This window comes from Cryptomeria japonica, chromosome 7, assembly GCF_030272615.1.
Source record: "Cryptomeria japonica chromosome 7, Sugi_1.0, whole genome shotgun sequence".
NCBI classification, from domain to species: Eukaryota; Viridiplantae; Streptophyta; class Pinopsida; order Cupressales; family Cupressaceae; genus Cryptomeria; species Cryptomeria japonica.
Genome location: NC_081411.1, coordinates 101,189,567 through 101,333,745, shown reverse-complemented (window position 1 = coordinate 101,333,745; position 144,179 = coordinate 101,189,567). Strand labels below are relative to the sequence as shown.

Here is a 144,179-nt window from a genome sequence, read left to right as displayed (position 1 = left end):
GAAGCTCTAAAGTATCCTTCCAAAATGCTTTCCTTGAGAAAAGATCTACTCCATATACATAGTGTATCAAGTAAGAACCCCAATAATTCTTGATAGTCTAACTAACCTAAAGCAGAGAAGCTATTTGGACCAAGGGTCGCAAACCATTCTAGGAATCCTCCCAAAACAACACACTTTCACCATTGTGAACCTCCCAAGAGACATATCTTGTTATAAATTCTCGATATGATACCAAAAATTTTTAGACAGTTGAGCCCTTTGGTAGATCTAGGATGGAGATAATGTGAAGAGGATTAGGAAATCCCAAATATTTCTCTTGCATAATCTTATGCCATTTCTTATTTGGATTAGTAACCATTTTCCATACAAGCTCCCCCCTAAAAGTTATGTTCCTCTTAGGAAGATCCTGCAATCCTACTCCACCTCCTTTATCAAGAGACATCTCATTTAGTGATATTAGAGACATGTAATAATTGGGAATAGCTATTAACACTAATTTGATAAGTAAAATTATGTCTAATAAAGACAACCAACAAACTTTCCATGCTAATAGTCTGTTCTTATTTCTTTCAATAATAGCCTTCCAATAGGAGGTTTTGTTGGCTCCCACAACAAGGAATGGCTAAATAAGTGGATGGAAATGTCTCTTGAGGAAAACCCATAATTTTCACCTTTTTTTTTAGTTATAACTAAATTTGTGTTAAAGACATATAACTTTCACTTTTGGGCATTGACCCGCTCTCCTGAAACTACCATATAAAGATCTAATATTTTTTTTATTTGCTTGGCCTCCTGGACATTTGATCTACCAAATAAAAGAGTGTCATCTGCAAATAAAGAGTGTGTAACTAAAATTGAAGTACCTTCAATGTGAGCCCCCAACCAATCTCCATGATCACTTCTAACCTTGATAATTCTACTTAGGGCTTCTACCATGATTATGAACAACGGGGAGACAAGGGACTCCCTTGTCTGACTCCTTCTGTAGCAGCAAAGAACCCAACTAGAATACCATTAATTATGATTGAGAAATGAGTACTTGTAACACATGCTCTAATCCATTTACACCCTTTCTCATCAAAACCAAATCTTCTCAAAATTTTAAAAAGGAAAGACCAATGAAGCTTATCATAAGAATTCATCATATCAAGATTAGCTACAAATGTTGGTGTATGAGATAAGTTTAGTGAATGCAAAACCTCATGAGCCACTACTTCCCCTTCCATGGTCTCTTTTCTAGTCACACAATTACCTTGTTTGAGAGAAATGATTTTGGTAAAAAGTTTGTGCAACCTCAAATATATTGATATAATGAAAATCTTATACACAGTGTTACACAATGAGATGGGCCTGAAATCTACAAAAGTTTTGGGTTCCTTAATATTAGGAATGCAAGAAATATTAGGGGGTATTGAAGTTTTTAAGAATAGAGGCACTCCTTCTAGACTCTTCCATAGCAGCCAAAAGATCAACATAAATAACATCCCAACAGTTTTGGAAAAAGAGAGCTGTGAACCCATCTAGCCCCGAGGCCTTATCTGAAGGAAGAGAAAACACTATATTATGAACTTATTCTATGGTGAAAGGTGCTAGTAATTCTTGCTTATCTTGAGATGATAATATGGAAGGGATAAGATCTCCTAAATCATTCTCCCGACCCACTGCTAGGGATAAAGAGGGAGGAGGTGCAAGCAGGTTCATGAAGAATCTTACTCCTTCATTTTGAATACCTTTTGCATCCGAGATAATATTCCCTAAAGATGCATCCTGAATAGAAAATATTGTATTAGCTTCTCTTTTATGCTTTGCTGATATATGGAGGAACTTGGTGTTCTTATCCCCTTCTCTGAGCCATAATTCTCAGGATTTTTGTCTCCAGTACTCCTCCTCCCTTTTGCTCAGTTCTTCCCATTCTTCTTGGAGCAGATTTTACCTTTTATATGTATCTGAGGTCAATCCATTATAAATGATATGCTCATTCACTTCAAATAGTTATTTTTCAACAATCTCTTTTCATGCAAAAATGGTCTTGAATACTTGCTTGTTCCAAATCTTAGTTTGTGCTTTGATATGTTGCATTTTCTTATGGACTTGAAACATCTTAGTACCAGACTAAAATGGAGCTCTAACCCATGACTACCTGATCAACATGTGAAAATGAGGATGGCAGAACCACATACATTCAAACTTAAACGAAGGCTTGTGACTCCTAAACGATAATGTTGAATCTTTATTTATGGACATCTCAATGGGAAAATGATCTGATCCAGAATAAGCTAGGATTTGTGACTAAAAACTGAAGTCTTGAATATTCCAACAACGTGAAATAAGAAATCGATCTAATCTCTCTGCAATTTCAAGTAAGTCAGGCCATCTATTAGTCCATGTAAATTTGCCATTTGTAGGAACACTATCAACCAAATCATTGTCATTTATAAATTTAGCAAAATCTTCCATAGTCCTACTAAGGGGGCATATTCCACCCTTTCTATCATCTAACAAGGTTAATGCATTAAAATCACCACCCAATAAGACAATTTGGTCTACATACTGCTAAATAATGGAAGTAAGAAGTAACCATGTCCTTTTCTTATCTTGTGTAGAAGTAGGGCCATAAGCATCCAACAGGATGAAAGTCAAATCAAAATGCTGAATTTGAATGAGCTGCCAATTAATTCCTTGCTTATCAACTTGCCCAACCATTGTTTTTGGATTCCATAATACTGTGAGACCACCCAAAGAACCTACTCCCTAACTGTGTGCTAATTTCCAATGTGCCCAATTAGCTATTGAATTCTGATAATTTTTAGTTGAAAATTTTGTTTTCTGAAGAATAACAACGTTCGCTTGAGAAGAATCATGCAACTACTTGACTCTTTTCCTTTTGTCAGAAGCATTTATACCTCTGACATTCCATGAAATAATTCTCATTTCTTTTGAGGAGAACTTTTAGTTCTCCTCGTTACTCTTCTTGAAGGTGTGAACATTTCATCAATAGTATACTGGACCCTAGCTTCAACTTCCTCTTGTGATTTGACACTATTAGATTCTCTACCTCTTTTCTTGGTTGTTTTCTTCACTACACTGAAATTACAAGGAGTCTGAGAAATTGATAGTGTCTGAGAAAAATAAACCTGTCCTTGATTTGATCATCTTCCAACAAAGAAAAGTTAAGTGGTGTATTAAGGTCATCTCATGCCTCCAATTCTTTTTCTTCTAACATTTCTTGTTGATCATCTTTAGATGTCTTGGATGTGCTCATGGAAGGAATTATATGTTCCTCCATGCTATCATTGTCTCTTGAATTAAATTCAAATATGTCTTTAATGCTATGAGGACTAACCCAATTTCCATATTCCCGAAACATTTCTTGCTCAACTATTTCATCGTAAAGTCGCAAAGCCACTGACATGGCCAGATCATCTACCATATGTTATCATTCTTGATTAGTTTTTTGCATTTGATGTGGACATTCTAGGGGGAATAAAGTGAAGTTTTTTATAAAAAAATTTAACTGGGCTACTCTTAAACATTAATTGTTGAACCAAATCTTCCATATTGACATGATCATGGGAACCCCTAACTGAGGCAATTTCACCATTCTGCTTAGGATTATGCATGTTTTTGATTGGAGAACTCTGTAATATCATCTTTTGAATGACATCTTCCAAGATTATCTATTTTGGAGATCCATTATATGGGGTAATCATAAGATTCTGATTTAGCTCTGCTTTGTATATTGTAGTACTAGAGGGACTTGTAAAACTTGGGAGAACTGGATTCTCTTGGGCTGTTATTTACTGCATTTTAAAATTCTTGTCCAAGATAGCAAAAATATTTATAATTCCTCCAATTAACTCCAAGTTCCACTTGCTTTCTTTTTGATGATTAGCAACAATGATATTCTTACTATGATGATCTTAAGGGATACATTTTTTGAGGGTTGTTTCAACATTGGAATCTCCATCCAGCTCATTATTCTCTTGCCTATCTCTACTAACATTTCTGGTGAAGGTACATTGAAGAAGATCTAATGTATGATCACTGCATACACATACTCGTGATTGCTATACACCTTGTCATTGTGTATTGTAATTCCCTACGGAGCTTGCATGTTTGTCTACAGTAAGGGTGTCTTGGATTACTATCTTCTATTCCCAAACTCCCCACTTTGACTAAATAGAAAGTGATGTAGGAAATGAGCTTTCTAGATTATCTAAAATACACACTCTAACCATCATGTGTGTATCTTCAAAGAGGATTAAATCATGCTTCATAAAAATGCCCAATTTATTAGCAAACAACTCAATGATATCAGGATCCCCATACTCTAGAGGTAATGCCGGAAATGCAATCCGGAATGGCATAAACTTTTACAAATCTAGGTCAGGTTTAAAGTTTGGAATCCATGGCAACGTAAACAACCCTGACCCCTTAAGAAACCATCCTTTATTCATATCAACTGCATCTCTATTTAGTTTGGTATCAAACAAAGCAATAAAATATTTAGATTCTGAATCAATATAAAAGACATCCTTAACTCCATTCCAGATACTTTTTGCCCAATAAAAAATTTCAGACATCTTAAGCTTAGGATTCTAGAACTTACCAATGAGGGTGGTTTGTCTTAGAAAATTGATGTGCGATGAAATCAAGTGTTCAGGCAATGTGATTTTGCACTCATGAAACCGCTTTTCCAGCCTACAAAGAGTGTTGTTTGGCTTACTGGCTTGATCAGCCTGAAGAGGATTCTTCTTAGAGTGATCATTATCCTTATTAGACAACAGAGCCTTCTTTCTCCATGTCTTACCTAAATTTTTTTGTTTGATGGGGGCTCTGTCACTATTCTTCTTCCCACTCAAGTCTCCCCCCCTTTTGAATAAGGATATCATTAGGGTCTATGAGAAATTTAGGATTTTCCACTACAATGTTATTTTCCCATGAAATGTATGATGATAAACAACTCTCAAAGACATTTCATTTTTCTACCTATACCCTAACATTAGAGCCGGTTCTCCGGTTACACTACTTTTGATCTTTTAACCACCGTGTTGGAGCTCTAGATCAAATATCCTCAATCCTACTATTAAATCTTGGAGAGTGAGAGGGGGAAACTTCACCAGTATCCGATAGGGTACCCTCATAGATATCAAATATAACCCTCGAGCCTTGCTTCTACAACCTTCATTTCCCATGCCATTTTGCGCGAGTCTGCCATTGATGTCTCTGCAAAATACTTTTTCTCTGCCAATTTGAAAATCCCCGCCTAGTCTTATAGCCTGCATTGGATTTCCAATCAAACCATTTGCATCTCTACTGAAATCAATTTCTCTCTGCAACTCCCTGCCTGTCAATCACATGTTCCCGCCCGTTCTTTTTTTCAAATTTCCTCGATCTTTGAATCTCTCTCGGTCTCTCCATAAATTTCCTCGTTCAGATTGGTAAAAATATTAATAATTATAAAACTAAAAAATATACATTTTTTTGAAAATAGGGGTAAAGATATATTCATAAATCATATAAATACAAAGTTCAGGGCTTAGGCCCACCAAGACAACAACAAAAACTAAAAGGATACCAAAAAAACCACTAGCACCACCACTACAAAGTTCAGTGACCATAGCATTATATCTAATTGTCGGATTTCTAATGATCATACCTTCTCAGAAAGCCCTCAAAAAGATGACATAGCACACAATAGGCCCAAAGGCCAACTACTTTGGAATTACACCAAAAACTAGGCTCACCTAGAGCCTTGAAGGGCCTCAAAAATAACAATGAAAAGGAAACAAACATAAAAGGGAAATTGATCCTACACCACTAGGTGCTCTTGCATCATCCTGTCTTCTAGCATTAACCTGTCTAAAGTTTCAAGATTATAGGTGGTAGACCATCCCTTCAACTAAAATCCAAACCATCAACATGCTTTGAAGCCCACTTGGCCAAACAATTAGTCACTCTAGTCCACTCCTTGGGAATATGACAAAAGGAGACAAATTCCAATGTATTACACAGTTGTAAAATCTATCTAACCACTGAAGCTAATTGCCAACTCACATCATTCAATTTTTTTTTGTTCAACATGTCCAAAACAATTTAAGAATCTAATTCACAAATAATATTCCTCCATATTAAAGAACAACCTCGTTGAATATTAATCTTAATAGCTAGGACCTCCATAAAATTGTTAGAGTGCTACCCAATATAAATAGAGAAGAAAAAAACTGCACAACCATCATCACCTCTACCTATACCTCCAATACCTGCATGTCCAGGATTCCCATGGGTAGAGCCATATGTATTAATTTTTAATATTCCCATAAGAGGGGAAATCCACCTTCCATCTCTACTTATCTATTGCTTTGCATGTTGAGATCTATTTCCAGTAGTACAATCCATTTTAATGTTTTATAATTGCAGATTCCTTACAATAGCATAATCACCCAAATCAACATTTTTAGACAAATTTCACTTACCCGAGATTGTCTCTTGAAGCCTATTAACTATCTTCTTCCACAGCTGAGGACTCCCTATGTGTGAATCACAAAAGACCCTTCAATTCCTTTCCAGCCATAGATTCCTGATAATAAGGGCTGGTCCAATAGCCAAGGCCACTTGAAGAAAAGAGGTCTTCATTGGGGGTTTTCCTAAGCTATCCGAAAAGTCAATTATGGAGGTAGCATGAAAACAAGCATGTTGCGAAGCCTCCCACCAATTGTGCCAAATCTTCCTGGAGAAAGAGAATAGAAAAAAAAAGTGGGAGCAACCTTCCTCATTATGCATACAAAGATAATAGATAGATGGTGTCTGGAATCCTCTCTTACAAAGATTCTCCCACATAAGCCATTTCCTCTAAACAACCAGCCATAAGAAAAAATTACATTTCAGCCATGAGACATTATTCCAACCCTTCTTCCACCAGTGAACATCCGTCAAACCATGCAATTTCCTATCAAGATGAGCATAACCTTCAACAATAGAAAACTTGCCTTTTGGGCTAGGACCCCAAGCCAAAATATCTCTCTACTTGAGGGAACTACATAACCTACCCTTCAAGATATTAACCAACACCACACAATCTTCATCCAAGACACCCAAGGGCCATTCACGAGGATTCTTCTAGAATGTAACCTCAACGTATCCAATGTGCCTAATTGTTTTAAAGTTCTCCACCTTAACCCAATTAGCATCAATGAAAATGTTGCAAAGAGGCTAAAGCTATGGATAACTAGACAGAAGAGGAGGGTGACCATCCTAAGAGTCCAGCCAAAAAAGAGCTTCAAAGCCTCTATTAAGAATCTAGAAAAGGCCATCTTTAATATGTCGGGCACCTTTTTTAAAGAGTATCTCAGATACAACAGCTCCTGCCCACTAAACTAAGATGAGGCACCTCATGATCAGTAGTACCAAGGAGATACTTGTGGGTTAAAATATTGGCCAAGTCCTGATCCTGACTATTACACCACCTCCAATATAGCTTAGTCGCCAAGGCCTTGCTAACCAAAGCAATAGATTTGAGGCCAAGACCCCCATCATGTCTCCATCTACAAATAGGGTCCCTTTTAACTAAACTTCACTTTGAATAAAGAAAACTACCAAACCAAAGAAATCTACTGGAAAGAGCATCGAACTCTATCACAAAGCTAGAGGGGGAGCCTGCACCAAACACCTATAAATGTGAAGCACTTGCACCAAAATCTTCAGATGAATCACTCTTCCAGTAGAAGATAAGCACATGTAAGTCTAATGATTAACCTTGCAACAAAATTTATCTAAATTTCCTTGCCAAAAATTGCCACGCTGAACCCCCAAATCTAGAAAGGAATCTCGAGGTACAACAAAGGAAGCGACCCCATCTGAAATTTGAGGATCCTGGCAATCCTATTCTAAATAAGCTGGGGAGTATTAAAGAAATATATGGATGATTTATGTTCATTAATTTTTTAACCTGAGGCTTTGTAATAGATATCCAAAGCTCTCTTGAAATTCACTACCTCATTGATTTTGGCCCTTCCCATCAAACCTGTGTCATCCACAAACTGAAGATGAGAGTAGGGAGGTAGAGCTTTGCTTCAATTCCACCCCTAAATAAGACCATGTCTCACTTGAGAAGTGAGAAATTTGCAAACACCTTCAGCCATTAGAATAAATAAATAGGGAGAAAAAAGGTCCCCTTAACCACAGCCCCCACGAAGTGCTAAACAATTCTAAGGTTTCCACATTAATAAGAACTGAGAAGGAGGTAGAAGTCACACAACTAAGAACCACATTCACCGACTCTTCTTCAAAATCAAAATACAAAAGGATCTTCTATAAGAAATCCCAACTCACCCTATCATAAGCTTTGGCCATGTCAAGTTTAATAAACATGGCCTTCTCCTTAGAGGAAGCCATCGAATGAATACCCTCCATTTCTATCACAACTCCATCAAGGGTCTATCTTCAATCAATGAAACCACCTTGTTCCTTAGAAACCAAAGTGCAAAGGAGAGGTTTGAGTCGTTCAACAATCAACTTAGTGATTATCTTGTAGACAACATTACATAAAGCAATAGGCTTGTACTGATTGAAGCTATTAGCCCCCTCCTTCTTAGGAATGAGAGCCAAGAAGGTATAATTCATATATTTGAGCATTTGTTTATTCCTATGAGATTCATGAACCACATCTAGAAGATCATACTTTATAATCTCCCAAAGTTCTTGAAAAAGCTCAATAGGAAACCCATTAGGGCCATGAGCCTTGCCCTTTTTCACTTGAAACACAAACCCCTCAAGTTCAAACAAAAAAATAGGGTGCAGGAGAGCATCATTCATTTCAACAGAGACAAGAGGGGGAATATAGTTTAAGATGGACCTCTCTTCCACCATAGCTTCAAGATCCTCTTTGGTAAACCAATTAGAAAAATAACTGATAGCTTCCCCAGAAATTTATTCTCTAGATGAAAGATGAGCCCCTTCTAAAGATATGAGAGAGGTAATAGAGTTACCATATCTCTCAGCCTTAATAGAATTATGAAAAAAAATTTTGTTTCTATCACATTCTTAGAGCCAACCACACGAGACTTTTGTTTCCAAAAACTCTCCTCACACAACTCCCACTCTTCTAAGTCCTTAAGAGCAATGGACTTGGCCATAACGAGCTCCATAGTCATCCTGTGATCCCTAATTTGACACATAACCTCATCCAACTTTGATTGAGCTGCCATCTTCTATTTCTAGAGATTCCCAAAACATTGTTTATTCCATCTTTTCAACCTATATTTCACATGTTGTAATATCTTCCCAAAGGTGAACATAGCACGCCCGTGGTTAGGTACCCCTTCATACCACCAATCAACCATAAGATCCTTCAATGACTAATCACAAAGCCACATCAATTGGAATTTGAAAGAGGGATTTTTGGAGGTTCTAAAAGATATAATAGAAAGCTTAATAGGCCAATGAATAGAACCCCTCCAATCAAGAATTTATGAACTGGTGGACCACCTATCATGCACCCAATAGTAGGAAACCAAATATCTATCAAGCCTTTTAGAGATAGCCTCAACACCACTCCTCCTATTATTCCATGTAAAGACACGAATGATTGGCTTCACATTAATGAGATTCAAGAGACCAATATTATCCTTGAGTAAATTTGAGGAAGGATCAAGCCTAAATAGCCCACCTCGCTATTCCTCCAAACTCATAACAATAATAAAATCTCTAGCCAAAATATAGGGGAGAAAAGGATCTTGAGCCCGAAAAAGATTGATGTGAGGCCAAAGATGTGACTTACCCACAAGATCAATAGGAGCATAAATAGTAGAGAAGAGGCATCTTTCTGCAATCTCAAAGCTACAAGCAACCATAGAAATGGAAGACCTGCTAGAAAACCGCCACAAAGGGGAAACTTTCATCGGGTTTGGGAAACAACCAACCCCCCTAAATTGCCATGAGAGCCCACTCCTTTTCAAAAGGCCCTGGGGCCAAACACACAGAGCACAAGTAGCCAAACCATCCACTAAAAGCTTGGTTACTTGAATAAAAACAACATAAGGAGACTCAGAGTCAGTTAATCTATGAACAACCTTCTGTCTAGGGATGTTTTTGAACCCCCTTCCATTTCATTATAGCACAATCATTTATTTGGTTCAATGAAGTGGGAATCAATGGGATTCACAAACCCTAACTCAACCAAAGTATCATCAATCAGCTTAACCTTTTCCTGATCTGTTTTTCATCCACTCCTTAAAGGTTTGTCTAAAGAACCCTTTTTGAGGGTATGTTGTTGCAAGCCTAAAATAGGTGGGGATTTGTTACTCTTCACAGAATCTACGACCACTATAGTGGAAGGAGGAGTAGACGCCATGGCCAATATACCTCCAGGGACCTGTGATCCACTAAAATCTTTGTTTTCCTGAACATGAGAAGACAAATCCATAACCATTTGAACATCATGTTGATTCTCCAAAAATAGGGCTGGACCCTCCTTCTTAGAATCCCCATCCAGCACCTCATGTTAAAATTGGGCACCCAAGGACATTTCAATTGGAAATCCTTCCTCTTGGACCAAATCATCTAGAACATCAAACCTATTTAGGGTGACATCATTTTTCCTATCGAACTAGGTTATCTTATTTCCTTTGCCTTTATTATGAGGTTTGATAGGAATGAAGCCATCTTTATTAGAAGGGCCATTAGGCATAGGGGCTTTTCCTTTATCTTCCCCCAGAACAAAGTGAGGAGGATCAGAAATGACAAATTTAGAAGATTTATTTATGGGACATCTCCATTGTAAATTACCATATTCATGACAAATTATGTATCTAAATGGAAGGGTCTCATAGTACAGCTACTGGATCAAAGAAGATGTCCCCAAATAGATTTCCATAGAGTGTGGAAAAGGATTATTTAAATCAACTTCTACACATATACAAACATAAGAAATTATCTTTTGATCTTGAGTTTGTGAAGTCGAACACACAGGTTTACCAAGAAGTAGGGAGATTGAGTGAACAATATCTTCTCTTCAAAATTCCAAAGGAAGCCTTGACAATTAGATCCACACAGGCACATGAGAGGGAAGCTCCTCAGCAGAATTAAAGACAATATGCCAGCGTTTGATAAAGAGTCCCACTTGGTTGAAAAAATAAGGGCCACCCTCAAAAGCTGTTCCTATCTGCCAGGTTGGGAAAAATAACCAGAAAATAGTTATTGGCTACCATAAGTAGCTCCATATCTCCTTCAAGACTCCAGACATGGTGTGCCCAAGACTCTAAAAAATGTATAGAGAGGCAAAGACCGATAAATTTACATATGAGAGCATGATTACACCAATATTCAAAATTCTCTAAAATTTGCTTAGGTTGAATAACCAAAACTAGATGATCTTGAGATCTCTCCAAACAACCATTCACCTTTTTCATGTGAAAAGGATTTTTTTGAAGAAGAGACACCTACCCCTGATTGGGAATTACTAATGTGTTCCTTTCCATGTGCATGCATAAAATGAGACAAATCCGCCATATCCAGATCTCAAGAGATCATCTGAGAAGAGGATAATCCTCTATTCTCCATGGACCCAAAGAAAATACCAAAAATAAATAAATAACAGGGGTGAAAAACCTAACCCCAAAAACCTACACACCCCTGATGACAACCTAGAGTAGAAGAAATAAAAAATGGTTGCAAAAAGACCTTGTGACAGCCTAGAAAACCCAACCACAAGCAAGAAACCCCCCAGAACGAAGCAAAAAAGCGTAGGACATAGGCTAGGGCACGTCATCCCTAGCACAACACCCATGCAAACATAGAGCCATCTCTCTCTCTCTCTCTCTCTCTCTCTCTCTCTCTCTCTCTATCTTTCTCTATCTATCTATCTATCTATCTATCTATCTATCGTTAATTATTACGTAATACAATCACAAATAAAACTATTTTATTTTTGAATAAATAATTAAATATATACTATGAAACTTAGTTAATATATTTAATATTATTCTAATATTGATTTGTTTATTAACAATTAAATAAAATAACAATCATTTTAACGAATAAAATAATAAGTAATATGAAATATAGTGACTCCTCTATTAGAATCTTTAGTTTTTTATAGTCCATGATGTTTATTGTACATGATCTATGGTTTCATCTTTGCAAAATTGTTTTGTATATGATTTCTATCTCCACTATTAGTTATTTTATATTTGTGAATTCATCCATGTAAAATTATTTTATATACGATTTCTTAGATTACTTATTTTATAGTTAAATTAAATTGCACTTTTTTCTATCTATAATAAACTCTATTAGAAATCCAAAAGGTTTCATCATATCAAGAAAATTACTTATACTAATATCTAAATAAATCATAAGTCAATGGGTCTTTAGTCTATTGGTGAAGTTAAATGGTTCTAAATCAGCCAACAAGAAATCAGGTTTTGGTGAGAGCAAAACTTGAACATCATAAAAAATGAGACGAGAGTATCATTTGATACTTATTAATAAAATGAATGGATTAATGGATTAGTATATTTGACTCTTCATTATAATAGTGGAATGTTTCTACACTTGTATTCCCCATCTAATAATAACTGTACTTTCCATATTTCAAAAAATAATAGACACAACTAGTTTTGTTGAACTCTACTAAGATCTGTCTTCTTGTACAAAATTGTGACATTTTTAGAAACAGAATAACTACACCCATTTTCATACTTGTATGCCTCCTATAACAAGAGCTGCAGTGCAACGAAGTTCCTACCAAATGCTGGTAGTGCAGTTTTAGTTTGAAAAATAGGGGAATTGATATAGTTCTAATGGCTATGTAATAATAGTTTGGCAAATTCCATTTTTTAAGGATTGGTATATAATTTTTAAGATAGAGAATGAGATCATTTCCATCACAAATTCCATCAGCTTCACTGTCAGTTTGTTTTGCATCCATATTTACATGGATGTTGTCTAGTGGACTAAGGCATCGATACCCATACCCAACAACTAGACTTAGGCTCCAGAGAAATGATTCGTCTAACTCACTATGGCTGTAATTTGCCAAGTACATCTACCAAAATACCATTTAGGAGAGGTCAGAACACAATCCATAAAAAATTCCAGCAATGGCAACTATCAGTTCTTTCAATTTCCCCACATTGCCCCACATGCTTTTGTACTATCAATAGGGATTAGCAAACACAAAATTATTGTAACCATCTAGAAAATCAATTGAAAAGAAAAAATAATGCTACCTTGACTATTTGGCTCTTAGAGAATCAATACAAACATGTGCATAAATACCAATGGTGAAAAATGTAGGCAAAAATGTTGGTAGTTAATTGATAATCAACTATATCTGTCTCTTCTCTAACTTGGGATATGTATAAATTGTTAAAATGGAAAACATAAATGTGAATGACTTAGCTAGTAATGAGAGATGTACAAGCTACTATGATAGCTTAAGATTATTTATTCATTTCCAATAACCAACAAATGGTGGAAACCAAATTTAACGTAGTTGAATCCATTATGTTGAATGAGAAACTAGACCACATATAGAATAACAAAATAGATCACATACATAAAAAGCTAGGACATTCATTAAGTGTTTGAATCTATTTTATTTTTCCTTTATGAAGTAAATGATAATAATCTTTTCAATTCTTCCACTTCAAGTAAAAGTTTAACCAATTTCAAAATTCTATTAAAAGTGTAAGTAAAATATAACGCTTGCAAATGAGCTTTCAACAAGACTCTTTAAACATAAAACACTTTTCTAGCTATTTTCGAATATACCACAATGAACAAGTAAAATATATTTCATGGTGAAATGCTAGGAGAGAAAAAAAGAAATTTTAAGGAATATACTTGGCTTAGTCAGTTTGTTTGCTTCAAATTATTTCAGCCTAGGAAAAACACTTCAAATCTAAAATTAATAACATTGTAATTTCAATATATGTATAGAGAAACTCCAAAAGAGGCCATTGTAAAGAATCCATGCATGTTTTGACTTTTTCCATGCCTTCGATGAAATTTGGTTTAAGTTTTCTATTTCACTTTATTTATTTTGACAGACATCCAATGTTAAAGTATCATTAATGAAGTTATCATTTCTAAAATAGACTCACCATGATCCTATTTGTTGCATTCTTTCAGCAAAAGGGATGGATATTGTGATGGTCGATGCATCGAAGACCACATGTCATATCCATGGTAGTTTGGAGTTTCTATGTTTGACAATTGCTACCTATTTTCTGAGAGTGAAGATGGAGCATGTTTGTTGATTTCATCATGTAAATGATCTTCCTCAGTGAAGGATTCCAAAAAGTAAGAGATTGCATACCTTGAGACATTGGAGTATGGACACAAATAGAGGGATAGGGAAGCCATCAGAATTAGGATGCATGATTGAATGAAAAGGAGTATAGGTACATTTATATAGTTGAAGTTGCCAGAAATTGTTAGTGTGGGGATGGGGATGTGGGTTTCATTTGTCTTCTTTAATTCCCACCTAAATGTTAAGATACATGTGTCTCAACCTTGCAATTTTTAGTAAATAGTTCCAAATATAGTTGGGAGGTTTCCATTGTGTCGGTGCCTTGGAAAAAGGTATATGAGTTGTCAAAAGATGTCTTGTCCATAGTATAATATAGGAGGGCCATTTTTAGAGATTATATGACACATTTCATGTTAGTTATGAGGGCCAAAAATAGGGGATAAGAGTTTGGACGTGACTAACTATTTTTAACCTGGTTTTCTTATCCTGGAAAAACAAATGTCAAGGGTGGGAAACACGTGTCATGGAGGTTTTTCCCATGGTATTGTAAAACCACAAATGGTTTCTAGGTTGTAAAATTGCTATATAATGAGGGCTTGGTGAGGAGTTTGTATGATGGAGTTTGGTTTGCAAGGTTGGGTGCTTGAAGGATGCTAGTGAAGTCTCTCTGAGCTTGAGTTGAGGTGATGCTCTTGTAAGAACTTGCTTTGCAATTGTTTTGTAATCTCTTGTTGATTTTTCAATATATTATGCAGGTTTTAGAGTGTGGGGTTTTTCACCCGTATGGGTTTTCCCCATGATAATCACTGTGTTATGTGTTTATTTTTTTATTTCTACTCTATGTGTTTCTTGTGATCTCTATAATAGTTAAGTTGAAATTTTCATAATCGTCCTCTCAATATTAGCATAGGAAGCGTTTCCGCACACATTTTCTTCCTTACAAGTGGTATCAAAGCCTAGCCAGTTTTGATTCTATTTGTTGGGTATAGTCGGGTTTTTTGAGCTAATCAAGGTTTGAGTGGTAGCTTGTGCAGAGTATTTCATTTCTGTATTACAGGATCGTAAAGATGGCAAGCATATCAAAGAGGATTGATGTAGAAAAGTTTTCTAGCACAAACTTTGAAATGTGGAAGCTGAAGTTGGAAGATCTGTTGATTGATCGAGATCTATGGGATGTGGTGGATGAGAATAAGTTGAGGCCCGCAGATCCCACTTTAGCTGCACAATATGATGTAATAGATAGAAAAGTTAAAGGTCTCATAAGATTGAGTCTTGCAGACTCAATTCTGATTAATGTCCACAAAGAATCTACTATGAAGAAGCTTTGGAAGAAGCTATGTGAGATCTACCAAGAAGAATCACTTGTGAATCATTTGGAAAGTTTTAATATGTTGGCGACTAAGTTAACCTTAGTAGGGGTACCAATGGATGAAGAAAAAAAGTGCCAAATCTTGTTATGTTCATTGCCAGACTCATGGGATAGCCTTGTGATGGCTATAGGGAGCACTGCAGTTGTCTTAAAGATGGAGGATGTTGTTGGTTCTCTACTTTCTAAGGAGTTGAGAAGGAAGGTCTCTCTGAATGCCAAAGAGGCTTTGACTATTCAAGGAAGACCAAAAGAAAGAGGCAATAATGAAAAGCAGAATGGCCATTCTAAGTCTGAGAATAAGGGGAGATCAAAATCTCCTGGTAAGTCCAAGGCACCTTTCTGGAATTGTGGAAAGCCCAGACATTTCTGAAAGGACTGTAAAGAAGAAAAGAAGAAAAAGAAGAAGAAGCAAGATTCTGATTCTAAGTCTGAGAAGGAAGATGGAGATGCTTTTATTGCAGCCTTGGTCACTCGTGCAGGTGACAATGCATGGTTGATAGAATTAGGTGCACCTTTCCACATGACTCCTATTAGAAACTGGTTTAGTAAGTATGAAAATTTTAATGGTGCTAAGGTGTATTTGGGTGATAACTCCTTTCTTGATATTGTTGGTCATGGAAGTGTTCATGTTAATTTTTCTGATGGTAGAACTAGAAGACTTGATGTTGTCTTGCATATCCCGGGACTAGCAAGAAATTTTTTTTTTGTTAGCAAACTAATAGATGCAGGTGTGCATGAACAATTTTCTGAAGCAGGTGTGAAAATGGTGAGAGGTGCTATGGTGATAGCAAGGGGAAGAAGAATGGGTACATTGTACCAGCTTGATGCATGCATAGTTGAGTGAAATAACATTTCTGATAAGACTGTGATAAAGACTATGTTGGAAAAGGAGAGGGTGTCTCTTTCAGCAGATGGTCATGGTTTGTGGGTACCCAAGGGTTCTCTGTCTACCGAATCAAAGTTTCCTATAGAGAAGACCATGTTGTGGCACCAGAGACTCAATCACATAGGTGAGAAGGGTCTACAAACTTTGAAAAATAAGAACCTTGTTAATGGGTTAAGTGATTGAAATCTTGAATTTGATTTTTGTGAGCATTGTATTTATGGAAAACAAAACCACATTCAGTTTTACTCCAATTCTTATACGTCTTAAAGTGTTTTGGATCTAATCCATTTCGATGTATTTGGTCTAGTTGATGTTTCCTCTATTGGTAAATCAATTTATTATGTTTCTTTCATTGATGATTTTGGTAGAAGAACATGGGTTTATTTTCTTAAGAGTAAAGCTAAAGTTTTTAGTCATTTCAAAGAATTTAAAGTAATGGTTGAGTTGCAGACTTGAAAGAAGTTAAAATGTTTAAGGACAGATAATGGAGGTGAATATTGCTCTAATGATTTCGACACATTTTTTAAAGATTGTGGTATCAAGAGATAGAAGACAACTCCGTATTCTCCACAATAGAATGGAGTTGCAGAAAGAATGAACAAGACCTTGATGGGGAAGGCTACGAGTATGCTAAGTGGTGTTGGCCTAGAGCAAAAGTTTTGGGCTAAAGTTGTAGCCACTACCTGCTACCTGATAAACAGGTCTCCTACATCAGCTCTTGTTGATAAAATGCCAATGGAAGCATGGGTGGGCCACAAGCCTTGAATTAGTCATCTGAGAGTTTTTGGTTGTGAGGCATATGCTCATGTGCCAAAGGAGAAGCGAACAAAATTGGATAACAAAGTTGTTAAATGTATATTCAATGGATATAGTTATAGTGTGAAAGGATACAAACTTTGGGATCCTGTTGCACAAAAGGTATTTTATTCCAGAAGTGTTATTTTGAGAGAAACTAAGTCTTCTTCTGTTACAGTGCAACCAAAACAAAAGGAAGAAAAGAAAGATGTGATTCAACTTCGTGATAGACCTGAAAAAGTTGAATTGAGGCCCTTAGAAAGATAGGAAGTTGATGAGAGGTCTACAAGTTCTGAATCATCAGAGGAAGAAGAGGAACCTAAACCTGAACTTGTTCAAAGGTCTACTAGAGAAAGAAAACCACCTGAAATGTATGGATATTCTCCTAATGATTGGATATGCATATTTTCTTTGAATGCTAATATTGATGAACTGAAATATGTAGAAGAGGCTCTTGGTATGAATGATTCAGAGTCCTAGAAAATTGCCATGGATGAAGAGATGACAGCTCTTAAGAAGAATGACACATGGGACCTTGTACCATTTCCTGAAGGACAAAAGCCTATTGGTTGCAAATGGGTGCTCAAAAAGAAGATAGGTTCATATGGAAGAATTGAGAAGTACAAAGCATGTTTGGTTGCAAAAGGTTACTCCCAGGTTGAGGGAGTAGATTATGGTGAGATTTTTTCTCCTATAGCCAAAATGACATCCATTTGTTTCTTGCTTTCTATTGCAGTAGCTTATGATCTAGAGATCGAGCAAATGGATGTGAGAACCACTTTCCTTCATGGAGATTCAGAGGAAGAAATTTATATGACACAACCAGAGCACTCTGTGGTAAAAGGTAAATGTAATTTGGTCTGTAAGTTGAAGAAATCCTTGTATGGTTTAAAACAAAGTCCTAGGATGTGGTACCAGAAATTTGATACATATGTATTGAGTTTGGGGTTTGCGCGGTCTAAATCTGATCACTGTATATATTTCAAATCTGATGGTGATCATTTCCTGGTTATTGCCTTGTATGTTGATGACATGTTGTTTATTGGGAAAGGAAAAGGTTTGATTGCAGAATTAAAATCTCAACTCTTGAAAAAATTTGATATGAAATATTTTTGTGCAGCAAGACACATTCTAGGAATAGAGATTGTAAGGGATAGACAAAACAAAAATCTTTGGCTAGGACAAAGTAAGTATGTTGGTACTATTCTGAGAAGAAATAATATGCAAGATTCTAGACCATTGAGTGTTCCTGTGATAATGGGAACAAAGCTTTCTAGTTCACAATGTCATACATCCCCATTGGAGATGGAAGAGATGAGTCGAGTACCATACCAAAGTGTTGTTGGTAGTTTGATGTATGCTATGGTTTGTACAAGACCAGATATTGCCCAAGCAGTGGGAGTACTTTCCCGTTACATGTCTAATCTAGGAAGAGCACATTGGGATGCAATAAAAAGAGTTCTTAGATACTTGCGGGGTACCTCAGAGTACTCTATATGTATTCATGGAATAGGAAATGAGAATTCCTTGGATATTACAGGCTATGTGATTCAGACTACACTAGTGATGTTGATAGAAGAAGATCCACCAGTGCATATATGTTTACATTATTTGGTGGTGCAATTAGTTGGATGAGCAAGTGATAGGCTATGGTCACTTTGCCCACTACAGAGGCAGAGTATATGGCAGCTAATCATGCCTACAAGGAAGCCATTTGTTTCAGGAGATTGTGTTCAGATATTGAGTTTAAACATGGTGCAATGACAATTTATAGTGATAGCCAGAGTGCAATTTGCCTAGCGAAGAACCTGAATTTTCATGCCAGGACCAAACACATTGATGTACAATATCATTTTGTGAGATATATGGTTGAGGATGGCAGGGTGAAGCTGGATAAGGTAGAAACTTTGGCGAATGTTGTTGATTCATTAACTAAGCCTGTGAGCACAGAGAAGTTTAGATGGTGTTCGGAGTCTATAGGCCTCTTGGCCCCTGACTATTGAGTCAATGGTAATATGGATCCCCTAACTCTTGCAAGGTATTTGACAAGTGGGAGAGTGTTGAGATACATGTGTCTCAACCTTGCAATTTTCAGTAAATAGTTCCAAATATAGTTGGGAGGTTTCCCATGTGTCGGTGCCTTGGAAAAAGTTATATGAGTTGTCAAAAGATGTCTTGTCCATAGCATAATATAGGAGGGCCATTTTTAGAGATTATATGACACATTTCATGTTAGTTATGAGGGTCAAAAATAGGGGATAAGAGTTTAGACGTGAGTAACTATTTTTAACCTAGTTTTCTTATCTTGGAAAAACAAATGTCAAGGGTGGGAAACACGTGTCATGGAGGTTTTTTCCATGGTATTGTCAAACCACAATTGGTTTCCAGGTTGTAAAATTCCTATATAATGAGGGCTTGGGGAGGAGTTTTTATGATGGAGTTTGGTTTGCAAGGCTGGGTGCTAGAAGGATGCTAGTGAAGTCTCTCCGAGCTTGAGTTGAGGTGATGCTCTTGTAAGAACTTGCATTTCAAGTGTATTGTAATCTCTTGTTGATTTGTTAATATATTATACAAGCTTTAGAGTGTGGGGTTTTTCACCCGTATGGGTTTTCCCCATGATAATCACTGTGTTATGTGTTTATTGGTTTTTTTCTACTCTATGTATTTCTTATGATCTCTGTAATAGTTAAGTTGAAATTTTCATAATCGTCCTCTCAAGTTTAGCTTAGGAAGCCTTTCTACACAGCTTTGCTTCCTTACATAAATGACTTTGAGTATTTGCAAAGACAACTTTTCTGACTTTTTTTAACAAGAAAACTAATTGACGAAGACAATCTCCATTAAAGTCTATATACCTTGTCCAAAATCATTTCAACAACATCATCTGAAACATTCATGTCTGATTTAGTTAGAAGAGCTATCACCATTTGTTTGACATGTTAGCATTCACACCAAAACAACTTAATTTTGTCAGCAAGAAAGAACTAAAGAAAATGTAAAGCTTATTTATCTCTTGAAGATAAAGAAAGTTGCATGCTTAAGAATCTTTATTAGAAACAAAGGGCATTTGAACTATTCAATTAAAACATGTTTACCAATTACACAAAAGAAAAGGCAATCTTATCACCATGTTTTTGTAAAATGCATTCATGTGTTATTAGGAACAAATAGCATGTTCAGACATTCAACAAAATGTTATCTCAAAAAATATTAATGGTTAATAGCAAATAACTATATATGACTTGGTATTGAGGCCTGTGGCATGTATTTATAAGTTGATTATAATTGAAATGTGTACTAGGAAAAACAATTATATTAAAATATATAAAAAAATCTTTGTACCTAACTTTTGCCCATAATTTTCTCATCTTGATTTGTATGAAATGCCTGAAAATGTTCAAAACCTCTGCAAAATCTAAAAATGTATGAAATAGCTAAAACCATAATCTTAAAAACCTTGATGAGAAATAACGGTTGTTACAGTTTTCCAAGGAGAGAATGCACACTACCCAAGGTAGGTGGCAAAAGAGAAGTACTGGGATATTCATTTATGCAGAGGAGGCAGTTGCATATTCTGACAAAATAGTCTATACCATTGTTGGTGCTTGAAATTGTTAGGAAGAAGATGCAGTCATGGCCTACATGCAAAACAAACATGCACCTTATCTATGGCCATGTAATTTCTTACCAAGTTGGATAGGAATTCCTCACTCCCTAATTGAGTTGTGCCTAAGGGATGCTACATGTATGACCAATATCCTCTCTACAACAATCATATATTTGCAAAAATGTGGATTTGTGTGTCTTCATATTGATGTAATTTGTTCAATGCAAACAGTCTAGATTTCAGTTACTAGTTTTAACCAATCTTTCTTGCCTTGCAACAATCTATTAACATTTCCTTTCAATTTCATCATTTTTAATGATGACAAAGTTTGACTTCTAGTACAATAGGTACATAACTTGCAATATTAATAGGATTAAGGTTGTAGCTTGCACCTATGAATGGCATCAAATATATTCAACTAGGTTTCATCCACCTAATTATTTTTCTTGTATCCAAGGACTTCAACTATCATGTAGAGTTAATGTTTCTTATCCATCATCAATTAGATGAAGTTAAATATTTTTCTTTGGTTTGAAACCGGGATGTCAGTCAAGACAACCTATCTTTAAGTTTTGCTCTAATGAAGTTTGAATAACTTTCAGAGGACTTTTACAATTAGAGTTGAAACCGTCAAAATGATTTTGTATTTAACATATTTAGTTTATTTCATTAGACTTCCTTGAACTTGCACTAGTTGACAATGCTAATTAGATTAGCCTTACCAGAATATAATGATATACAAGTTGTATGTGTTATTTTTTTTCAAGCTTTGGTTTGATTTTGATTCAATCTATCTCCTACTTTTGGTATCTACAAAAAATCATTTTACATGCATCGACCACTTTAGCATATTTCTTTATGAAAATTCAAGTTGACACTTTTGGTTATAAACACTCACTCTAGCTACTCAAACATAAGTTCCATCCTTTGATCAAAATTTCATAAATCATGGAAATATTATAAGAGGTGGCTAAGTTTCTAGTCAGGTTTTCTATTTCAACTGCTCTAATTCCTAACTTTTTGACAACTTATTGACTACAAGTGTCTACTAGAGCTTAATGTTACATTCAAAAGTCACACTTTACAGTGACATCACATGTTCAAATGCCAGATAATGTGCCTAATGAATTATACATAAATTTATATCTATCACAAATTTTTCTGGCTCAAATTTTCATATATTTGGGTAGCATTCATACTGCTTCTATGAACTGCATGATGACAATTAATTGGTATATGCTAAACCACTAAATCGAAGGCTTATCTTGCTATCATCCAGATTTTTAGTCTATTTAATTGCCTTTTCTTGAAATCATAAAGAATGATCAATATAAACAAAGGCATTTCTCTTGTTTGCAAGTTGAGAATCAGTGGGCTAGAAAAAAGCTTTGGTAGAGACTTGAATTTATTTAGATATGATGATTTAAGTAGTGTTGGAGACATTTCTACCATCATAAAACTACACTGCATGTGTTGTGCTATGTACTCCATTTCAATGTTGATTTTGATTTTGAATAACATGAATATATCTATATCTTCTTTGGGCATAACGTGAACATGTTTTATTTTGATGTAGTTTTTTGCAAGTCCTAAAAATGTTTATGGTCTTGAATATGAATCATTGGATAGGGTACTTTTGTTTAGTTGATTTGCAGGGTAGATTATTTGTTTACTTTTATTTGGTGATTGTTGCAGGGGCAGAAGCATATCTACATCATCGTGTTCATATTGGGATGACAAAGTATAACTCTATCCATATTATTCATGATCTAGATCAAACAATGAGGGGTTTGGAATATTGTTAACTAACTAAAATCAGTTCTTTCCTCAGATGAAACCACGATTGTGATATACTCCATCGCAGGTGGAGAAAATTCCACAAGCCTCGACACTCCAAAAGATACTATCACTCAAATCATGCAACTTGAACCTGCCAATTTTAGCTTGTTGATAAAAAAAATATTCAACCCACCTATGTTTATGAATTCTTCTTCTATCCTTGTTCTTTCGAATGTTTCAAAGACTTGCTTGGTGAAGATTTTGTTACAAGTCCTTTGTGAATTATGGGCATCTGGGTAGTCTCTAATCCAATAGGACTGTACTTCATAGAATTACATGTCTTCATAATTGCCAAGTCAAAATTTGTCAAAAACTCTTTAATTTCTGTCATTCTAATGACCCCCCATTATTTATACAAATGGGGCTTTGTATGTAGAGAGATCACTCTACAGGGGCTTAAGAATGAGCAAACTAACGGACGAGTCGGACTTCCAAAATCAGAGCCACATATTTTAGCCTAGTTTTTTTTGCATTACCATAAACTATAATCTGCAATTTTAGATAATCATTTGAAACTAGAGACAGTTAAACAACTAGAAGATATAGTTGAAACTATTCAAAAACTAGAATAACCAGACTCTGCAATTTCAGGTTTTTTTTTAAACTAGAACTGATTCAACAACTAGAATCTGCATTGAACCTAGATAAGATTTAGAATATTGCTATTATTCAAGCAAGCGACCCCAAAGAAGTTGAGGAAAGAGAAATATTTTAAGCCAAAAAAAATGATTTCATGTTTGAATGGATTCGAGAAAAGGGTTTTAAAAACAACTTAGTAAATTGATTAAAAAAATAAATTGAATTGCCAACTATATCGTCACAAACATATGACACAGATGGCCAAAACTTGAATATATGTAGTGGGTATCACAAATATGATTAAGAATTTTAAACCCCAACTCACCAAACAAATGATAACCCTTTTTAAAAAGTTCAACAATTGAACCGATGCCTACAAAAAGAAAAATAATCTATACACACGTTTTTCTCAACGGGTTCCACAAATACCAAAACAAAGAAGATTTCACTGAAGAATTGTTGAAGATAAAAAGGTGACGTCGAGCTTTAGGGCAGTTGAATGCTAAAAATGTTGCATCATATGTTTATCAATATTCTTTCATTATCATCTTCCACCTGCTTAACAATGTGTTCTCTGGCTTGCATGCAAATGGAAACACTAAGAGCCATTTGTCTACAGCTCTTGTTCCTCGCCACAAAACCCCGCCAAAGCTACAAGTGGAGTCGTAAATGCCAATGCCAATAAAATACTGCATCATGTGTTTATAAATATTATTTTACACTACCATCTCCCAACAACGCAAAAATAGTTGCTCTGGCCTGCATGCCCAAAGCGAAAGCCTCCATAGCCATTTGTCTACATATGCACCTCCACATTGTATGGCCTCAGCCCCAAATGCCAACTGCTTGCCCTGTTTTGACGGCCCTGCTTTATAGCTCTCTTACATTGGTCTCTGCACTGTCTCCATCTCTGCCATCTATAGAAAGACAAACACTCCAACCCTCTAGGCACCAGCCACAGCTCGCCTCATTCCATGTGAAGGAAAGTATATCGCTCTAAAAATTTAATCCAATGACAGCCATAGAATTCATTCATTTATGCATTTTGGTTAAAAATTGTTTAAATCAAACAACTTAAACATTACAAAATAAGAAACTATGGGAACTAAACATTTTATATCTGCAATGTGATTGGCAAGAGATAATAGGAACTATTGGAAAGATAGTGAATGCCCTCGACAATAGTTCCTTGAAAGGCAAGAACTAATAATTACTATACTTTCAGTAGTTTGAAAAACTGTGTAAAGACCAAAACATGAGATTTTCATGGGATACGTAATTCATTGCGACGGAACAAGGGATTGTAACTTGCCAATGGTGTGGATCCGATTTTGCTGCAGTATAAGCCTAACCACCCAAACACGCAATTGAAAACTTACTCCAAATAATAGAATATTTTTGTGTCATGGACTGCATCTAGACGCGATGAAGCAATGATTTGAATTATGGATTCGAATGACAACACCTAAGTGAGAACCTGCGGTGTTGTGGATGAACAAGATAATACAAAATTGAAGCAAGCTAAAAAGTGATCTATTCCATTCGAAAATCCGAAATATAGTAGTTCATGAGATTCCAAGGGTCACAAGAACCTCTTGAGAATCGAAGTCCAATAGTCACATTTATTCATTACATAATAAAATCTAAAACCTATGAAATTTTTAAAAAACTATATAAAATTTTATCCTAACTTCAACTAGACATAACTTTCTGCGCGAGACTCGAAATTACGAGCTGTTGATCTCATTGGAAAGGTCTCCAAGAGATGTAAATGACGATTTGTTTTGCCAGTTGTAGGGGCTAAAAATGCCCTGAAGGCCCTCAAAAATGCCATTTACTAACATATAGAAAAACTAAGAAAATATAGAATAATACTTTCAAATTTTATTCTGATCATTACTCCCCCCTTGAAGAGAAATGGGCTCCATTGCATCAATACTCTAAATGAAATGAGGGAAACGGAGCTGAAGCTACTCCCTGGTAAACCACTTTCCTTGTTGAGTGATCTGCCCTGCTTGAACCACTTTGTATAGATAAATCTGTTGTTGTTTGAATGTTTTCACCATGGTGTCCACAATCTGATCACATTGGAATGGAGAAGCTACACCTTGATTCAATTCTATAGTGGAAATTGTTTCTACAACATCTAATAGTGGAGGAAAATATGGCTTCAAGAGTTCCATTTGAATATGCAACCACACCTTGTCCTCGATTTGAAAATTATGAGGAGTGTGATACTCATCATGTCTGTCCTTATATTTCTAATTGGTATGCTCCAAGATTTCATCCTTTTTCTTTGCCAAAATCATGGGACTGCCATAGGGTGATTCACTTGGATGAATTTGCCTCTTAGTTTCATCATTTTCTAATACTGATCTACGATAGACTAGTTCATTAGGCAATGGAGTTCCTAGTATCAAACCAATAGTGTTTCTTACTTGGCAGTGTGTAGGTACCCCAGTTGGCAACTTAAACAAATTCGCATATTTTATCAAAATTTGGTCCATTGATCTTTTCTGTTGTGTTGTGGTATTTGTGATGTCATTGGAACTATATACAGACTTCCTTTCTTCTTCAGAACGAATCATTAATAATATAAATGTTCATGTTTTGACAACCAGTCTCCTACCTTGCTTAGCACTAATCAAAGAGGTAGTGTATGCAGGGTTTACCTCTGGTATTCGAGATTTCTGCTCACTAATCTGATTGTCACGCTGCAAGGTCTGGATTCATAGACACCATGGTGCTGGTACATATATGGTTGTCCCAACAAAACATCACAAACATCTAAAGGAGCCACATCATAGATTACATTATCTTTGAAAGACTTTATAGAGTAGGAAATGCGAAACTGCTGGTGCACTTGGATATCTCTCCCTTGACCTACCCATCCCATAGAATAGGGTTGCAGATGTGCTGTTGTTTTCAGATTCAATCTTTTCACATTCTCTACTGATATTAGGTTCTTTTGACTTCCACTATCAACAATAAAGTGTAGGGCTTTTCATCTGACCCACATCTGTGAGTGAAACAATCTCTCCTCATCCTCACATGGCAATATATTTGTAGTAGCTACCGTTGCATATGGATCAGCCTAAATGACCTATTCATGACTTTCTTTTGGACAAGATTCTGCCACCTGAGGTTCTTCCTTGTCCTCATGTGTCTCCATCATTAAACTTTTTATGGTTCTACAATCCTTTGTGTTGTGAGAGGGACTCTTATGGAATTCACACAACATATTGTTCTCTTGTGTCTTCTTCATACCCTATGCCTTTTTCGTTGGTGAATTGAGAGGAGATTCCTTGGAGCTCTTCCATCTGTTATTTGCGAAGTTATCCCTCCTTCCTTTCTGTTTGAATTTCTCCTCCATTTTTGTAGCAAATTTATATGCACTAGGTAAACTCTCAATGTTCAGGAATTCCATTTCGGTTTGAATATACCTATGGAGTTCACTTTGATATTTTAAAACTCGGTGCTTCTCACAATCTTTGATGCCAAGTTTTGCTATTAAAGCATGAAATAGATTAGTATATTCTTGAACAATTTGGTCTTTTTTTTGTCGAAGCAATTGCCACTGCATATATTTTTATTCATATGTATCTACAGGAAAATATTCTTCCTTTATGTGCTCCATGAATTCTCCCCATGTGGGTTTTTTATCAAAGATGAACATAGTACCCATTTCTGCTGCCTTGGTTGACAAGAATCTTTCACATGATTTTCAACTTTGAGAAGAGAAAAAGTTATTTTCTCTTCATCTGAGAATTGGTTGACAAAGAAATATCTGTCCAGTTTTGAAACTCAGTCATCAACGGCATCTGCATCAATCGTTCCTTGAAAGGTGGGTATATTGAAATTCACTTGCACCTTGAATGGTGTATACCCTATGAATGGTGGGTTTACAAGTGACCCACGACTTTCCAGCATCTTCTTGAACTGCTCCATCATTTCTTCTCGATGTTTTGTTAATGCATCTGCAACCAATGCTTTAATGTCTTCATCGGTCTGCAACTTAGCCATCTGCGATCGTGTATGTCTCAAAGGAAGGTAGTCTGAAGGATTCCTTGTTTCCAACCCCAATCTTTGATATGTTGATCGCGTGTGATATGACATACAGGAGTGAACTTGCTCTGTTACCATTGATCCGAATTATGGATTCGGATGACAACACCTAAGTGAGAACCTGCGGTGTTGTGGATGAACAAGATAATACAGAATTGAAGCAAGCCAGAAAGTGATCTATTCCATTCAAAAATCCAAAATATAGTAGTTCATGAGATTCCAAGGGTCACAAGAACCTCTTGAGAATCGAAGTCCAACAGTCACATTTATTCATTACATAATAAAATCTAAAAACTATGAAATTTTCAAAAAACTATATAAAATTTTATCCTAACTTCAACTAGACATAACTTTCTGCACGGGACTCGAAATTATGAGCCGTTGATCTCGTTGGAAAGGTCTCCAAGAGATGTAGACGAGGATTTGTTTTGCCGGTTGCAGGGGCTAAAAATGCTCTGAAGGCCCTCAAAATGCCATTTACTAACATATAGAAAAACTAAGAAAATATATAATAATACTTCCAAATTTTATTCTGACCAAGCAACGCATTATCTATACGAATGATTCAAAGCATATTGAAAACTGGAAGTCTGTTGGGGTACCCTAGTTCACGCTGTGGAAAGCAAAATTTATTCTTTCAAAAAACATTGAAAAATATCATCTTGTCAGTCCTCTACTGAGACTCTTCGTTACTGAAAGTTGTACAGCATTGCTCATTCACGCGGTTAACATTTATTGCCCAATTTCTTTTTGTCTCCCTTCCTTCTGTTCAGCTTCGATTCGATGGACATGGCTTCCTCTTCCACAGCCATGCAAACTCAAACTCAAACATATTTGATAGAGTGAAAAGGTAAATTATACGAACAAAATGTCAAATCTCGCAAAAAATAGATGTGTTCTGTAGATGATAAAATGTTTGTTGCTGGCTGGTATAGCATATAATTGCTCAGATTAGAAAGTGATAAATTGATGTCAATGTAAATATTTTTAAAGAATTTGGCAAATACTTAGGATTCAAGATACATTAGTGGAGTTGATGTAACAATGGGAAATTTTTAAGTTAATTTCATTAATCTAATAAATTTGTAATTATTTTGTAAAATTGATTAAGTAATCTAATTTTTATTGATTAATTTATTATGATTATATAAAAAAATTTAGAAAAATAATTTATTTTAATATTCTGAATGTTGTCTGAAAGTTATTTACAAATTAATTAAATAATAAAGATTATTTAAATCAATTTAATTTTGATAAAATGAATAAATTAAGGTAAGATGCATTATTTCTCTGAGTGAAAATCAGTATGTGTTTAAATGGATGTGATAGTATGAACCTCAATGTCTCGCATATATATTACATACCGTTTTATTTATTTATCTCAAAGCATATCTTATTTTTATTTAATCTATTTATAGAACTATTGCAATCCAATGCAACTCTTTAATATTTTGTTAATAATTTAACAACACCACCATCTTATCCTTATTTTTCTAATTATTGGCACTCAACTTCATGCACCAATATATTAGTTATAGTAGTACACAATAACTTTGAATTGGTACATTTCAATATCTAGATAGCTATTTGTCAATGCATCTACAAGCTACATGCCAAATGCCAAATATTCTAGAAGTAGTAATAATTGCTAAAATTCCTCCACAATTCTACCTTCTTTGCTTGTTATTGAACAAATAAAGCAAAAACAACAAAGAAAATAAAGAACACTTGAAATATTGGTAATCATATTATTAATTCTTGCATCGATAATTACAAGTACATTGTTGAATATATAAACTTCATAGATATTTCTAGAAGTTGTTGGAATGGCTAAGGTTGGGGTCCCATGGAGGGGGCTTCTTAAAAAATAGCTTATTTTAATCTTAAAAATTTCAGATGATTGACAAGAGTCATAAAATATTCCTAAGCTAGTGGGGCAATTTCTAGCCCCGCCCCATTTTCACCTGCTTAAAATTACATGCCTAAAAGCTAGGGGCTCCTATTTTTTGGGAAAAGATTCTAAATAATCTCGTAGAAGAAAAATATTTTCTTCATGGACCACCTCTTCCTTAAAAATAGAGCTTAAGCCTCCTCCATGAGACCCCTAGCTAAAAAAGCCCCTAAAAGGAAACATTCAAGAACTATTAAAAATTTCTATATGTTATAAAGATTTGAATACTTGCCATATAAACATTGTTATCACTAATCAAATGTTTTTGAATACTTTCCAAATAAACATTACTATTTCCAACACCCCCCATATAGTGTTTATTTGGGGAGAATAACTAGAACAAATAATCTTAGAACAACTTCCTTGAAATGTAACAAGTCTCCAATTTTGAAAAAAAATATAATAGGTAATGCTTTTGTAAACATATCAACAACTTGACCTTTAGTTCCACAAAACTATAGCTCCACCATTTTAGTTTCCATTAAGTCACAAACAAAGTGATAATAAACTTCAATATGATTAGAACTAGCATGATATATAGGATTTTTTGTGAGCGTGATAGTGCTTTGATTATTACCAAATATAATAGTTGGGCAATTTTTTTGATGTTGTGTTTCTTCAAGTAGTCTTCTAGGAAATAAAGATTCTTAAGATGCATTTGATAAGCAAATATATTCTACCTCTGTAGATGATAGTGACACTATTGATTGCTTCTTGTTGATCCAATAAATTGCTCTTGGTGCAAGATGAAACATGTATCCCAAAGTTGATATCTATGATCACTATCACCTACATAAATAGTATCTATATACAAAATGAAAGTAGGCTCTCCTCCATATTTGTATTCAATGCCAAACTTATAAGTACCTTCGATGTACTTCAATATTCTTTTAGCTATTTTTCAATGTTCAAAATGTGGATCTTCCATGTACCTAGATGCAACCCCAACTATATATGCAATATCTGGCCTAGTTATAGTAAGATACAAAAGACCCAACAAGTTGTTTGTACAATTTTGCATCCACCTTCTTTCGATTAGAGTTAGCACTAAATTTTTATCCTACTTCACATGATCTATTAGATGGTTTAGAATCACTTGTATTAAAATTTATCAACACATCAAGAGCATATTTAGGTTGAGAAAGAAAGATCCTTCCTTCTTTCTAAACTTTCATACCCAAGAAATAATGCATTAATCCTAGATGAGTTATTTCAAAAGTTTGTTTGAGCTGATCCTTAGTGTTTTCAATAAATTGAATGTGATCTCCTATAATGATCAAATCATCCACATGTAGTACAATAATAGAAATTTTACCATTGATACTCTTTACATACACATCTAGATGAGATTTTCTCTTTTCAAATCCTTCTCTAATAAAGTATTCATTTATTTTGGAGTACCACATCCTTCAAGCTTGTTTAAGACCATATAGAGATTTTTTCAGTCTACACACTAGATGTTTTTCACCAGTTTTAACAATCACTTGCATGTAATTTTTTTCTTTTAAATCACCATGTAGGAATGCACTTCTTACATCCATTTGAAAAAAATTCCAACCAAATTTTGCATCTAAAGCAACTATTGTACATATGGAAGTTATCTTAGCGACTGAAGAAAATGTTTCAGTATATTCAATACCTTCTATTTGTGAGAAATCTCTAGCCACTAACCTTGCCTTATATTTTTTGATAGCTTAATCTAATGTGAACTTTGTTTTGTAGGTTCATTTGCAAACAACCACATTATTTCCTTTTGTAAGTGTTTTCAATTTTCAAGTTCCGTTCTTCATTAAAGAGTTGTATTTATCTTGCCTAGCTACATCCCATTCATATTTTCCTTTGCTTCCTCATTTTACTTGGAGTGTCAACTAGCATCAACTTAGTAATTAGGCCATAGTTAGCAAAAAAGTTTTGAGGGCCGTTTTGGTAGATTTATTGAATGACTCTATTCTTGTTTATGTCTTCATCATCACTTTCACTTGATTCTTCAACTTGTATTTCTTCTCCTTTTGCAAAACATGACACAATTTGATTTGAGTCATTAGTATCAGTATACTTTTCTTCTTTGATTAAAATTAGCAAGTGGTTTAATGGAGTAGGATTATTACTTTCAATATATTCGTCAAATCATACATATCTTTTAATATGAATTTTCCTTATTTTAGGATTATATAACCTATATCATTTTGGATCTTCACTATGCCCCACCATTATGAACTTCTTAGTCTTTCTTTCTAACTTTCTCCTTTTTCATTAGGAATGTGAGCATAATTAGTACATCCAAAGTTTTTGAAGTGAGACACAATAGTCTTTCTTCAACTCCATGCCTCTTTTGGTGTTGTGTTCATAGCTACTTTTTTAAGTGTTCTATTTAAAATATATAATACAACATGAATTTCTTCAACCAAAAATTTAGCTTCCATATTTGTATAGTGAATGAAGCATGCACCTAGCCATTTCTATCATAGTTCTATTCTTTCCTTCTACAACCTCTTTCTGCAGGGGTAAGGAAAAAATAGTGGATTCCTTCTTTATACCATGTTGTTTATGAAATTATAAGAAATATTTATTCGTAAATATTCAATACCACTATCCATCCTTATTATCGTTATTTATTTTTCATTTTTCTTTGAAGTTTAAACATTAAACTCTTTAAACTTATGAAACACTTCATCCTTTTTCTGTAGAAAATATATCCATATTCTTCTAGTATAGTAATCTATAAATGTGAGGACATACCTTGATCCTCCAATGAAGGTGTCTTGAGTGGACCTATTATATCACTATGAATCAAATGTAAATGAGCTTTTGTCCTCCATGATTTTCATTGTGGGAAAATTTCTACATGTTGTTTTCTTATAGCACCTTTACATACCTTTTTTCTTTGTGATATTTTTAGAATCTTGTGCACCATCTACAATTTCTCCATAAGCTTGAGACTTTGATAATTGAAATATCCCATACACTCATGTGATAACCTTCTCATATCATCATATTTGGCAATAACACACATATGCTCATCTCTACAACTAGAAGTAAATTCCTCAAACTTATATAATGCATTATCCATTTTACCAATTGTAGTCTCTTTATAATTCTTTTTCGCATCCTTGATTAAAAAAATTTCATTGTAGAACTCTATTTTATACCTTTATCTTGCAATTTGAGATACAAATAAAATATTTGTTGTCAATTTAGGAACTAGATTAACATTTATAAGCATGCCATTATCTACTTGAACATTTCCTAGTCCTTTGACTTCTACAGCACTAATATTTATAGAATATATTTTCTCTTCATTGTTGTCTTTTAATTATTCAAATTGTTCCTTATTCTGAAACATGTGTTATGCAACACCAAAATCAATAACCCTTTCATCCTTAAAACAATTATTTTCTTTAAGTGTAAAACAAAGATCGTTTCTTTTAGAATCAAAATCTTTTCTAAACTTATATGTTTGGATTTTTGTATCTCTGTAAAGCGGAAAATCGCGATCGAACCCTAGTTGTTCCCCCCTCTTCCAACTCCGAGGAGAAAGAAGGGAGGTTCGCTAGGATTCGATGGTTTTCACTTAGGGGAGAGACTTTACATTCAAAAGAGGGGTTGAAACTCATAAGATCCAATCCCATGCAATGCAAGATTGGATGCTAAATGAATTTCAAGGGGTAGGAAAGCAAGGCTACCCTCTTTTGTAAAGAATGTTGTTAAGGAAATTAAGATAAGCATGCATAGAAAGTCATAAAGATTCACTTATAAACTGAGTTCGGGTTATAGGATGAAGCTGCGGACCTGGAATTATCAGTAGAATGCCGATACGGCGCTGTCCTGCAAATTTGAGCAAAAGTTGTCGGGACGATGGCGCCCGGCGCCACGGTCCTCCGAAAAATCCGCGAAACGAAGGGGGATCTCTTTGTCTCTGCACAAGGATTCCAGATCTTCAATTTCAGCCGTGTACCTGCAACCTACACACAGAAAAGTGAAGACGATTGGGGGGTTAGGGATTAGGGGTTTGCCTTTAGGTCAAACCCCGGTTTTGGAATTAACCAAGAAATGAGCAAGAGCTGTAAATGTAAATGTATGTAAAACAAGTACTAATACCTTGTTCTAAGGATGTTTGTATCCTTATGTGCGAAGGTTTAGATGTTGTATGTTGTATGTTGTAGCATGTAGTATGTGATATGTGATCTCCTCTTCAATGGTTGAATCCTTGTCTTGAATGCAACACTTAGCCTTGAATGGAGACTTGAAATGATCAATTGCTTGAAGGAATGCATGAATGCTTGAATGCTTGAGTATAGTTTCCACGCCTTTGTACACATATGACCTTCTTCCCCAAATGGGAGAGGCAAATGTAGTTTATATACTTGTCATTTAGGGCTGATAGACTGATTTTCCCGACCTTAGGCCGACCAGGGAAAGTTAATTTCCAAATTGCAAACAAAAAGACCCGAGCCCCTTAGGAGACCGAGCCCAAAATAGGACCCAGGGACCAGGGCGCTGGGCGCCATGGTCCTGGGGAAAAGGGCGCTGGGCGCCATGGTCCTGGGGACCAGGGTGCTGGGCGCTCTAGTCCCACCTCCCTGGACAGCAGGGTGCAAGGAGGTTCAAGCCAGGGTGCTTGAAAAATGCAGTTTTCAGTGTCGCGAGCAAGTTTTGGGGTCTCCATTCAGGTTGCGTGTTGCGTCGCCATCGTGAAGACCGAAATGCAGTCGAAATTGCAAGTGTCGCAATTTTAGGACGCTACATTTAGCCCCCACTTTAGCGGGAGTATAAGCGTACGCTCATACTTCCGGTAAAGTACAAGGAAACAACATTGAAAGACTTTCACCACGTCAAGGAGGCAAGACACACCAAGCCCCCAGTGGACTAAGGATCTTATGACTTCGATTGACAAAGTAAAAGGGAAGATCACGAGGGAGAACCATGACTGTCAGTAGTAAGGTTCCCTCACTATGAGTCATGCAAGAAAGATATCAAAAATTTTCAAGGCAAGGTTAAATTTACCAAGAAATTTTCAAGTATCTTGAAAAGATATGAACGGGATGTATGCCCCCCTACGTTAAAGCAATCGCACACGCCTCACCGGGGGTGATTGTTTTAACGTAGTGATACATATAAGAAATGAGAAAGGAGCACGTTATCGCAAGGATTTAGCCCCCAAGTGTGAGATAAACCCAAGGATAATAGACACAAAACACAAAGCACGAGGTGACTTCGCTTTCCTCGGGGTCAGTATGCTGTATGATAATTCATGTATATATATCATATGTATGTATGCATAATTGTTCTTCATTCCCCAATCAAGGAAGGTCACCTAGAAGAAGGGAACACATGTGTCTTTTGAGTCAACATGAGAGAGATCGAGAGATCTCAATGCTTTGCATCGTCCTCAAGTAGACAACACTAAGGACAACAAATAGAGGAATGAGAATAACATATAGAAGAAGTAACACAAGAGAGGAGAAGAGAATCTGCTATGCTAATGTAACTAGTCTAGCATGTCATCTACCCCCCGATCTTGCTGATCAATGTTTCGGGAAGGCAGGGAACACGCTAGAGGAGGAACATCCAACACAGCAGATGGAGCTATCACAAGATCCAAACAAGGGCTATGTTCATGTTCCGAGCCACATTGTTCTTGTCTAGGAGCTAGGATAAGTGCTTTAGAAAATTCGTTAGATAAATGGTTATCAACATCAACAAGTTCATATTCACTATCAGAAGCAAGAGGAGTAACATGTTCATCATGAATAACATTTTCATCTATAGCATCATCAAGATTTATAAAAATAGGATCTTTAACTCGCACAGGATCAAGACCATCATGCATCTTATGTTTAGGAGATTTAGGCTCAATGTCCGGCTGAGGAGAAAATGGAATAATGCTTGTTGAAGGTGTTTTTGGAGATTGCAAAGTTTGAGAAACAGCTGCCTGAGCTCTAAGACGACGCTTTCATCGGCATTCACGTGCAGAACGATTTTGTCTAGTCTTAGTAGGAAGTGGAGAAGATTGAGGAGGAGGAATGTTCTCATCCTTAGCACTTGGGTGTTTAGGTTGTGGTCTCTTAGGCTGGATAATAGGAGAAGAAGAAGGTCTCTTCTCTCTATAAAAAGAAGGAGGAGGAACTGCTCCATATAAAGGAGGAATTTTTGGTTTAGGGAGAAGACCAAGTCCATCATGACGAGGAGGTATAGGTCTACTCTTAGGAAGTTTATTAGGCATAGACATAGTCACATCCATAGGGATGGGTTGGGAATCTTCTTGAGGAAAGACATTAGTTTTATCTTTCAAAGGAAGAACTTCCTTTTCAAGAATGATAGGAATGTCAAGCTTAGGTGTTCTAGGTTCACTTAGAGATAGGATCATATCTGTTTTCCACTTTTGATAAGATTTGAAAAGATGATCACTTCGCGGAGGAAGAGATTGGAATTGTTTAGGCCAAAAGTAGTCTATAGGAACACTAGAAGTTCTTTCAGCTGGTTTAAAGAGACTATGATTGACAGTAACAACTTCACCATTATGGGGAAATTTCAAACACTTATGAATAGGAGAAGCAATAGCTTTCATGGAAGATAGCCAAGGATAGCCAAGCTTCACACGAAATTGTTCGGAAGATAGAATAATAGCAAAGTTCACATCAAGAGATTTGTTATGGACCTCAATAGGCAATGTAATAGAACCAATTGCAGGAGAAGAAAATGCATCAAATAATTTCACAATCACATCTGTTTTTTCATATATCACTTGATTCAATTGCAAAGTAAACAGAAATTCTTCAGTAATAACATTGACCATGCACGAAGGATCAATAAGCACTCCACGGCAAGGTGTATTCTTAACTTTTGCAACTATGTATAAAGGACCATCAGGTGCCCTAATGGTTTCGCTAGAATCAAATGTGATGGAAGGTTCTTCAGGGATTTCTTGCTGCTCTACAAAGTTAATCACATTCGGGGTCATAGACACAAGACCATCAGATGAAAGAGAAGAATCATTAGCCTCAATTGCATTAGAGGTATGAGAAGGCAATGGATCAGTGGAAATCTGAAGATTTTTGGTTAGGAGGAGCTACAAATGTGTTGCCTTTATCATACACTCCAGAAACAGAAATAGTATTATTATCAATCAAATCTTGAATTTTACCCTTTAAAGAAAAACATTTTTCAGTATCATGCCCAGGCTGACGATGAAACTGACAAAAAGCTTTGTTATCAAAATAAGGTGAAGTAATCTTTGCAGGATCAATTTGTCTTATAGGAGGAAGAGTAAGAACATTTTGTTCCAATAACTTATTCATAATACTATGCAATGATTCATTCAAAGGAGTATACTTTCTTTCTTTCTTGAAAAATTTAGAAATAGGAGGCACACCTGATGCTGCATTCACATTGTTGTTGATGATGTTTTCATTGAATTTGATGGAATCTCTGTTCGGTTTAAACTTCCCAAATGGTTGTTGACTGCTATCACCCTTATCACTCGGAGCCATAGGATGTGATTGTTCCATTTGACTCACAGTCAGTTGATAATTGTGAAGAGTGGCGCACAACTGTTGGAAAGAAGTAAACTCAGAAAACAGAAGTTTGTCTCGAATATCTTTTTGTAAATTAGAAATAAAGATTCTTTGAATATCATTGTCAGGCACTGGAAAAGAAATTTGAGCATACAAATGCTTATATCTACCAATGAAATCAGTCACTGTTTCTTTAACACCTTGTTTACAATGCATTAAATCAATCAAAGTAACTTTAGGACTTATATTGTTTTGAAATTGTTGAATGAAAGCATTTGCAAGTTGTTCGAAAGAAGTAATAGAATAAGAAGGCAACGAGCAATACCATTGTAGGGCTTTGTCTCTTAATGTTCTAGTAAATAGTTTTGCAAGCAACCTTTGGTCATAAGCAAAATCGGTACAAATTGTTTGAAAAGTCTTAACATGTGTTAGAGGATCTCCTTTACCATTATAAAGTTCCAAATGCGGGATTTCAACATGTTTAGGAGGGATAGCTCAAACAATGTCAAGAGAAAGTGGGCTCGCAATGTTAAATGTGGGCACACTGAACTTAGATTGATTCATAGAGGCAATTTGTTGCTGTAAAGAAGAGACAGTTTGTGCTAGATTGTTAATGGTCGCTTCAGTCGAAGAATTCATATTGGATGTGTTAGATTGAGATGGAGGTGTTATGTTATTGAAAGAAGGTAAAGAGTAAGGTGGTGGGACTCTATGATAATTAGTCATAGGAGATGATTGGACAGGAGAAATACTACAAGGAGGAATGGAATGATTAAATGAATTGCCCCCTTCCGTCATGTTCATTTGTGATGATATAATAGGCACACTCATTGAAGGGACGAATGAAGAAATCGGATTGAATGAAGGAATAGGGTTAATTGAAGAAGAGGGATTGCCCCCATGACTGGTGATCACAGGAGGAATGTCTTGTGTAGAAGTAGCCATTATGTTTGATGTAAAAGTAGGTATGCTAGCAATAGAAGTCGTCAAAGGAATAGAATGATTGTCTTGAGTAGGAGGTTGTGTATAACCTAAGGTTTCGGCACAACTCTTCATAGGCATCACATTCGAATTCACAATGTGTGAAATACCACGCAAAATATCAATTCCATTCTTATCACTTTGAAGCATACGTTTTAGACCCTCAATTAAAGGAAGAGCTTGACTATCAAGGTATTCGTGAGACATCCATTGTCAAAAATCGTCAAATTGGTTATCCAATTTTGAAAGTTGTTCTACAGAAACCTCATGGAGAGCTTCTTCATCATTAGGAGGATTAGAGGAATTACCCATGTCCTCGTTAAAAAGACCATTCAAATTAGGTTCCATCTCCTCAGTAATTAAACCTTGGAAGGACTTAATTCTAAGGCTTCGTCTAACGGGAATAGTGTAAGTAGGGCTTATTGTTGTAAAACTCATGCACTAGAAAGAGAGAGAAGATTTTGAATTTAGAGGTAGCAATTTTCAGTAAAATCAGCCAATCTTCTGGATTTAAGCTGTTAAATGCAATCACAACAGTCTCCCGAAATTTCGGAAAAAAAGTCCGGGACAGTGGCGCCCGGAGTGCAACACGGTCCCTGCATCTTTTTTCAAAATTTGCAGGGATGAAAGGTATGGTGATTTTAGAGCTAATCCGAAAAAATTGAGTGATTTTACGATCTGTAGATAGGCCAAATTAAAGTTGTAAATTCAAAATTGAACCCTATCAAGATTGTCAAAAAATGCAAAATTTGAATTTTGAAAAAGAGAGGGAAACTGAAATTTTGAATTTTATGATTTTAGAGGGAATGTCAAAAGCAATGCAAATTTTGAAATTCAAAAATTGACTTAATTTCACGCAAAATTCAATTTTGAAAGCGGAAATCAAAGTTGTTGTAATTAAGCACTTAATTTCAAAAGTCACAAAATGCAAGAATTTGAATAAAGTACTAAAATTTTTAATGAATGATAACACACTTTTCAGATTTATGATAATAAAAACGTAATTTTGACACAAAATTTTAATTTCAATGATTTTTGAATGATTAGAAGCCTTAGACCAAGCAATCGCAAGACCAACTTTGACTGTAATTTTGAAAGTGTTATAATTGACAAAATCAGCCAAAATTCTGGATTTTAGCAGGAAAATACAGCAAGATCTCGCTCCCGAAATTTTGGAAGAAATGTCGGGGATGATGGCGCTCGGAGTGCAACATGGTCCTCGCAACTTTTTTCCAAATTTTCAGGGATGAAAGATATTGCGATTTTATTGCAGAATCCAAAGTTACAGCTGATTTGGAGATGTTTTGATCAATGAAATTGTCGGACAAAGGTTGAATCAAGAGGGTTTCAAAAATTAGGGTTTTGACATTTAACCACTTAATTTTCAGAATTAAAGCACAAATATGAATTGAAAATTTGTAATAGAAGGTCAGATCTGAAATAGGCATTAACATTTAGACATTTCGCAAGTTCAATTACTAAAAAGAAAATTTAGGGTTTTTATGCAATCACCTCTAAAATTTTGCAACAGATCCAACATGGAAATGTAATCAATTTTTTCAGATCTAAGCATGAAAAATCAGAAAGGATGTTCACGTCGGGTTCACCAAAATGTAAAGCGGAAAATCGCGATCGAACCCTAGTTGTTCCCCCCTCTTCCAACTCCGAGGAGAGAGAAGGGAGGTTCGCTAGGATTCGATGGTTTTCACTTAGGGGAGAGACTTTACATTCAAAAGAGGGGTTGAAACTCATAAGATCCAATCCCACACAATGCAAGATTGGATGCTAAATGAATTTCAAGGGGTAGGAAAGCAAGGCTACCCTCTTTTGTAAAGAATGTTGTTAAGGAAATTAAGCTAAGCATGCATAGAAAGTCATAAAGATTCGCTTATAAACTGAGTTCGGGTTATAGGATGAAGCTGCGGACCTGGAATTAGTAGTAGAATGTCGATACGGCACTGTCCTGCAAATTTGAGCAAAAGTTATCGGGACGATGGCGCCCGGCGCCACGGTCCTCCGAAAAATCCACGAAACGAAGGGGGATCTCTTCGTCTCTGCACAAGGATTCCAGATCTTCAATTTCAGTCGTGTACCTGCAACCTACACACAGAAAAGTGAAGACGATTGGGGGGTTAGGGATTAGGGGTTTGCCTTTAGGTCAAACCCTGGTTTTGGAATTAACCAAGAAATGAGCAAGAGCTGTAAATGTAAATGTATGTAAAACAAGTACTAATACCTTGTTCTAAGGATGTTTGTATCCTTATGTGCGAAGGTTTAGATGTTGTATGTTGTATGTTGTAGCATGTAGTATGTGATATGTGATCTCCTCTTCAATGGTTGAATCCTTGTCTTGAATGCAACACTTAGCCTTGAATGGAGACTTGAAATGATCAATTGCTTGAAGGAATGCTTGAATGCTTGAATGCTTGAGTATAGTTTCCACGCCTTTGTACACATATGACCTTCTTCCCCAAATGGGAGAGGCAAATGTAGTTTATATACTTGTCATTTAGGGCTGATAGACTGATTTTCCCGACCTTAGGCCGACCAGGGAAAGTTAATTTCCAAATTGCAAACAAAAAGACCCGAGCCCCTTAGGAGACCGGGCCCAAAATAGGACCCAGGGACCAGGGCGCTGGGCGCCATGGTCCTGGGGACCAGGGCGCTGGGCGCTCTAGTCCCACCTCCCGGGACAGCACGGTGCAAGGAGGTTCAGGCTAGGGTGCTTGAAAAATGCAGTTTTCAGTGTCACGAGCAAGTTTTGGGGTCTTCATTCAGGTTGCGTGTTGCGTCGCCATCGTGAAGACCGAAATGCAGTCGAAATTGCAAGTGTCGCAATTTTAGGACGCTACAATCTCTATTACTCTTGTAACATTCATTTTGTTTGTGACGAATCTTACCACAAAAAATATTTTTTAATTTTCTTTTATTATGATCCTTAGATGAGACATTTGTGTTTTCATACTTCAATTTATTTCTTTAAATTGATTGTCTTGTGTCATTTTGTAATATTGTTTACCCTTCATTATGAATTCTTGAGACTCAGATTTATCAGCAAGTGATCCTCTTTGTTTAATTTGGCTTTTTTCTTCTTGCACTATCTTGGCTCATTTAATTCCTGATATTTTATATTTTTTAATCTATCTCTAGTATCTAACCCCATTATAAATGGTTGATAAGATCCTAGAAGTCTTTGTAGAATTATTTGCATAAAATATTTATTATCTATATCCTTTCAAAGACAAAAAATCTCATTTTTCATTTCCTTTAACTTACTTAAATGAGGGAATGTCTCTTTTGAATTTGATAGTTACATATTATATAATTATGTGGTAAGAGTTAGGGTCTATGCATCACCTGCATTTTCATACATATTATTCAAAATAATCCATACTTTGACTCCAAGATTTAAAAATTCTTTGATATCATATTAAACAAACAAATTAAAAACAATAGAGCAAATAAAAAATACTTCAAATATTGGAAATCTTTATATTATTAATTTTTGCATCAATAATGACAAATACATTGTTGAATAAATAAACTTCATAGATATTTCTAGAAATTGTTGGAATGGCTAAGAAAGCCTTAAATTAAAACATTTAGAGCTACTAGATGTTTCTATATGATACAAAGATTTGAATACTCATATAACATTGTTATCACTAATGATTTTTTTTAATACTTTCCAAATAAACATTACTATATCCAACACCATCACTACCATAACTTTTGTTCTCTCAACTCCAAAGATTACATGGAAGAAAAGAAATAACTCCATGTTAACATCATATTTTTCAAGAGACAAATAAATACATATGATGTTTATCTCTTCCTTATTCTCCTCCTTCTCCCCACATAACAATAAACAACGGGGGTATCAAAAAAATCTAGATTCTTCAAGACATCTGATGGCTCCTTTACCTACTTGACTGCAAGATTATGAAAGTCTAGAGAGTTTACATTTGGTTTGACAAAATTTCTCATGCTACCTTGTATTGACAAACACATTAGACATTCCTACAAATTATATTGCTTGGAAGTCACTAGGATGAACATTTACATAATACAAAAATCTAAAAATTTGAACTATTCTTATTACCTTTGCCTTGAAAAGACTAAATGCAAGGTTTGAAGGCTGATATAGTCTCACATTCGATCACTAGTGTTTCCAATAATTTCAAATTCTCTAAAATTTTTACACCTCGGACCTTCCAGCAGGTCTTTACAAGACACAATGCTTCAATGACTTGGAGTATTGGAAACCTTCTATTTTCTCAACTTTGGTGTAATTTATCAATATAAATTCTTTTAGTGAAAACCAAACTAGTAAAGTTTGTAGTTCTTCTATTTGGGGACATTTAAATAGTCAGATTCTCAAGGCTCGAGAGAATACTAACACACCTGATATTCTTCAACACTTTGCAATCTTATATTAATAGGATTTTGACTAACACTGGTAATCTCTTGATCTCCACTAGATGAAGATCTGACCTAAGCTTGAAACTTTGAAGGTTGGGAAAAGAATCATTAGAAATTGATATCCTAGAGACTTGTTTGCGAAATTGCACCTCAACATCATAATAGATTTCACCAGTATGACTTACAATTACAATAGTCTTCAATGAGGATAACCTTACAAGAGAAGTTTGTACCTTTTTATCATCACTCTAAATTATGAGAGACTATGATTTGATCAGTTCACCAATGTTATTTGGTGAATCTGATTACTTGATAAAACCTTATAGATATAACTTTCTCAATGATACATGGTTTATTAGATGATGAGGCAAATTTGATGGAGGTGGATGGATAGAATTAGAATAAAAAATACAAAAACAAACACAAACATAATATGATAAATACAAGACTTTCAAACTATGCTTCAACACTTTAACCTTATTAATCAACTGAATACATAATCATACAACTATTCAGAATGCTACAACTTTCACTTATTCTCCATCTCTTGATCTATTGATCATCCAAATAGCTAATGCTCATACCCATTCATAATGCCTCTTTATGAGGTCTTAGAAACATCTTTAGTGTCACATATTCAAATAACATGCATTGACGATAGATGAGAGAAACATATAGAATGGTGGTAAGATGTTTCCAAATTAAATGCCAAGTTTGATAACCAGAATGGGTGGTGGGAAGCTTATGCTTTAAATGTTTATCTTGACCAAGTGTTTCTATGAAGTTGACTATAAGGGCAGGGTAGTTGGGATTAATATCTCAAACACTCCCCCTTAATCACAATTGTTATGAATGCTACGATATTTGTCCCTTTCCAATATCAAGTCTTCAAAATTTGAAATCTTTCCTTAAAACCATTTCCAACTCTTAATAATGATGCCATTCATTTAGCTTCCCCCACTACTGCAACCAAACTCTTGATGTTCGAAACTTCAATAAGGAAGCTCCTAGAGATTTTTCTAGATTTTTTGCTAGACAATGATTTTGTTTGACTCAAATTATTTGAGCATCAAAGTATTTCACTATTGTTATCAGTTTTCACATATGAACACTTGTAATTGAACAACCTTTTGAAAATTCTTGTGAACCTTTTGCAACTTGATCCTTAAATCCATCCACATTCCATTTGCATACATCCTATTATAGATTCATTCTTTGACTCTTTGTTGTAGCACAATTTTTCACAATGATTCTTCAGTCCACATATTGTACAAGGATTAATATCCTAACACATGTCCTTTGTATGTCCTTGCCTATGGCAATGAGTACATTGAATACACTACTTTGTTTGAGCTGATTTGCTTGAACTAGGAAATCATTTTCTTTTCTTGTGCCATATGCAAGGTCTTCATACTTTGGCCTTATTATTGACTCAATAGGATTTCTCATTCTGTTGATGTTTTCATAATCCTTTACCTTTGTATCTCATTCTTTTCTTGATTTTCAAACCAACATTCTTTCAACATTTGCAAAATCAAATATATTATCATCATATCTAGACTCATTGACATCTTCAACTTCACCAAAATCACACTTATCGAGTGAAGAACACAAATGTTTTGTACTACATGAAACATCACATGCTAATTGTTTTGACTTTAGACATTCATTGCTCATTGCAAGTGATTTACTTGATTTATTGTTTACTTCTTTCAAATTTGATATTTCCTTCTTTTGTAAATTATTTTCTTCCTCTAATATCTTTAACTTTTCTTTCGTATCATCAGTTTTCCTTTTTACTTTATCAAATCCCTTTAATCTCTCTTCTAATTCCTCATTTCTTTTCTTAATGTCATCAAACAACTTATTTTTTCTTCTATCTCTTCATTTTTCTCTTTAGCTTTGTTCAATTCTTCGTAATTATTCCAATTTTCATCTAGTAGTTTACATTTTTCTATTGTCCTCTCTTTTGTAATTCTAGTTATATTTTTTCTCAATTCCATCAATTCTTCTTCCAATTCATTTTTCTCTTTTGTAAATCTTTTTCCTATTTTCCCCTCTAAAACAAACAATTTAAACTCAACTTATTCAACTTATTACTTTGTTACCAATCTTTAAACAAATACAATTGTATAATTCCTTTGCCTCTCTAATCCAGAAGCATTATTTTCCTCTTTAACAATAACTAAACAACGAATCAAATTCTCAAAATTAAACTTGTTAATATATTTTCAAAACCTTTGTCTTCCCCTATGAACTTTTACAGGACTAATAATGAATTTCTGAAGCTGAAATTCAATAACTGGGACTAATATTCTTTTTCTGACAACCAATCACAAAATGAATTATTTTATCTTAAATGGGAGTGAACAATCTGACCTTTGCTACAGAAATGGTCTTCCTAATTTCTTCTCACAACTTATAAATAAAAAACTTACCTCCTTTTTAAAACTTACCTCCTTTTTACATCTCTAGCTCCCCCTTAATAGCTGCAAAGAAGCTCATTTTTATAAACTCCTTTAACCTTGCAACAGCACAAGCCAATGGCCTATTCTGGTGGCTTTGTTTTTTTTCCATTTGACTCCTCTTAACTTTTGCGATCTTCTTGACAGCTTCATTGTGGCCTCTTCAACTGTGTAGTGGCTTCTTCCCTTAAACTCTTTAGAGGGCAGCGTGGGCAATCCTTCCTCTAACCAACATGATCATCCTGACAAACTGTTCACAGCCAGGGATCCCGACCTTCTGGCTTTGATACCACTATGATTGAGGTAGATGGATAGAATCATAACACAAAATACATAAATAAACACAAACATAGTATAATGAACAAAAGACTTTCAAACTGTGCTTCAACACATTATCCTCATTAATCAACTGAATACATAATAATACAACTATTCACTTATTCTCCATCTCTTGATCTACTGATCAGCCAAATACCTAATGCCCATACCCATTCACAATGCCTCTTTATAGAGGTCTTAGAACCATCTAGAATGCTACATATTCAAAGCACATGTGTTTAAGGTAGATGAGAGAAACATCTAGAATGGCGGTGAGAAGTTTCCAAATTAAATGCTAGGTTTGATAACTAGAAGGGGTCGGTTTAAATGTTTAGCTCGACCAAATGCTGATACAGAGCTGACTGTAAGGGCAGGGCAGTTGGGACTACTATCTTCAATAAAATCTTCCAATTCCTCACAATAACTGAGTTCCAAGACTTTGAGCTTCTTGATGTTTTCTAGCATATCTAACTTGAATTTAAGCTTGGCACAATATGATAACATTGAATATTTCAGGTGGATCAGCTCTTTGAAGGAATCTGCCAATTACGTGCTCAACTGCTTGCAAGACTCTAGACTTAAATACTTCAAGCTTATTAAATTGCCAAAACCAGCAGATAGTGAGGATATCATTCTACAATGTGATAAATTCAGATCTTCCAGATAGATTAGCTCATTTAAAGAATCAGGCAAACTACTTAATTTCTTGCAATATGCCAGGATTTATTTCTACAAACTTCTTAAATTTCCAAAACGTCTAGATACTAAAGACGTCTTTTTGAGGTTGGGAGCCTTTGCAACTTTTGGTTACCCCATATAATAAGCTTTCTCAATGGTAAAAGAGGCCGCTAGCAAAAAATATTATATAAAATATGATTCAGAAACGCGTGAACTTTCAAAATGTCTCGAAATAATCTGGTCGAACCACTAAGCCAAAATACTTAAAGTCTGCACTCTTCTTCCACAATTCTTCCAACTCATTGAAGCTCTAAAACACTTAAACGTCTTAGAGTCAGCCATGTTGGAAGATTTCTTAGGGGAAAACCTTCCACTGAAGCCACACCAGTTCTTTTGATAATGATTAAAAATCTTCTGTAAACTCGTTTCTCTTTCACAGAAAGAATTTGTAATCTATTTGAGAATCCAAGGCGTTTGGATGTTCTCATTAACGGATACATGTATTCTTTGAATGCCACAAAAGCATCCACTGGTCATATCCCTTGAATCAGCATTCTTTTCTAAATGAAAGAAACAAGAAATACTAAGTGTTTCAATCAACTCACTGAAAGCAGAGGAAGACGAAAAGAGATTCCTGTGTTTCAACACTTTCACTTATCAATGATTTATAAGTATGCTCAATGTCATACGCAGATTTGCATTGTCATGCGACTATGTTAATGCCTACAGTACCTATAATCTGACTCGCAAGCCAGCTCCACAAGAAACTTTTTGACGAGTGTTTCTAAGCCATCCAGACCACTCCAATGCATCCCATCCTACACCGCTATAGTCATGCTTTTATCTTCTCCAATGAGAAAGCGAGCTATATCCAAGAACATCTCTTTTTTCTTCGTCATCCAGTGCACCGTAGCTAACTTTAGCTTTCGCTTGACTCTCAAGCTACCTCCAAGAACATCTTTTTTTTCTTCGTCACTGCATCGTAGCTAACTTGTAGCTTTTGTTTGATGTCACTAGTCAATAATCTCAAGACTTTATTTAATGGGGTTTCGAGTAACCTCTGGAATTTCTGTCATATAATTGTCCCCCTCATACTTTCAGTGACATAAGGAAACCACCACAATTTTGGATGAACTTTTCAACCAAGAATTTCAAATTCAGTGGGTGGAATGGGTTGCAAGAAAACATGCCAACAGAATATCTGCTCCGCATGTCACCTGTTAAGTTCTGGCATTTTATAGATGCAAGATAGACCCCATGATTTAAGGAGACAAAATTCTCGGGTCGTCACAATAATGATACTTTGGGATCCAAGATTGTCTTTCTTTTTTTTTTTTTGGCAATAGAGCATTCAGGTGGTCGATGTGATCCACGTCATCCAAAATGATGAGCACCCAGAGTGAGGTCAAACGGTTTGCAAGAAATTCTTTGGCTTCATCTACATTGTCGAATGCATCAATTATTCATTTGGCACATACATATAGACCTTGGGACTAGGTGGAAATTAAACCTAAACTACTCGAGTGATAAAATAAACAACAATACTCCTAAGGAACTTGATGAAAACCTGCTGATTCTCTAGGGAGGTCCACATAAAATCTCTAGAACATTTTTGTAACACAAATTTAAAACTTTAGAGATTTTATGTAACACAAATTTGAAACTTTCCTACTAAATGTAAATGTTTAGTAATCTAATAAGTCAAATTCTTTTCAATTCTAGCAAGCACAATTCACTTTATAGAGATTAAAGAATATTGAAAAGAAAAAAGATGGAAACAATTGAACTTTTTTGTCATTGTCAAATCCATTATCAAATAGAGCTTGTTGAACTAGGGAGGTATGCATAAGAGAACTATCTATACAAAATTTATAAGTAGATTGATTAATAAAGATAGAATGAATAATATTTATGATAAGAAAGATTGTACATATAGAATCATGGGTTTGGTTTTCCATAGGAGAGCGCAACTCAAGGTAGCAGGAATACTCCACCAAGTGGCAAATGAGAAGTACTACATATCTTTGAAGATTTCAACTAATTCTTCAGTTGACACATAACAATAAAAGGTGGCTTAATAAATAAAGTAGAAGAATAAAAATAAAATTAAACAATAACATTCATCTAACAAAAGGTAGCCCTTGTGAGTAGATCTAAAAAGGACCAAAATAGTATATTCTTGGCTACTCATAGTGAGACAACTTGAACCATCTAGAAAAACGTATAAGAATCAATTGAATAAGTTCAAGGACCAAATTCGAAGAACTGGAATATTTCCAAGATAAAAGGTTAGTGAAAGTAGTCATAATCATAGCAAGATAAAATATAATGAAACCAACTTATTGATTGGATCAACAAGCTCATTCCATTTATTTTCAATTGCAAAGATATTATCTATAGTAAATTATATATTTGATAAATTAGTTTCATCAGGTTGTCAAACTTGAGGAATAAATTTGTATTGCTTAAATACAATGGCTTTGGCAAATATTTTGTAGAAAACACTGAGAAAAATGATTAATCTCTAGCCACATGTATCATACAAATCGCTAGTCTTAAGTAAGAATATGATATTTTTTTATTGATTTTTTAAAGAATTTGGAATGAAATTCTGCAAGATAGACTATATGAAAATCCTCCCTACCATTATCCCAAAGTGCCTTATAGAATTCAGATGAAAAATTAAAGTATTTTAAACTTATTATCAGTGAAAAATTTAAGAAATCCCCTCTCAAAAAATTATATAAAAACTTCACGAATATTTAATTTTTTTAAAATAAAATAATTTTTATCAGCAAATGTTTCCTTTTTCTAATGAAAAATGTTAGTTTTATTGGCGAATTTTTTTATATCAATTTTTTTGGGTAGAAAATATTGATGAATATTGAAAATAATAAGAGTATGAATTAGTTACTATTGCAAATACTTTCATTTAAAAAGAGTTTTTTTATAGAAAATTAGAGGCTTGTAGGTGAAAATCATTAATTAGTTTAAGCAGTAGGCTCTACTTTATTTTGTTTCTACCATTAATTTAAAGTAATCTCATAGCCCTCTTCGTATTTTGTGAGATAAAATGTACCAACAATTTGTAATACTCATGGTGCCAAAAATTGATTTTGGACCATTGATTTTCATTGAGGTCAACAATTCAAAAGCAATTTCAATTCCCAAAGTGTTAAATCTTGTAGGTAAAATTTACATCATGGAATACAATGAGGGTCATTAGATTATATTTTAAATCAATGGTGGCAAATAAATATTGTTGATATAACCCTAAAGTAACTAATAATTATGATAATTACTAGCAAATTAATTTATATTTTTACAATAAAAAATATTAAAAGTTGGTGAACCTGATCCAATCATGTATTGAATAATGTGGTGAATATTTTAGTTAAAAAAATTAATAAAATAAATTCTCTGGCGATTTGAATGATACCAAAATAAAAATTTGTAAAAATGTGGTGATTCAGGTGATCTTAGAAGTTGAACTTATTAGCCAAATTTTGATTCCCAAATTTAAAAATATAGCCGATTGGTGAATATTAGCGACTGAAATTTTTACTACTTATTATTTATCTTTATATTTATCTATTTTATTATAATCATTAATTCTATTAGTTCAATGTGAACAATGATCCAACTAGGTTTTTGACTTAGGCTATTTCTACATTGCTACCTCATTTGCACAAGAATGGTCATGTTCCTTTTTGCGAATGAAAAATCAAATATTTAGCTAATTAGTTTGATCTCATTGTTTAGTAAAAAATTGACTATTTATAAACTTTCTATAATTTGGTGGCATGTTCATATAAAAAAGGAGATTAATTTATATTCTTCTACAACAAATTTAATTACAAAGTTTGGCCTTTTCACTGCCCTACTCTCCCTCTTTACAAATTATATTCTACACAAAATTTCATCATACTACTCTACTTCCATGCATTCATTCTATAGCCATACTCATAAATTCTCTATTTGAAACACAACTCCTTCCTTCTTGGGTCAATTCTACCTTCCTACACAATCACTCTTCCCCTATTTTTATCCGTGTATCTCTATTTTCTTTACTCATGCTTTAGACTGAATACATTTCCCTCTGTCATATTTTTAACTTCACCTTCACATTCCAATTCATGGGATCTTTATTTATTTTTGTTTCCAATTCATACTTTCCTCTTATCTAGTTTTTTGCTGCCATTTTATCTTACCCAAAGTAGGAGTTGAAAGAACCCCTAATATTTGTCTAAGGAGATACTCAAAAGTATCCTTTAGCTATGCCTTGGTAAAAATATCTGCAATCTGATCCTTTGTATTCACATATTCCAATTTGATTTTCTTTTTTGTAACCTTCTATCATAAGAAGTGATACCAATATATAAATTTTTCAGTCCTTGAATGTGTAATCAAATTCTTTAAAATGTTGATTGCACTTGTATTATCGTACAAAATAGGAATTTCTTGATGCATCACCTTGATATCTTTGAAGGTTTATCTCATCCACATAACTTGAGTGCAACAGAATGTTGTTCCAATATACTCTACTTCTATTGTAGATAATGACATTGAATCCTACTTCTTCCTTAGCCAAGAGACCAATATGTCTCCTAAGAAAAATGCACCAACACCTGTAATTCTTCTATCATCAACACATCTATTCCAATCAAGATCCATATAAGCTTTAAAATAGAAATTATAATTATTCTTATATGACAAAGAAAAATCTAAATTCCCTTCCAAGTATTTGAATATCCTTTTCACTACTTGATCATAAGATTGCTTTGGATAAGATTGATATCTAGCAACCAAAGAAACAACATGGATAATAGTTGGTCTTGACACAATCAAATACAACAATCTACTAATAATAGATCTATAACATGGATAATAGTCAGTGTTGATTGGATTATAAGTTAGGTTCTCTGGTATATCAGTCTTTGGTTCATCAGTGCTCAACAACAACCCTGTGTGGATAATCCTTATGCAGATTATGTGGATTGATTTTGGTGATTACATTTGTAATCTAGATATTTTTTTTGATGGTTTTGGTAGCGTGTGGACAATTATTTTGGTCTACACTGGTATTTTGGTTTGGATTTAGCCAACAATGTGCACACTTTTCATTATTTGTTAAGTTTGCTTGAAGTTGACATGTAACTAACCTAATTTCTTGTTGTAGATATATAAGATCAATTACTATGATCATTTTAGATATTGGTGTGTATGCGAAAGGTGTTGGTGATCAATTGTGTGCATTTTCATGTGCATAGGTTAGAGATTTATGCTCCAGATTAGTGTAGAATAGTGAATCAGAGTAGTAAAAGGTAGAGTGTGAAATTAGTGGACAATGTGCTCAACTAAAACTCTAACCAAACATTGTAGGTATAATTTCTTAGTTCATGTACTTCAATAACCTATTGTAATACATCTATAAGGCAGTGAGTCTTCCAAGGGTTGTAGCCTTTCTTTTGTTTGAGCAGTGAGCTCTAAGTAGTGAGCTCTAGGAACTGTGCCTTAATGCATGTGCATTCCCTTGTAAAATTTATATTTGAGTATACACATTTGTGGGTCTCATCCCCACCATGGTTTTTCCCTTGACCAAGTTTTCCACGTATAAATTCTTATGTTATGGTGTCATGGTTGATTGCTTTGAGTTCTTGAATCTTTGTTTTGGTTCAATGCATTAAATGGTTGAAAGAATAATTTAACAGAGTTAAAATTTGCAGAACACTAATTCACCCCCCTCTTAGTGTTCCTTGATTCCAATAATTGGTATGGGATCCTAGTTCCTCAAAAGAAATCTAATATCTTGAGGAGGATCGAGGAAGGTAATTCAGTGGTTTTTGGTGGTCTTCAACAATAGCTTCTCATTGTACTTGATGATCTTGATCAATCTCATGCTAAAGTTTAGAAACTGAAAGCAAATATGAAGGATGTTGAGAATTTCATTCAGTGATTGAAAGAGAAATTGAATACATCCAAAGAGAAGAGAAATCAACTCTATGATTAGCTAAAGCAAAAAGAAAGCCAAAACATAAATGATGATTAGTTGAAAGGGAAGATAGACTACTGTGAGAAGCTTGCTAGAGAGAATGATGTCTTGAAGCATGAGATGGAATCTCTAGTGATGAAGTTGACCAAGGAGATTGAAGGAAGAAATGAGAATGAAGAAGGTCTTAATCAATCCTTGAAAGAAAGATCTGATGAGTGCTACAGAATTAACTATGAGAATGATCGATTGAAGCTCAAACAAGAATAATATAATAATGATGAGCAAGAGATTTATAGATAGATTATCCTTCTTAGGGATGAACTTGCTATTGCAAACGAGTATACGGATAATTTCAAGATTAGCTCAACTAAGCTTGATGCAATGCTTGGAATCCAAACAGGAATTTAGAAGCAAGAAAAGGGTTATTAAGCTTATGATTTGGCAATCTAAGGAAGTGATCAAAGATACTAAGAAAATATTGAGGTCAAATTTTCTCAAAAATCAATTTGAAGTTGTTTCAGAAAAAGCTCATGATGTTCAGGATTAATCTATTCTGGAAGCCCATGAAATGCAATAAAAAGGTGAATAGGTTCAAGTGGATGTTCCTTCTATTCCGAAAGAAGGAACGTTGGACAATGGTGGTGATGAATTGGAGGTAGTGGATGCTATTGAGGATACTCAAAATCCTCCAGATAGTCTAAAGATGAAACACCTATGGAGACTGAGACCTCTAAGGTAGATGCAAAGAAGATGGTGGAAGAGAAGAAGGTTGAAGCTAAGGCACCTATTTTGGAAGCAAGAGACATTGTAGTGGCAGTAAGGAGTTCTTAGAGAAGGAGGAGCAAAACTTATTTGATCTGAAATTAGTCCAAGGGCCTATCAACTTAGCCTCTCTATCCCCTATTCAGAAATTGCAACTAGCATCATTTTCTTAGGAGAAAGCAAGGGAGGAGATGTCGAAGTCTCACATTGAGGATAGTGAACTGCTTACTCTTCCATCTAGTGTATTAGAAAAGATCATGCCTACTCATACAAAAGACACATTAGATACTCCCTTCGGTCAACTAAAGAATCTTATCAATTCGGTAAGTACTCATTTTAAATCACTTGAGAAGTCAGCAAAGGTCAAGGTCAAGAAAGATTTTATTGAAAATAGACTTGGTTAATTGAAGAGTATGATTACTAGTGATAGAGTTTTGTTAGACACATGTATTAAAAGCATTCAAGGTGCACTATCTGAAGGTGGAAGTATCTGCAAAACATTTTTATCATTGTCCAAATTCGTTGAGGATATAGAAAAAAAGATTAAGGAGCATTAGAAGAAATTATTAGACTTATCTCAATCCTTTGATCATTTGCTTGTCTCGGTGAGAAGTCAAGAAAGTCAAGTCATTTATTTGCTTGACAAGATTAAAAATTTGATGCATGCTAAGGACAAGATTGTAGGAAGAGTTGGTGAGCTTCGAGGTTTAATTGGTCTGAAGATGGAGACAATGTTCAATGCCTTGAATGAAGCACAAGATGCTATGGTTGTAAGTGATCAATAGATCTTTCGACATCAGAGATGTAGACTTATCTCTTGAGCGGACACATTTCTATTTTGGAAAGTCTCATTAAAAGTTGGGACAACAATTTGAGCTCATTAAAAATTACTTTTGTAGATGTATTCAAGTTTGTGTAAGTTTTAGGAGTCAGTTTGTACATGCAGTCTATTCATAGCCATTTTATATGATTTTTGGTATGCAGAACCCCATTTTGCCATTTATGTCAAAGGGGCAGTGTAGGGCGGTGAAAAATGTTTTGATTATCTCTGGGAGATATTTTGGTAGTTTTGCAGTGTTATCATCTTTGGTCTAACACAGTCATTTTTCACTAAGTGTTTCCATCAATGTCAAAGGAGGATATTGTTGGCAAGAGACACTACACAAATCATCTGGTGATGTCACTAATGGAAAATGAAGTTAGTTATCCCATCCATAGTATGTTATTTGTTCCTACCAGAAGTTAGAATGCATATTGGTTCAAGTTCGACTAGGTAGAACTGATTATCCGATAGAGTTCAGTATGTTGGGTAGCATTTCATTTCTGGTCTTTATCTTATGTTTTTGATTTGGTTGAAGTTTGATGCAAGTTTGGATAGTCTTATTTTAGAGTTTTAGCCTCTAGTGTTGATTGGATTGTATGTTAGGTGCTCTTGTATATCAGTCTTTAGCTCATCAATTCTCAACAACAATCTTGTGTGGATAATCCTTATGCAGATTATGTGGATCAAATTTGGTGATCCAAATGTTTTGTTAAATGGTTTGGGTAGCATGTGGACAATTATTTTAGTTGACATTGGTACTTTGGTTTGAATTCAGCCAACAGTGTGTACACCTTTAATTATTTGTAAAGTGTTCTTGAAGCCAACATGCAACTAACCTAATTTCTTATTGTGGATATATAAGATCGATTGCTATGATCATTTTGGATATTAATGTATATATGAAAGGTGTTGGTGATTGATTGTGCCCAGTTTGACATGCACAGGTTAGAGATTTATGCTCTCGATTAATATAGAATAGTTAATCAGAGCAGTAAAAGGTAGAGCTTGAAATCAATAGAGAATGTGCTCACTCAAAACTATAATCAAGCATTGTAGATGCTATTTATTAGTTCATGTACTTTAGTAACCTATTTTAATATATTTGTAAGGTAGTGAGCCTTCCCATGGTTGTAGCCCTTCTTTTGTTTGAGCAGTGAGCTCTAGGCAGTGTACTTGAATGCATGTGTATTCCCTTGTAAACTTCATATTTGAGTATACTCACTTAATCTATCTACAACACTAAAACACATAGAGGAATATGTTAACATCAATGACAACTTCTTTCCTGTAGTGCCTACAACTTAGGTTCAAACCCCACGGGTTCATCTCTACCATGTTAACAATGGAGCATGCTTTACCTTGGGGAGAACCTTGGAGAAATAGTGGGGCTTCTTACCTGTAGTGCCTACATCCTTGGTTCAAACCATAAAGTTTTTATACCCACATAAAAATAGAATCGCTAAGTCGCTTGGAGCCGCTGTCGCCACCGCAACCCTAAGGCTGAATGTCGCTGCCACTACTACAGCCCTAAGGTCGACTCCCATCTTGCCTGATGCTGCTATGGGGAGCTCGGTGAAGGATGCTGTGGGAGCTGCAAAGGGCATGGAATTTTTTGTTCAGGCTAAAGCCAATGGTCTGAGGGTTTCTTCTACAACTTCCTTGAAAGCCTTGCCCTCTTCGGGGGTGGATGTTGGGTCTGCTCTGATTCCTAGGGGCTCCCATGCTGCCATTTTACTGGAGTAGGCTATTATGGCTGCACCTTGCAAGCCCAAGACTCCTGTTACTAATATAGAGGGTAGTGATATGCATTCGGCGCCCTCTGGTTCAGATCGGGTTGCTTGCGCTTTGGGGCCTCTAACTATTCCTATTTGCAAACCATTGGCTTTCCAGGTGTCTGATGATACTAATCAAGAGATCATCCACAACTCCTTTGTGTTTAAGTCTCATGGTCTGATTTGTAGGTTTCGGGGCTTTTGGCCAAGCCTTCCTCAGCTGCACACTTGGATTTCCCAAAGCTAGGAACCGATTTTGAAAGGTTCAGTTAACATTTTTCCTTCAACCAAGGGCTTTTTCATTGCTAAATTTGAATATGAAGAGGATAGATCAAAAATTTTATGCACAAATCCTTTCAGCTGGGAGGACAAATTTGTTCTGATGGTTAAACCCTAGTTCTTGGGCTTTAATCCTTCTACTAATTCTTTTAATGAGATTCCTATCTGGGTTAGGCTCCCTAACCTTCCCCTTCATCTATGGACGGACTCTCTGCTAGAGGAGGTGGTGGAGGCTTTAGGCCAATTCCTAATGATTGATAAGGAATCTTACCAAATTTATCATTCTACTTATGCTCAGATATTGGTTAACATTGAAGCTTCTAAAGGGCTTCCAGTTGAGATAGAAATTAAATCTTCTTTGGGATCTTGGGTCCAACTGCTTGACTTTGAGGGCATCCCCTTTAGATGTCGAAAGTGCTTCCAGATTGGACATATTGTTGCATGATGTGAATCAGATAAGAAGAAAAAAAAATTTGCTTCTTGGTGGCAAGGTGCCTCCTCTAAGCACTACTTTATTAAAAAGAAAAGCTTTTCTGAGGTGGCTGTGCAGGTTCCTCAGGCTGAGCCTCTAGTTGCTACCTCTATTTCTGGTGCTTAGGGGTGTGGGGATGCTTGTGGTGGCATCCCTAATGATTGTCTGAAGATTGTTGAATCTTCTTCCTTGGTGGATGACCTTCCCACTTCCCAAAGTGATGTTGGATCTTTGTCTGATCCTTTGATTTCTATTGTCCCTACCTCTCTGGAAGCTAGCTCTGTTCCTCTTGGTGATGGGAGGTCCTCTAGTCTGGATCCATCCTCTTGGCAAAAGGCTACTGCTAGGGTTGAGGAGGGATGGATTACTATTGAAAGTAAAAAATCTAAATCATCTTAGTCCTCTTTTGATATGACCCTTCAATCCCATAAGGGTAGGTCAAACTCTTGATCCATCCTGGTTGGGTTGGGGTTCCTGGTCTCTTGCAACTTGTTGGTTCTTGTTGGGGGTCCTTTTTTTGATGTACCCCATCCTTGGTTTGGCCATTTTGTATCTTATTTGTTTCCTATTTCTTTGAGTGGACTTTTAAGTTTATCTTTCAGTTCGAGTTGTAGGTCCTTCCAAAACCTGCCTTGTAAAGGGTTTCAGGTCCATTAAAACCTATTTTTACTTAATCAAAAACATCAATGACAACACATTTCCCCAATCATCCAATAATATCCCCCTTTGGCATTGATGGTAACATATGATGTGAAAAATAATCAATGCCAAAGAGAAGAACAACTCTCAACAATCTCCTCCTTTGATCAAAATTACTTACAGAAATATCAGATTCTTCTCACTCAGATTACTTCAAGTCTTTTCACATAATTTGTATCCCCCCTTTGACATCAATGGAAAAGGCACATATGAAAATCATGATTCTCTCGCCCTTTGAACTAGCTTAAAAAATTGAACATTTGAACCACAAAACTGATTACTCCCTCTAAGTAGCAGCGACCACTTATCAACCCAAATCAAGATATGACTATGAAATTAACCAGATTTATGTTAATTCATGCATATTAGTTCTTATCAGGAGGGGAAATCACCCCTAACTTCTCTCTGAGATACTCCAAAGTGTCTTTAGGTAAAGGCTTTGTGAAGATATTTGCAATTTGTTCCTTTGTTGACACATATTCCAATCTAATTTCCTTCTCATAAACCTTCTCTCTCAAAAAATGAAACTTGATAGATATATGCTTATTCTTGGAGTGCAACACCAGATTCTTAGAAATATTAATAGCACTTGAATTGTCATAGTAGATAGCAATAGGCTCATCATATATAACTCCAAAATATCCTTCAACATCTGCTTCATCCATATTACCTTAGTACAATTGCTAGCAGCAATAATGTATTTTTCCTTTTTAGTAGATAAAGAAATAGAATTCTTCTTTTTACTTTTCAAAAAATAATTTCTTTCCCAAGAAACATGCACCACCACTATTACTCTTTTGTTCATCAACATCACCTACCCAATCATCATTTATAAATGCATTCAAAGTAATATCATTGTCTTTAGAATACCATAAACCAAAATCAATTGTTCCCTTCAAGTATCTGAATATCCTTTTCATAGCTATAGCATGAGATTCTTTAGAATCATCTTCAAATCAAGAAATAAGACACACAACATTTATAATATCAAGTATATTTTGAGTTAAATATAATAATCCACCAATCATTGATCTACATTTGGTCTGATTTTCTTTCAAAGAGTCATCATCCTTTGTCAACTTACATCCGGTTATCATAGGTGTATCAACTAGATTTGCATCATCTAAACAAAACTTCTTCAACAATTCCTTCACATACTTGGACTAAGATATGAAAATACCTGTATTTGACTAAGAAATTTGCAATCCCAAAAAGAATTTTATTTCACCAATCGTAGACATCTCAAACTCATTCCACATCTCTTTAGCAAACTCTTTACACAAATCATCATTTCCTCCAAAAATAATATCATCAACAAAAAAACCAACAATCAAAATGTTATCTTGATCAATCTTGAAATACAAATTACTATCAACAGTACCTTTATTAAAACCAAGCTTCAACAAATACTTGTCCAATCAAGCATACCATGCTCTAAGCGCTTGCTTCAATCAATACAATGCTTTCTTCAATCGATAAACCATATCTTTTTTATCAGTCAACTCAAATCTGTCTGGTTGTTCTATATAAACTTCTTCTTTCAATTCACTATTAAGAAAAGATGACTTAACATCCATCTGATAAACTTTGAAATCTTTGTAAGCAACATAAGAAGGAAATAATCTAACAACTTCAATTATTGCTATTGGAGCAAAAGTCTCCTCATAGTAAATTCCTTCCATCTAAGAATATCCCTTACAATCAAGTGTTGCTTTGTTTCTAATAACTTCACCATGTTTATTCAATTTGTTTTGGAAGGCCCATTTAGTTCTAACTACATTTTTATCCTTTTGTCTAGGAACAAGATCCCATATATTATTCTTCTCAATCTAATTCAATTATTCTTCCATAGCTTTTATCCAATTTTCATCTTTATATGCTCCACTCACACCCTTAGGTTCAATTTTAGAAATCAAGCAAATTTCTTTAGCAATCTTTCTTCTAGTCATCAAACCCTTATTCTTATCTCCTATGAGCTGATTTTTTGAATGATTTAACCTTAGATAAGTGAGAATCTTAGGATTTTTTGGACTTTTAGGCTCTTGAGTTCTTTCTTCTGCATCAACACTAGTCTCTTCTTGATTTTCTGACTTTTCCAGGAAAATCTGAACTTGATTTTGGGTCCACACTTGCTTTTCCTTTATCTGATATGTCATTTTGATCATTGGAATCATATCCACAAGATTTTATCTATCTCTCATTTCCTTCATCAAATTTCACATTAGCACTTTAAACTATTTTCCTCAATCTCTTATTACAACATGAGTAGACTTTACTCTTAGTAGAATAGCCCAAAAAAAATCCTTCATCACATCTAGCATCAAACTTCCCTAAATCTTTATCTCTCTTGAAATAGAATTTACTTCCAAAAATTTTGAAATGTCTAAGAGTAGGAGCATGACCAAACCATAACCGATAAGGAGTTTTACCAGTATCATCTTTCATGTGCACCTGGTTAAGAGTGTATATAGTATTAGTCACAACTTTTCTCCAATAGATATGGAGGACATTTCCTTCCACCATCATAGTTCTAGCAGCTTCTAGAACTATTCTATTCTTCCTTTCCACAAGACCATTCTGCCAAGGTGTTCTAGGAGAAGATAATTGTCTCTTTACTCCATGCTCTTCACATAAGGCATTAAACTTACTGGAAGTGAATTCTCCACCTCTTTTAGATCTTAGGCACTTTAGCTTCAGACTTGTCTCAGTATCAACCATGGCTTTGAAAATATTGAACTTCTACTAGGCTTCAGACTTCTCCCTTGAGAATGTAACCCACATCGTCCTTGAATATTCATCAATCAACAACATGGAATCCTTGTCACACTACAAGATTCTCACTCTAGAAGGACCACACAAATCAGTGTGCACAAGATCCAATAATCCATTAGAAGTATACTGTTGATTTTAAAAGTAACTCTTGTCTACTTCCCTAATTGACATTCCTTGCATACTGGATTAGTAGACTTCATCAACTTAGGTAGATCTCTCACTGCTTGAGTAGAACTTGTTTTAAACATGCAACCAAAATTCACGTGACACATCCTTCTATGCCATGACCAACTATCATCAATTTGAGCAATCAAACTACTTTTACCACCAACAATCAAGTGAAAGATATCACCTTTAGTCTTTATTCTTGATCCAATCTCAATTTTGGATCCACTTAAGATCTTACACTTCCCATTCTTGAATTGTAAATCATATCCCTTATTAGACATTTGACCAACACTCAAAATATTATGCTTTAGACCTTCTACATACAAGACATCATTAGTATTGTTCCTACCATCAAGAGGAATGGAACCTCTACCATGAATTATACAATCTTTGTCATCACCAAATCTAACAATACCACCATCATAATTTTCCATACAAACTTATTCTTATCACTTGTCATATGATGAGAGTAGCCACTATCAATAACCCATCCATCTTTCTCTTCAACTTTAGTAGCCAAATCTTTCTCCTCATTAGTATGACTAGTAGAGTTAGTAGGAACTGGTTCATCTTCCTTGATAGAAATAAATACCCATTCATCATCACCTAAATTTCCTTTCTCAGATTCATCATCTGTCACACCTTCATCAGCAGCATAATAACATTTTTTCTGAAGTTTATGCTTGTAAGGTTTCTTAGGAATTCTTTCCAAACACCTTGAAGCAAAATGTCCTATTTTATTACATAAAAAATATTTAAGAGATAAGTTTCCTGCATACTTACTAGCTCATTTAGGCAATCTCCAAGAAATAAGGGCTACAAGCTCATCAAGCTCTTTCTCTTCTACCATCTCCTCCATCTTCTTTTCGTATCTAGATACTCTTCTTAGACTTTCTCCTAGATCATATCTATGCTTTCCAGAAACAGTAGCTTTTAACGTAGATTCTGTCTTAGGAAAACAGTCACCAAACTCACTCAATTCAAAGGCAGCAATTTTTCCAATCAACATGTCTCTGGTTACATTTTTCATGGTTCAGATCTTCTCAATAGCAGCAACTTTATGCTTGTAAGCAAGAGGCAAGGATCTCAACACTTTAGCAACAATCTCTTATTCTTCCAATACTTCACCAACACATGATATTGCACACAATCTCATTCACTTTCTACATAAAAGAATTAATGTTCTCATATTCATTCATCTTCAACAATTCATACTTTTCCTTCAACCTTTGCAACTTAGCAATCTTCACATGACTATCACCTTCATACAAGGTTTCTACCTTATTCCAGATCTCATGAGAAGTTTGGAAATCAATAACATTAGTCATTTCATAATCAGTCAAGGCACTCAACAATGCTTCCTTAGATCTAATATTGTATTCAGCTTCCTTTATCTTATTCGGAGTTGTAGGATCATTTAGAGGAACAATATATTTGTTCTTAATAATCTTCTAGTAGTCTTCACCAATACATCTGAAATGACATTCCATCCATCTTTTCCAAAGAGTGTAGTTTGATCCATCAAATCTCGGACTATCCTTCTTATAAGAATAAGTTGTCATCCCAAATCACCTCAAGAAATCAAGATTCTATTGGAGGGTCTAACTCTGATACCAATTGTTGGCAACAATGCAGAAAACTGAGAGAGGCGGTGAATCAATTTTCTCAAAATCTTAACTCAACTAAAACACAAATTCAGATCTGATATCTAACAATGAAAGCACAAATCAATACCACATCAATAATAGGCATAACACCAAAAAAGTTTACATAGAAAACCCAGTAAAGGGAAAAAAACATATTGGGAACCTACCCAGAATATGATGATACCCTATTAGAAGTATATGAAATATTACAATGGGGAATGCACATTCATTCATGCACACTATCTAGAGCCCACTTCTCAAAACACAAAAGAAGAATGGCTACAACCCTTGGGAATGCTCACTACTTTATAGGAAGACTCACTATCTTACAAACACATTCAGATTACATATGGAAGATCACGAACTGATGGAATAGCATCTCCTTATGCCTGATTGCAGTTTTGATTAGGCACACAACACATATTCTGCTCTTTCACACTTCTACATACTTCTTCACACTACTACTGAATGATTAACACTTTACTCACTCATGCACACCTTAGACAATGATTATTACATTCATTTATACATGACATCAACCTATATTTCAAGGTCAGTTCAATGCATATCACAAATTACAAGGATATAATCGTACAAGCTACAATATTACAAGAAGACCAAAAAAATATTAGCTAAGACATAGTATGGACCTAATTCAACAACTCAAACGTGAAACACCTCCAATAATTATGCCTTGATCATATGCAACATGCTACAATCATCATGTCGGCCAAGAACATGAAGAACACCATTATACCAAGCAAAATCATTAATAAGTCACTCATTGATCAATGCAGATCACCAGCACACATAGCACACAATCTCAACATATTCACAAGCAATGTGAATCACACTGTAATAACCACATCAACTTGGATTAATAGAATCATGATCTCCTCTCTATCAGAGCTCAAAAACACTCACAAAATTGACTATCAAACTGAAAGATTCACTTGTAGACCACCAAATCATGAACCACTCAAACTAAGGACACACATTAACATCCCAAACACATCCCACATATCCAAAAAAAAGGATATTACAATTCAGAGCAATACACATCGATTTACTAAATAATGGCAACACTGAACAACTAAGAAACCAACTACAATACTAGATCTCATAACCTAATCAATTCTTCATGTGAACCATTGAAACTTTGGCTGAATCAGTTAGAGATACTTATCTCAAAACCCTTTAATCTATGACACCTCATCTTCAACACACTATCCAAACCAACTCACTTAATCTGATTGCAACATCAAAACACATAGAGGAATATGTTGACATCAATGACAACATATTTCCTCAATCATCCAATAATTTGTTGTAGAAAGATACATGGCTGATGCAATTCTTAGGTTGTGTAATTGATTTTGATATTTGTAGCTATTTAAACCAATTGTTTTTCCTTCAAGAAACCATTAGGCTCAACCCTTTTTAAGAAATGCTTATGTGTCACAATTGTTTAGTTGAGTTGTGGAAAATTTAGTTCTATTTTGTTGAAGGGTTTTGTGAGTTAAGCAAGTTGGAGGACTCAGATTAAAACATTTGGTTCATCACCTCCTAGGATAGGTTTTTAATTTTAAAGTTTTTTCCTATCCCTTTTCCCATCAAGTTAAGTCTGTAGGAGGTTCATCAAAGAGAAGCACCTCACTCTAGAGGTTGATTTCCACCATAGGCAACCCAGAGGCCTGGAAATCTTCCAATGTTTCAAATGATTGTTGAGTTTCATACTTAGAACTAGGTGCAAATCCCTGTGACAATAATTTTTGGCATGGTCGTTGGGACTGTTGAACTATTTTAGTTCATAGAAGGCCACCTTGGCTGCTGTTTTGGTGTGAGCAATAATGTTTATAGCCTTTGGAGGTAATATCTACACACACCTAGTGACTCTGAGATCAATACCACTGCTTTCAAGCAAATTTAGTGCTAGTATGTTTCAAAACATTTTTATATTCCAATTTCTAGCTCTTTAAATGCATAAAGATGACAAGTTTTCATGCAAATCAACATCATTACCCTCCATATCATGAAGATCCAACTCCTATGACCTCTTACCAACTATATCCAACCAGCCCTAGTGTTTGTTTTAATCTAAATAACCCTACAACAACATATAACTAGCATGTTTGCCATGTTGGCCAACCACCCATCCCCACTCAACCCTCTTGGCAGCCTAACCAAGGCTATAATCAGTCTCAAGAAGAACTTTTTCTTCTAGATCAACATGATCACACTTCCAAATAGATTCAAGATGAAAATTTTGGAGTGAATGAAATTAAAATTACATTGCAAGGATTCACATAGAAGATGGAGGAGATCAAGAGCCAACATGAGCAAAGTGAATTATTTTCACAAGGTTATCTTAATGAGCAGTAGGTTGAGTTATCTTATCAAGCATATCTTCATGAACAAGAAGAGTTGCCTCTTCAAGCCCAACTTCATAAGCAAGAATTGGAGACAAAATGTAGGAAGTTTGTAAATATTTTTACATTGCATAGAAAAGAGATATGAGGAGAAGCTTACCAAGTTGGAGGCTCAAATAATTCCTCCTCCATTAAAAGAACTTGTACTTCAGCAAGAAGTCCATCTACTCATTACTTTTCTAAATCCATACTTTGGTAAAGAGTTCCCTCTTTTCAACACTATGTGCTTCTTGCAAAATGAGCCTATACTTGAGAAAGTTCAACTTGCAATACCTTAAGAGAAGCCTCTTAAAGAACCTATTTTCCTTCCAATAGCCCATCAAACTCCACAAATTGATCTAGTAGATCCTATTGTATCCCTAGAAGTATGTCATACTGAGAAGAACACGCTGGAGCAGCAAATTCAAGATCAACAAATTTGCGATCAATGTGAAGTTTTTCCTAATTTGTTGGAAGAGTGGAAGGCTGTACAAATTTAAACGCCATCAAGTCAGTTGGGATGCCAAGATCAAGTGGTTATTCAAATTGAGAAAGCTCCCAAGTATGAGCAAGTGATTTAGAGAGATTTATGAAACATGGAGGGGAGCTACAATAACATCAAAATTGGTACTATTATGCTGAAATTTGAAGAAGATTTAGAGGAGGATGCCTTTTGGGATGACTTGGATGGTTTTTGTTCTACTTGGATGTTAATGCAACACAAAATGCAGAGGCAATTCTTGATCAGCAAGAGGAGGATATGCAAGAGACCATGGTTCCTCTTGAACCACATGAACCAATTCATCCCAAGTATCAAGGAAAGGTTGAAGAAGCAGTCCTTAAGCTTTAGACCAACAAAGAGATGCCAAATTTCATCCACAAGAAGGGTTTTCCTATAAGGTATCTTCCCAAATTAGAGGCCAAGAAGATAACACAAAATGAGCTTCCACCCAAAAATGAAGCTTCCATAGAAGAACATCATTCTGAACTGACCTATGCCCTTTTAGGCAGCACTGTGTATGAGAAATATGAAGAGGTAAACCTTTTTATTTTCATTCTGGAGCAGTATTACAGTAGTTGCTTATATTCCCAGTCATTTCTCTTCATCAAGAAAGATACAACGAATCCAAGATAGAAAAGAATCCAAAAGATTAATAGTAGACAGTAAAGATCATTACAAAGGTGGTAGTTACACAGAGTACAAGGATATATCGCAGTCATTTAAGGATTTTCTATGAGTAAACCTCAATCCCTATGATAAACTACGAGGTCTACTACAAGTGAAGGATGACTGTGACAATGGAACAATAAAAGATAGTGAACTTTTTCACAAATACATAGTCCTCCGGCCATGAGATAGCAGATTCATGGAAGTTTTGAATCTATTTAATCTAAACATAGAAATCAAACCCTCAGAACAAGTCAATCATAAGAAGTGACAATAAATCACTATCTAAGAAGCGTACAATTCAGTACACAGGTATAAAGATAATATACTTATCTTTGTCATCAAAATGCAATTGCAAACATAGATACAATGAACCAAACCAAGGATATTTTGTTTGTGACAAACCCATCCTCAAAGGGCTCGATCATAAGCTATTTTGCAGCATCTTTATGCTCAATTGGCAACAAAATAGACCATCTTCATGTCTGAGGCAAAAAACTAGTGAACTATGTTTAGTATGGAAGTGAGAAAGAAAGTCTGAAAAGCAGCTATAGAGCAGCAAAATAAGATCAAGCATGACCAAATCACACAAAACCATGATGATAGAATGGAGTAGCCTATTTTCATATTAAGAATAGACCGTCATATGATAGCATATAGGATAGTAAATTGCAAAATCTAAGTAAGATATGGAGACATAGTGAATTAATGAAGGTGTAGTAATAGCCAAATTTTGAGGGCTCTGACCTTCACCAGTTAGTGAAGTCCATCAAAGAAGAATGAGTACTGATAATCACAATTCTTTTGTGTTTATTGTCTTTTAGGGTTACAAAAATATATAAAGGACAATCTCCTTAATTATGCCCTTTTCCCCTTACATCTTGGTGACTTATTAGATCAAAGGTATGAAAGATAATGAGTCATTAAATATTTCACATAGTCTAATACAAAATTATAACTAAATAATGTTAAAGGTTATGGATGTATAAAGCATAGAGGCATCATAACAAAGGGTTAAAAAAGTCAATACAAAGGTATCAAATCCTTAAAACAGAGAGAAGCATTCAAAAGCAATAAGATCCTTAAGGGGTAATCAAGGGATCAATGATAGAAATAGTTTCAATGAGCTATGGTGAAAACTACTATGAAAAGGTAACCCATGAGTAGGATATAATCACTCATTGCATAGTTGCGGGTTATCTAGACAACCACATAAATGCATAGTTAGCCCATACATGAAAAACATGTCACGATTACGATTATAGCAGTAAATACAATGAACATCATGTTTGAGTAATGGAAATTATAAGTCATGAAGGCAGTACTAGCACTCTCAAATCTATGAATAATGGTCACTATCATGAGGGAATATAGTGATACAGCCCCAAAGCATGTTGAAAGCAACCAAGCAATAGAGAGACAATCATTTCATTAGCCAAGGGAAGTCTTTTGTGATAGTCCAAATGAACTTTAATCATATAAATCTAGAAGATACTGAAAATATTTATACCTAATAGTACCAACAAAGAGTCTTCAGTGATAGGACTGTCAAAACAATAAGATGAATAGATTATACAATAAATTAAAATCATGCACATTAGTTTAAAGAATAGTCTAAGGGACTTTTGAGTCATACTACCCTTTAGAGCCTGAAAACATGAAGTTTTTAAGATGTTTGCAGTGCATATACTTTAGTTTAAGGCCCACGTGAGTTGTACATAGGTTAAGGACATTCTTCGTGTAGTTAACATTTAGTTAGGCATAGTTTTGGCTTCATTGTTGCATGATTTTCTCTCAATTTCCACTCCTAGGCCTTGTCTTTTAGTTTGGAGTAGTTTTCAAGGTAGAAGCTTTCAATTTAACCTAAGTTTGAAGATGAAGAGGTGGAGTCCAGCAATTATACCACTTTCAATTAATTTCAAGGCTCCTTTTCCTATAAGTCTCTTCTTCTTCTACTATTTTCTCTAGTTACTTTTCTCTCCGCCTTTTCTTTGCAGTTGGGCATGAAGCATTGAGACCCATTTCTGAGTTTTTGTAAAAGCACCACTCTTATTTTTTAATAAAAATAGAAATATTATTCCTTCTCAATACTTTTTGTGTCATATTATGGATGAATGATTTAATGAATTACTGTGAGTTATATTCAAAGTGCCTTTAATTTGTCTAATTTAGGCAAAATTTGTTGTAGGAAGATACATGGTTGATGCAAGTCTTAGGTTGTGTAGTTGATTTTGATGTTTGTAGCTATGAAAACCAATTGGTTTTCCTTCAAGCAAGAATTAGGCTAAACCCTTTTTAAGATTTTTTTATGAATCACAATTGTTTAGTTGAGTTGTGATAAATTTAGTTCTATTTTTTTGAAGGGTTTTGTGAGTTAAGAAAGTTGCTAGACTCAAATAAAAACATTTGGTGCATCACCTCTTAGGATGGGTTTTCATTTTAAATCTTTTTTCCTATCCCTTTTCCCATCAAATTAAGTTTGTAGGAGGTTCACCAAAGAGAAATAGCTCACTCTGGAGGTTGATTTCCACCATAGGCAACCCAAAGGTCTAAAAATCTTCCAATGTTTCACAAGATGTCTAAGTTTCATACTTAGCATCAGGTGAAAATCCTTTTGACAATAGGAGTAGCACATAGTTGCATAGGAGCTAAGTTGGAAGTGTCTAGAAGGTGTTCTAGCATGATGTCTAGGAGAGTGTTTTTGGTTTGACCTTTTTGTATGTGCATGTTACATCTATTTCAGCCAACGTAATTGATGGTATTGAGGTTGTGAATCATATTTAAAGGATGAAATTAGTGTGTAGATGGGTGTATGATTTGTATGAATAGTGTGAAGTAAATGTGAAGTTACGCAAAGGTTTGGAAATATTGCAATGAAGTTATTTTTTAATATTTTTTAAATAGTGAACTATGATCAAAATTTTAGTGGATGTTGCAGTTCAACCCTTTTGATGTTGATGTAGCAAAATTTATATATTTTACACTGAAAAAGTGATATTTAGTGTTTGCAAGTCCTTATTGTATCTTTACCTAAGGTTGTGTGTCTTGTCTATGAAAGTCATCTCAATGAAAACGAGCTCCTTGGCCTCTGGCCTAAACATTGTAACATTTATATAATATTGAGAGATAGTTCTCATCATGGTTTTTTCCAATTTTGGCATTCCATGTAAATTTCTTGGTATTTATGTGTAGTTGCTTTTGTGGTTTTAGTTATTTACTTTCACTCATATGGTAGATGAAATGAATATTAATTAAAAGGTTAAATTTGATCATGTTTTAGTATATGTTGATTTAGCCCCCTCTTAGCATCTGGTTGTGTTCAACAATTGGTATTAGAGAAAGATTCCTAAAGAAGCAATTTAACCACTGAGTTAGATTCAAGATTTGAACACTATGTTTGGAGAAAAGGATTTTTGATGCTATGGAACAAAATGAGTAGGATGTTGTGGATATATAAGGAGAATTTAAATATTCTCGGATGGATCAGGACTAAAGCAGAGAAAAGTGTAAGAAAGAATAAGAAAAGATTGCCTATCTATGAAAGCTATTTAATGAAGGAAAGGAGGCCACTAATTATTTTAAAACAAAGCTATATAAAGAAACTAAGGAATGTACCAAACTTCCAGAGGAAGTTATTATGCTGAAGACATAACTGAAAGATGCAAAACAACAAATTGAAAAGGGCTTGAAGCTTAAAGGTGATAGTAAAATACTTGATTTAATTCTAAGTGCTAAAAAATGAAACAAAGATAAAGGAGGACTTTAATTTGAGAAAGGTGAAAGTTCTAAGATTCCTAGCAAAGAGGATAAATGAAAGGAAAAGGTTACGGATTAATTGAAAAGCTCCAATGGTTATCAATAAGGATTCATTCTAGTTTGAAATAAGAAGAATGTTAGAAGGAGTCCTCTTAGTCAAACCAAGTATTCATCATCTTTCAAAGGCAATTTTTTTTCATGAAATAAGGTTGGACATAGAGGTAGTGAATGTAAAAGTAAGATAATTAGATCTCAATCATTTAATGGCTAATCATACAATTGTAATAAGTATGTTCATAAGGAAAATGAGTGAAGAAGTAGGATGGTTCAGATTGGATATGTGAATTTAAACTATGGTAGAAATGTTGAGTCATTCAATGGATATTGTTCTTCTTGTAACAAGTTTGGGTACAAGGTTGTTGAATTTAGGTCTAATATTAGAAGGAATGAAAGTATCAGAGGAAATAGAAATTTCAAAAGGAATAGAAATGGTTTACGATAATCTTTTACATGTTATAATTGCAATAAATTAGGACATGTTGTCATGATATGTAGAGGAAGAAATCAGAAGATTGCTTCGATAAAGAAGATATTTCTATTTTGAGAGATATTGCATGCAAACGAGTTTTCTTGTAAGATCAATGCGTTTGAACTTTTTCTTGCAAACCCTATATTTTTAATGTAGTATGTATTGGTATGAAATGGGCACTTTGATTTTTAGTTATTTAAAATAATTTAAGTTTCCTAATTTTAGATTATATTTCTTTTTCTTTCTATAAATCAAGTCATTCATTCATTGTAATCTCTAATTTATTTAGAGGTTAATCTATATATTAGATTCCTCTTTAGATCAATCACTCTCAATGTTGAATAGCATCAATTACGGGTTTTTCTCTTTAGATGTGTTCCGTGTTTTTCTTGCAAGTGATTTGTGGGATTGTGAGGTTGATAAAGTTATTCCAACATAACTATAGAGATTGCAAAGATGAGAAGAAGAAAAAAAAAATTAGATGATGAATACAAAAGATATTCTTAATATGATGTAGATGCCTTCATTGTAATCCTAAAAACTTATGGATTAGAAGATTCATAGTTGAGAGACTTTAGAGATTCTTTCCTCATGACCTCCCATTGGAAAAAAAAATTAAGTATGAAGAGTATGATGATTAAGAGGCATACATCATTGATGATTCTCGCTTGAGAATAGTTTGTCATGGTAAAGGCTATTACCAAATGGATGAGTAAGGGGGATCAATGGTGTGTTGCACATTTGTAGTTTAACATAGACTTGTTATTAATTATAAAACTTAAATTATGTATGTGTTTAGATTATTTTTCTATTGTAAGTTGTAAGATGGTGTTAGGAGTCATAATTATTATCAAGGGTTTGGGTATGAGCACCTTGTTCTAACTAGATGTAAGAACAATTCAATGTAATAGTTATTCTTTCCCTATGATGAAGGGCATTATAGAATATACACCTTCAATGTTAAAATCAATGACGAAGAGAAATATTATATTTTTTATGACCATGATTTCGAGGAAATTAAGTGAGCTCTTGAATTAGAAACCAATCTACTTACAAACAAGATAACAACTACCTGAAGTAAAGATAATTCTATGCCACTTGATAATTGATTATAATATAGGTGAGGGGAGTCCAAGAAGCTACAAATTCAAATTTTATTGAGGATATTAATGACTGTATTCTTAAATTTGCTTTATGTGAACAATGTCTTTTTATAAAAACATATAATCACCCTATTTTTTATTCTACTTGTCATAATTACTCTTAGGTGTCTGAAATGGTTTATGGAGATTCCTTCTCGGTAGTGGAGCAAAACGAAAGAGGGAATTGATTGATAGCATTTTACAGGATAGAGATATTGACAGAAAGGAAGTGTTGTCAACAGTATTTCTGCTTAGCTTTAATCCTTTAAATGGGCCATCCCCACGTTCTGTTTCTCAGCTTTTCTTTTTCCTTTCTTCAATTTCCGACATATGATAGAGCTTTTACGATGCATACGAGGAAGATTGGAGGACAGTCTTCAATTCAAAATCGTCTTACTGGAGGACTTGACAACCACAATCATAAACAATGGAATCGTTTTGCTTTTGAGAAAGCAAATTTGTTAATATGTTTTGGGCAGCGTCAAATCATGCTGTGAAAATATCCTCGTACCATCGTTTCACACTTCCTAAAACTATGATACGTTTTCTATCTCCAATAAAATAATTAACTCGATATCTAATTGTGGAGATATCCACGTCATTGTCACTTCTGTTGTGGGAGTGTTTTAATTCTAATATTTATCAGTATATTTTTATAAAAATCAGATATAGAATTATTAGTTTTAATCTTGTTATTAGTGTTTTTCTTAATTTTATTATTAATTTTTAAATTTGTCATTTTATTATATAAGATTAGATTTGAAGTGTGAATTTGATCTTTCATTTCTATATTTATGAATTTAAATTCTAATTTTAAAAATTTGAAATTCAAATTCAATTATTGTTAATCAATGTATTTAATATTAACAAGATAATCTTCTAAACTTCTTACAAAATCTAACATCAATATTAAAGTATCAAATTTGTGTTTGTGATATCGCATATGAGATGATGTTTTTGAACCATGCAATGATTATTTTAACGTAAAATCCATTTTTTTTTCTCTTTTAACACAATAGTTTTAACATCTATTTTTTTTGGTCTCAAAATCACAACAACAATAATAGGGGCATACTCTACCCTTGTCATTTGTGCACCTCATATAATTAAAACATAACTTTGAACATTTAAAATTTAAATTATGTTATGATAGTCATTTTAATAGGGATTATAAGCCTACCTGGTGTGTATTTGTGTTATCTAGGTGTTATATCTTATTTAAAGACATTCACTCATTCAAAAAAAAAATATAAAGTATTATATTTGGAGAATAATTACATATGTTCTACAACACTTGTGAGAGATTTCTAGTAGCATTATCAAAGCATTAAATTAGCATATGCATTATTAGAAATCCATTACATGTTGTTTCATTATCCTAATCTTTATATAATAAAGGAAACTTGATAGTTGAAATTCAATAAACTCTTTAAAAGTATGCCTAAAGATTAATAATCTTCACAATAATTAAAGGATCACAAATTGAGACATATGTTCTCTGATAGTACAAATCATATCACTTGACATGGACAAGTTATAGTACCATAGTCATAGATATTAAATCTAAATTTGTGTAGGTTAACCAAAGTAGAAGATATTTAGTTTGCATAATCGTATATATTTATCTTTTCTATCCATAGATATCTAGTACCATGGTAAATCAATTCCTAATTTTTTTAAACAAATTCTAATCATAAAATGTACATAAGGTTGAATCTAGAAAAAAACACATATTACGTGATAGATCTCATTAATACTTTTCCAACAATGCAGGAATCACATAAAATAAATATTTCAGAAAAAAGATGCGAACTCAAGAGAAAATTTGAAGATCTGACTTTAATCAACAATAAATTTTATCAGTTGCAAGATCAAAAAATAAAACATGTACCATAAAAATTTACACAAAATAAAATTTCCAAAGATTTCAGTGCTGATATGGTGTCACATCCGAGCACTAGTTTTTCCACTTGTTCCACTTTCTCCGAACTCTGTATATCGGACACTTTCCAGCAGGTATTTTGAAGCTACAGTTTTCTCAATGACCTGGACTATTGCAAAACTTCTACGTTCTCAACTTTAGGGCAATTTGTCATTTTAAATTCTTTCAGCAAAGCCAAATCAGCAAAGCTTGGCAGTTCTTCTATCTGCGGGCAATCACGTAGTATCAGACTCTCAAGGTTCACGAGACTACTTATACATCTGATATCCTTCAGCAAATCGGAATTCCTTATTCATAGCATTTTCAGAGACACTGGCACCGTCTCTATACCTATTAAATGGTTACTTTTCCAAATACTGAAAGTTTCAAGGTTGGGACAACAACCACTGCAAATTGATATCCTGTAGACTTGTTCGGGGTCTTCAGTCCTGACACTGGCAGAACCTTCAACTTTGAAACTATTCAAAGAGGGTAAGTTTACAAGAAAAAGTTGCAAGCATTCAAACATCAGACTCTCAATTGTGAGCGACTGCAAGTTGACCAGTTCACCAATGTTGGCTGGCGAACCTCTCAACTTGATACAACCTGTCAGATCTAAGTCTCTCAAAGATGTCTGATTCACTATTTGATTAGGCAAATCTTCTAATTCCTCGCAACCGCTAAGTCCCAGGAATTTGAGCTTTCTGATGTTTTCAAGAATATCTAATTTTAATTTACGCTTGGCACAACCGGATAAATATAGATGTTCAAGGCGAATTAGCTTCTTGAAGGACTCTGGCAATGTCCTCAACTGCGTGCAATACTTCAGATTTATATACTTCAAGCAGACGAAATTGCCAATACCTTCAGGAAGTGACGATAGCATTTTACAGAATGATAAATCCAGATCTTCCAGGTGTCTAAGCTGCTGGAAAGAGTCTGGCAACCAGATCAAATGCCTGAACCACTTCAGACTTATGTGCTTTAAGCTTATTAAATTGCCGAAATCAGCAGGTAGTGAAGATAGCTCTTCAGAGTATAATTTCAAATACTCCATCGAATGGAGGTCACAGAACTCATTTGGCAAACTGCTACCACAATATTTGAAGTCAAGCTTTTTCAGACATTGAAGACGTCCTATTGAGCTTGGAAGCCATTCCAATTTTCTGTCACCCTTTATGATAAGTTCTCTTAATTGCAAAGGAGATTGATTGTAAACATTATACTAGTTAGTTCAGTTAGAATATCGTGAATGACTAATAAATTTTGAAGTAATATTGTTGAAACACGAAACAAATAAAATTCTTACCTCCGCATTGTCGTCCCACAAGTCTTCCAACATATCAGCACCATAAAGCTCTAAAACACTTAAATGTCTTAATGTAAGCCAAGATGGAAGATTTCTTAGAGGAAAATTATCCCAGCGAAGCCACACAAGATCTTCTGACAATGATGAAAATTCTTCCCTGAATTCATTTCCCTCCACATAAAGAATTTGTAATCCAGTTGATCTTCTAAGGCGTTTAGATCGTCTACTTGAGATTCCCATAAACTGATGCGTGCACTCTTTGAATGCCACAAGTGCATCGGCATACTGTATCCCTCGAAGTGGCAAACCTTTCTGAATGAACAAAAAAAAACAGAAATACAAACCTTTTTCAATCAACTATTGTTTTAGCGATTTTCACTTATCAATGACTAACGAAAACAGGCAAAATAAAAAGTCGCCTTCTATTCAGCTAATTATTTGCACCTTTGCATTATGCGATGGGATTGCCAATATTAACCTCACCTTGAAATGCTCCTTTATGTTATCGATCTTCTGTGGCCACGAAAGACGATATGGTGACTGTTTACTTGCAATCTCTCGTCCCATTTCTCTAAGATGATCATGCATTCTTATCTCCTCCCCGTAGAGGATTGTTTTCTCCTGGATAATGTTCCTCATAAACCAGCTCCACAGACACTTATTCACAAGTGTTTGTAAAGCGTGCAGACCATTCCAACCCGATCCATCCCACAATGCTATAGCTGTGTTATTACTTTCTCCAATGAGAAAACAAGCCCCATCCAAGAACATCTCTTTTTCTTCTTCATCCAGACCACCGTAGCTAAGTATTTATGATTGGAGAGTATTTATAAATATTAGTAACATTATAAAGCATTATAAAGCATTACCTTAGTGCTCATCATTTGACATCTATTATATATTTTCTTATTATGCTAAATCTTTGTTCAACACCTTTAGATAGGTCAAACTAGGTTTGTAGTTAAGCAAAAATTGATCTCCAAATTTCAAAACATTCTTCAAATATGTTCATAAAGATTAATAATGTTCATGTTAATTCAAATATCACAAATTGAGACAAATGAAATCTAATAGTCCAAATAATGTCATTTGGTATTAACAAGTTATAGTATTTGTCCATGCATTATCTCAAATCCAAACTCATAGATATCAAATCTACATGTAGGTGAACCTAAGTGGAAGTTATTTAATTTGCATAATCTTCTATCTGCATCTCTGCAAGCCATAAAATTTTAATGTTGTGCTAAATCAATACCTAAAATTTCTTAGTATAGTTCTCTTATACAATTTTGAGCTAGGTATTGTTTTTAATTTATTTAAGTTTGACATTTTATTTTACATTTTAAATTATGAGTTGAAAATAATTTTACTAGATTTATTAGTGCTTGTTCTAATTAAATTGTTATGGTCTATGGTCCAACAACTAGCAAGTTCTGTTATGTTAGGGGTCCCCAAAAAAACCATATATTCTTAGAAAGTAAAGAAAACATCTTGCAACAGGGGTAAATTGATCCTTACCAAGGATAGATAACTATCAAGAGGGAGGTAGAGATATTTTTTTAAAGATAAAGAAAGAATATCTTTAAACAAAGATGACATCTTGAATACTAAGAGGAGAAGGAGATCAAGAGATCTAGGAGGAGGGATTATTTATGAAGGATGCACACTTTCAACCCAAAGGAGATATCATCATAAAATATAAACCATTCCAAGCAATAGGTCCTAATCAAGGATACGCGTCTCAAGACAAGGAAACAATCCTCATAAAGGATATACATTTCTATGCAAGGAAGATATTTTTAAAAAGATCCATCTCCAAACAGGCAAAAGTTCAACCTTATGAAATATAAGTTTTTCTAAACTACTATTTCCCCTAGTGTACGTGTACAAGAGTAATTACACTATTTTGTTGATACCCAAGTATGATTGCACATGAAATCATAGCATTATGAATAACAATGAGCCCCCAAAAGGTAAGCTACTAATGTCACATAGAGAGGAACAACATAATAGAACAAAAAAGTTATCCAATTATGCATACGAGAATCTAAAAATGAAAAGGTGAATATCACATGTTATAGAAATAGTATCATTATGAGCAAGTTATCTAACTTCTTAATAGTATTACCATACATGTGAACTATCTATTACATTTCAAGATTAAATGTAAACTATCTATCCTATCTTTTAATTTATATAAATTAGAACCTTTATTTGATATTTTCAATCATTAATTTTGAATACAAACTTGTGATGTTAATTTCATATTCTGAAGAGCACTATTATTATGCTAGAAAAATGAGAGCACCAACATTTCAATGAAACCTTGAGAGAACATCCATTTGATGCTCAAATTGATGTTTGTATAAGTTTTTTATTAGATTAGAAAGGTTTGAAGGGCCCTGAACCCTTTACAAATTAGGATATAACAAAAGAGCAGTAGACTGAACAAGATAGGTCAAAACAAGGACCCAAAACCATCATGGGTTTTCAAAAGGAACCCAAAACCATTACTCCCAAAAACTAACTATCTAGAAGGACAGAATAAGGATGGCCACCTAACCATCCATTACAAAACCCCCCAAGCCAAGTGGAGAAAGGGAGGGATTTTCCAAAGGTATCTCCAAACCTTAAAAAAGGGTTTTGAGATGGCACTTTGAACCTTCTAGATGTAACTAATCTGAAAACCCTAGCAACCAAACAATTGCTCATCTACCAAGATTCTCTCCACCTCCGTAGGAGAGGAACAGGAAATAAAAGAGGTAAAAGAGAAGATTAAAGATCAAAGGGTGAACTAACCAGGCCTCATCCCTACAATCAAGAGTAGTCATTGAGTGAAAACCACATAGAATGATCTCCATTGTCCCTCCCCAAGAAGATCCCCACCTCAATTGGAGAAGCCCCCACCTCAATAAGGGTAAGGAAAGAGAGAAACAAAATAAAAATACACCATTCCTACCACCATGGCGCCATCAAAAACCCCACCTCAATAGGGGCTGACTTCACCTACATAGAAATTATGCAGGAAGAAACCCATCCAAGAGCAGGAGCCAAAACTAGTTGAACCCCCAGAACATTAATATCTAACCAAAAACAATTCATCGCTAGGAAAGGCCCTTTAAAAATGCTAGCATCCTTCTAGGTAATCAAAAGAACAGAGTCAAACAAACAGCCAACTTTGTACACCACAACAAAAAACTAGGGAACAACATAAACCTCAGCATCAATGGAGCAAAAAAAGAGGAACTCCATGTACCACCCCAATAGCAACCAAGAGAGTCATTATTCCCTTAAAAGCAAAAGCATTGTTGATTAGGTCCAAAAGAAACCCTCTAAAAAGCACTGTCATGTTCTGACCAACAAGATAGACCCTAATAACAACATACCAAAAAACAAGAAGGCAAGGGGAACCAGACATTCTGGAACCCACCAAGCTCCATCCAAAGTCAAAAAAGAAATGGCCTATAACAACCTTATCAAACCAAGAAAAGAAAAAGAGAACCAAAGCCCACAAGGGCAAGGAGGCATCCCATCTACACCCCAAAAGAAAGGTAGTCTGCCAAATAGTAGTCCATGAAGCTGGCATTTTCCCAAACATAAGGGAGAAAAGAGGACATCCACCTTCCACACCAAAACCACCATAACTAGATAGAAAAAAGACAAGAGAAGCCTTCCATCGAGTGAAGACCCAAAAGGGAAAACCCCACAAGAAACAAGGGAAGGCATCTGAAAACCTCAAGCAGAAAGCCACTACCACCATCCATCACCAAGGTTAGGGTTAGCACCAAAACAAGAAGTGATATCACACCCAATCTCTTGCATCATAGACCACAAGCCTCCACACACCATGGAGTACCAACACCAACCACAAGGCCAATCAGCAACCAAGAGCACAACCGCCATGCTGGGAACAGAGGTGGAAACCAACAAGCACCCATGGACAAGGAAAGATTCAAAATGACCAGAAGAGAGAGACCAAGAATTGGAACCACAACACTCGATTTTCAACCACACATCCAAAAGTTGCCTACACAATAGCCAACAAGCTCGAACATTGATCCTAGACAATGCCAAACCCAATCAATCCCAAACCAAACACCCATAGAGGAATGGACACCAACCACAAAGGGGCAAAGAGGATCCACCATGACTTGAACCACAAACAGGATGTAGAGCACCTTCACAAGAGCCCTTAAAAGGGCCAAAGAAGCAACACAGAGGTCAAAGTTGCCAAACGGCCAAAACCCAAGCACCACTATGAGCAGAGTGGCCTCGAGAAACATTCCATTCACCATCTTCATCATCTTCTTTAGCACCCCCTACATTTCTCTCTCTATGGGAAACCCTACATCCCTCATTGTTTCTATTCCCGATCAACATCATTGTTTTTCATGTTTGTACAAGTTTGAATTCATAAGTTAAATATTGTTTTTAATTGCCTATTATATTACTCTAATTCCCATGTGTTCACTATCTTATGCCTTTGATTTAGTCAATACTCATTTTGAAACTTAGAAATATATAAGGAATAAGACTCAAAAATACTAGTTTCAAGTTTATATTAAAATCTCAATGAAAAGAATAGAAAAAATATATAGTTATTACATAGAATAATATAGAAATATTCTTACAAAGATCGATGAGTGCATAAGTTGAGAGTTAATAATTAGAAAATATGATAGAGTGTTGGTGTTCTTGCAAACTAAGATCAAGATGAGGATTGAGCATTTAATTGATAAAAGTAATTTTTTTTTTGTAACAATTGCTTAAATGCCTCCACCACTCTTTCACTTCTTCCCATCACTACCACTACTTTTTTTTTTTTATCTCTACTTCAACATTTCCTGCAAAGAAAAGGAAGCGTTTTGTTATATCATGAAAATTGTGGAGGCACACACATATTCGTGCCACTTTCCTCTCCTCATTTTTCTCTTCTCCTTTTCCTCTACATAACACAAATTATCAACCCAATCGACGAACATACAATCTTGCTTGCAAAGGACATATCCTCCACCTTGTTGACCATAAGATTAGGAAACTCCAAAGAGTTGACAACTGGCTCCACCACATGGCTCGTGCTACCTTGTATCCTCATTTCCAATGGACATACCTACAAATTGTTTTGTTAAAATTTACATAAATACGGAAAACTTGGAAGTTATTATCTATTTACCTTGATAGATTGAATGCAAGGCTTCTGAGCTGATATGATATCACATTGGAGATCTAGTGTTTCCAATTGGTCCACTTCATCCAAACTTTTGATCTTTGGAAGACATTTTAGTAACTAGCATATATATCTTTAAAAATTTATATAAAGAACATCCATAATTATCTTTAAAACATTTTTTTATTTTCTTTTTATTATATTTTCTTAATAACATTTTATCTTTATTAAATTTTTGATACAATTTTTTTTTCCATATAAATAAAAATTTAAATTAATTTGAATTAATTCTATAACATGATATTAAAATAATATAATAATATTACTATTATATCATATAATGATTTAAACTAATATACTTATATTTACTACTTTGTAATATAAAACAAATATATCATTTAAAAGTAAATTTACATTATATAATTCGAATGTCATAGCGAAGTCAAAGAATATGAAAAATGGACTCAGATTGCAAGACAATATTCACCGGAATAATGCTAACCCCATTTGCTTTTTAAATAAAAATTAACATTGCCATTTAATGATTTAGCAATTTACACAATGGCAGGTTTTTATATTCTTTTTAAAGTAACATTGTCATTTAATAATTTTCCCAGTGGGTTAAAATATTTCCACACAATTTACGGATTTGATAGCGGCAGCTATTTTTTTTAATAATTTTAACATTTTATATTTTTAATGGTCTGGATGTATAGATTGTAACGAGATTCATGGATATGTTTTATGGAGACTGAATGACTGAGGTGCATACCTCTGATTGTAGAACATCGATATATTAATTAATCAAAAGATAGTATTAAATATTTTATTAATATATATTTTTCATTGAAAATTAATATTTAATAATTTCTATTAAAGATATTATTAAATATTTGATAAATCCCTAGTGTAACTGAATTTAAATTTTTTAATTATATATTGAGTGATCTTATAATTATTTAAATTAAAAATTCATTTATTATTTATAATAAGTTTCAACTTTTAGATAATTTTTTTTTTTGATCAGTAAAGTGTATATTTTTTATTTAATTGGAAAGTATGCATTATAACTTCGGAGATAACTTAAACTATCAAACAAAACCCCAATCAAACATCTATGCCACAACCATCACTACCTTCCCAAAATACTATATGTCAGACCAGTTACCAACATCCAAACATCTACCCCCAACATAAACTTACAAAAATTACATCTTGCCTGTTAAAAATTTAGGCATTTCAACTTAAAGTTTTCTGAAAGTTCAACTATAATTTAACTGAAAAGAAAGAAACAAATAAAGGCACCTATGGGTACCGAGTTTGGTGTGACCTATTCATGGTTCCTCCTTCATGTCTCATTGAGCCGAGGCACTCGATTCTCCAATCACCCAATTACGATGAGTGTCTCCTCTTCTAGCATGTTGTCGGCCCCTTCTACCTCCTGCCTCCTTTCTCTCTGCACCTCGTCGGCTCGACGAAAACACCCCCCATCCAGTCCATCTTCTACTCTCTCCCACCTGTTTAGCTAGTTCTGCAGATAATCTCCTTGTGATCTACCTCTCAGGACCTACAATTTCCATCGCTCTCTCACCGCTCTCCTATTTGGTCACATCTTCTATATCCATAATCTGAACGAAGATTGAAAGTCCTTCCCAAACTCTCTTCGCATCATCTTTGAATCTCATTTTGACTTCCTCACGGTGTCAAAGAAACTAAATACATGAATGTTGCACCCTCATCTCTTTATTTTCCTCTGGTATACCTTCTACAAGGGTAAATCCCCATCCCGACACTGCCCATTCCAGCAGAGATTCCAAATTGAGCAGATAGTCTCCTGGAATTAATCTCTGCATAAATTTCCGCACCTCTTCTACTATGTGTCCCAGCTCTAGACCCCAAGCCATAATCAATGAGTATACATCTGCTCTGCATCTGTATGGGTGTTCAATGACAACCACATAGTCTCCTAAAACTAGTTGAATTATTTTAAGAAGCATCGGGTCCTTGATGAGGAACATTTTTTCAAGTTTCTTTGGCAGTACTAGACCACGAAATGTCGGCATCAGTTTGGAGGATTTCATAGTGAATTTAGCTTCCATTTTTGAACTTCCAGAAAATTGTGGAGATTTCTGATAAAATCAGAGATGACACTGGTTTCACCAACTCACCTGTTCTATTCATTAGTAGTGTGAGCATTACAAAATTGACATTTAATGCTTGTCTCTCCACCATCACTGCTATTTCAGATCATGTTGCCATAGTTGCTCATTAACTCACACATGCATAGGGAAAAAAGCCAGCTTTTGATAAGAGATTTGAATTTAATGTCATACCAACTTGGCCTTGTGCCTTAACTCCATTTAACAATTTCATTTCTGACATTTCGCAACCTCACCTCCCCTGGCTCAAGTCTGCATGCTTCGTTTGACAACTCATGTGCAAGAATGTTTTCTTCTCTTTTCACGTGTGAGATGCAATAATTATTGAACCTTTTCAATTTTTCACTTATTATATTGACATATTTATTTAATTTCTAGCATGGAGTTTGTCCTTTAACTAGCGTCTGGACAACAATTTGGGAATCACCCTCTAAATGTAAATTCAACACCTTTAGGTTGGAAGCTAACTCAACTGCTAGAAGAGCCGCTCGAACGTCCACCTCATTATTAGTGTTGTATTGGATTCATCTATCCCCCTTGCATAGGATCTTTTCTTCATCATCACAAGCCACACATCCCACTCCTGAGATCCCTGGATTGCCTTTAGATGCTCCATCAAAATTTATTTTCACCCACCCCTTCTCTGGTTTTGATCATTTAACCTTCTCTCTATTCATATGATTTCTAGTAGGATTAACCCTAGGGAACCCATGAACGGGTCATTCAACTTTTAGATAATTAGTAGTATATTTATTGATTTATTGAAAATTATTTTAAAAATATATTCATTGAAGAATTCTTTCTATTATTGAAACGTTCAAAATTTTTAAAATTTCTTCATATTTTTTCATTTATAATGTATTAATGTGTATTTAAGAATTTGTACTTAAAAATTATTTAATATATGACATTTTTTTGTATTTAAAGTCAATTATTATTAGTTGTATATTAATTTATTCTATGTTATAATTTTTAAATTAAAATTAATAATTACTTTTCAAAAATTTACAAATTTTTAATTAATAGTAGAATATTTATTGATTGAAGAGTTCTTTTATTATTGAAACTTTCCCAAATTTTAATATTTTTTTTATAATTTTAATTAATTAATGTATATGTTTTAAAAGTTACTCTATATTTAAATATAATGGAGAAAATAAGTGGGAGTGTGAGAGATATGATTTAATTTTTGAATATAATGTTTACATATTTTTCTATCATTAATGTAAAATTTTATCATTATTATTGAAATATCCAAAAATGAGTTCTAGCTAGTAAAAATCTAGGGTTGAACTACCTAAAAAAATTACATCTATGGGCATTTTGGCCCTTAAAATGTTAATGGAAAAGAATCTACATTTTCCATTAATTCTAATTATAATTCACTTCTTACATCACCACCCAAGAGGCATTGAATAGAAAACATGAGACCATTTTGGTCTCCACACATTTGAAAGTAAGTAATAATGTCCTACTTTTCACAAAATCTCTAGAGCCTTATTGAACCAATTTTTATGAGAGGTAAGACAAATACTTGACAATTTTTAAAATTTAGATATTGGTGGCCACTTTATTCTCATTCACTCATTGTAAAACATCAAGAATTATATCTAGAGAACAATTATAGATATTCTAGAGAATTTAAGACATCTTGTTGGTGTAGTATCTTATCGACCTTGAATACGTTGTATTGTACATGTGGTAATGTACATATATTATAATTTTACTTAAGATATTTATCTATTATCACCTAAATATTTAATAGTGGTAGGTGTACATCTTGACTTAAGGTACATCTATTGACACCTCATCAACTCATAATTGATGAAAATCAAATGTCAAGCCTTCTTTTAGTCAGTGTCACTTCTATCTTAGTTAGATTGAGTTAACTCATTGCTTGATTGTGAGTGATTGAGAGTTAAATCCTATTGATCATAGCCAAATCAACTTGTGTAACACAGGTAGAGTGAAATTCACCTTACCTCTCCAAGAAAACATAACTAAACTTTGAATCAACTAACTTCTAAGGTCCCAAGGATCATGCTACAATCTTATTGTATGGTTGAATGGTCAATGTCAGTTGTTTATCCAAAGGGTCTAATGGTTATTCAGTCAAACTAGACCAATGTCCATAATAAATCCTATTCTACTCAGGGGATTTAAAGAAACAAAAAAATATGAAATGGGAATGCAAGAAAGATAGAAAATATTAAAATTATTAATTTGATATATTAACCACCAAGGAGATTAAACAAATTGTAAATATTAATATTTGTTGGAAACACTATCTCATACATTCATAGTACAAGATTCAAGGGATTTAATGAATAAAAAAATTGCATTCCATTCCTCATGACTGTGTTTCATGTGTAAATCATAAAATAATTTATAAACTTCATTCAAGCACATTTATCTCTAAAGCAATGAATAAATAAGGCCAATACATAAAGTACCACATCATGTACATAAAGGAAATCTCAAAATTTTAAAAATTGATCATTGTATTTCAAGAGTGATTACAATCTAGCAAATACTACACTAGAATTATAATTCAACTCTTTCAAAACAACCTTCAATTATATTATGATCCTTAAACTAAACAAAAATAGAAATTGAATATGCAAAGAAAACTCCAAAGTATGGAAGTTGGAATGATTTAGATTTTATAATTTATAGAGAAAAGTGATGAACTTTCTCTCCTAGGAGAGTAAGTGCACAAAGATGGGGGCCTAAAGGGGTTCTTAAGTTGTCACCTTTTCCTAAAATAAAGAAAGTTTGATCTTGGATGAAAAATTGAAGATTGTTGCTCTCAAAATGTGAAGATGCATAAAGAATAGTTGTAGTGCTATAAATCTACCATCTAATCAACTATTTATTTTAATGGTGGAGGTTAGGGGGTTCAAAATGGGGGCACATAGAGTGGTCCTATATTTGTAAAAAATATAACACATCATCTAGTGTAACCCTCTTAAAATGTAAACAATTTTAAATTACTATTTAATAAATCACTTGGGTAAGAAATTAAATAATATCATATAGTTTGTGCCCAACTTTTCTACTAATTTTTCAATGAATATTTGGTTTTTAACTCATTTTTGACAAATAAATTTGAGTGTGCAACCCCCTAAAAATTTTCAAAACTAATTGTTCATCATTTTTTTAATATGTTTGTAATTGAATCTTGTTTCTAATTTTTTTTTTTTTCAAATTTCTTTAGACTATTACTAAATTACACCAAAAATACCACACATTAGTTTTTGGCCAAAAAGAGATACACTAAAAAAAAAATTAAAGATGAAAACCTTAACATACTCAAAAAGTGAAAAAATTACATGGTTAGAAAGCCAAGAGATGTCTTAAGTTTATTTTGGTATTTTTAAACTTTGCATTGAAAATTTTACAAACCCGATGTGGAGAATGCTCAAAATTATGTGATTTTCTTTTACAATTTGATAAAACACATCTTTTGGTATTAAAATGTCTATCCAATAATTTTGGTTGGATACCTAAGGAAAATCCAATCCAAAGGGTTAGAAATACCCAAGGAAAATAATAATGTTAGAATGTTACGATGTGCCCACTTTTTGTAAAGGAAAACAATCTCTCTCTCTCTCTCTCTCTCTCTCTCTCTCTCTCTCTCTCTCTCTCTCTCTCTCTCTCTCTCTCTCTCTCTCTCTCTCTCTCTCTCTCTCTCTCTCTCTCTCTCTCTCTCTCTCTCTCTCTCTCTAGGTTTGTCCTCCCTTCCTTCCTTACTACTTTATTTTCTTCTCTCTCCCTCTCTTTCTTTCCCTTCTTTAAGTTGATACTATTTGTGTCAAATTTTGAACCTATATGTAAACCCTAACAAGATCCAACCAAAAACCTAGATCCACAAACGAATTTTAGAAAACTCAATAGAAAACTATTATCCAATGTAAATAAACCATAAAACATAAAAAGATTATACAAGCTTTACATCCATGATAGGCTTTTCTCCATTGTTCTCCTATCCTCCAAGATACTCCATTGATGATGTTGCTCTCATATTTGTGTTGCACTTGCACAAGATATCAAGGAAGAATGGATGTTGTTGTCAAATGAATGCTTATCTCATTAAGTAAACTGGATCAGATGAAAGTGGAGGACCCAAGTTGATAAGTAAGGGGTTTATGAACATCTTTGGTAGAGATGATGGGATCCTAAGGAGGATTAGGATCATTAGAGGGATTAGGGGGGATGATAAGGTCTTGAGGAGGATATGAGGATTACAACAAGGAGACAAAGGGATAATTTGATCTTGACATGGAAGAGGATTATTGCATTGACTGGAAATGATGTTTTGGTCCTGATTTTGAATAGGGTCATCAGAAATGATGGAAGGGATAGATCATGATCTTCTTAGGAAGTAGATTATAAGTGGGACTTGGAAGGACACTTTTCTCTTGAGATGGAAGGGGGTCTTGTTATATAGAATGAAAAGGGATGGTGGCATCATCATGATATTCTAGGGAGATGGGACCTTCATTGAAAAATGGAAGGAATGTGAAAAACTTGGGATCTTGATCTTGATTCATTTTAGGACATTTTTCTTCATAATTTTGATTATTCTCTTGATATGGGTTATGATCTTGGATGTTTATGGGGAATTCTTGGAAGGATTCAATGCTCTGGCATGATGGGGATGGACCTTGAATAGAAAAGTGTAATTGTGCTATTATGTTGCTACCCATGTATGATTGCACATGAAATCATACCATCATGACTAAAAATAAGCCCCTAGAAGGTAAGCTACTAATGTGACATAGAGAGGAGAAACATAATAGAACAAAAGTGTTATCCAATTATGTTAGAAACTAAACTAATAAAAAGGTGAAAATTAGATGTTATAGGAATAGTATCATTATCAACAAGTTCAATAACTTCTTAACAGTATGACCATACATCTAATGATAAGCACAAAATACTAAATTATTCATGTGATCACCTTTTCAAAATTCACTAATATTTCAAGGGTGGATGGATAATCAAATGGCCTTTTGTGCATCTCAAAAAGATTTGTTCTTCTCTAGATAAAAGAAAGTAATTTGGTACTAGGTGCTAACATTATGTGAAGGAGAGTAGCTTTGTATGTTCAAAGGTAATGAAGGATAAGGTGGAGCCAAATGAGAATTAGGGAATCCTATGGCTTTTCTATAATAATGAGATGTGAGATCTATAGGGATCTTAATTCCTTGTTCCATGTGTCTAAAAAACTTGTCCACTGTATCCTTGTCTAGAAAGAATTTCAAAACCAACATTATACTTTCTATGCAAATCTAATGGTGAAGGGGTTTCATCATAAACCTTATTAAATTTGGTTTCCTAAACATACTTTCAAGTACTGTAAGGATGAATAAATGAATAAGGATTAATCCTTGTTGGACGAAGCACTCATTTACTAGCACTATTCATCTCTATTTGGAAGAAAATATAAGCTATTACCTTATCTTCTCATCACATGCATCAATCATGAATTAATCAAACTCAAATTTCAAGATTAAATACAAATTATCTATCCTGTCTTCAAAATTGTATAAATTAGAACCTTTATTTGATCTTTTCAATCATTAATTTGTAACGCTAATTTCATATTCTAAAGAATGCTATTGTTATACTAGCAAAATGAGAGCACCCACATTCTAATGACATCTTGAGAGCACATCCTTTTGATGCTCAAATTGTTGTTTGCACAAGTTTGAATTCATAAGCTAGATATTTTTTGTAATTGACTATTATAATACTCTAATTTTCATACAATCACTATCTTATGCCTTTGACTTAAACAATACTCATTGTGAAACTTGGAAATATACAATGACGATATTAAAAAATACTAGTTTCAAACGTATTAAAATCTCAATGAAAAGAATATAAACAATATATAGTTATCACTTAGAATAGTATAGAAATAATCTTAAGACGATTTTTTAGTGCACAAGCTGAGAGTTAACAATTAGAAAATAAGATAGGGTGTTGGTGTTGGTGTTGGTGTTGTTACAAACTAACTTCAAGATGAAGATTGATAATCTAATTAGTAAAACAAACATTATTTTCTATTGTAACACTTAGATTAATGACAAAAGATTAAATATTTAAATTGTTCCAATAATTTAAATCAAACAATAAAAAACCTATAAAATATAAAATAAGATATTTAATAAAATAAAAACAAATTAAATAAAACAATTATATACAAAAATCACATTTTATATATCTATAACAAACTTGTAATTATGAACACTATTATAAATAAAGATTATATTTATCTATTATAAAATTATTAAAAGAAAAAAGTCAAAGACTAAATTTTACATAAAATCAAATTAAACTACCACTCAATGTTATAATTCTCACTAATTTAATCAAAACCTAACCTACTTATTAGCCTGAATCTAGACCAACCAAAGCTATTGTTGGGGTGGATCGGCATGGACAAAACACAAACACAAACACAATGTGCAAGAAATTACATCAGATATCAAACACAAGAATAGATCACTAAATTCTTCTCCGTGCTACAACACATTTTCATTAATATAGCTTAAATTATTACATCCAACGCACTTGATCATTTTGACAGTTATGCCAAACCCATTACATCTGCCTCTTATTTATGGAGGTCTTAGGAGATCTCCAGAATGCAAACAGTTTTACACACGAAGAAATGACTTGACCGGTGGGAACAATCCAGAAATGGTCGATGATGTGAGGTGAGAGAAATGTCTGCACCGCAGGGTTAGAGGGTTCCATTTTATATGCAGATTTTGACTGCTTCGTTCGTTCGGTGGTGGTAGAGACTAATATCACCCAACAACTATTCCAGACATGCTAATAGTTGGTAAAATTCTTTCACCACTCTTTCTCCTCTTCCCCCAACTCTCACTACTTTTTCTATCTCGATTTATTTGTCGAAGTAGTGTGGCTCTTGTTCTACATTTTCGAGGCGCACATATATTTCTACTACTTTCTTCTCTTCCCCATTCTTCTCCTTTCCCTCCTTTCTCGGACGGCTGTATTCTTCTCAGGAAACTCCAAAGAGTTTACAACTGCCTCCACCTCACGGCTCACGCTACCTTGTATCCTCATTTCCAACGGACAGACCTACAAATTGTTTTTTTCGCAGGTCGTTAACCTCGCAAAGCTCTAAATTTGTAACAATTATTATTAATTTACCTTCATAGATTGAATGCAAGGCTTCAGAGCTGATATGGTGTCACATTGGAGCTCCAGTCTTTCCAAACTTTGTATAACGGGCACCAAATGCTTCAATGACTTGGAGTGTTGCAGACCTTCTATTTTATCAACTTTGGGGCACTTTATCATTCCAAAATATGTCAGCGAAATCAAATCAGCAAAGCTTGAGAGCTCTTCTAACTGCGGACAGTGTTGTATTTTCAGGCTCTCAACGCATACGAGACCACTGAGGCAGCTGATCTTCAGCACTTCGTATCCATATATCGATTGCCTTTTGAGAGAGACTGGCAGTGTCTCTATCTCCTTTAAATGGCGATTTTTCTTGGGATAGCTCATGACCTCGAAATGTTCGAGGTTGGGACAACAGTCATTTCGAAATTGATACTTTGAAGACTTGTTTGCAGTCTTCTTCCTCGGCGTCAAAATTCTATTTTACTTTCAGAACATACAGTTTCAATATCCTTCAATAAGTATAAGTTAACATGAAAAGTTTGCAAGCTTTTTGACATCAAACTCTCAATTTTGAGCGACTGTAAGTTTACCAGTTCACCAATGTTTGATGCAACCTGTTAGATCTAACTCTGTCAAGGATGCCTGGTTCACTATTTGATGAGGAAAATCTTCTATTTCCTCGCAATCGTTGAGTCCCAAGAACTTGAACTTTCTTATGTTTTCAAATACATCTAATTTCAGTTTAAGCTTGGTACAACCTGATAAATTTAGGTGCTCCAGGTTTATCAGCTGCTTGAAAGAATCTGGCAACGTGCTCAACTGACTGCACCACTGCAGATTTATGTGCTTCAAGCTTGTTCAATTGCCAAAACAATCTGGCAATGTGCTCAACTGCTTGCACCAGTCCAGTCTTATGTGCTTCAAGCTTATTAAATTACCAAAGCCATCAGGTAGTGGGGATAAACCATTATACATTAAAGAGCTTAATATGTTTAGATGTTCCAAGTGTTTCAGCTGCTCGAAAGAGTACGGCAAAGTGCTCAACTGTTTGCAATCCAGAAGATGTATATACTTCAATTTTATCAAATTGCCAAAACCGTAATTTTTGAGATGCCAATAGTAACCTCACCTTGAAATGTTTCCATTCTCCAATGAGGAAACAAGCCACATCCAAGAACATCTCTTTTTCTTCTTCATCTAGAGCATCTTAGCTAACCTGTAGCCTTTTTCTGATGTCGGCGGGCAATATTCTTGAGATTTTATCTAACTGGGATTCCCAGTAAGCTATGGACTTTCTGCCGTATAACTGTGCCTCCAATACCTTCAGTGACAGAGGCAAACCATTGCAAGCCTTCAAGAACTCTTCAACCAGAGTTTCCAATTCAGCGGGTGGTCAGGGTTGCACGAAAGCATGCCAGCAGAATAGCTGCCTGGCATGCGAGCTGTCAAGTCCTGGCATTTTATAAATGCAGGAGAGACCCCAAGATTCAAGGACACCCAATACTTTGGGATCCAAGGTTGTCTTTATTTGGCAATAGAGCATAAAACTGGTCGATGTGATCCACGTCATCCAAAACAATGAGCATCCAGAAATGTTCTGCCTGATAAGCAGAAAAACTTCTTAAAGACCTCGGTGCTGAGGAATTTTGGTGTCGAGGGTGTGTTTCACATGAAGCCATTTCAATGGAATTAAACTTAAACTGAACATAGAGAGGAGAAGATACCAGGGTCGTTTGGGTGTCCGGCAAAACAAGGGTTTGAAGGCAAAGAGAGAAGATAAATATGGAGAAGAGTGAAAGCATAGAAAATCGAAACCACGTGGTTATGAAGATTACCCATTAAAATAACCGAGTAGTTATCAAAATTGAAATTACAATTGTACCCATAGGTTACTCCTAAGAAAAGAGAGAAAGTGATTAAAATCATACGAGTTATAATAATTAAATTATGTAGAGTTTTATTATTAAAAATTATTATTTTAAAATTTTAAGAAAAATATTGTAAATTAATTGTGATTTATTTTTAAGTGTTTTTTATTATAATGATAAATTTATATTATTTAAATAATAAATACTATAATGCTAATGTATATGGGAAAATCCCTTTTGCAAGAATATCCTCACATTCAACAAAGCTCAAAGTATTACTTAATAAATCATGGTTATGAAAAGTCCCCTCACAACTATTGGTACATGTTCAACTAATGGATCTTCTCTTCTAGTCAAATCAAATCTCTTACACTTCGTTTAATTATAAATTATAAATATGGACATCAAACATTAATTCTATATGAATCCCATATATGGTTATATAGTTTATGATTTATTGTCTTGATTGAAGGAATAATAATTTTAAACAAAAAAGCTAAATATTTTAACTTATTTTAAAAGACGGCTTGCCAATTTAGTAGCACTAAATAGTGGAAATCAAATTATTATTTTAATTGGAAGTAGAAGTTCAATTACAAGATGGTTACATCAAGAGCTTTTGACAATAGAACTGGTTACTATTATTCCTCTTAGCCAATTTCAAGGTTGAGAAAGGGAGGCGTGTTTATAGAGATCAAATTATGGCAAGTCCCCTCACAACTATTGATACATATTCAACTTGTGGATCTTCTCCCCTTGTCAAATCAAATTCTCTTACAACTACTTTAATTATATATTATAAATATAGACATCATTTTCAAACATTATATTAATCAATAAATAATCATATAATTTGTGATTCATTTTATTGATTGAAAAGATAAATCATTTAACACAGAATGAAATAAATATTCATAATTATATTTGAAAACAGCTTAGTAGTTCAGTGCAAATATATATGCACGATAACATTATTTATCATAAAAGCATACTACTCAAGTGTTAAGTGGAACCCTTATGTATGTTGTTTTTTGTGATTATTATCCTTTGACTTGTAGTTTCTTAGGGAATATCATTGTGATAATGTGCTTTCTTTTTTGGTGTATCCTACCTTGAAGCAATTGTTCCTGATGAGGTGCACACAATTGCTTTAATGTGGGGGTATACACTCCACTCAATCTTTCTCCCTTACAATTTTGTCTGCATTTGGGCCCTCACCTTGGCATTCATATGGGACCTAATTCTGCTCATATTATGTAATTTTGCCACCATTTTCACCTTACACTTCATCCTGCCCTCGAATTTTGGTGCCCGATTGGCAAGGACTAGGGCATGATGCCTTGATCTTCAAGGGACCAAAGTGCCCAACACTCTCGTCCTCCAAATCAGGACTTAATTTTGGCCCCATTAGTGGTCATGAGATTTGAGCAGGAATTTTGGGTCTATGTTGGCTCATGTTGGAAAAATTATTCAAAATTTAACTTTATTATTCAAAATGCATGCAAATAATGATTTGAGTTCACTCAAATATAACAACAATAGATTACAAAAGGTCCATCTCCATCATATACAAAAGTCAAACACCTTTTACAAAGGTTTCTACATCACATTAATGATAAGATATATATGTTGAAATCTAGTCTTAATTCCCCTATTTAGGAGGGTGATGATGTTTTCCTTAATAAAAAAATATTTTTAGTTCATCTTTCTTTTATACCTTATCAATGAAATACATGTATATACTTTATTTAATAGTCTCACTTATGTGGTACATATATTAATGAAATTAGCCATATTAAAGTCTTATTATATATTCACAAGAACCTTGCATAGCATGTATTAGTAATGCGTACCTTTCCTTGAATAACACAAGATTTTCTATGGGTGATACTTAACTTATTATTTATTTTTTATTAATCCAACTTTTTCATGATAGGATTATCATGCTCATGTGTTACACTCATATGATTGTTATTCTTAAAGTTTTTTTATGATCATAGCTCACGTTAATTTAATTTTATAGTATATTATCTATTTTTTACTTGATAACTTATACCTTGTTCTATTAGGGAAGTCATTTGGGGAACATCTTTGCATCACATTTATGGTGCAAGTAAAAGCAACCTATTTCTAAAATTTGACAACAACTAAACTTCAAAAAGTAATTTGATATTTGTATGATCAAATTTGGAAGATCTACTAAGAAAAAGAATATTAGTATTTAAAATTGACTTTCTAGACTACTATTTTTTAAAACAAGAGGAGATTAAGAGGTTCACATATTAAGATGAAATAATCTTTTCTTATTTTGGTAATAAAAATATAACATATTGTGAGGAATATTCCTCTATTATTAAGTTTCATAAAATATTTCATAAATTTATTTGATGAAATTTTACCTAGGATCATGTGGTAGTTCAAATATTCTTCTTACTAATTTTTTAACAAATTTATTACATTTTACTAACCTTCTAACCCAAATTATAAACCAATATAGAGCAGAGTGGGAGTTGTGGTTTGGGTTCTAGGGTTTCAATAGGCGATGGGTCTATTGGGGAGGATTTTGATAATGACGGGGCCTCTAATAAAACCTATAAAATTGTACTTTTTGTGGCCTCTCATCTTTGGCATTTAGTTATCTTTGGTTTTTGTTTTGTGGTTTACACTGGTGGTGTTTGTTGCATCCTTAGCCTTGCTAAGCAGGAGTGGGAGTAGGCTACAAAGGTTCAGTGCTTGGGCTCCTAGGGGAGGATTTGTAGAGGTTGCATTTGTAGTTGTTGGTGAATCGAGTGTTGCTAGAGTTGCATGGTATTCAATAAGAGGAGAGGTCAATAAGGTTTCTACCTTGTTTCTCTTTGGGTTCCCTATGGACACTGAGTTTCACCTTGGGAGGTTCTTTTTTTATTTAGATCTACTACTTGGAGGTGGAGCTTGGTGATTTTAATTTATTTTCTTTCTCGGCCCGCATCTGAGAGAGTTTTCCAATTTTTATGGCTTTGGTTTCTTTGTTTATCTCTTTACCATCTTTTGCCCTATTTTGGGCTATTTTGGTGCTGAGGTTACAACTTCTTATCTAGTGGTTGTAGAATTCCCTTCTACTCTCTATTCTTTGGGTTATTTGGCTTCCAAGGAATCTACCTCTAGCAATATGGTTCAACCTTTAGTTGGCTTCTCCTCTACATTTTGGAGTAGCCGGTCTACTCAAACTACCCATGTTGGTAAGATCTCTTTGGTGGGTCTTCATTCTGGTTTTGTTTTTCTTAAAAGACCTAGATCTTTTTTTGGTAGGATGTTCTTCTCCTTCTTTTATTCCCTTTGGAGTTGTATGATTGATTTTTTCTTTCCCCCTTTGGTGTTTAGTGGTAGCAGATCTAATGATTGGGGATATTTTGAGTTTTTTTGCACCTATACGGTTAGTGGCAACTTCTAAGGCTTTTTGGTGTTTTTGGTTAAGGTTCTCTTCTATTAATGTCGAATATAAGTTTGTTTAACCTGATGCTAACAATGGCCTTTATTCAAATTTTGTGGATTTTTAGTTGAGAGCAATTTATATATTTTTCATAGCATCTGTTCACAAGTCTCCTATTGAGGTGGAATGATTTTCTATGGAGGTAAAGAACTTATTTGTGATATAGGCTTAGGGTTTGGTTCTTCATCAACAATCTTTCTTCCCTACCTATCCTATTGAGGTGGGTCTCTTTCCTATTGAGGTGGAGAATGGTTGTGTGGAAGAGGTTCTATGCTATTGTAAGGGGGTTGTAGCTAGCCTTTCTCGAGTCTTAGATGTATGATTGCTAAAGATGACAATGGAACCTAACACCCTATTCTAGGAGAACTAGGTGTCCTAGTCCAATCCTTTTGGACTGAAGCAAGTTTAGGATGCAAGACATAGAGAAAAGACCTTAGATTTAGCATTAGTTTGAGCAAATTTATGCATAATTAGAGAAAAGAAGGAAAAATGCCAACGTGAGACCCAAATCAATATGAAATTACATAGGTATAAAATTTACAACACTACAAATGATTTTCATCTTGAATAAGTATAGTTACAAGTAATTATTCCATGTGTTAGATCTTTCTTACCCACATATGCATGATGAGCATAATTTTTAACATAGCTCTTAATAGTAAAAATGCAAATAATACTTATGGGAATATCATTTTTAGGCCAAATTGAACCATCTAAGGAGTCAAACAAGGATTACCTCTTCAAGATAAAGTGAGGAAATCAATGAGATCTTGACATACAATGATTGCATAAAAATATTAGGGAAAAAAATAGAAAGAGAATGTAATATTTAAAATAAAATTATAAAAGAAATAAAAAAATCATCTTTATAATAACTTAATGAATGGGGGTTAGAATAAAAAGAAACAATATGTGAAAGTAAGATCACACGTGAAATCATAAAAATCAATAGGAACATATATGATTATGAAGCATAAGTAATATGCAACTAAAATTCAAATGAGATCTATAAAAGGATATTTAATCAAAAGAATAAGATTTTAGATTCCTAATAATATAAATAAGGGAAATGTTTTGGGGAAAACCATAGGACGGGTAGGATTATTCATTTTATCAAAATATTGAAGGAAAATTATATCTATATTATATAATTATGTTAAAAAAATCAAGTAATAATTAAAATAAGTACAAAAGTTAAAACTCGTAGTAAAATTTTTTAAAATTAAATGTAGATATTAAATAAATTAGTTAGATAGTTAGCTCAAGATTTAATGATGGAAATATGTCATTGCAGATATTTGAAATTGATTTGCTAGGGTACTAGAATTTAATGACTTAATTCGTTGGATATCTTACATTGTGCAAAGTAATTATATTTGACATAGGTTCATTCATGTAATTACAAATCTAATCATTGCAAGAGTGGATTGTTAATGTGTGGATCTAAATGACACTCAGTTTATTTAAACTAAGATGATGTGGAGCATTGGAGTTCTCTCACCTCAACATGTGATATTTGGACTATTCTAAATCTTAACATTACATGTTGAATGAAATTATGAAATTTCAAAAATCAAGTTTTCTTAATCAAATGTCTAGTTACACCAAAAGAGCAGAAATGAACCAAAAAATAGGACCATAAGAAAACATGCAATGAATATTGGATGATGTATCCAAATATAGTGCTCTAATAATACTACTAACAAGCTCTCATAAATGCTCTACAATTTTCATAATTTTTTTTCAAACATAAACCTCGGTGTTTTTAAATTAACAAATTTTTGAAATATTTAAGTGAATGTATGAATGCCTAATACTACAAACACCAAGGATTATGTGCTAGATTGTTTCCTAATGACTTGTAAAGAGTAGATACATGCACTAGATTGGCACCCCATGTCTAATAACATGGTTATTAATGACTAAAATCTAAACACTGGATTTGAAAAGTTTGGATTTACATCTCTCACTATAAAATAGTCTACGCCAAATTTGTACTCAGAAAATAATCTAAAATGATAAATGAATAATCTAAAAACCAGTACAATAGAATCAAACTATGATGATTTCATCAATAAATTATATATATATATAAAATAACATTAAATTAATTACTACAATCAAAACAGTCGAGACTAATAAGAGAAAAGAGCGCATTGGGTACCTATGCAAAATTTGTATTTTATTTATATCTTTTAATAAAGCTTTTTTAACTACAACCAAAAAACATGATATAAGGGGCCTGCGCAATATTGACAATTTTAAGTAGACCTCTAACTTTCATACTAAATAATTTTACAAGTGATATAGGGGAAAGGACCCAGTAGTCGTGCACCCTAACTTCACGCTTCTCAAAATCCTACTTGGAAATTTCGAATCACTCCGATTTTTTTACAGCAGCTTACTTGGCAAGTCCCCTGCTTATAACTAAGGTTTCAGGGCCACATCATCAAATATGATGCCACATCAGCATGCTTTTTGCCAAGGTGTCCAAAACAGCCCCCAAAAAAAGTGAGACCAATAGGCGTGCAAAAGAGACCCCAATAGTTGTGCAGCCGATGTGGCATCACCTGATTGGTTACTTTTTACAATATTAGTACATTTCTTAACAACTATTGGTACATTTCCTAACAACTGTTGGTACATTTCCTAACAAAAATTGATATTTTTTGTTTCAAACAATAGGTTTTATTTGTTCAATTTTTGGAACAAAAGGTATCAACAACCCTCACAACAATTGGAACATGCTCAACTACTGGGTCCTTTCCCCTATACATCTCCATAGTTTTAGAAACTGTAGGAGGGAACGACGAGATTATCAGGCCCTGACCGTACTAAAACTTTCAGAAATTTTTCCTGTCCAAAAAAAGTCTAAAATTTTCACGTGCTGAGGTGACGGCCATTTAAAAGAGGAAAGACAGAAGAACCTTCGCCTGATTTGACAAGCAGATATATGAGAGACGATGAAATGAACACTTCTGATAACGCTTCCGTTTTCCTTCCTTACCAAATTACCTTGCCATTTTGACTAGGATTTCTACTGCATGGCTCAGCTATAATCTTTTATCTTTTTACGTCAAAACCTTTACCATCTAAAAAAATCTTTTCTACAATTGATTCGCACTTTCTTTTCTACAATTGTGATGACAGACAGATGAAATGAGTACTCTTGATAAGATGGAATGAGACAGACAGGAATTTTATATCCACGACCTTACCGCGCTTATTCCCTCGAGAGCTCAACAGTAATAAATATGATACAGACATAATTTTTATTTTTAATATTTTCAAAAAAAAAAAAGTCTAAGATTTTAACGTCTCGAAATTTTTGATATTTCCGAAAAAAGGTCTAGGATTTTCACGTGCTGAGGATGAAAGACAGACGAATCTTTGCCCGATATGACAAGCAGAAATATATCCACTGCTCATAACGCTTCCGCTTTCCTTCCCTACCAACTTTCTCTGCCATTTTGAATAAGACTTCTCCTGGATGGCTCAGCTGTAATGTTTAAATATTTTACGTCAAAGTCTTTACCATCTAAAATAATCTTTCTACAATTGATTGCGACTTTCTTTTTCCTCCACTTCCTCTAGGGAAGTTTCCTTATTTTGACATTGTTTTTGCTTTTATTTACATATTCCAACACTAAAAGCTTTGCAACCGCCCTTGAAGTTTCCATAGGAATTTTATATCCACGACGTGAAGACCACAATTGTGATGACAGACAGATGGAATGAGTACTCTTGATAAGAGACAGACAGGAATTTTTTATCCACGACCTTGCCGCGCTTTTTTCCCTCGACAGCCCAACTGTAATCTATTTTTCATTTGATTGACTGTTGGTATTAGAAGATGTCTGTTTACTTCGTTGGATCATAATTTTATTGGAGATTTCTTACATGTCAATGGTTTTAGAGTGTGGAAGGATGGAACGATGAGATTTTCACGTTGGTCAAAAAGTCTCAGAAACTGAAGTCACAGAATTTCGCATGCTGAGTGGAGGGACCCGTGACAAACATAAATATGATACAGACATAATGAAAGCTGTTGATAACACTTGCGCTTTCATTTAGCTGTAATCCATCAAAACCTTCACCATCTGAAATGATTTTTTCCACAATTGATTCCTATCTTGCTTTTTCTCTCACAACCGACGGGGAAGCTTCTTTATATGTAGACATTGCTTTGGCTTTTATTTATTTATATCGTCCATCATTAAAACCTTTCGAGCTACGTTTGAAGATTCCATAAGGAATTGCCCCTACCCACGACATTGACAACCACAATTGTTAAGATAGATATGAAATCGGTACTCTAGATAAGACTTGCAATTTTATCCATCTATTTCCGTCTACAGCTCAACTGCAATTTGTTTTTTATTATATAAAATATGAATTCAATTCAATTATTTGTTAAGATATTTTTTAAAGTAGTAGTAGTTGTTGTTGCTATTGTTTGTTATTATTAAGCTATTATTAGCAATTGTACTTGTGGTGTGCAATGGGTACACCGAAAAGGTTTGGAAGGTTAATTAGGAAAAAAAAAAGGATTTATGGTTTGTATACATGTGTGTAGTACATGAGGTCAATTAGTGAGCCCTTTAGCAAATGATGGTGTATGTGCAAGAAAGGTTTCAATGGAGAAATGATAGCTTCAAATAAACTATGGATCCACTTACAGGGATCCAAAGATGAATGAAATGATAATTAAGCTCATGTTATGTTTGCAATAGAGATAGAGAGGGAGAAATAGAGTTGAGTAGAGTAACAGAGAGATGGGCTAAGAAGATAAAGATTGAGATGGAGGAGAGAGGAGTAGATAGAAATTGATAAATGTATAGAGATAAAGAGAGGGAGAGATAAAAATAGATGGAGATGTAGGGAGAGGTATATGGGGAGATAAAGATAGCGAGAGACGTGGAGATAGAGAGATATAGAGGAAGCATGAGATATAAAGGAAGCAGGAGAGGGAGAGAGAGAGTATAGATCGTGAGATGGAGGGACTAAGATAGATAGAGGAGGGGGACAAAATTAGAGATAGATCAATAGATAGAGAGGGAGAGGGTAGGGAGAGAGGGAGATATATAGATAGAGAGTGATATAGAGAGATATTAAGAGATATACCGATAGAGATATAGATATGGATATAATCTATGCAGCAATGTGTCTAATCAACTAACTTCTAGAATTCAATCCTTTTTTATACAAGATAATGATAAGCAATCGTAATTTAACAAAAAAAATTCTTCAAGATGTAATCAAGACTTCAAATTTTAAATTATTTTAATTATTTATTACTCTTTTGTGAAGGTACATTATATTCAATATTTATAGCCTATGATCTAATAGAATTATACACACTCTCTCTCTCTCTCTCTCTCTCTCTCTCTCTCTCTCTCTCTCTCTCTCTCTCTCTCTCTCTCTCTCTCTCTCTCTCTCTCTCTCTCTCTCTCTCCTGCTTCCTTTATATCTCATGCTTCCTCTATTTATCTCTATCTCCTTATCTCTCTCTATCTTTATCTCCCCATATACCTCTCCCTACACCTCCATATATTTTTATCGCTCCCCCACTCTCTATCTCTATACATTTATCTCTTCCATTTCTATCTACTCCTCTCTCCTCCATCTCAATCTTTATCTTCTTATCCCATCTCTCTATTACTCTTCCCAACTCTATTTCTCCCTCTATCTCTATTGCAAACATAACATGAGATTGATTATCATTTTAGTCATCTTTGGATCCCTGTAAGTGGATCCATACTTGATTTGAAGTTGTCATTTCTCCATTGAAACCTTTCTTGCACAAACAACATCATTTGCTAAAGGGCCTACTAATTGATCTCATTTACTACACACATGTATACAAAACATAGATCCTTTTTTTTCCTAATTAACATATATATGCAAGTTAGTATATTAAGAGGCATATTCTTTAGTGTCTATATACATGATTATATACAAGTAGAAAATGGAACTTAATTATCTAACAACTATATAATTTGTTTGTCATTTTTATCATACATCCAAATCAAGAAACATCAATTCTACCATTCAAATTTTGTCAAATATTGATATCATTGTTTCATGATTCTCCAAGTCTTTCTTTATAGAGTTTTTGTTTGGAACCAAGAAATTATGTGTCATTGAAATGAGGAGGTTTCCCTTCAAATATCAACTACTCAATCAAAGAAATATCAAGGCTTAGAATAGACTTTTAATTTTAACTATTAAAGACTTTGTCTTGCAAAGTTGGTTTGCAAAGTCTCAGTTTAGAAAGGTGGAGAATTTTTAAGGGAAGTAGACCAACTTGGCTTATAAAGGATTCACATTAGAAGCACACTTTTCTAAACTCAACTAAGATGGACACAACACAATAACAATAGATGCTTCATCAAAGAAAATCAAAATCACCATAAGCAAGAGGCAATTATGAAATACTAAATTTAAAGATTGAATTTTCAAATGATACAATGTCTACAATTCAATATTTTTCTATGAGACTCAAGTCTATGATTCAAGATAAGAATTGTCAAGAGTGCCCAGGAAAGGGAAATTATTGCCTTGACAAAAGAAAGGAATTGAAAAATATTAGTACAACCATATATGACTGGTTCATTCACTAATTGCAATAAATTATATCACCATATATATATGTGTCAAAGAACTTGTCAACTTGGGGAAAAGAGAGAATACGTCTTGACTCTCAACTATTAGCAAATCTCTTATTCCTAAATGATTATCAAAGATGCAATTTTAGAGAATGATTTCACTAGTAGAGACACTTGGGGAATAGAGAGAATACATCTCCAACTTGACTCTCAACTATTAGTAAATCTTTTGTTCCTAAATGATTATCAAATATGCAATTTTAGGGAATGATTTCATTAGTAGTGACTATACAATGACTATCAATACCAATAATTTTTTATTTCATTCTAAAATAAACATATTTTTATTTCTTAAATGAAGGCGTTGATTTTGTGGATTTACCTATAGGAATTTTCAGTTGGGGTTATAAAAGTCATGGAGGTGTAAACTAACTCAACATAGCATCATTTTGATATCTCTCAAAAGTTCAAGTCCTTTAGCGCAACTACTAATATAGAAGAAGTGGTAGCTTTGAAGTGTTTGTCTTTCCATCTTTAATGTATCCGGATTACTTAGTTAAAAAATTATAAAGTTGAAAGTGTGGATTCTATATGGATGCTTTTCTTACTTTTTGAATTTTTTTCGTTTTCTTGATTTTTTAAAATTTTAATAGGAAATATGAAATTTGAAAGAAAACACAAAGGATATTTGTTAGGTTCTTTGATCTTATCTTCTCTTAGTTATTACCTCTTCACTAATTTTTTTAACATATTTTTATATACTATAGTTATCATAAATTTATAAGTAATCTTCAATAGAAAGTAAAAAATTTGGAGTGAAAATAAAATCACTACTTCAATTATATAGGAGATATTAAAAAATAATATTACCATTAAAAAATTATCTCCTTTTTTAAGAAATTAATTATTAAATTTCAAAGATAATAAATTTAAAAATAAGAAATAATAAAAAAATATGTAGGAGTTCGACATTCAAATATTAAATTATAACTACTACTACTTTAAAAGAAGATTCATAATTTGAATGTTTGTAACAAATTTTTATTTAATTTTATAAATTATTTTGATTAGAATTGAATTATTGATTGAGATAAACGATTCTTATAATAATTTTTTTTATAAATAAAAATTTGACCAAAAATATATTATCTAAACACCTATATAAAAACTTAAATTTCTTTTAAATAATGAATTAATTTATACATAATATTTTAAATTGTGATTATATATAATTTTATATTAAGAAACAGTGATTGCAATAATTTGTTATATATGATAAAGTAGGATTGCCATATAATGGAAGTTAAAAGCTTTTGAACATAGTAGTTACCTTTTGTGGAGGCACTAAAAAGGAGTTAAGTCCAAAGAACATAGTGGAGAGACTGGAGTAACATGACATTTTCAATAAAGTGAAAAAAAAGATTTAAATAAAGTCAAATTATATAATAACTTTAAGTATGAGATCACATCTTAAAATAATAAAGTTTGTTGCCACATCTTATATACACTGCATGCCTTCCAAGTATCATCTGCATGTATTCCAGGTATCATTGTTGCCTTAGCATTTGATAGCCTTTGTTTGATGGAAATAAAGACAAAAGAAAAAAGGTTGTTTTTAGAGAGTAATTTAGTTCAAGCAAATGAAAGACAATCAAGTCTTCTTGTTTTATTTTGTAGAGACAATTTCCATACTATGCATTATCATCTAGTGAATTTTAGAACATAACAGACCTTCGAATACTCTTCTTTACTTATTCATTTAGTCCTTCATCAAAATGTTGCATTCTCTATAAATTTCATGCATTTGATCACATATAAGGATCCAAAATCTTCTCCAAAGAATCATTCATATCTCTTCTTACACCCTTAACTCTTTTAAGCAAATCCAGTTGTTGTGAGCAATGCTAGATTTCATAACCTGTGCTAAAACAGAGGCTTTGGAAGAGGTTATCAATATACATCAAAGTGTAGTTGAAAATGCATTTTTTATCAGATGTAGTAGTTGCAAGTTCTCTGGTATAAATGTATGCAATATGTAGAAGTATTAATAAGGTGCACAAAAATTCCATAACCTTTCCCAGCATTCTCCTTGCCTAAGATTTTTCCAAGAGGACTTCTATCAAAGGATAACAGTAGAGTATTGTTATAGAACTGCAACCTCACTGGTAGACACATGCAAATGTGGAAGCTTAGTCAGGCACATGAACTGTTTGTTAGAATGCCTCTAAAGATTGCAATGATTGCAAGAGTCCCACAAAATGGAATTAAGAAACTTTCGAGCAAATGAATTGATGGGAATAAGACAAATTCTGCATACTCTACCAGCAAATTCTCATGGTCTTAGAGCAGGGTACTAGGTTAGCTTGTGCGGCTCCCAAGTGTGGAGGGTATCGGCCCAAGATAGTGAGTGAATCGGGAGATCACAACCTAAAAGAAAGAAAGGGGCTTATGGTTAGAAGCAGACTAATAAGGGGAGAAGGGGAGAAGAATCAACCCATTAAGCACAAACAATTGGGTTTAACTAGAGACGAGACAAAGAATCAAAGTGAAAGAGCTTTGTATATTGAGAGGGGCCAAATGAAAGGTCGTGCATGTAAGTTTTATTTTGCAGGTTTGATGTGAAGAAAGTTAAAGTTCTTGTTGCAATATAGTATTAAATTGTAGCACTTGTTGGTGTTTTGAGTTTTGAAAATGGAAGGCAAGAAGTTTGTCACAACTCAACATAAACTATTACTTCAAAAATTTTATTTATATGCACAAAGGCTTATTTAAAGTTCAGATCATAACACCCTCTTTTTCTAGTATCTAACAGTTTATACTAGGGATTCTAAAACTTGTATTCATCTCCTTTATATTTGTAATAATTCTTAAACCTATATTTATAGGGAACTTTGGCAGTGAGTTCAACAATTTTGATGCATGCATTTTTTTGCAACCGTACATACAATCACCAACAATGCATAAATCGGAATGGAGACAACTGCAAATTCTTTGTTTGAAGATGGAAACAATAAATGAGAAGAGGGATGTGTTTTTTTTTATGAGGAAAAAGATCAACTTGTTTGCAGAGCGAGCCAGGTACAATTTGTTTATTATGTACTAGTCTTATATTGCCATAGCTTTTTAGTAACAATATTATTAAAACTATAACTATTGCTATTTATGATTTATCCTTTTTTGGCTGACTAATGTGGAACACAGATGAGTAGATACAACCCATGTGAAGATCAAAAGCCTATGCAACTTTAAATGCATCCACTGATGTTTTTGGGAAATGCATTCATAGTTAGAAAAAATCAATGCTCAGGATGCTTGTGGTCGTCTTGCATCCTCTTTCTCATGATCTGCACTGTCGATGCTCAAAGTTAGCCGGTTCATCTCAGATAAGGTGGAAGTATCATAAATTTTGATGTGACCATTCATATTCAATTAGTCAGACATTCTTTATTTATTTATTTATTTATTTATTTCTTTATTCTTTATCAGCTGAATGAAAACATAGGGCTCAGATCGCTGCAATGGTCTTGCATTGCATAAAAGATGATACAAACCGTAGATGGGAAAATTGAGGTTTATTCATATCAAATAAGAGACGCCTTCGATGTAATTATTATTATTAAACAAATAAATCTTATCTATATCCCACAATGATTGCACAAGTCTAAATTGCTCACAGGGTAGCATTTATCTAATATTTTCCTCTCATATTTGACATCCCAATCTTTGCATATTTATTTTGTCTAAAAATTACCCTTTTGGAGAAGGCATGGAGATTACTAGTGTTATTATGGAATGTGATTTACACCACCATATTATATTTATTAGATTTTTTAAACATTCTTGCAATAGATATATTTTGCATCAACCATGCAATTATGGCATGGGTAGGGAGGGCATAAGGCATAACATGGGATGTTGATAGGCGTCATAAAAATATGTTTATGTATAGATAACTTACTTTTGCAAAATATTATGTTAGGTATAACCCACAAAGTAGTGTCAATGTGAAGGAGAAAACAAGGCTAAAACATTTTGAGGATGGATATGTCTAAGAAGTTATGACACTCATTTTAAGAGATCAAAAATCATGTTATGTGAAGTTCTCTTCCAAGAGAAGTAGTATAGAGTTTAGAATGATTTCAAGTTAAAGAAAGTATCTTTATTTTACAAATTTTGAGGGACTATTGGATATGCACAGAATTCTCTTTGATAAGATGTTCAAGAGTATCAAATAGTAAAATTATGTTAATGTTAGCGTTTGATACTATTAATACTTTTAGTACTAGAGATGATTATTATTGATAAAACTAATTATTTTATAGATATTCATTGTATATACTATCATACATAATTGATAATAAATATAGTGACAAATGTAAAGGAACCCATAATTCTATCATTCTATGGTTGTAATCCTGATAATAATATACTCCCAACATATCTTGTGTATTACTGTCATTTATTAAATTTGTAAATGGCTCTTCCAACAAAATAGAGAATATTGAAGGACATTTATCTCAAGGATGAATGAATGCAATAACTATATAATAGTTACTAGCAATTGCACCTTGGTGTGCAATGGGTATGCCAAATTGGTGTGAAAGGTCAATTAGAAAATATTTTGGTCTAGTTTTTACATACAATTTTATAGTAAGTGCGGTGAATTGGTAGGCCGTTTAGAAAATGATGTTATCTATAAAACACAGATTTCAATTGAGAAGTGATAGCTTCAAATCAACCATGCATTCACTTACATGGATGCAAACATGACCAAAATAAAAAAATCTAAATCATGAAGATAATCAAGCTTCATTACCAATGGCCTCATGCTATGATTGCAATACAGATATAGGGAGAGATAGGTATAGCAAGAGAGAGAAGGGGGAAGAGTGAGAGATGGAAATGTATATGGATACAGAGTTAAGGTATAAAGATGTAGAGGAAGATGGAGAGAGAGAGAGAGAGAGAGAGAGAGAGAGAGAGAGAGAGAGAGAGAGAGAGAGAGAGAGAGAGAGAGAGAGAGAGAGAGAGAGAGAGAGAGAGAGAGAGAGAGAGAGAGAGAGAGAGAGAGAGAGAGAGAGAGAGAGAGAGAGAGAGAGAGAGAGAGGAGATATAGGGGAAGAGAGAGATGTAGAAATAATGAGATAGAGATGAATGAAAATGTAAGAATAAGTATGGAGAGTCAAAGCTAGGGAATAAAAGAGATATAGATATATGGAGAGAGAGATGTCTATAAATAGAAGGGGAGAGAAGAAGAAAAAGATAGAGACCAAGATAGAGGGAGAGAAGTTGATACAAAGATAGAGAGGTAGATTAAGAGATAAAAATAGAGATAAATAGGGATGTTGTGAGGAAGAGATAAGTAGATAGAGTAAGTGGTCCAAAGGAGGAGATAGAGAGAGACATAAATGGTTAGATATAGTGATAAAGATATAAAGATATAAAGAGATATAGGGAGAGGGAGGCAAAGAGATAGAGAGGAAAACAAATAAAAATGCAGACATAGAGATATGTGAGAAGAGAATGAGAGAGATGGAGATATATATGTGAAGAGAAAGGGAGAGAGAGTAAAAAATAAAGAAATAGATAGGGGGATAAGGATGCACAAAGGAAGAGAGATAAGGGGATATAAAGAGGGAGAGGGAGAGGGAGGGACAAAGAGATATAGAGAGGGATATGAAAATAGATAGAGAAGGGTAGGGAAAGAGATGGAGAGATAAGGAGATATATATATATATATATAGGGAGATACACACACACACACACACACACACACACACACACACACACACACACACACACACATAGAGAGAGAGAGAGAGAGAGAAGAAGATTGGGAGATATAGAGAGATAGAGGTGATAGAGAGATCTAGAGATATAAGGAGACATCAAGAGAGGAGGGAGATATAAAGAAATGGAGTAGGACAAGGAAAGATATAGTTAGAGAGATAGAAAGATAGGAGAAATAGGAAGTTTGTGTGTGTGTGTGTGTGTGTGAGTTAGAGAGAGAGAGAGAGAGAGAGAGAGAGAGAGAGAGAGAGAGAGATGCTTTTAGTTCTTTTTGTTAATATATCATATAATTTTAGAAACTTGTTAAAGGCTATACTTCTAAAAAGCATGCAAAACATATAAATTTATGCATGTGATATAAATGGTTGATTTAGGCTTCAAAAGTTGTAAAAAATGTAACTAAAAAAGTATTCATTTTTTTTGTGAGCTAATTTTACAACACTAATGGAAGTTTGGGTATTTCTAAAGACCAAATTTTAAAAATTAATTGTTGTTTGAGATAAATTTATTTAACTAAGTTATTTATTTATTTTTTTATTACACTTATTTGTACTATTTTAGTATTTTTTTGTTTTGTTTTTAATAAAATTTCAACTTTGAATAATTTCTTTTATTTATACAATTTATGTTTATAAAAATTAAATAGAATGAAATGCTCATAAAAATTCCTATTAACTTCAAAATTTTATTGCATAAATAAAATATTTGTAAATTATATTAAAAACAAATTCATTAAATATTACTATCATAATTTGAGAAACATTCATTTCATAATTGTAATTTTATTTAACATACATCAAATATATACATTTTACTTAATATATCAAATATGCATTTTTTTTTTTGTGTACTAATTTCACAAATCATGGATTTAAACTTACTATAAAAAAATTTAAAAATTGAATATTGAAACTAAATCTTAAGAATGAATACATTAAATGAATTGTTTCTAGATTTGATTGTGTGAGCGTTTTTTATGAGAAAACACTCACACAATTGAATCCAAAAATACTTAATTCAATCATATGGATCGTGGAAATCTACTAGCATTAATGACTACATTAATCATCAAACAATCAATATTTTTTTTACATATCATCTCTAAACAAATCCTATTTAAATTAACCAAATCTTATTATTTAGCTAACATTTTTACTTATATATAATATTATATAATATATAAAAATAAGCTAACTAAAATAAAAAAATTAATAAAATAATAAATAAAACGTATTGTTAAAGTTTTAATAAAAATATTTTCTTTCACATATCCCATCATGCAAACGGGATCACATTACTCAAATTTTAACTAATTTAATTAAGTGGGTGATTTTATTATATTTATATATTGCAATTTCTACTTATAAAAAAGTTGGAAATTGAAAAAGTTAAATTTAAGAGGCGCCGCATGGTCCAGCCACTGCCTCTCACCCTAAATGGTTAAAAAAATCAAAAGAACAAAAACCTGTGACTGTGGTTGACTGGCAGGCACAGGAAAAAGTGAGAAAAACAAAGATTACCGGCTGGGAGGAATTAAATACGGATGAAAATCGATCAACGGCCAAAGATGTTTCAGTCGTCTTGCACTGTATTTAGACAATACCAACCGTTGATATGCAAAAATTAGCTTGTGCATTTCATAGTAGGAGACGCCTTTGGTGCAATTATACATCTTTCATTTGCATTAAGATTATTTTAATTATCATAGAGGTACAAGTAGAATAGTCTATAAATAAATGAGGAAATCTTTCATGAAAAGTATGAATTCTATGTTCATGTTGTACTTTATTATTACATATTAGAAGACCCTCAAATTTTTTATCAGGAGTTGAACAAGTTGGTTTACACAAATTCTATTATAGGTTTTCTCAAAGTTTAACTTAACCAACACTGTATTTTGACAAGATTGTTGAATCCATTTAATCGTTTTTCAAGCTAATAGTAGATTGTTGAAAATATATCTACCTTTTGAAAACTTACTTTACTCAATTTTTACAATACTTTATGCAACAAATTAAATTTTGATGACCAAAACCTTGACAATGTTTTTATAAAAGATATTTTCTAAAATTAATTGAATAACAATTGTTTTTTACTTAAAAGAGTAACTTTGATTAAACCTTTATTGATTATTGGTAAGAATGCCTATATTTTGATTGTGGATGTCACAACTTATTAAAAAAACCTTCCTTTCGAGAAGTTGCATGAACGCGGTTTCGTACACCATTTTCTATGCTTATCCCAACCCTCCTCACGTCAAACCTCCTCTCTTTCCTCCATCCCTATTTTTCTTTACTCCCATTGACCCGGTTTTATTATTCCTCTTTGCCTTGGAAACCTTCGTTGCCCGAAAACAAAACGACCATCGATTTTTCTTCTGTGTCCAGTTCAATTTAATTCTTCTGAAATGGCTTCCACTTTTTCAGCTAGCCATAATCAGATTGAACTAGAGACAGAATTTGAGCAGCGTGCACCATATTCTATCTCTACATCTGCAGAGCCCACAAAAAATCTAAATTGTCTAGAAGAGATTATAAAATTGTTGCGAGAATGGTGTCGGTCCATTCAAAACGACACGGAACGAATCTGCGCCGTTCCAATCCTCAGGTTTTTATGGGCCTCCAGAGATAGCCGGCAAACTCATCTTGATCGCCAAAACGCTTTTGATCAGCTTGCAGCATCCTCAGCCTCTACATGTACGAGGCCATGCCAGATATTTATTAACCATCGCGGAAGTGATGTGAAACACACACTTGCCAGCAAAATTTACCACACACTTGATGTCATGGGATTCCAAGCTTTCCTCGATGTAGAGGAACTTGAGCCTGGTCATGTGATGCCGGCAGAAATACAAGCAGCAATGACTAGTGCCTCCCTTCACATTGCCATTTTTTCTCAAAACTATGCCCAATCCCCATGGTGTTTGGCTGAACTATCTTTCATGCTCAAAACTGGTGCAAAAATCATTCCTATATTCTATCATGTTGAGCCCTCAGAAATCAGATTGATTGATCAAGGAAGAGGAATATATGCTCAATCATTTTTAAAGCGTGGAAAGGAAGGCAGATACACCCAGGAGAAGCTTGATGAGTGGAAAAGGGCGCTTTACAACATTTCATTCCATTCCGGGTACCAGGTTAACAATAATGAGTATGTATTATTTTCTCCATTAATTAGTCGAATCTTTAATGGCATCCATCATTTCAACCACTTTTCTGCTGATATATATATTTAAGCGGTATAGTGTATTCTATTCTTATTTTCGGCTAAAAATGTGTAGGGATGAGGCCAGAGTTTTGAAGAATATCGTGAATTGTGCATTGAAAGTCATGAAAAATGTTCCTATATGGGTTGCCGAACATCCACTTGGATTGGATGAGCTGATACAAGACTTCGAATCAGTTGCAAGTGTAGAGAAAGTAAAGATCACGGGGATCGTGGGCATGGGAGGTAGTGGTAAAACAACTCTAGCCAAAGAGCTATTCAACCGGAACTTTTCCTCGTTTGAGAGATGCAGTTTTGTTTCTGACGTTCGAGATGCGGCATCCAGAAATGCGCTGCCTGACAAGCAGAAAAGGCTTCTGGCCGACCTTGGTGTGCATCATTTAGCATTCGACAATCTAGATGAAGGCAAAGCCATTCTTGCAAACCGTTTGACCTCACTTCGGGTGCTCATCGTTTTGGATGACGTGGATCACATCGACCACCTGAATGCTCTGTTGCCAAAAAAGGACAATCTTGGATCCCAAAGTATGGTTATTGTAACGACCCGCGATTGGGGTCTCCTTAAATCATGGGGTCTGTCCTGCATTTATAAAATGCCAGGACTTAACAGGTCACATGCCGAGCAGCTATTCTGCTTGCATGCTTTCTTGCAACCATCTCCACCGGCTGAATTTGAAATTCTGGTTGAGAAGTTCATCCAAGCTTGCGGTGGTTTGCCTCTGTCACTGAAGGTATTAGGGGGACAATTATATGGCAGAAATTCCAGAGATTACTGGAAATCCCAGTTAAATAAAGTCTCAAGAATATTGCCTGGCGACATCAAACAAAAGCTACAAGTTAGCTACGATGCGTTGGACGATGAAGAAAAAGAGATGTTCCTGGATGTAGCTTGTTTTCTGATTGGAGAAGATAAAAGCACGGCTATAGCAGTGTGGGATGGGATGCATTGGAGTGGTCTGCATGGTTTAGAAACACTTGTGAATAAGTGCCTTGTAGAGCTGGTTTGTGAGTCAGATTATAGGTACTGCAGGCATTATCTTGCTCCAGTGAGGTCTGCCAAGATAAAAATGCATGATCATCTTAGGGATATGGGAAGAGAGATTGCAAGTAGACACTCACCATGTCGTGTCTGGTTTCCATTACAGATTGCTAACATAAAGAAACATCCCAAGGTGAGGTTAATATTAGCATACCCACATGATAATGCAAGTCTGCGTTTGATATTGAGCAACTTTCTTATAAATCATTGATAAGTGAAAGCGTTAAAACAATAGAATATCTTACCATCTTCCTCTGCATGTAGCAACTTGATTAGAACACTTAGTATTTCTGGTTTCTTTCATTCAGAAAAGAATGCTGATTCGAGGGATACGACCAGCAAATGCTTTTGTGGCCTTCAAAGAGTACACATATCAGTTAATACAAAACTCAAGCAGACTGTCCGAACGCCTTAGATTCTCAAATGGACTACAAATCCTTTCCGTGAAAGGAAATGAGTTTACTGAAGAATTTGCATCATTATCAGAAGACCTGGTGTGGCTTCGGTGGGAAGATTTTCCATTAAGAAATCTTCCAACATGGCTTACACTAAGATGTTTAAGTGTTTTAGAGCTTCATGGTGCTAATGAGTTGGAAGAATTGTGGGAGGAGAGTGCGGATGTAAGTATTTTTCCTTCCTGGTTGAACGGGATTATTTCGAAACTTACTAATTGTTCATGCTTTTCTGAATTATATTAAATAAAATAATGTTTGCTTGCAGCCTCCTTTGCAATTGATACAGCTTATTATATGGGGTAACCAAAAGTTGCAAAGGCTTCCAAGGTCAATAGGCCGTCTTCAGTATCTAAAGAAGCTTTTTTTCTATTTTCATGGTAACAGTTTGCCAGAAGAGTTCTGCTGCCTCAAATCCCTGGAGTATTTGAAATTATACTCCCCAAGGCTATCTTCACTGTCTTCTCGTTTTGGCAATTTAAGAAGTTTGCGGAAATTAATTCTGGCATATTGCAAGCAGTTGAGCAGTTTGCCTGATTCTTTCAATCAGCTGATCTACCTGGAAGATCTGAATCTATCACACTGTGAAATGCTATCCTCACTACCTACTGGTTTTGGCAATTTAAAATGCTTGAAGTATTTAAGTCTAGAGCATTGCAAACAGTTAAGCACGTTGCCATGCTCTTTCAAGGAACTGATCCACCTGCAAGATTTAAAGTTATCATACTGTGCCAAGATTAAATTGAAGATAGATATGCTGGAAAATATCAGGAAGCTGAAAGTTTTTGAACTCAGTTATTGCGAGGAATTGGAAGATTTGCCTCATCATATAATGAATCGGGCATCCCTGACAAAGTTAGATCTACAAGGTTGTACCATGTTAACAGGTTCACCAAATAACATTGGTGAACTGATCAAATTACAGTCTGTCATAATTGAGAGTCTGATGTTAAAAGGTTTGCAAACTTCTTCTGTAAGGTTATCCTCATTGAAGAGTATTGTAATTGTAAGTCCTATTAGTGAAATCGACTCTGATGCCGGTGCGGAAGACTTGAAGCAAGTCTCCAGGATATCAATTTCCAATGATTCTTGTCCCAACCTTGAAAGTTTTAAGCTTAGGTGGAATCGTCATTCAGTGGAAATCGAGAGACTGCCAATGTCGCTCAAATTGCTATCAATATACGATTGCAAAGTACTGAAGAACATCAGGTGTGTTAGTGCTCTCGTAAGCCTTGAGAATCTGATAATATTTAATTGTCCCCAGATAGAAGAACTGCCAAACTTTGCTGATTTCACTTCGCTGAAAGAATTTATATTGACGAATTGCCCCAAAGTTGAGAAAATAGAAGGTTTGCAATACTCCCAGTCATTGAAGCATCTGTGTCTTGTAAAGACCTGCTGGAAGGTACCAGGTCTACAAAGTTTGGAGAAAGTGGAATTATTGGAAACCCTAGTCCTTGAATGCGAGACTATATCAGCCCTGAAACCTTGCATTCAGTCTTTGAAGGTAAAGGTAATAAGTAGAGTTCAATTTTTTAGTATTTCGTATTATGAAAATGTTCATCCTAATGACTCAAAAGCAATACGATTTGTAGGAATGTCCAAGGCGTTTGTGGATACAAGGTAGCGTGACCAATTTTGTCAGACCAATTGTAAACTCTCTAGACTTTTCTGATCTTGCGATTAGGGAGGTAGAGGAGCCATCAGATGTATCGAAGACTCTAGATTTGTTTGACACCCCTTCTTTTTACTGTTATGTGGAGGGAAAAGAGGAGAATGAGGAGGAGAGGAAAGTTGTACGCATTTGTGCGTCCCTCGGAAAATATGATGCGAGCATGGAAGTCTTTCTTTTCTTCCATGCAATCTCTGGAGTCAAGAAAACAAAAGCTATAGTAGTGATGGGCGAAGAAGGAAGAATTGTGGAGGCATTTCACCAATTGTTACCACTCCTGGAATAGTTGCCATTTGGCACGCAGCTTGTAGATAAGAAGCATTGGGAAACAGCTGTTCTAAACCAATGTAAAGTTATTGTGTAAAGAATAGTTAATCAATTGGCGTATGAAGTTCAGTGTTAATAATTAGAAAAATAAGGATAGGATGGTGGTGAAGATTGAATTTCCATTTCGTACAAGTAGCGCAATTTCTTCAAAGACTACTTAAATTATTAGCAAAAGATTAAAGAGTTACATTGGACTGTAATAATTTCACAAATAAACTAAATAAAACGAGATATGTTGCAAGATAAATAAATAAAATAGCATTTTGTATGAATGTGACTGTAGAAACTAGAATTTTTCATATATTGATGTCCATATCATCATGTCCTTTTAAACACACTCTGATTTTTATTCATAGTACAATAATTTTATCTTCAAAATCAAATCCTATATATTTATCCATTTCTTAAAAAATCTATACATTGAAATCAAATTTATCACTTCCTAATTTTTATTTTGAGAAATTATATGCTATACAAACAAACGTTTTATGAACACATCTATTTGTACAAAGATATGACATTTTATTCATAGAATTTGCCTTTTGATAGTTTGAATTTGATTTTGCATGGCTGTGGAAGAGGAAGCCATGTCCGCCGAATTGAAGCTGACGGCAAAAGAAAAGGGGAGTCTTGACTTTATGGAGAAAATTAGGAGTTCCAAGACGAAAATAAGTAATAACAGGAGGCAATGGCTACCGTAAGGAGTGATAGTAGTCTAGGAAACCGCGTGAATGATCAATGCTATACAACTTCCAGTAATGAAGAGACTCAGTGGAGGACTGACAAGATGATATTTTTCTATGTTTTCTGGAAAAACAAATTTCACTTTCCACAGCGTGAACTACGGGGCCCCAAGGGACTTCTAGTTTTCGATAAGTTTTCAACCATTCATATAGATAATGCGTTGTTTCATCATCGCGCCTAGATGCAGTCGATGACAGATTACATAAATAGTATGGTCGGTGATGGGATGCCCTATAGTAAAATATTGTATTCTTTGGATTATTTTAATGTTAATTTTTGTGAGATATTTGACTCTAAATTTTATATGTAAAAATTACTATATTATTGCATATGACATATCTATGATGAATAATTATTGTTATGGATATTTGACTGTAAAATTTATATGTGAACATCAATAGTATTGCTTGTGACATATCTATGACGAATAATTATTGTTAAGGAACTAAACCACTACAAAGAGTTTGAAGTTCAATTATAAAATTGATGTATTAAAATATAAAAATTATAATGTGAGTGCATTATATACGTAAAAATATGTAGATGGAACTAATAAAAAGTAGGGTCAAAATTGAATATAACATGTGCAAGCCTTAACACTTATACTTTAAGCCTTAATTGAATGTAAAATTTCAGTAATCAACATTATCTCTCTCGTCTCTTCCCTACATTCCCCCTCTCTCTTCCTTAACCCCTACCTTTTTGTCTCTTACACATCTCCCTCTCTACTTTCTTCTCTCTCTCAGGTATCTCTCCCTCTCTACTTTCTTCCCTCTCTTGGGTATCTCTCCCTCTCTTTCTCATCTCCCTCACCCTCTTTTTCTCTTTCATATATCCCTCTCTTTCTCTCACTCTCTCCCCCTCTCTTCAGCGTCTCTCTCTCATTCTATCCCTCTCCCTCCCCCTCCCTTTCTCTTCCTTTATCAAGTATTTTTTCCCTCTAACTCTCTTTCTCTCTCCCCCTCTCACTCCATTTCTCTTTCTCTCAAGTCTTTCTCCTTCTCTCTATCAAGTCTCTGGCTATCAACCTTTATCTATCTATCTCTCTCTCTCTCCTCTTCTATCAAGTCTTCTCTCTCTCTCTATCTCTCTCTCTCTCTGCCTCTCTCTCTATCTCACTCTCCTCCTTTGTCAAGTGTATCTCTTTCCCACTCTCTCCCTACCCCCCCTCCATTTCTATTTTTCACTTAATTCTCTCTCTCTCTCTCTCTCTCTCTCTCTCTCTCTCTCTCTCTAAAGTCTCTCCCTCTCATCCTCTTTCTCTGTATCTCACTCTCTCCTTCTCTTAGGTGTATCTCTCTCTCATTCTCTCCCTCTCTCCTCCCCCTCCCTCTCTCCCTCTCTCATTACCTCTCTTTCTCACTCTCTCCCTCTCTTTGCATCTCTCTCTCTCTAGTCTCTTGTACTCTCCTTCCATCCCTTCCTCCCTCTCACTCAGACTCTCTCTATCTCTCACCCTCTCTTTCTCTCTCTCACACCTTCCCCCCCTCCACCTCTTAGGTATCTCTTTCTCTCCCAATCCCTCTATCCATCTCTTAGATCTCTCTATATCTCCCCCACTCCCTATATATCCCCCCCCCCTCTCTCTCTCTCCCTCTCTCTCTCTCTCTCTTTGAGTCCCCTTCTCTATGATAATCTCTATCTCTATCTCTCCCTCTATCTCCCTCTCTCTCTCTCCATCTCTCTCTCCCCCTCCCTTTCCCTTTCTCTATCTTTGTCTCTCCCCCCCTCTCTATCTCTCTCATTTATCTCTTGTCTCTCCCTCTCCCTCTCAGTCTCTATCTCTCTATCTCACTCTCCTCTCTTAGGTGTATCTTTCTCCCATTCCCTCCCTCTCCTACCCCTCTCTCCCTCTCTAGGGTCATATGGTATTCTTAGGGGTCATCTCGTATCCTAGGGATCGATGCATGTGTCCTAAGGGGCTATAGGATACCATATGACTCCTTAGCACACCATATGACCCATAGTGAAACCAAATGGTGTCCTTAGGGGTTATAAAACACTATATGACCTCATACAACCCATAATGACACCATATGGAGTCCTAAGGGGTCAAATGGTGTCCTAAGGGGTTGTAGGAGAACCTGAACTTGGAGGATACCATTTTGTGTTTTTTCATGTCGTATGGTATTCTTAGGGGTCATATGGTATCCTAGGGATCCATGCATGTGTCCTAAGGGGTCGTAGGACACCATATGACCCATAATGACACATAAGAGGTCATATGGAGTCTTAAGGGGTCATAGGACACCATATGACCCCTTAGCATAGTATACAACCCATAATGATGCCAAATGGTGTCCTAAGGGGTCATAAAACACTATATGACCTCTTAGAACACCATAAAACCCATAACAGAACCATATGGAGTCCTAAGGGATCAAATGGTGTCCTAAGGGGTTGTAGGAGACCATATGACCCCTTACGACACCATATGACCCCTAACGACACCATATGGTGTCCTAAGGGGTCATAAGGTATCCTAGGGGTCATAGGACACCATATGACACATAATGACACCATATGGTGTCCTAAGGGGTCATAGGACACCATATGACCCTTAGATCACAATATAACCCCTAATAACATCTAAGGTGTCATAGGACACTATATGATCCCTTAGCACACCATAGGACCTATAATGACACCAAATAGTGTCCTAAGGGGTCATAGAACACCATATGACCCTTTAGGAAACCATATGGTGTTGTTATGGGCTGTATGGTGTCTTGAGGGGTCATATGGCATCCTATAACCCCTTAGGACACCATATGGTGTCATTATGGGTCGTATGGTGTCTTAAGGGGTCATATGGTGTCCTAAGGTGTCATAGGACACCATATGACCTCTTAGGAAACAATATAAGCTCTAATGACACCTAAGGGATCATATGGTGTCCTAAGGGGTCATAGAACACCATATGACCCTTTAGGACACCATACGACCCATAACGACACCATATGGAGTCCTAAGGGGTCATATGGTGTCCTAAGAGATCATAGAACACTATATGACCCCTTCAAACACCATATGACCCATAACAACACCTAAGGGGTCATATGGAGTCCTAAGGGGTCATAAGACACCATATGACCCCTTAGTACACCATACAACTCATAAAGATTATCCAATCAATACGTTCATCTTCTTCAAACATTCTACTTTATATCCTATCTTCTTTTAAAAAAAACTGACCACCTTGTCAATCTTCTTATCACCTCATCTATATGCAAACAAAAACAAGATATATTGGAGGGAGAGGAAGATATATATATATATATATATATATATATATATATATAGAGAGAGAGAGAGAGAGAGAGAGAGAGAGAGAGAGAGAGAGAGAGAGAGAGAGAGAGAGAGAGAGAGAGAGAGACCTTGTACGTGCTTGAGAGGGCGAGAGAGGGAGACAATACACATACATACACACATATGTGTGTATATATATATACTTAATATATTATATATTATTATATACATATACATATATATAAATATTATATACATACATACATATATATATTATATATTATATATTCTTATATTATATATAAATTATATTATATGTATATACACATATTATATATACAATATCATACCATACACACTCCCAAAATTTAAACATAAAAAGCGCGTACGTGCTATTTATAGTAAAAAATAGCGCATACGTACTTTTTATAGTTAACATAGAGCGTATGCGCTTCTTACACCATAAATACCTCGTACGCACTTTTTATACCATAGGTACCCCGTATGCGCTTTTTATACCATAGGTACCCCGTACGTGCTTTTGACTGTTTAGGCTTGGAAATAGGCCTGGATGACAAAACTATAGTTTGGAAGTTTGATTTCCCTCTATTTCTCTCCTTTTTGACATGTCTTATTTTATCAACTTGGTTTCTCTACTTTGTCATCATCAAGTTTACACTTCATCAAGTGGGTATTTCTAAAATTGCCACCATATTTTCACCCATCTTCTGAGTTTTCTAACCATATAATTTTTTTAAAATTCTAACAATTACATATTATTATTGAATTTGTTTTACCAATGTCTCCATAGTTCTCATAGACATACATGCACCATTTTTTTAATAAATTTTGATATACCTATCCAAATTTAAAAAACTTTATGTATTATTGTAGTGTAGTTGGTTCTTTATAATTTACAAAAAATAAAATTGTATTTTCAATTTGTTTAATGCAACTTATGCCTCACGCATGAACATGTACCTAATTTTTCAAGATGTGCTCGATTGGAAAAATCATTAAAAAAAAATACTCACCAAAAAATTACAAAAAAATACTCACCAAAAAATTACAAAAAAATACACATCTTCTAATGCTCACTCTTAACTATCTTTTTTCCAAAGGATTTATCAAAATACTAAATCTAACTATGACTTTTTTGATGAGAATGTCAGACACTATGTTATGTTTTTTTTTTGAAAAAATCAGGGTCTTTTTTTCATGTGCAAAGGATTTGACCCCCTTAATCTTATCCAATTTTGAAAAAGTTTAGTAGTTTGGAAACTAGATTCAGAGCACTACAATATTTGTTCTTTGATTATCTTCATATCTTTAGTGGATGACATTCAAATTTTCCCTCCAAGTTCAGGTTCACCTGATTTCAGAAAAAAAAAGTGTCCACTTATACCCCCCTTTTTGACCACCATCGTTGTGCACTTACCCTACTATATCAACTAAAGCCTAAGTAAAAATTTGAAGCTTATTCTTTATACTCAATCCCAAGCATTTATTTCTTGTATGCAACCTTTATTAAATTTCCATTGGAATGCCTATGTATAAAACCCAACCCTAAGGAACCTAAGTTTCTATTAGGTTCAACATTAATATGTAGTTTAATCATGCAAATTAGTGGGGGTATTCATTAAGAACACCCCTTTTTATAGGATGGCAATTAAAACCCATTAATAGAAAAAAATTAAGGGTTAAATATGAGGATATCATAGTATAAATGATAGTGGGATTTTTCCTACACCTAATTGTTTTTGTATGCTTAATTTTTCTTATACCTTGGTATATCTTGATTTCATATACCAATTCTAATACACACAATATCAATAATTTTAGCTTGTTTATGATTCCTATGATTAATCCAAAAATTTATAGAATTCTTTTCATATTTAGTACTAATATAATATAATTATCTAACTTATCTCATTTTCATTTATGGGAGGTAATCCTTTTACATTTGATATTAATAAAATTAATTTTAGAATTAAATTTATTTATTTATTTAATTTGCTTCAAATGATAGTTTATCGTGATCCAAATTTTCCACCAAGATTCATGATTTGGTGCTATGGTTATAAAAGGTACATTCATTTGCATTCATTTTGAATAATATCTAGAAATAAATTATTTATAATATGATATGAAGAGATTATCATTGATTATCACAAGGATAAAAAATTTAACCTACACAAAATTCAAAGAAGCTAGTTGTAATGATGCACGAAAGGGTTCCCTAGCCTAAACATGAAAAATATCAATCAAACCCATTCAAATCAATATACATCAGAGAATAATCAATAGGTCACACTTCAAACCCTTGCAATAGCTACGTACAATTATTGATTATTCTCTTTTTGTGATTTGATATGATTGTATAAGATATAACAATAAATGATGTGAGAACTAGGGATTATGACAATAAGCTAAAAATTACATATGCAAATTTTGAAGGCAAATAGAGAAAAAGGAATTAGACCCGAACTTGTGATTGCAATTTGAGCCTAAAAGCGAAGGTCTATGTACCTAGGAATTATTGACTTAAAGTTGTTTTGTGAAAAATTCATGAAAATATTTTGGCTTATGATTCCCTACAAATCATCTTCTTGAAATTTCATCAAAAATTGTTAGTGAATATGGCTAATTAATAGTTACTAGTTTTTTTTGCTTCTTCAAAGTCTATTTTGCTTGTCTCAATCTACACTTCATAAATTTGTAATTGAAGTATGCTAGATCTGCATCATACTTTTACAAAAGAGATAAATTATGTTGGCGTATATAGGGCTTTGAGTAAGTCAAACTTTGGGTGGAAATTAACCAACCTTGTAATAATGGTACATAAAATAGAGAGATTAACCTTGTATGGAAGAGGCGAAGAACCTTAAGGAATAGAATTGAAATGTTATACCTTTTTTCTGAATCTCCTTGCCTTGAAGTCTCATGAAAGGTTGATGTTTCTATGTAGGAGTTTATGTATACTTTCACTCATAGAGAAAACACATAAAATTGATCATGAATTCCATCTTCAATTCTTGAGGGATTGATCTCTTATTCACTACTCTATAAATACCTAATTGATTTCTCAACTTTCTTGATGATAATTGAATTAGGATATGGGATATATTTCAAATGAAGGGGTATAAGACTATATTTTATACTCAATCTCATGAATCATGTTGAAAATTTGAAAAGGCTGACATTAGGGACCACTTTCTTGCTCTAACTTTTTTTACCATTAAAGGGTTCCAAATTGGGACCATTTTTCATAGACGTACCATATTCTAGGGGACTAGGGTTGTAGGTCGCAGTCCATGAGGACTAGGGTACTAGGTGCTTTGTACGAGAGGACTAGAGCATTAGGAATCCTAGTTCTGTTATCCTGGGATGGGATAAGGTCACAATTTGGTATTGTCTAGGGTAGAATCAATTAGTATTAGGGGCATGAAGGAAGAAATTCCAAAGTGATAGACAAATGAGTATGAAATTGTATGGTGATACAATTTATGACACTACATTTAGCCCCAACTTTAGTGAGAGTATGATTTTACATGCATACTCTTGATAAAGTATAGGATAGGATAAAAAATATTTAAACACTTGAGGCATTAAAGAGATAAGAAAAGATCAAGCTCCCAAGTACTTAGGATCTCATGAGTCCAAAAATCAAGATAGAAGAAGAAACGTGATCAACATAGGTTACACATACATGGAGCATGCAAGAATGAAGAAGTCATATGGTTTCTAGGTTTAGTAAGGAGTTTCTTAGTATGAAACATATGAGAAGAAAAGAAAAGAGACAAGACTTCTTGTTCTATCAAGGACTTCTTAATATGAGTCTTGTTAGAAAAAGGAAAGTCATAATAGTCCAGCAAGGTTTGTTATGCTAGTTGACACTAGAGATTACAAAGCACAACCTGAGTTTGCTAAATACTTATGCAAAATTCAACTAAAAAATGGGTGATATAGCACACATTGAACATAAATATTACAAAAACAATGTCTCATCTTGAAAAGTAAAAAAAAAATGATTACAAAATTGGTGTAGTAGTATGCAAGCATATCATAGTGCATGATCAAAGTGTACATTTGAACCAAACCTTGTGGTGTGTGCATAAAGTGTAATATATAGTAGACTCTATGCGCCCACATTAAATATTATGCTTTAGTGGGAGAAATTTCTTTAAGGTAGCATACATGCACCTAAAACACAAGCTCCTCACAACAATGAAATACCCCCAAACATAGGCAAAGGCGATAGTTAGAAGACATGAAAGAGAACATAAAGGATTCACTATCTTGGGTTAGAATGCATGCATTCTATCTTAAATAAATTGCTTCTGATAAGGCATAAACAATAATTTAATGTGGGTACATACACTCTACCATATGTTACACTTTATGCACACACCAAGAGATCAGTTTGTACACTTTGAGAATACACCATGATATCTTTGGTGCATATAGTAGCACCCATTTTCAATAATATTTTCATATTACCTAGTAAAGAGAGGCTTTCTTTAATAATCTTTGTGTTTGGTGTATGATGCATCACCCATTTCATAGTCTTTCTTTAGATTATCTAGAAAATGGAGATTTTTCTTTGTAACCTTTTGTGAGATTCAACTATCATAACACATGTTGTTAGACATTTTTTACCTCTCTCTCTCTCTCTCTCTCTCTCTCTCTCTCTCTCTCTCTCTCTCTCTCTCTCTCTCTCTCTCTCTCTCTCTCTCTCTCTCTCTCTCTCTCATGTCTCCTAGTAAGCATCCCTTACTAGTCCTAGATGCCATATTCCTCTTTATTCTTCGTTTTCTACGTGTATTTGCAACCTATGTTGATTATGTTGCTCCTTTTATCTTGATACTTTCAAATGAAGAGATCTTAAGTCTAGGGGGCTTGGTGTTGTCTTGACTCTTTAATGTCCCGGTGAATGTCTTTTAATGCTATCTTGTACATTTACTAGAGTATGATTCTAAGGTCATACTCCCACTAAAGTGGGGGTTAAATGTAGTGTGGTAAATTATATCCTCACACAATTTAAACACATTTTCTGCTCACCTTGGTGGTGTTACCTCATGCTCCTAATTCATGACTAATGAAGTTCTCAAGCCATGGCCAAGTCAATTATCCTAGCACAATTCCATCCTTATTGACCTTGATTCTAGTTCAAAATGTCTAGACAATTGTGCCTAACATACTAGTCCTCATAGTATATAGCACCTAGCACAATGGACTAGTCAAAATGGGCCAAAATTGAATCTCCAATAGTTAGGAACTTGTTAAGAAGGAAAGTGCTCCTCAATGTTAGCCTTCTTCAAATTTTGACACAAAACATGTGAAATTTGTATATAAATATAATTTTCCAATCCCTCATTTGAACATCTCTCTACAAGAATTCAATTCCATTTATACTTCAATTGACCAAAGCAATGAAAAGTCTTTAAGGTAGCGAAACAAAGATCTGAAGTAAAGCATTCAAGTTAGCATCCATGAATGAAAGCATGTATTAACTCTTATAAAATAACACCAAGTTTTCATGAGGCTTCAAAGAAAGAGGATTCATTTCAAAGGTGTAAACTATCAATTATACATTTCCCTAAGGTTTTCCATTTCTACCCTACTAGAGTGATCCCACAATAGTGGGTTAAACTTTTTAGCCAACTTTAACACTAAAATAATCATTTTGAGGAAAAAATTCACATTCAAACACATATTATTTCTCAACCATAAGGAATTTGTAGATTATGTGAACTAGTGATTTGTGACATTTTCTATGTAGATTTTAAATATATATATATATTCTTAAATTGGAATAAATTTGTATTGATTTTACTATCTCCCTCAAAAAGTAGTTTTTAACAATAAAGGGCATTTTTAAATAGTGATACTCATTTGGTAAGGTATAACCTTTTTTCTAAAATATATATAAATGTGATTCTTTTGAATTTAGTTTTGTAACATCGATATCTAATGTTTGCAATTGGTTTCATAATATTATGTCTAGTATTACATATTTTATTAAGTTTTGAAGTCAAGTTAACTCTATTTTTGACATAGGTTCATTTGGTAGCTCATAACTTGTTGTGTATGTATCAAAATTTAAATTTTTCCTTTTTGTTGGAAAGAGGACTTCAATACCTATTATGTAGATATTTTTCAGATTTTTTTTTCACTGGTTTACTATTTTGACATAAGCATTGAACAAAAAAGTTGATGTTTGGTGAGAAACCTATGTTTAGTTAATCCAAAAAAAATATCATAATAAGCTCAATATATATTAAAATTATAATGATTGGAAAGCATGCTTCGAGTAATACTATCTTTAATTTGGGTTTATCAAGATTGTTCCATTTGAGCCCTCAATTAGAGCTTCGATGACGAAAAATATGGAGAAACTAAGAGAGCTCTGGGGGAGATGTCTAGGAAGGATGTTCGATAGAACATATGTTTTATCAAGATGGGTTCTATTTAACCCTATGTTCTATTGCACATGGTTGGCACAAATTTTGCTAGGGTCAGGCACAATATTTTAAAAAATCCTAAAAAAGGGGGTTCGGTAAACCCTAGGTTCTATCAAATTCCTTTAAATAATAATTAAAAATAAACAAAAATAATAATTCGATCAAATATTATATTCAATCGAATTTATTTAAAATAATACGTTCATTCAAACTATTTTTTTGGTTCGATCAATCATAGAATTCAATCAAAAGTGGTAAAAATTATGTTTTGGACAAATGAGTGGGATTTCTTCGTCCAAAAAAGTCTAATCATCATTGTTTACTAGAGATTTATTCCTACTTGAAGTTTGACTTAGGCAAACCCCTATACAACACAACACTTTTCCCTCACTTTCTGTTTGTAGTTTCTAAATTCAGCAATAGAGAGTTGTAGGTTCATAGATGGAAAACTGAAACAAACAATTTTAGGTTTTGAATAGGTGAAAACTGAACATTGAAGCTAACAAAGAAACCTCTAGGTATAGGACACCTCACTTCATATACTAGTAGTTTTAGGCCCAAATGTAAGTGACATGTTTCTTTCTACATCTCATTTCCAAATTTGAGGTTACATTTTGATTTTCAATTTAGTATCTTGTTGTTTAATGTCAATTCTTGTTAATTTCCTAGCACTCTACCTAGTTATTGCATCAATTCATATCCAATCATATCAATTCAAAAGAGAATAATTGATCCAAGTGCCTAGCTTTCCTAAGGGATTGAAGTTGAGAATAATTGGTTGTTCTACAATGAGTCTAAGATTGGGAACAATTCCTGGTTTTCATTTTTTAGATAGCGAAACCATATTTCTCAACATTTCACTTTTATATGATACTACATTTGTTAATGTGATTGTTCTATATGACTAGTGAATCTTACTATAGGTTATGAAATTACCTCAAAAAAAAATTCAGATCTCTTTTCATTGTATTGAATGGGATATTACTTTTTCAACATTGATATTTCAAGTTTTTAGTGCCAATAATAGTTATGATGGATTTAAGGATGCATTTAAAAAATCATATACTTGAGCTTATAGTAATTTAATTGAATAATTAGTTTTCTATTTATCCCTTGTTCATGGTTTTCTCATAGACTCGAGAATTATAATTGTATAATATCAAACATTAAATCTTGACTCTCTTATTGTAGGGATTATCACACGGTTCTTTGGTTGCTAGTACATTCATCAAATATTTGATAAAATGATTAATATTATCAGATTTCCACAATCCATGCTAATACATTAGTTGCTTCTAGATTTGATTCTGATAAAATAATTTGATATTAATTTGATATATGTTTCTCACCAATAATGTGTAACCCATTATTAAAATCTATGATACATGCATGACTTTCATAGAGAACATTGATGAATAATCCTTTATGTGAGTCATGTATGTGTCATGATCTAGAACTTTGTAAATACCATAAGGCAATAAAATATTCAGTTACATCATAGGTTGCATAAATAATCTAATATGTCTATTTCAAAGAGGTTTTTTTTTGTCTCATATGTGTAGTGGTTGTTTAGTCATAAATTTTCAGAGAATCCTATATGAAAAGAATGGTATTTTTGGGAGATTAATTCTGTTAATTTTTTTTGTTCAATTATTTTTTCTAATCATCCACGAGCACCCTCCTAGATCTCCTAATATCTAAAGTGAAAAACAACGAACCTCTCTTATTTTGTAACCTTCTCACTTACAAACATTTTATTGAGCTTCATAACAATAACCTATGCTAACTTTCATCAGTAGATCTAATGTTATCTCCATCCTCTAGAGATGTTAGACAATAATTTTAGGTATCAACATTCCACATGTACAAGTGATAACTACTTACTTACTTTTATTCACAGAGCATTTATCTTTGACTTTAAACGATGCAATATTTTAAAAGTAAACCGTACAAGCTAACTAATAATATTTAAAAAGATAGATCATTTAAAATAACGTAATTTTATACCTTCACTTACGCTGATACAATTTATAAAGACCTATCAATAAACATAGCTAAACAATTATGCCTGCAGTTAATGCTAATACTGTAATAAAAGATCCATAAATAAACATTTAGACATTTCTTACCTTTAATAAGCGATAGTACTGTTTGCGAAGATGAAAAACCAGGCGTCTCTGTAAACCAAGGGCCAAGCACAATCGGTGGCAGGATAGTCACCACCTCAATCTCGTTATGAGTACCGTATTTAAGAGCCTCTTGTTCCGCTAAAGTCTTGGCCGCCATATACCAGGCCAGTTTATTTGTGTGAGATCTGAGGAAATCGATAGGGCTCCAACATGATTCATCCAGACATGACGAAGCTAATTCCCCCTTATCACTCAGCGGACAGGCTGCTGAAAGAGATGAGGTGTAAACCACTCGCCTAACAGATTTAGCTTTTGTACAAGCTCTCATAACATTCAGTACTCCATTTACAGCGGCCACAATATAATCCTCCTGTAAACCGATAGGTTTATATCTCTAGGAAACAAATAGTCTCTATCATCTAATGACTTGAAATTAATTAATCAGTAGTTACCGGCGTGTTCTCTTTATCACCGGCTACGGGACTGGCTAAATGAAAAACTCCTTGACAGCCCTCCACTGCAGAATCGAAGCTGCCCTCTTCCAAGAGATCCGTTTGGAAGAGCTTCAGCCTCTCTTGTGCCCCTGGTAGATTCAACACAGGCCCACATTTTCTCTCATCTCCTGCAGTTTTAAGATTCACAATTACATTTGTAAATCTAGTCTTACCATATAATTTTAGATGGTCTACATATAAAGAAAAGGGGAGATAAATACCTGGATCTCTGAGAGTGGCATGTTCTGTGTAACCACTTTCAAGGAGATTCTTGACAAGCCATGATGCAATGTATCCCCCTGCTCCAGTCACACAGACAACCCTAACCCCATTTTTTCCCCCACTCGCCATGTCGAGAATAGTGGTCTATGGCGATTTGCGAAAGCCTTCCATACAAACTTTTCTAATGCAAAAGCCTTCCATACAAATTGTCATAGGTATACCTAGCTATCTCGTCCTGTCATCCATGCTGTCCTTGGGGGCATCTTTCTCTGGATGTGGGCCCGTCTCATAACATAAAACAAGATTAGTTGTCGTATAATGTGGCTTGGCTCTAGATATTTTCTATGAAGCTGTGTAGGCGAGGGTATTAATTTCTTAATTTTAAGGGTTGGAGAGCTATATTCCAATGGTAGTGCACACATGGTAAATCTCTTGTGGGGGCCGGGGCGGTTTCAATATGTGTATTAGATTATATGTATCTAAAAGAGTATATTGTACATATTTTTATGAAAAATGTGTGTAAAAATCTTTCAAGTTCAAAAAGGGGTTTTATTTAATCAATAAAATAAAACACATTACATAGTCATTAAATGACAAGACATATACCACTAAGGGATGGAGAGAGGTCACACTCATTCATAGAGAAGGTCTATACACATTACATAGTCATTAAATGACAATACATATACCACTAAGGGATGGAGAGAGGTCACACTCATTCATAGAGAAGGTCTATACACATTACATAGTCATTAAATGACAAGGCATATACCACTAAGGGATGGAGACAGGTCACACTAATTCATAGAGAAGGTCTATACACATTACATAGTCATTAAATGACAAGACATATACCACTAAGGGATGAAGAGAGGTCACACTCATTCATAGAGAAGGTCTATGTATTAAGTACAAGATACTAACTAGTGAACATTTTATCTTCACTTTCTTTTCAAGTTAGTGGCTAAGCATAAGAAATAGGTGAGATAACCAAAGGAAGTGATAGACTTTGCTAGATTCTAGCCAAATAAAAGTTTCTAAGTGATGAGACTAAGAGAATGTTGAAGGTATGCAAGAGCTCTAAAATCAACCATGGGTATATTGATCTCTAATTCTTCTTGGAATGAGATGCGAAACACGTGAATAAGAATCATGATCTCCTCCTATAGATTGATTTTCTTTACAATAATGTCAATGACATAAATATTGGCCCCTATTGGAGCCTACGATTAGTAGAATTCTAGAAACTATACACAAGGCATTACTACTATAGTCCAAAAGTGCTTGTAGATGTGTCACTTGAAGGAAATTTTTTGGTTGCACCTCATTTTGCATAAAGATGTTGGAAAATATCAAAGCAAGAAATGACTATTAATAGAATAACCAATGAAAACAATGGTATTTTTATCTTTACAAATATTAAAAGAATTTCCACCTTGGGAGTTTTCTAAATCTAGGTGAATTTAGCAAATATTGTAGACCAATTTTTCTATAAGGCCATATGTCATGAGAAAGGGAAAGGTACAATTGAAAAACCATAAATATTATTTTAGGCCCAATGACCCTTTCAAAAAAATAAACTATGCTTAAGAATCTCCTCTTGTCCACATAATAAACAATAACTTGGACTGATAACTCTTAGATGAGTTGATTTTATACCATTGGTAAGGGTTTATTGAAAAATGCACCAAACAAAATGAGCAAACTTTAATTCAATAGTCAACCAAATAGTTTAAAATATATGTTTGAAGGAGCTCAACAAAGACTAGAGAAGACCCAATTAAAGAATACACAAATGTTTGACACCTTTAACCCTTTTTTATGAAGCATGTCAGGGGATTTAAACTAATAATAGTGTAGAGGGTCTCAAAATATTGGTTAGAAAAACTACATATCAATTGACCATGGATTGGGAAAGAAAATTCTTAGTAGTATTTGAAAAATGAATGAGAAATTTTTTCATACCCATGTTGTAGAATTTCAAAGCATGAACCCTTAGAGTCCTAGTGATTGGATAGTATTAAAAAGAAAGAATAAGGAACCACCATAGAGATTTTTAATTGATAGATAATCCCTTACATAAGTCACTATCATTTGATAAGAGACAAGGTCAAATGACTTCATTGGTTCTCCATAAGTTCTTGATCACAAAAGTGCCTTGAATTTGAATATGTTTGTTATACGAAGATTATGAAAACCAAAACCCTTTCAAACCTTGAAGAACAATATGATTTCTTTATGAACTTTCAATTATGTAAGAGATATGAGTAATGAATTAGCACATAATGCCAATTTCCCTTTCATTAGATTTAAATAAACTTAAGACCTTTAGAACCATGAGAGAGGAAACAATACTTCCAAGCTGCATGATATAATTTGATTTTCCTAAAACTTAATTCTCACAAGACTAAAGAAATTAATAGATTTTAAAGGAAGGGAAATGCCATCTTAAGGGTGGGTTGTTCAACTCATCAACAAAATGTGAGTGACAATAAGGTAACTATTAATCTTAGATAGTTTCTCTTTCACTATAAGATAATTTGGACCCAAGAGGGTGTTCATTGAAGTAATTTTTTAAAATGATTTAAAAATCGCAACTAAAATTTGACAAAGAATCCAATGTATGGCTAGCACTAAGATATGTCAATAGACCAAAGACAAACATACTACATAGTTTTAACATTAATCTAGCTAATAAGGATCTTTGTCACATGGTTCTCTAATAATAAATAATTATTATAGATCACTTTATATTCTTTCCTAGATATAATATTTGATATATTTTCAAATGAGATCCTAGTCCAATGGATGCAAACTAATATTAAAAATCTTCGCAGTATAGCATTGCAACATGAATTATGTTTACGTACAACCCTAATCTAGGAGATCTAAATACTTGAAATTTTTCTCCTTTATCACAAAAAAATTGAGATTGTGAAGTGTATGTATAAATTAACTAGATTAAATGATAGGAAAATGATGAATTTTAGCAATAACAATGAAATACATAACAGAAATATTGTCATAGTAGTTTAGATAGGGATGTAAGGTACAAATAGCAACTTATAGCTAAAAATCTAGATCCAAAATTGTCATAGACAACTGGAGGGAACCTTAATCCTTGGGTTATCCAAACTAAAAGAAACAGGTAAAAATTTAGTTACAAGATCCTATAGGCATGTCTCCCAGAAGTCTAGAAAAAAAGAAACAAACACAATTGTAGGGTGCCCTATTCTTGTTGATTTTAGTTGTTTGAAAATTGGGACTATTTGTCACTATCTACTCGACACTCCTATATAGTCTTTGTTGTAAGATATAAACTTGAACAAATTAAAATGAGAAAATATGGTTTTGTTGTATAGGGGATTTCCTAAATCAAAATTGGTGCGGACTTCTCACCTCTACTACATATAAATAGTTGATGAAAAGAGTGATTGTCCTTACAAAGGATAGAGGCTAACTGATATTTTAACTACTAAATTAACAAATATTGCATTAGGTACAAAAATTATGGTGTCACAATTCTCTTTAGAAAAGTGCTTCAAGTGTTAATTCAATAACATGACTAAAAGAAAAAACTCTCTCTCGCTCCTCTACCGCTCCCTACCTTTGTTGTTTCTGATGGGTGTTATAGAGGGGGGGCCCTTCCAAGATTCCCCATCTCATGGGACCCATGAATATATGATCTTTGTTGTCTCATCTAGACACTTGGAAAAATTTGACTCTCCAATCAAGAAAAATATCTTGCATCCTCCCTTACCTCAGTACCATCTCGATTCCTTTTTCGTTGATGAGGAACCTACCAACTTCATTGACAAAGTACTTTTTGGAGGTCCTACTAAGATGGACAAAACCCCTGACCGTCCAACTCCCCAAGTGGAGATTCCTGATGTGCTATTGAATGTGGCTATTGCTAAGCTCAACCTCTCCCTTGTTGGTAATTTTCTGGCCATCTGACCTTCTATTGATCAGGTTAGGAAATGGGCTACTACTAGATGGAAATAGAAAGGTAGAGTGTCTGTCACTACCATAGAGAATGATCTCTTTATCTTTAGTTTCTTTTATTAGGAGGATATAATTTTAACCCTTACGGATGGGTTGTGGTCTTATGGCAGTAACAATGTCTTATCCTTGTGCAAGTGGAAACCTAGCCTTGATCCCTAGAAGGTGTAAAGTGGAAAATCGCAATCGAACCCTAGTTGCACTCCCCTCTTCCAACTCCGAGGAGAGAGAAGGGAGATCGCTAGGGTTGATGGTTTTCACTTAAGGGAGAGACTTTACATTCAAAAGAGGGGTTGAAACCCACAAGATCCAATCCCACGCAATGCAAGATTGGATGCTAAAGGTGTTTCAAGGGTTAAAACAGCAAGGCTACCCTCTTTTGTAAAGAATGTGCATAGGAGAATTAAGCTAGGAATGCATAGAAAGTGACAAAGATTCGCTTATAAACTGAGATAGGGATATAGGATGAAGCTGCGGACCTGGAATTAGCAGTAAAATGTCAATACAGCGCTGTCCTGCAAATTTGAGCAAAAGTCGTCGGGACGATGGCGCCCAACGCCACGGTCCTCCGAAAAATCCGCGAAACGAAGGGGGATCTGTTCGTCTCTGCACAAGGATTCCAGATCTTCAATTTCAGCCACGTACCTACAACCTACACACAGAAAAGCGAAGACAATTGGGGGGTTAGGGATTAGGGGTTTGCCTTTAGGTCAAACCCCGGTTTTGGAATTAACCAAGAAATGAGAAATGCTGTAAATGTAAATGACTGTAATGTAAAACAAGTACTAATACCTTGTTCTAAGGATGTTTGTATCCTTATGTGCGAAGGTATAGATGTTGTATGTTGTTGTATGTTGTATGTTGTATGTAGCATGTAGTAAGTGATCTCCTCTTCAATGGTTGAATCCTTGTCTTGAATGCAACACTTAGCCTTGAATGGAGACTTAGAAGGAATGCTTGAATGCTTGAATGCTTGAGTGCTTGAATGTCGTTTCCACATATGTTCATCCTCTACCCAAAATGAGAGAGAAAATGTAGTTTATATACTTGCCAATTAGGGTTAATAGACTGATTTCCCCGACCTTAGGCCGACCAGGGAACAATAATTTCCAAATTGCAATCAAAAAGACCCGAAGTCCCCTAGGAGACCGGGCCCAAAATAGGCCCAGGGACCAGGGCGCTGGGCGCCATGGTCCTGGGGGAACGCCCTGGTCCTGAAGGACCAGGGCGCTGGGCGCTCTGGTCCCACCTCCCGGGACAGCAGGGTGCAAGGAGGTTCAGGCCAGGGTGCTTGAAAAATGCAGTTTTTAGTGTCGTGAGCAAGTTTCGGGGTCTCCATTTAGGTTGCGTGTTGCGTCGCCATCGTGAAGACCAAAATGCAGTCGAAATTGCAAGTGTCGTAATTTTAGGATGCTACATTTAGCCCCCACTTTAGCGGGAGTATGTATGCTCATACTTCCGGTAAAGTACAAGGAAACAACATTGAAAGACTTTCACCACGTCAAGGAGGCAAGATACACCAAGCCCCCAGTGGACTAAGGATCTTACGACTTCGATTGACAAAGTAAAAGGGAAGATCACGAGGGAGAACCATGACTGTCAGTAGTAAGGTTCCCTCACTATGAGTCATGCAAGAAAAATACCAAAAATTTTCAAGGCCAAGCTAAGTTCGCCAAGAAATTTTCAAGTATCTTGAAAGGATAGTCAGGGTGTATGCCCCCCTATGTTAAAGCGATCGCACACGCCTCAATGGGGGTGATTGTTTTAATGTAGTGATACACATAAGAAATGAGAAGGGAAAGGAGCATGCTATCACAAGGATTTAGCCCCCAAGTGTGAGATAAACCCAAGGATAATAGACACAAAACACAAAGCACGAAGTGACTTCACTTTCCTCAGGGTCAGTATGCTGTATGATAAGTCATGTATATATATCATATGTATGTATGCATAATTGTTCTTCATTCCCCAATCAAGGAAGGTCACCTAGAAGAAGGGAACACATGTGTCTTTTGAGTCAACATGAGAGAGACCAAAAGAGATCTCAATGCTTTGCATCGTCCTCAAGTAGACAACACTAAGGACAACAAATAGAAGAATGAGAATAACATATAGAAGAAGTAACAAAAGAGAGGGGGAGAGAATCTGCTATGCTAATGTAACTAGTCTAGCACGTCATCTACCCCCTGATCTTGCTGATCAATGTTTCGAGAAGGCAGGGAACATGCCAGAGGAGGAACATCCAACACAGCAGATGGAGCTATCACAAGATCCAAACAAGGGCTATGTTCATGTTCCAAGCCACGTTGTTCTTGTCTAGGAGCTAGGATAAGTGCTTTAGAAAATTCATTAGATAAATGGTTATCAACATCAACAAGTTCATATTCACTACCAGAAGCAAGAGGAGTAACATGTTCATCATGAATAACATTTTCATCTATATCATCATCAAGATTTATAAAAATAGGATCTTTAACTCGCACAGGATCAAGACCATCATGCATCTTATGTTTAGGAGATTTAGGCTCAATTTCCGGCTGAGGAGAAAATGGAATAATGCTTGTTGAAGGTGTTTTTGGAGATTGTAAAGTTTGAGAAGCAGCTGCTTGAGCCCTAAGACGACGCTTTCATCGACGTTCGCGTGCAGAACGATTACGTCTAGTATTAGTAGGAAGTGGAGAAGATTGAGGAGGAGGAATGTTCTCATCCTTATCACTTGGGTGTTTAGGTTGTGGTCTCTTAGGCTGGATAATAGGAGAAGAAGAAGGTCTCTTCTCTCTATAGAAGGAAGGAGGAGGAACTGCTCCATATAAAGGAGGAATTTTTGGTTTAGGAAGAAGACCAAGTCCATCATGATGAGGAGGTATAGGTCTACTTTTAGAAGGTTTATTAGGCATAGACATAATCACATCCATAGGAATGGGTTGAGAATCTTCTTTAGGAAAGACATTAGTTTTATCTTTCAAAGGAAGAACTTCCTTCTCAAGAATGATAGGAATATCAAGTTTAGGTGTTCTAGGTTCACTTAGAGATAGAATCATATCTGTTTTCCACTTTTGATAAGATTTGAAAAGATGATCACTTCGCGGAGGAAGGGATTGGAATTGTTTAGGCCAAAAGTAATCAATAGGAACGCTAGAAGTTCTTTCAGCTGGTTTAAAGAGACTATGATTGACAGTAACAACTTCACCATTATGGGGAAATTTCAAACACTTATGAATAGGAGAAGCAATAGCTTTCATGGAAGATAGCCAAGGATAGCCAAGCTTCACACGAAATTGTTTGGATGAAGGAATAATAGCAAAGTTCACATCAAGAGATTTGTTATGGACCTCAATAGGCAATGTAATAGAACCAATTGCAGGAGAAGAAAATGCATCAAATAGTTTCACAATCACATCTGTTTTGTCATAGATCACTTGATTCAATTGCAAAGTAAAAAGAAATTCTTCAGTAATAATATTAACCATGCACGAAGGATCAATAAGCACTCCACGGCAAGGTGTATTCTTGACTTTTGCAACTATGTATAAAGGACCATCAGGTGCTCTAATGGTTTCACTAGAATCAAATGTGATGGAAGGTTCTTTAGGGTTTTCTTGCTGCTCTACAAAGTTAATCACATTCGGAGTCATAGACACAAGACCATCAGATAAGAGAGAGGAATCATTAGCCTCAATCGCATTAGAGGTATGAGAAGTATGAGAAGGTAATGGATCAGTAAAAATCTAAAGATTTTGGTTAGGAGGAGCTACAGATGTGTTGCCTTTATCATTCACTCCAGAAACAAAGATATTATTATTATCAATCAAATCTTGAATTTTACCCTTTAAAGAAAAACATTTTTCAGTATCATGCCCAGGTTGACGATGAAAGTGACAAAAAGCTTTGTTATCAAAATAAGGTGAAGTAATCTTTGCAGGATCAATTTGCCTTATAGGAGGAAGAGTAAGAACATTTTGTTCCAATAACTTATTCATAATACTATGCAATGATTCATTCAAAGGAGTATACTTTCTTTCTTTCTTGAAAAACTTAGAAATAGAAGACACACCTGATGCTGCATTCACATTGTTGTTGATGATGTTTTCATTGAATTTGATGGAATCTCTGTTCGGTTTAAACTTTCCAAATGGTTGTTGACTACTATCACCCTTATCACTCGGAGCCATAGGATGTGATTGTTCCATTTGACTCACAGTCAGTTGATAATTGTGAAGAGTCGCACACAACTGTTGGAAAGAAGTAAACTCAAAAAACAGAAGTTTGTCTCGAATATCTTTTTGTAAATTAGAAATAAAGATTCTTTGAATATCATTGTCAGGCACTGGAAAAGAAATTTGAGCATACAAATGCTTATATCTACCAATGAAATCAATCACTTTTTCTTTAACACCTTGTTTACAATGCATTAAATCAATCAAAGTAACTTTAGGACTTATATTGTTTTGAAATTGTTGAATGAAAGCATTTGCAAGTTGTTCGAAAGAAGTAATAGAATAAGAAGGCAACGAGCAATACCATTGTAGGGCTTTGTCTCTTAATGTTCTAGTAAACAATTTTGCAAGAAACCTTTGGTCATAAGCAAAATCGGTACAAATTGTTTGAAAAGTCTTAACATGTGTTAGAGGATCACCTTTACCATTATAAAGCTCCAAATGCGAGATTTCAACATGTTTAGGAGGGATAGCTTGAACAATGTCAAGAGAAAGTGGGCTCGCAACATCAAATGTGGGCACACTAAACTTAGATTGATTCATAGAGGCAATTTGTTGCTGTAAAGAAGAGATAGTTTGTGCAAGATTGTTAATGGTCGCTTTAGTCGAAGAATTCATATTAGACGTGTTAGATTGAGATGGAGGTGTTATGTTATTGAAAGAAGGTAAAGAGTAAGGTGGAGGGACCCTATGATAGTTAGTCATAGGAGATGGTTGGACAGGAGGAACACTACAAGGAGCAATGGAATGGTTAAACGAATTGCCCCCTTGCGTCATGTTCATTTGCGAAGATATAATAGGGACACTCATTGAAGGAATGTATGAAGAAGTTGGATTGAATGAAGGAATAGGGTTAATTGAAGAAGAGGGATTGCCCCCATGACTGGTAATCACAGGAGGAATGTCTTATATAGAAGTAGCCATTATGTTTGATGTAAAGGTAGGTATGCTAGCAATGGAAGTTGTCAAAGGAATAGAATGATTGACTTGTGTAGGAGGTTGTGTATAACCTAAAGTTTCAGCACAACTCTTCATAGGCATCACATTCGAATTCACAATGTGTGAAATACCATGCAAAATATCAATTCCATTCTTATCACTTTGAAGCATATGTTTTAGACCCTCAATTAAAGGAAGAGCTTGACTATCGGGATACTCATGAGACATCCATTGGTGAAAATCATCAAATTGGTTATCCAATTTCGAAAGTTGTTCTACAGAAACCTCATGGAGAGCTTCTTCATCATTAGGAGGATTAGAGGAATTACCCATGTCCTCATTAAAAAGGCTATTCAAATTAGGTTCCATCTCCTCGGTAGTTAAACCTCAGAAAGACTTAATTCTACGGCTTCGTCTAATGGGAATAGTGTAAGTAGGGCTTATTGTCGTAAAACTCATGCACTAGAAAAGAAGAGGAAATTTTGAATTTAGAGGTAGCAATTTTCAGTAAAAGCAGCCAATCTTCTAGATTTAAGCTGTTAAATGCAATTACGACAGTCTCCCGAAATTTCGGAAAAAATGTTCGGGACCGTGGCGCTCGGAGTGCAACACAGTCCTTGCAACTTTTTTCGAAATTTGTAGGAATGAAAGGTATGATGATTTTAAAGCTAATCTGAAAAAATTGAGTGATTTTACGATCTGTAGATAGGCCAAATTAAAGTTGCAAATTCAAAATTGAACCCTATCAAGATTGTCGAAAAATGCAAAATTTGAATTTTGAAAAAGAGGGAAACTGAAATTTTGAATTTTATGATTTTAGAGGGAATGCCAAAAGCAATGCAAGTTTTGAAATTCAAAAATTGACTCAATTTCACGCAAAATTCAATTTTGAAAGCGGAAATCAAAGTTGTTGTAATTAAGCACTTAATTTCAAAAGTCACAAATTGCAAGAATTTGAATAAAGCACTGAAATTTCGAATGAATGCAAACACACTTTTCAGATTTAGGACAGTAAGAAAACAATTTTGACACAAAATTTCAATTTCAATGGTTTTTTGAATGATTAGGAGCCCTAAACCAAGCAATCACAAGACCAACTTTGACTGTAATTTTGAAAGTGTTATAATTGATAAAATCAGCCAAAATTCTGGATTTTAGCAGGAAAATACAGTAAGATCTCACTCCCGAAATTTCGGAAAAAATGTCAGGGACGATGGCGCTCGGAGTGCACACGGTCCTCGCAACTTTTTTCCAAATTTTCAGGGATGAAAGATATTGTGATTTTATTGCGGAATCCAAAGTTACAGCTGATTTGGAGGTGTTTTGATCAGTGAAATTGTCGGACAAAGGTTGAGTTTCAAAAATTAGGGTTTTGACATTTAACCACTTAATTTTCAAAATTAAAGCACAGATATGAACTGATAATTTGTAATAGAAGGGCAGATCTGAAACAAACATTAACAATTAAGCACTTCACAAGTTCAATTACTAAAAAGAAATTTTAGGGTTTTTATGCAATCACCTCTAAAATTTTGCAAAAGATCAAACATGGAAATGTAATCAAGGAATCAATTTTCAGATCTAATCATGAATAATCAGAAAGGATGTTCACGTCGGGTTCACCAAAATGTAAAGCGGAAAATCGCAATCGAACCCTAGTTGCACTCCCCTCTTCCAACTCCGAGGAGAGAGAAGGGAGATCGCTAGGGTTGATGGTTTTCACTTAAGGGAGAGACTTTACATTCAAAAGAGGGGTTGAAACCCACAAGATCCAATCCCACGCAATGCAAGATTGGATGCTAAATGTGTTTCAAGGGTTAAAACAGCAAGGCTACCCTCTTTTGTAAAGAATGTGCATAGGAGAATTAAGCTAGGAATGCATAGAAAGTGACAAAGATTCGCTTATAAACTGAGATAGGGATAGAGGATGAAGTTGCGGACCTAGAATTAGCAGTAAAATGTCGATACAGCGCTGTCCTGCAAATTTGAGAAAAAGTCGTCAGGACGATGGCGCCTGGCGCCACGGTCCTCCGAAAAATCCGCGAAACGAAGGAGGATCTGTTCGTCTCTGCACAAGGATTCCAGATCTTCAATTTCAGCCGCGTACCTGCAACCTACACACAGAAAAGCGAAGACGATTGGGGGGTTAGGGATTAGGGGTTTGCCTTTAGGTCAAACCTCGGTTTTGGAATTAACCAAGGAACGAGAAATGCTGTAAATGTAAATGACTGTAATGTAAAACAAGTACGAATACCTTGTTCTAAGGATGTTTGTATCCTTATGTGCGAAGGTATAGATGTTGTATGTTGTTGTATGTTGTATGTTGTATGTAGCATGTAGTAAGTGATCTCCTCTTCAATGGTTGAATCCTTGTCTTGAATGCAACACTTAGCCTTGAATGGAGACTTAGAAGGAATGCTTGAATGCTTGAATGCTTGAATGCTTGAGTGCTTGAATGTCGTTTCCACATATGTTCATCCTCTACCCAAAATGAGAGAGAAAATGTAGTTTATATACTTGCCAATTAGGGTTAATAGACTGATTTTCCCGACCTTAGGCCGACCAGGGAACAATAATTTCCAAATTGCAATCAAAAAGACCCGAAGTCCCCTAGGAGACCGGGCCCAAAATAGGCCCAGGGACCAGGGTGCTGGGCACCATGGTCCTGGGGGACCAGGGCGCTGGGCGTTCTGGTCCCACCTCCCGGGACAACAGGGTGCAAGGAGGTTCAGGCCAGGGTGCTTGAAAAATGCAGTTTTTAGTGTCGTGAGCAAGTTTCGGGGTCTCCATTCAGGTTGCGTGTTGCGTCACCATCGTGAAGACCGAAATGCAGTCGAAATTTCAAGTGTCACAATTTTAGGACGCTACAGAAGGATCTAGGAGCGGTGGTTCCTACTTGGACCTGGCTCCCTGGGTTACCCTTGGAGTTCTATAACTTATGGTTTTTTAAAGGGATTGCTGACACCTATGGTAAATTCCTTACCATGGACCATATTATGCAATATAAATCTAGGCTCCTCTTTTCCAAAATTTGTATTAATGTGGCATGTAACACTATATTTATAACTCAAGTAATGCTCCTATCCAAGCTTAGTGCTTGGGTCCAACCCATTGAGTACAAGAATGCTAAAACCTTCTATCAATCTTGTAGGAGATATGGTCATCTTAGTTCTATTTGCAAGAAACAACTTGTTCCAAAATAGTAAAGTTCCAATGCTCCCTCTATTGATGATGCTGATAAACAAAATACTTACACTACTTGCCCAACTGCGAATCCTTTATCATGTCCCAACCTATTTTCTACTAAGATAGAGAGAAACTTGGCTAGGGATAAGAAAAAACAACTTGATGATCTGACGACTTCTTCATCAAGGGTACATCTATTCCTGGCTATGTCTCCCAAACCTCTACCCAACATAGACAAGGAAAGTGTGGAGTGTGAGGGTTCTATGGGTGTGTAAATGGTGGTGGACCTCGGTCAAAACACTGCTCCACAACTTGGTAATACTACTTTTGAGGTTGGTCAGAAGGATCTTGAGGTGAAAATAGTTTTAAGTTGCCTAAACCCCAATACAAAGAATACTAACATGGGAAATTTGATCAAAACTCCTAAGGAAAAAATAGGATTTGGTTTTGTTAACTTGAAGGAAAATCTATATTTCATGGGTTTCTCTTCAACCCCTGCACCTAGCAAGTCAAGAAATATTTTTGTTGACCAAGAAAATGATGATTCGAACTAGACTCAAGTTTGTACTAACAAAAAAGGAAAAAGAAAGCAAATGTAAGGGTGGAGAATAAAATAGGAGGACCTTTGTAGAAAGATTCAAGGACCAATGATGTAGCAAGAGAGAAGGTCAGTGGAAGACATGGGACCCTAGACGGTCTCTCAGAATCCAAGAAAAAGAAGAAATAACTTCTATCCCTTATAAGGGATGCTTTTTCTACTCAGGACTGAGTAGTGAGTAGATCCTTTGTTATTGTTCCCAATGAAGATCCTCTCCTATAACATGAGAGGCTTGAATATCCCTATGAAGAAACACATTTTAAAGTGTATTTTGACAGAAGAAAGAGTTGACATTCCCTTGTTACAGGAATCAAATATGAGATCTAAAATCTTCCAAAAGGTGGCTATGTTTTTCCATCCTTTTTCTACCTTCCTATCTAGTGATGTTGATGGGATGTTTGGTGGCATTGCTACCTTATGAAATCCATCTTACTTTAAGGGTATTTTGATTCACTCTGCAAAGAATTGTCTAATTGTTATGATGACAGATCTCAGATCCCACCTTGAGTGGTATCTCATTAATTTTTATGCCTCCAATGCCAAATCTCCTAGTGCTATCTTATGGTCTTCCCTAACAAACTTCATTTTGAATATATCTTTGAATTTTTGGATGATTGTTAGAGATTTTAACTCTCCCCTATTTCCCTTGGAGAAAGCTGGTGGTATTAAGGACTACTCTAAAAGCATGAATGATCCTACAAACTTTATTTCTATGATAAGAATGATGGGCATTCACCTAGCTGGAACAAAATTCACTTTGTCAAATAGAAGTCTTGGGAAAAACTTAATTCTAGTTAAATTGGATAGGGTCCTGGTTTTGAGTAATTGGAAAAACATTTACTTGCTCTCCCTATGCACCCTCCCCAGGTCTAGATCATATTGTAATGCAATTTTACTGACTTTGGAAGATACTACAAGGAGAAAATTCTATCCCTTTAGATATGAGATCATGTGTTCTCTACATCCAAATTTTAGAGCCATGGTTGAGGAGTGGTGGAATGCCCCAATTAATGGTACCCCAATGTAGCATGTGGTTCCAAAACTAGAAATTTTAAGGACAAAACTAAAAGGATGGAATAGCTATTCCTTTGGGAATATCTTTGAGTAGAAAAAATCTATAACTGCTAACCTGGAAACTATTCAAAAGAAACTAGAAGATAACTATGCCACTTAGGAGGAATGCCTTGAGGAGATTTCGCTAAGAGAACAATGATTTGGTTTAAACAAGAAATAAGAGGTCTTTTGGAAGAAAAAAACAAGGATCCAATTGCTTACAGAAGGATACAAGAATACTAAACATTTTTATCAATTTGCCATGAAGCATAGAAGCAAAAATAGGATAAGATGGCTTTTGAAGGATGATGGCCCAATCACTGAAGATGAGAAGGAGATGGTGGATTTGTTTGATAAATCCTTTAGTAAGAAAAATACTAGTAATAATAGCTATTTTAAAGAACCTAATGGTTTTATTGAGGTGATCCCAAAGGTAATCACAAATGAGGACTTGCTACTGCTTAATGTCAAGGTGTCCTTTTAGGAAGTCAAAGAAGCAACTTTTTTTCTTTTGGGGATTTCAAAGCTATAAGCCTTAATTAGTTCCCCTCGGCCTTCTTCCAAGGGTACTAGGATGTTACTGGTTTGGACATATCCAATACCATTAAGGACTTCTTTAGATTTTCTAAACTCTTGAACCAAGTTAATTATACCTACATTGCTTTAATTCCAAAGAATGATAGGGTTGTCTCCTTTATAGATTTTATGCCTATTAGCCTATGTAACACATTGTATAAAATCCTATCAAAAGTCATGGTTAATAGTGTTAGATACTTGGTTGATCCCAAAGACACTGAGAGGGGGGGTAAATCGGTGTCAGACTAGTAGATGAAAGATTTAAACTTATTTGCAATTCTATAACTGAAATTAATATACTGGAAAAGAAATAATAATACAGTAAAGATAAACAAAAGAAACAACATCAATGCACACCATAACACATATATTTTTGGCCAGGAAACCCGATAAGGGAAAAACCTCAGTGGGATTTGTGACCCACAATATTTACTCACTAGCCAATATGAATAAATATTACTTAATACAATAGGGGTCTGCACATACAGGAAGGCCAACTGCCTAGAGCTCACCGCTCAACAACAAAACTGAAGTCCCAATGACTACACAATTGGATGGTTAAATCTAATACAATTTACTGCTTCAAAATAGAATCCACAATGTTGGATTCAGTATCGGTTTAAGCTCTATCTGATACCTCTGCCAAAAACCTTGTTACAAAATAATCTTCGTTCTACTCTGCTTCTTATTCACTCTCAAAATACATACATCAAAGTGCATAAACAACTACCTGGTATCATATCTCTATCCTATCTCATACCCTCCCTTACATTACATCACATTACATTGCCTTACATCTCAAATGACCTACAAGATCTCATACATATATGAGTCTTTACAATACAACATGTAGGCCATACAAATATAATTTACATTACAATACATTCTACATAAACAGTACTATTTCAAAGTCAGCCTGGAATGCCGATATGATCTGCTACCGATGTGAATAAACCTTGTTGTATCTACCGACGTTGGTATGCGAAGTCAATTTCTAGTTGAACCATTGAAACCTTATTGAACTATGTTGCCATCAATAACAACATCTACCTTTCTCATCTAAGTGTATAATGCCAACAATCTCCCCCTTTGGCATTGATGGCAACACTCATGAGAAAAATCAAAACCAGAATTGAGAGTGCTCCCGCTGAGGAAATGATCTCCTTCTGTTCACTTTTCACCATGCCTTACTTTGCATATCTTTCTCACTATACCACTCCCCCTTTGACATCAATGACAAAGGATGTCAAAAGTATAGAAAATTCAAAAATTTACTTAGAATCTTAAAGTCGGTTGTATATAACTTGAGAAATATCTTCAAGAACTAAGTTAAGACCCTGCAGGAACTTTGTACTATTAGTAATTATATCTTTTGTCTTCCTGATTAGCTCAGTGAGATAATGCATTTGTTGCTCTAGTGATCTTTCTCCTTGAATTATTGCCTTGGATAGTGTATTCTGATGTGTTAATAGATTATCCAATCTTGGACCAAATTTATTCTTTAACTCTCGGGTTTTCATTCTCAATCTAGCCTTTTCTTTTTCCAGATTTTCAATATTCTCTTCATGAATAGCCATTTCTTGATCCAAAACTGATGTTAGTTGCAAAGAACCAATCATGTTATCTGCAATATCATCAATCTCTTTATGAGTCCTCCTAACCTGATCATCAATGTCTTATGTTAAATGATGAGGTTTGCAGGCTTCTCGATACAATTCCTTGTAGTCCAAAATGGTGGAATTCAATGTCGGTAGCAATGAATCAATCTATTTTGTACAATCCTTTATGGTTTTATCAAAGAATTCTTCCTTTTCCTTATTAAATCTTTCTTGAATAGTTTCCTCATTTATCTTATCTAAAGACTGGATGTTAGAAGAAATGAATTTGGACAAAGTGTCCAAATTACCTATTGAGCCAACAATATGATCAACCTTGCATGTCAGTGCAATCATTTCGAAAATCAATAGAGACTCATCAATAGCCTTAAATGCTAAGGCATTGCATTAAGTTATCTTCTTTATTGAATCCAATAATACATTAGTGACATTTGTCGGTTTGAAATCCATAGTAAAAGTGCTAGGTTCTACAATAATTTTCTTCTCTTCTCCAAATACCTGTTCATTCACCTTAACCACTTCCTTATTAACTTTCTCTTCCTTATTCTCACTCTTATTCTCTACTGGTTCAAATGCTATCTATTCTTGTCCTTTTTTTGTCGGTATCTCAACATCTATAAATTTCTTCTCCTCACAAATTTCAGAAATAGATGTTTTATCCATTACAATATTGATGTCCTGAGTGTCAAGATTCATTGTAAATATAATATTCGACTCAGGACCAATATTATTTGTTTTTACTTCCTCTAATATCCTTTCTTCGTGCTGATCTTGTACTTCTGTTGGTGCCTTTGCTACTACTGGTGGGGTGTCCTGTGCTGGTGGGGGTAAGTTATCCTTTATTGTTAGGTGAGGAACACTGCCAACCTTATTCTTTCCTTTATCTCCCTTTTGGTACACCTTAGTAAAAGGTTTGTCAATTTTTTGTCTATCTTTTTCTTCCCTTTTCTCTTTCTCAACAAAGAATATGTCTCACTTATCCGCTCAGCATTGTTTCATCTATTAACTCTTTTAATATGTCAACCATGAGGCTAACTTTCCAGTGACCACTTACAAAAACTGTCATGTTAGCTTCAACTATTAAATCATCTATCTCTTGCCTAGATTTAACAAAATGAACCACCAACAGAGCCTCAACCTTTAGTTTCTTATCAAGTTCCATAATAGACATTCTCTTGACTTCAAGTCTCAGATATAAATCACTTAGAAGAACATTGATAACTTCAATAAGAACCTTCTTATATATGTCTAGATACAAAATTATACTCTCCTCAATAGTCTCCTTATCAGAATCTTTAAAGGTATGATAAAACTTACTAACATTTCCAAGATTGTCATCCTGAGTTATTTCATTTATAAGCTCCTTCAAGGAAAGAGTATTAGATACCTTTTCTTCTGGTTGCTTCTGTGCAATCTTCTTCTTCGGACCACTAGGCTCTCTCATAGCCTATTGTTTCTTTCTAAGTGTCCTTGTCCTCTTCAGTGATGGAGTAGGTGCTAGTGAGGATTTTCTCTTCTTTCTTTCTACCCTTTATAATTTTACAACCTTGTCACTATCAGTCTCAGATGAGGTAACAACAGGGGAAACATGTGTTATCAGTTGCTGGTCAATTTTATTTTCTTTCATGCTTTCAAAAACACCGCTCATCTGATCAAGTCCCAATAACCCCTTCTTAACATCTTCAACAAACTTAGAAGCATCTTTCAATAGTTTATCTCTTTTCTTCCTTTGCTTCTGAATAGCAACATCACTCTCATTGGTTTCTCCAGTACCAAAGATCTTCTCAGTAGGTTCTGGTGGTGCATCTAGAAGTATCTTTGCATAAGATTATAAAACGTTTAAGTCTAATTCATAACCCATCTCAGTTATCCAAATAGTTCTAGGAGTGAATGCCTCCATCCATACCTCATCTCTCATAATAACAAAGCATATATGTTTATCATACTTGTCAACAATACTTTGAGGGATTCTTTCCCTTTCCTTCATTTTAGCTTGAAAGTTTTTGAAGTAATCATTTACTTGCTTGTTACCTTCAGGACCCATGCCGGTAATTGCCTCCTTAATCTATTTTCCAACAGAGATATCATAGGCAAAGTCTTTGTGGCCTATACTGAGAAACTCCTTTGAGAAGTATAGCATTAAACATACAAGTAAATTTCTAAATTTGAAAGTTCCCTTTTTGTCACCTTTGATCTTAACCAAATTTTCTATCAGTTCATCTTTCAACCACTCATGAATATCAATTTTAGCATTATTCTCATCATTTCATGAGCACTGTGAATGCATAGACTAAAAATAGAATTCAGCCTATTAGTATTAGCAAATTTGTATCCAATAACCATACTCACATATTTGACATTTTCATCAGTTATATCACTAATCCTAATTGATCTGTTATCTGATGTTGT

At 34.5% G+C, this 144,179-nt stretch overlaps 3 protein-coding genes across 5 annotated transcripts; 1 reads left to right on the top strand and 2 right to left on the bottom strand.

Annotated features, from left to right (window-relative positions):
* Positions 1-72,345: 72,345 nt before the first annotated feature.
* Positions 72,346-73,908, bottom strand: LOC131856479 (protein VARIATION IN COMPOUND TRIGGERED ROOT growth response-like). The gene is made up of 3 exons (XM_059208267.1): positions 73,825-73,908; positions 73,342-73,653; positions 72,346-73,257 (listed from the first exon to the last, which is right to left on the bottom strand). Exons 1-3 carry the CDS (start codon positions 73,906-73,908, stop codon positions 72,346-72,348), a joined length of 1,308 nt encoding a protein of 435 aa, XP_059064250.1.
* LOC131073468 (putative anthocyanidin reductase) lies at positions 73,844-125,756 on the bottom strand. 2 transcript variants are annotated; one of them, XM_058009904.2, is made up of 4 exons: positions 125,583-125,756; positions 125,320-125,489; positions 124,868-125,237; positions 73,844-74,143 (listed from the first exon to the last, which is right to left on the bottom strand). In XM_058009904.2, the coding sequence occupies exons 1-4, from the start codon at positions 125,710-125,712 to the stop codon at positions 74,058-74,060; spliced, it is 756 nt and encodes a 251-aa protein (XP_057865887.2). In that variant the 5' UTR covers positions 125,713-125,756; the 3' UTR covers positions 73,844-74,057. The 2 variants fall into 2 exon arrangements, with proteins under 2 accessions (XP_057865887.2, XP_057865888.2); XM_058009905.2 differs by lacking the exon at positions 73,844-74,143 and adding an exon at positions 101,796-102,203.
* Positions 107,754-112,502, top strand: LOC131073467 (disease resistance protein Roq1-like). Of its 2 annotated transcripts, none has more exons than XM_059209263.1 (5): positions 107,754-108,716; positions 108,847-109,963; positions 110,139-110,450; positions 110,551-111,795; positions 111,878-112,502. In XM_059209263.1, the coding sequence occupies exons 1-5, from the start codon at positions 107,974-107,976 to the stop codon at positions 112,238-112,240; spliced, it is 3,780 nt and encodes a 1,259-aa protein (XP_059065246.1). In that variant the 5' UTR covers positions 107,754-107,973; the 3' UTR covers positions 112,241-112,502. The 2 variants fall into 2 exon arrangements, with proteins under 2 accessions (XP_059065246.1, XP_059065247.1); XM_059209264.1 differs by having other exon boundaries at positions 107,755-108,716; positions 110,551-111,789.
* Positions 125,757-144,179: the final 18,423 nt, after the last annotated feature.

Excerpts from the sequence above, each read along its gene's own strand:
- LOC131856479 (XM_059208267.1), bottom strand. The coding sequence starts at position 73,908 with ATGGGACGAGAGATTGCAAGTAAACAGTCACCATATCGTCTTTCGTGG. Across the intron at positions 73,654-73,824 it reads ACATAAAGGAGCATTTCAAG|AAAGGTTTGCCACTTCGAGG; the intron begins GTGAGGTTAATA and ends TTGTTCATTCAG. Across the intron at positions 73,258-73,341 it reads TGTGGGACGACAATGCGGAG|TATAATGTTTACAATCAATC; the intron begins GTAAGAATTTTA and ends TGAACTAACTAG.
- LOC131073467 (XM_059209263.1), top strand. The coding sequence starts at position 107,974 with ATGGCTTCCACTTTTTCAGCTAGCCATAATCAGATTGAACTAGAGACA. Across the intron at positions 108,717-108,846 it reads TACCAGGTTAACAATAATGA|GGATGAGGCCAGAGTTTTGA; the intron begins GTATGTATTATT and ends AAAAATGTGTAG. Across the intron at positions 109,964-110,138 it reads ACATAAAGAAACATCCCAAG|AAAAGAATGCTGATTCGAGG; the intron begins GTGAGGTTAATA and ends TCTTTCATTCAG.
- LOC131073468 (XM_058009904.2), bottom strand. The coding sequence starts at position 125,712 with ATGGCGAGTGGGGGAAAAAATGGGGTTAGGGTTGTCTGTGTGACTGGA. Across the intron at positions 125,238-125,319 it reads GTGATAAAGAGAACACGCCG|GAGGATTATATTGTGGCCGC; the intron begins GTAACTACTGAT and ends ATCGGTTTACAG. Across the intron at positions 74,144-124,867 it reads AGTACTATCGCTTATTAAAG|CTACGGTGGTCTGGATGAAG; the intron begins GTAAGAAATGTC and ends ATAAATACTTAG.